The sequence below is a fragment of the Phaenicophaeus curvirostris genome, chromosome 6, assembly GCF_032191515.1.
Source record: "Phaenicophaeus curvirostris isolate KB17595 chromosome 6, BPBGC_Pcur_1.0, whole genome shotgun sequence".
Lineage (NCBI taxonomy): Eukaryota > Metazoa > Chordata > Aves > Cuculiformes > Cuculidae > Phaenicophaeus > Phaenicophaeus curvirostris.
In genome coordinates this window covers 47,672,564-47,816,742 of record NC_091397.1, presented here as the reverse complement: position 1 = coordinate 47,816,742, position 144,179 = coordinate 47,672,564, and the positions used below count along the sequence as shown (strand labels likewise).

Genomic DNA, 144,179 nt, shown 5'->3' with positions numbered 1-144,179 from the left:
TGTGCTCAGTGCCACCACATGCAATGAAAGATCTGCTCAGGGGAGACAATTCACCTTCATCCAGCATTATTGTGTCACCATTGATCAGCACCAGCCACAACACGAATTTAGCTTTCAGGCTCTTTCTTTCAGAATTGAAGGCTGAATAATAGATAACACATAAAATATAAATACATTGGGTTTTTTTTCAATGTATTAAAATTCCAGAGCTGCTCTTTAAATAAAAGCTCTGTTTGTACAACATGACTGAGACTTTACAAATGTGCACACATGCAGAGGTGTCAAGAAATTTAGCTCCATTTCCTACAGTGACCAAACTGTGTAACCTGTCTCCCTGGATATCTTCTGTTAGTGTGTATGTTAATCTCTTTTCTACCCAGGGACTAAATGTGACCACATCTCCCTTCTCTGTAGGGAAAAGACAATGGATTGTCTTTGGAGTAAATTGGATGGTGGGGATGGATGAGGGGAGACGCTTCCTTCATCAGGTTCACTTCCTTTCCATCAAGAATGGAAATCTTGCCTCCACATCTAACTCGTTTCAGAACTATTGAAAACCAGCAGTTTCTCCCTGAAGGTTTGCTAGGATTTGCATCGCTTTCTTTCTGTCCAGTTTGCTTAGGGACTCCTGCAATGGGTCCTCATCCCACTGATAGTCCCAAGCTGATTCACAGAATCTCTTTTTTCTCTTGGGTTTTGGTAGCTGAGTAAAAAGTCTGTAATACACAGGAAGAAGTTTCATATTTGCTTGGTTTTTTTGCATGTGCCTAGATGAAATAGCGCAATAAGGAGTTGTTGGTGGCCCTTTAAAAACAACCCAACCACGTCAAGCGAGTAATTGTACCACTGGTGCAGCATTTTGAGAGGAACTGGGGAGAAGCTTATGTCTGATTCCACCTTTTTTTGTGTGCTTGAAAAGCTGCAGGACCATCTGGACCCATGCTCGCTTCAAGGCCGTTCCTGTAGTGCTGCAGCACTGCAACACCGAACTCTTCTGCTGACTGAGGTACATGCTGCGAGCAGACTACGATGGTCAGCGTGCTCACCAGCATCAGCCCTCTGCAGGCGAGAGAGATTTCATTTTCGCTTGAGCAATATGAAGTCCCAGAATCCATAACTCCCTGTGTGGTTTTAAAAGATCAGCTTTCCTGGTCAGCAGTGGGTTGTGTGTCTCAGCCTCTGTGAGCGCCTGAGTGCCTCACAGGGGAATGACGGGCTGCAGACTGGGACATTCACAGGTCCCAGCAGGACTTGTGTGGGGTGGGGACACCTCCCTGAATGCCAGCACAGCGGGCAGCTTCTGGGAACAGACCATGCGTGTGCTGGTGTGTCACCATCTCAGAGGAGCGGACGGGGTGCAGGTGTGAAAGTTAATGCTCGGGAAGCCACGTGGTCCCTGGGGCACCGCTCTCCTTCTGATAACGTCCTGGGATCTGTGAAAAAGCAGCCTATTTCTCCCATGTCTCTGAGGGCTTGGCTGAATTTCTAGGTTGCTTCCCCCACCTGCCAGCCTCCATCCCTCCTGAGATGAGCGCAGGAAATGAAGAGCAGGAGTGCAGCTGTACACGTTACCGGCATCGCACTGCAGTGCCCACCTCTATGAAGCAGTACATTGTTTTCCTTGGAGACATGTACCCTTCACACTTCCATATTTTAAACAGACGGGGTATATAACCCATGGGATTGATGGACCTAACCCTTTGACTTTGCTTTCCAGCACACAGAAGGATGGAAGATGGACCCTGGAGGAGGGCAGAGCGTGGAGGAACCCAGCAGTGGGGAAGGTAGCCAGCGGGCCCCCTCAGGTGCCGTGCGGCAGCTGGTGTTGTGAATCAGGCCGTCACCAGTCGGAGAACGGCTACTTCACAACACCAGGGTTGCACTGCACCACAGTTCGACCACCAGTCAAAGAGGAGCAGAGGTTCCTGCAGGCAGGCAGGAGACACGGAGCACTTCCTTGCTGCCTCCACCCGAGCCCAGACCTGCAAAGGTAATCAGGTGCTCAACTCCTATTTAGGCACCAGCCTCCCACTGAAGTCTGAAATAGAAGTTAGGCCCCTAAATATCTCTGTGGGTCTGGCCCCGACACCCTGCCTTGCTGTGCAGTGCAGAGCAATACTCCAGCAGGCACAGGGCAGTGCTGTCAGCCACGCCGTCACTGCCTGTTTGCATGCTGTGAGAATGTTAAGGAGTGGGTAACTATTATTAAGCCATGGAAAAAAAAATCCTCTGCATGCTGCATGTGTAGCTCTTCCTGACAGTTGCGTCTGTGGTCCTTGCCTATGTCCAGATTTCTTCCCTATCTAGCCACACAGACGTCTTATCTGTAAAAGATATGGTATATACCAGGGAAGTAGCCAGACTCCTTGGAAATTACACTAAAACAGCCCTATGTGTGTTGAAAAGAGTGAAAGACCACCAAAAATAAACAGTGGGGTTGTCCAGAAGTGGTACCAACAGCTGCTGTCCTTAAAATGGAGAAGATGTTTGATCTTGCATTGCTTAAGCAAACCCTTGTAAATAATTAGGCATAGAGGGACAACAAAGCAAACTCCAACCCATCCTGTCTGAAGTGGCTCTGTAATACGTGCCATGTGTTTCAGGTCTGAAATGCAAGCTCTTCTCTGCCTCCTCCCTCATACCATAATGCCAGTGTGATGTTAGTTTGAGGGGAATGGGTTACAGCAGAGTGTTTTCCACTCAAAACCAGGTCATGTTCATGGAGGTCATCAGCACAAAGCTGGTGACTGTATACATTCCTGAAAGTCAAACTGAAATACTGTTCAGTTTTGGCCTCTGAAAGCAGCTATCTGCTTTTGGACTCAGGATGGTGTTTTCTCTGGTGTGTTTTTCCCAACTCTGGTGGATTTTCTCTTGCTCCTGCCCTGCAAGAGAGAGTGACTATGTGATTTTAGGTGTTGGCTGGCTGTTAGCCTGTATGACACAAGACACTGCGTATGTCTAAAGCAAAGAGTGGAGAAATGCAGAGAACAATCAAGATAACATAGAATTGGTGAGGGATTTTTTTGGAAGTTTTCTTTGTTATCTTAACTCATCTGGTGGAAGCTGGCAGTAAAAATTACTGAAATCCCATTCTGGGTGTATGATTCCTGATAGGGAGATAGATATAGAGGAGAGTCAGAACATACACAGGATGAGAAATAGTATGGGACAGCTGGAATTGCACTTGAAAAGAGACGAAGGTGGTTATACTAGACCCCCTTCTAATCTTTCTGTTCAAGTGGGCTTCCTACAGAAGTAACCCTGGATTCCTCTCATTCCTGAATTCATTTCATTTCCTTGTTGTCCACAACCAGCACCATCAGCAGTATTAAGAGATGTATGGGAGGCTCACTTGTATATTAAGAGAGAGCAACCTGTTGATGCAGGCTGGCATTGGCTTTTTTGCACTGATTAGAGAAAAAGCAAGACCATGTTTCTCATTCAGGCACTACATCAAGGAGGAGTGTGAATTTGTCAATGTGACATGCAAGAAGTCTATTTTATTAAACTTGTTTTTTGCTAATACAAACCATGTACTCAGTGTGGTAGTCCAGTTGTTCATTATAATCTTGTTTTAAAGCTTGATACCTTTCGCTCCAGGGTTTGTTTCACAAGGTGAAATACACAGTTCTTTAGAAAAAGGAGGCAGCAATGAAATAGCCCCAATAACCCTTGCACAGACACACACACACACTGATTTGCATGAGCAGCTCTTCATATATAAACCATTTCATCTTTTATTGCGAACAAGAAATCCATTTGGCCTATTCAGCTTCTGTCAGTAAATATGCATAACATTTGAAATAGGTTAATGCTTAATGTCGACTGGTGGGTGGCCTGATAGACTGTCTCCTTACTTCTGTGAATGTCATAGATGGAGACAGGCTGTTTTCACTTCCCTTTCTTAGAAGAATTTCTCAGGGATGTCACACTTCAGAGGTACCTTTGGGGCATTTATTGTACTCCCTGTTTCTAACTTGAATCCATCACACTTTATGCTCTTCTAAAGTGATTTTGTAGCAATTTAATGTGTGCCATAATATAGCACTGCTGCTGAAAATCAAGCACTCCTGCTTGTCATTAAGGAGCCTGATCCTGTCATCTCTTGGGGTGGATTGCAGGCTGAATAGCTGACTGTCAGCTCTAGGTGATGGAAGCAATTCTGCTGTCTCTCTTTAGCAGTTACAAGTACTTGATGTTAGCATGTGCCAAAATGAAAGGTAAGCACACAAAATAAATAGTTCAATATGAGTTTTAAATTCGTGTGAGTATTCTTCTTAAATAAGTGCTCATAGTTTGTGTTAATGTAAACCCCAGTTCTGCCTGCTGAGCTGGAAAAACAGGGGCCAGCTGGGCTTCCAGGTAGCCCCCAAAATGGGAGACACTTGCAGACTGTGGGTACACCTGGAAGGCTTTCTGGTGCTTTCAGGGTCCTTTCTCCTACTTGGGTACTATTATCAAGTTTAGCCCTTCCCCCCCCCAAAAAAAACCATTAGAGTTATTGAAAGGCCTAATTTTATAACCTTAATAAAACTCTATGCTCAGCGGTGGGGAAAAGAAAGAGCAAAGTCTATCAAAGCTGAAATGCTGGGCTGTAATCTCTCATGAGATTTTATATTTTTAAGGGCATGTTATTTCAAAAGTGCTTTTTATATTTAAGCAAATAGCGTTTCATTTCAACCCTTGAACCCTTTAAAATCTAAATCTGATGGGTTTCTTTTCTCAGCATATTCACTTAGTACTATGACTGTTGTTCTATGATGTTGAATGGCTGTCTTTGTTTCCTTCCTGGGCTCGCCAGCAGTCCATGTAGCACTTCAGAGAGTACCATCCTTGTAAATTCTGTTGTCTTTCCCCTGCATGCAAAAGCCAAGCTGACAGGCACAGTAGGGCTCAGCATCTCTCATTTTCTGCGCTCGCACGCACACTGCTTTGTTATGGGGTTCCTCGTGAGAAAATGTCATTAATGTATTTACTTCTCTTTAATTGGGCTCCTTCTTTTGCAAAGAAGTAATATGAAATTAAAATTTTATTTCAGGCAGCATTGCAAAGCAAACAGTACGTGGGCTGACTTTTGGTACCCACAAACCTGAGTCAGGTTTTATTTCAAGTTTTATAAAAGCATCTCAGTTGGAGGGAGAATGTACAGAATTGCACACGGAATCATTTAGGTTGTAAAAGACCTTAAAGATCAAATTGGAGAGGGGCAAATTCAGACTAGACATAAGGAGGAAATTCTTCATGATGAGGGTGATGAGGCACTGGCACAGGTTGCCCAGGGAAGCTGTGGCTGCCCCATCCCTGGAGGTGTTTAAGGCCAGGTTGGAAGGGGCTTTGAGTAGCCTGATGTGGTGGGAGGTGTCCCTGCCCGTGGCAGGGGGTTGGGACTGCATGACCTTTAAGGTCCCTTTCAACCCAAACCATTCTGTGATCATGGAGTCCAGAAACAATCCTCAGGCATCTTAACAAAGTGAGCAAGAGGTGACACTAAGGAGGAAGAAGAGGAGCTGTTCACAGCTACAGTTTTAAAAAACAAAGTAGACTTTTGATAAGAAGGCTGATCAGATTAAATAACCTGTGAAACTCCTATCCGTTTGCTCTGCCTGATATTCAAAAATAATTTCTGTGGGACTTTTGTCTTATCCAGCACATGGCAAAAAGATGGCCAGTGGCAAAGAAAGCAGGAAAACGGGAAAAAAAGGCAGAATGAACAAACAAAAAGGAGTTGGGAGGGAAGGGGACAGTGTCTCTGCAGCAGGCGTTGAGGCTTCACCGCAGCTGCCCACCACACCAGCAGCAGCAGGCAAGGCAATGCCAAAGCCATGAGCCTGAGAGCAAGTGCCGCTCAGCTGACAGCACCGAGTGGACATTATGTCACTGTGGGCAAAGCAGTTCTGAAATATAGGTCTCAAGCAGCAGGGACATGGTGCTACTTCAGCACTTCATTTCCATAGCCCTGTATGCGTTGCTGTAAGGTGATTGCTCTGCAGTGCAGCACGCCTGGTGATGCCCAGCTCGGTCGCCCTGTAGTCAATGATTGACAGCAATTTTTACGGTTCACAACACAAGTATATATATTAGATACGTATTTTTTAAAAAATCAGAGCCCTCCTAGTACATAGTCAGGCCTTGAGCATGCACATAAAAGGGGCTGAAACATCCCCATTTTGCAATGAAGTGGCACCACAAAGAGCATAAAAATCAAAATTACCATTTCACTCAAAGGCTGATGTAAACAACACAAAAGAGTATCCAGTCCCTGAAGATCACATAAACCACTTAGAGAAATTTTACAACCCATGCTTTTAAGAAGATTCTTCCTGCTTAAAAGCCAAAGTAAGGGAGACTTTGCTGTGTCATACTCCTTGTCTTTATTTGTATGGCAAATTCAAAAATTATGATGCTTCTTTGACAAACAGTTGCCTTTCTTCTTTAACTACACGTGCCTCGGTATATGAGTTTGTGTTGCATTTGATTAAGACCTAGTCCTCCAACCATGCATTAGCAGGAAGGAGCCACCTACATACACAAGCTTAGCACACGCAGCTCTGGCTGCTGCAGAGACAGTTTTGAAAATGATGTGCAAAGCAGTCCAGTGGGCAGCTCCCTGATGCCTGATTCATGCCAGGACAGCTCCTTTGCTCCCAGGGACACGGACACTATGCCAGGTGCCCACCCCCCTGCCACTGCAGCTTCGTCCCCCACAGCTTCATCTGCAGAGCCCACAGCAGGGACTTGGGACGAGTTCAGGACAAGGTTAGCTTCTGGGCTAAGGTAGCACAAAAAAAGCATAACTGGGAAGAGACCTGAGGCTTGTATTAATATTTTGAGTAAGTGACATCTCAATGATTCAGCTGAAAAGTTTGGTGGTTTGGGAAGAAAAGCCCGATTCTGGAGGAGAACTCTTCGATGTATGTCAGAAACTCAATATGTGAATACACCGTCCCCTGTGTGCCTTTAGTGAAGCAGTTACTAAGAGGACTAAACCTGTATTTTAATTCCTTCCTTTGCACAGCCATCTCATGCCCTGAACTCTTTCCACCTGGTCTCCTTGCCATTTGGGATGTGTAGAATCATAGAATCACTAGGTTGGAAAAGACCCACCGGATCATCGAGTCCAGCCATTCCCATCAATCACTAAACCATGTCCCTCATCACCTCATCCACCCGTCCCTTAAACCCCTCCAGGGAAGGTGACTCAACCACCTCCCTGGGCAGCCTCTGCCAGTGCCCAATGACCCTTTGTGTCCCCAGGCTCTCTAGAAGAGCCAGCAGCTTCTCCACGTGCATAGCATCCGTGGACTGAAGCAGCTGATAATACTGCAAATTACATTTCATTTCCAAAGTTCTGGCTGATTTTCATAGCCACAGAGATGCCAAAGGTCTGAGGAGGCAGCGCTTTGTGCTGGTTTTACATCACTTTGCTGAGGCACGTGTCTGCAGAGGGGGGCAGTGATGGGCACCCACCCAGCTGCTCCTCTCCCCAAAGCCTCCCCTGATGGCTGAAACAGGAGATCCCACCACCCTCAACAGATAGAGAGCAGGACAGTCTTCTGGAAAAGGCGTTGCTTTCTCGTATGCCCGACAGCCCTGTTCCTATTACAGCAAAAGGCTGTAGTGCTGACAACCTACACGGTTTTTATATTACTATTCTTTATGATGTAAAAATACTGGTTTCCATAGTAACAGCCACGTGGGCCCGCATTAGCCCAACTCTGGAGATACGGTGCAGAAGACTCTCAGAGAATAAAAATCCCTGTGTGCCCCAGGAACTGCTGCACATTAGGAAAGGGAAAGCACTCCTGCTCTCCATAACCTTTCTCTTCAGTAGATTCCAACACACCTAGTTTATTATTTTACTGTTCTGAATAAACTTTTGTAGTTCTACCGTAGGGACCTCCAGAGAGATCTGTAACGCTAGTGGCAGCATCTCCTGTGTCAGTCTGCAGTAACGCTCTAGTGAGAAGCAGCAGCTCTTTTGCTCCAGGAATGGGGTTTGATCTCTTCCCACTTTCAGCCAGCCTAAACCCAAAAGTATTGCATGTCATTTTGGTGGCTGCGTTGCTGAAAAAAGCCCTTCCAGTTTTATTGCTTGAATTAAAAGCATACTGTCTTCAAGCCTTGAATTCAAAATGCAGCGTCTTTGCAGCTTAATGACGAGGTAAGGGAAGCAGAGCTGGTGACTGCTCCCGGCGGCACCATCCCCTGGCCAACCGTCGCTCATCCTGTCATAAGGGAGAAGCATCTGCTGTCGGGGAGCAGCACCCCTGAAATCTCCACCCCATGATGAGCTGCTGAGCCTGCAAGCAGCTGCCTGGGCACCAGCATGGGAATAAGCCCCGGGTTGGGGCAGCCGGAATGAGCTCCCCATGCTCTCGGCTGCAGCGGGCGGCTCAGTTGTGGGCAGCTTTGGAGGAGTTCGCTTGGTTTTACCCATGTGAAATACAGCCCACCTAGTTCGGTTTGGGTTTTATTGCCGTGGTAAACAAAGCAGTTCTGTTTGTTCTGGAGGAAAGGGAGGTACTCACCAAAAAGCCCCCCGCCCTGTCAGGATGAGCGGATTTCCAGCAGCCAAACACCATTAACACAGATGCCTCCAGCACGGTGCAGCTGAGCTCCCTCAGCCCCTGCCTTTGCCTGCCTGTGTCCCTCACACTCCACAACTTCAGGCACCTTCACCAGGGCTGCAGCTCCCTTCATAGGAGATGAAGTCTAACTCCCTCAAAGCTAAGACCCAGAAAAACACAAGGTTGCAAAATACAGATGTTTCATAGTGACCAAAACGGTTAGTGACCAAGAAAACCCTTTTATGAGCTTTCTTTTGTAATAAAGCAAACTGCACTGTCTTGTCATGTGAATTTATATCCCTGCAGCATGGCTTTGTGTGTTTATTCCTTGCTGATGCTACTTTTGATCACTACTAGATGAAAATGAAATCTTGAATGCTTCGGGGCTGCTGTTAGGACAGATTCAATGAGATGGCAATGCATTTCAGGAAATACCACTGAAGCCAGTTTTTGTTTTAAGTTCTGGGGACACACAGGGCTGTGGTTCCCTGGAGACAGGAGGAATTGCACTGGGAAAAAAGAGCCACACTGAAAACACACATCAAAACTCTGTCCTTCAAGCCTGCAAAAGCAAATGTCATTTAGAAGATTGCTGTTATCCACCTCGATCACAAGACTCTTCCTCTTGAGGGCAGTATTTGGGGAATCCAAGTCTCTTTTCTTCACAGGCTTTTTGAAGATGACATGGTCCTTGAGCAGAGCGCAGCCAGCGCTGTAGCACCTCAGCACCACTCTCTACATACCAGTCCCACAGCCTCTGTCCATCAGTCTGCCTTATCAGTCCTGTCTCCAGGTTACTCAAACCCCCACTTTGGTGACTTGACTTTCTGCCTGGGTCATGGCCTCACAGGCAGTTCACCAGCTGAAAGCATCACCCTTTGCTTGGGGAGCATGGGGAGTTTACCTTCCCCATGCTAATGTCCTCCTCTCCACTCTAATATGGGGTAACCTCATTTTTCTACTTGAGTTTATATCCCCAGGTCTCTGCCTGGGAGGTGTTACTGGCTGGGGAGGTGGTATGAACATTAGAGAAAATCCTCTTACTCAACACTTGCAATTACTCAACAGACCTAAGGCAAATAGTGCCAGACCAGATGATTTATGCTGTGTAAAATCACTGCTTTTTACAATCTGCTTGGTTCAAACCTGACACGAATCAGTTTAACCTACATCTGAAGAATCAGGTCTCTTCTAATTTAAGCACATGGCTGGAGTCCACCGAGTCTCACAGTTAGATATGGTCAGGAAAAAAAATTGACTTTCCCCTATATGTTCATAGAAGGAAAAATCCATATTTGGAAACAGTTTAATTGAAAAAGTCAGACATTCTGTTCTTGAATGTAACCCAGATTAACAGTGACAAACTCTGGAATTTTCTCAAAGGGAAAAAAAAATTTCAAAATTCTTTTTTTTATCCTATAAAAATTATTAGCATTAAGTGGGGAAGAGCAAACCGTCTCACACCGGCTTCCCCCCAGCAGCACAGCGGCAAGGGTTTGGGTGCCCCAAGTCTCTCCTGCAAGGGCATAGGGTGGGCAGGCATAGTTCTGCCACTCCTGCTGTGCCAAAGGGGCTTAAAAGGCCAGGAAATTCCATCCCTTTCAGATTTTCTTTCAGCATTTCTCCAGCTTCCTCTGTATATATGCATTGCACATAACGCGGTGAGGCTATGACACACAGCAGGGTTTTTTTAAACACTCATGCACACAATAATAAGCCTCCCCACCCCAACCATCCCCATCTGGGTGTCCCTCAGAAGCAGATTTAAAGACCTCATGGATTACAGACTATAACAATGCTGACAAATCCCACTGCTCCATTGCAAGGTGGAGAGAATAACTGCAGCTCTACAGGGCCATGTTTCTACACAGAGACCAGCATCAGTCCGCCTTATGAATACAATAATAACAAATATACTGGTGAAGTGCATCAGGAATTAAGGAATTAAAAAAAAATTATACATTCCTGCCCTTCAAAACTGTAGGTTGGGAGGGGAGGAGAGAGCCAAGAAGAGCCGCAGTGCCCTTGGGAAGGAGAAAAAGTTATATTGTGTTCTTTCTAATTGCCTAGTGAGGGAGCACAGCAGCCTGGGTGAGTCTCCCACTGTCCCATGGAGGGTGTCATTTCTGCATACAAAAATACAGCAGAACAAATACCAACCCAGATGGGAGTTCCTGAAACTCTCCAGCAGGTCTTTCTTTCCCCAGGTAACCCAAGCTCTCTTCTATGGCCACAACAGAGTAAATCACCTTCGTTTAGAGCAGAAGACACTGAAATGGAAACTCAGGGTGGGGGGAAACCCTTCCAGACTGAAATCAAAACAAATCACTTCTTTGCATATTAATAAGGCTCCTGATTGAAAATGTTCTAGCTGTTCACGGAGGAATATCAACAGTAGATGCTGCTAATTTAAGCTTGCCTAATTAAAAGAAAAAAGAAAAAAAAATTGCTCCCCTGGAAACAGCCGCATGCAAGATGCACTCACCCGGCACATTCCAGCAAGCTGCACTTATTATATCTGGGTTTAGGGAAACAATCCCATGGCTTTTTTCCTCTCTTACTGGGTGGGTTCTCCCAGCACATGTTGCCTCGAGCCCCTCTGCGGAGCTGGCAGCGGTGACCAGCAGGACCCACAGGGACATCTCGGGGCACAACCCTGTGCAGCTACAGACTAGGAGAAATCTGTCTAGAAAGCTGCCTGGAGGAGAGGGACCTGGGGGTGTTGGTTGACAGCAACTGAACATGAGCCAGCAGTGTGCCCAGGTGGCCAAGAAGGCCAATGGCATCTTGGCTTGTATCAGAAACAGCGTGACCAGCAGGTCCAGGGAGGTTATTCTCCCTCTGTACTCGGCACTGGTGAGACCGCTCCTCGAATCCTGTGTTCAGTTCTGGGCCCCTCACCACAAGAAGGATGTTGAGGCTCTGGAGCGAGTCCAGAGAAGAGCAACAAAGCTGGTGAGGGGGCTGGAGAACAGGCCTTATGAGGAGCGGCTGAGAGAGCTGGGGGTGTTTAGCCTGGAGAAGAGGAGGCTGAGGGGAGACCTCATTGCTCTCTACAACTACCTGAAAGGAGGTTGTGGAGAGGAGGGAGCTGGCCTCTTCTCCCAGGTGACAGGGGACAGGACAAGAGGGAATGGCCTCAAGCTCTGCCAGCAGCACTTGCCTCCTTGCCCAGCTCAGGGGTAAAAACATTAGGCTCTGCCAGCCCCAGAACTGACTCCCCCTAGCAGCCGAACTACCTCTCACCAATTTGGCTACAAGGATACAGCGGGAAATTGTGGCAAAACACTTGCAAAAGTAGGGACAGATGGCATTCACCGCCACCACCCTGGCCACCAAGTTGGTCATCATCTGGTTGGGCACTGTCCTGCTCCTCCACTTACTGACGAGTGATTTTACTAGACGATAGCGCACAGAAATGATGCAAAATCTCAGGGGACAAAATGAATGCAGGCAAAGTGTATGAGGAGGAGGGAGGGCTGTACCCTTCCCTGCAGAGCACTGGCATCGCCCAGCGGGAGTCAGGAGAGTGGGTGGCGGTGAGATGCCACTTTCCCCAAGCAGCAGTTTTGGGGCAGATCTATTGGAGGAAAAGCTGCTGCTGGGCCCTCAAAAAGCTACTGAGAGCTTTGCATTCATGGCTCGGAGGCATATGGCTTGGGCAGCACAGCTTATGTTCACTGGTTTAAAAGGGATGAGGGAAAAGATTCAGATCTGTAACCATCAGTGCAGTGCAGACTGAGGGTACCTGCTGTCGGGCAGTGCCCAGCCAGGGTCTCTTTGCAAGGGAGCAGCTGGCCAGACCCATTTTCTTGCTACCCCTTCAGCAAGCATCCCTAGTCTCCCTGCGCGAGATCTGGGTCCTGCAGTCTGAGTGGGAGGAGAAATGTCTCCATAAGTCTGCTGTCAGTCACCACATCTGCACTGGAAATAGGGGGTTTGTTCTCCTTTTTTTTTTTTAATTTTATGGTTATTTATTTTGCCTCTTTGAATTTGTATCCTAAGGGCTTCTTTATGACAGAATGTAATAGTATTAGTCACTGTTTTACACATTAGGGAACATATTATTTAGCACTCATAACAATTTCTAGCTTCAAAGTGCCACACAAACATTAAAAATATACTGTATTTTTCCCCCGTTTTCTTTCAGGTAAAGCTTGTTCTTGCCTGAAGCTGTACAACTTCTCTTTGTATTATCTCTCATTAGAAATTGGGGCTTTTCTGTCACCACCGCCGTCATGCCAGAGGATACCAGTTTTCTGGCCTCTCACTCAGAGCAGCTCTGAATAAAAGGGGCTCCCTGGTTCCCCTTTTCCCCATCCATCTCCAGTTCCCCTGCACCTATCTTGCTCCTGGCTACTGACATCCAAGCCCAGCATTAGACACCACCAGCAGTGGTCGATCAATCCTTCCCTCAGCAGCTTGTCCCATTGCTTGTAGGACACAGACTACAAGATGTTGAATTTCTGTCTTCTTTTCTGCTGGTGCTTTGCTTGTGTTGTCAATAGGGTTTTTTCTCTGTATGAGACTAGAGACATGTGTTGTAACCCACCACGTAGCCCCGTGGTTTGTGTCATGACAATGATCGAGGGCATTTGCCACAGGCGCGTTTGAACAGTGGAGCTCTGCAGAGTTCATGGAGGTAACGGTGAGGCTGCCCTGCATCATTCTGAGGATCAAAAAGGACCTTGTCTAGTAAATCTGTACCCTGAAAGGAATGCTGAATGCATATAATGGAGGAATAATGCGTCACATTTATAAGGGAATATCCAGCTTGTGATTCTTATAATTTCCACTTGTGTATTTGTTAGACCAGAAGAAATGCAGTTTGTGTAATTGGTGACATAACATAGAATCATAGAATCATAGAATTGTTTGGGTTGGAAGGGACCTTAAAGATCATCCAGTTCCAACCCCTCTGCCATGGGCAGGGACACCTCCCACCACATCAGGCTGCTCACAGTCCCATCCAACCTGGTCTTCAACACCTCCAGGGATGGGGCAGCCACAGCTTCCCTGGGCAACCTGTGCCAGTGCCTCATCACTCTAATCATGAAGGAATTCCTCCTTATGTCTAGTCTAAATCCGCTCCTCTCCAATTAATACCTTATCGTACTATCACTACAAGCCTTTGTAAAAAGTTCCTCCAAGCTTTCTCGTAGGCCCCTCGTTTGACGTGCTATGACATATAATGACTTCTTGGTCCCATATAGCAGCATATGAAAAGTGGTTAAGAGTTTAAAATATGTTCTCTTATCACCAGTGATTTTTCCACCTGCAAGCGTCTGAAGCTTTTGCAGGATCTGTCAGGTTTCTCCAAGCATCCTGCAAAAGAGGACTAAGATAAATGAGCTTGTCTGTTATTCAGTACATGTCTGTATATATTATATTTCCAAAGGACTCTGCACCTCTGCTGGAAAACATTTGGGATCCTCAAATCAAAAAACACTGCTTAATGTTGTGTCTTAAGAGACGTGTTTTGATCCTTTGCATAACAGGTCTTAATCTTGCCTTCAATTTTACTGCATTTAGACAACTGAGAAAGGAGGATTAAAAGTACTCAGTTGGAGACAGCACATAGGATTTATATTCATTCCCCAACTGTGATATGTAGTGTGATGGATTCTCAAGGAATATCTTAGCTTGGCAAGCATATTCCTGGAAAACAATGATTCAGGCTGGATAGGATGTCCCTTGGGTCATCTAGCCCATCGGCCAGTAGTTGCGGCTATGCTATTACATTCATTGCTTTGAAAAGTCTCCAGTGAAAGAAAAACGAAGAAAAGTCTGTCATGGTATGTATATCACACAAGCTAGATTTGAAAAACAGAAAATCTCAAATCTAAGAACAACAAAGCATATAAATATGTCAATTCAGGAGTCATAACAATCCACAGTTTCCACAAATTGCACACATTTTTCTTCCACCAGCCCCAGCTTTACATGCCTCATGCATTTTAATGCACACTTGCAATGCAAATGAGTTTCCAATATCTCCTGTTTGTCAGCTGAACAAAACCCAAAAGTCTCAGCCACAAAAAGCTTCTCCAGACTCAACAGATGATCAGCTGGGCTTCCAGCCTCAGCCTCTGCAGACGAGGTGGTACCTGAGCACTGGGGAGGAGCGGGCTGGAAGACTGGTCTTCAAGCACACTGTCTTGGGAGGGGAAAAAAAAAAAACACAACCAGGAGCTGGTTCTCAGATTAAATTCCCTGCCTACATGCCAGGTACGAGTGAATTCTGTAGCCCATTCTCAGAAAGCTCCTTTTCAGTGCAGTCAGTGACCAAGTCCTTCCCACCACATTTCAGCTAGTGTCTTCTGCCACTCCTTTAATCTTACTTCATGATGAGTGCGGACAAAAAATGTCGAGGCTTGTATTTCACTGACTGCTTTGCACAGACATTCATTTCCAACAGATATGAGCACAAATGGGTTCAGAATCTCTTCTTAGCCACACATCCCTGTGAAAAACTCCCCAGCCTGATCACTGAGCACTGAGTTTCATACATCCATGTGCACATCCCTCCTCTTCTCCCTGTTGTTTGCAAGGATGGAGCAGACAACATGACATCGTGTCATCATAACCCTCCTGCAGTCTCCGGGGCTCAGCCACCAGCCAGAAGCTACCTCTGACTTGCTCCAGTAAGGCTGGTACCCACTCTCAAACTCCCTTTGCTCCTGTGAGATGTAAGCAATGTCTTGTCAAACGAATCCATGTATTGGATCACCTGCAGGGGGAGAATAAGAGTATAGGACAGAAAAGACACTTCTCGCTTAGTTTCCATAAACTACCATGAAGTGTGTGTCCATGTACACTGGTGTAACACGCAGTGGGACAAGTCCAGGGGGCAAACCACCTGTATTCTGGGTCTTCATGGGGCTCTGCTTTTGAACCCGCAAAGCTGGAGGTTCAGGCTTGACATCAGGAAAAAATTTTTCACAGAAAGGATCACTGGGCACTGGAACAGGCTGCCCAGGGATGTGGTTCTCGCCTTCTCTGGAGGTGTTTAAGACAGGTGAATGAGGTGCTGAGGGGCATGGTTTAGTGGTTGATAGGAACAGTTGGACGCGATGATCCACTGGGTCCTTTCCAACCTAGTGATTCTATGATTCCATCAGTGTGAGAGCACAAAGGATTTCAGTGGAGAGGACCATTGGAGCTTTGATGTACAGCATCAGGTCCATTCATATGTGGCCATGAAAAGATCAGCTATACGAACAGACATCATCTTCAGTTACATCTGCAAAGCCCGTGTGGTACAGACTTGACCCAGGGAGCCAGAGGCCCATCACAAGGTCACAGATTTGAACAGTCTTACCAGCTGGGCTTGCACAGTCCTCCTCCAAACCAGTCATGGAATCTCTAAGATTTTGCAGGCTAGATGTAACTTGTTGATATTTAGCTGGAGGTCTTTCATGTATTCATTTATTTGCAGAAGGACAGAAATGAAATAGGGCAGACACTAAAAGAGAAACCTTAGACTTTTGGGACAGACATTTTCTAAAGACTTAACCTGGATGCCTGCACCCATTTTGTACCCATAGTTCTCCATATTAACATTTGTAAATCATAGGATCATAGAATCACCAGGTTGGAAAAGACCCATTGAATCATTGAGTCCAACCATTCCTATCAATCACTAAACCATGTCCCTCAGCACCTCATCCACCCGTCCCTTAAACACCTCCAGGGAAGGTGACTCAACCACCTCCCTGGGCAGCCTGTTCCAGTGCCCAATGACCCTTTCCATGAAAAAATTTTTCCTTATGTCCAGCCTGAGTGTTCCAGTTCTTTTAGGACAGAGAGATATTTTTAGGGCAGAGGAAAACCAAGTCAGCTATGATAAATCGTTCTGCCTCTTCCCTTAGCAGCTCTCCACAGAATCTGGATGTTGTCCTGATAGGCAGCTAGTGAACTACAGGCAGAAGCGACAGTGAGTTTTTAAGTGGCATAGGTTGCAAATTCCAGTATGCAAAAAGTGGGTGCATAGACGAATCTAGGATCTAATATGAGGTTAAATCGGGGTCCTGACCTTGCCCAGGCTCACAGCAAAGCAGTTAGTTCAAAGGTTATTGTCAACAGCCTTTGCTCCAGGCACACACTGATAGAGCAGCCGGAAGAGGGGGAATTTTCCCCGGTGCTGGGTCCTCTGTATAACACGGGATCAGGGTTGTCCAGGCTGACACTGCACCTCCTAAAGAGATGGTAGAAACTGATCCATTTCTGTTTCTCCACCCAACCCACAAACCTAAAATAGACCCTGGATAAAGCCCTGGCCTCGTGACCCCTTCACACGCAGACTGAATTAAAGTTGTTGCTGAAGGTGCCCTATTGGCAAGGCTAAACTGTAATTACCTACTGCATTTGGACAACGCAAAGAACTGATAAAAGACATTGAACAGCTTTGGAACTATTAGAAGATGTCACCTCCTTCTCCACCTGAAGAAGGAGGCATTCAACTAGAGCCTGTTCCCTGTGACCAAAAAACCAGACGCAGGGCCACTAACTGAGCAAACCAAGCAGAAGCAGGCATCAACGAGAATGTGGAGTGACTGAAGATCAGAATTGGGAGAGAAGTCATAACATAAATAATGAGATAAGGAGCCAGCCATGAAGCGTAGGTGTCACGCAGAGCAGCAAAAAGAGCAATTGGCAGTGCATCCATCACAAAGACGTAGTACGTCAGAGGAATTTCACAGGTGACCAGGGGAAAGAGTAAAATGCTCTGCACCACTACAGGACCCACTCTAGGCAGGGGGCTGTCACTCCTCCAGCAGAAAATAGTATAGATGAGCATGAGCGGTCTCAGCCCTTTTTTATGGGAGTCAGTTAATTTAATGCTGCTCACAGCATAACTGCAACAAGAATGCAGAATTTCAAGTGTCAAGAAAGTGAATTTGTATTAAAGTAACTGCAATTATACACAGCCTGCACTCACTCCCACGGGAGGCTGTGGCAGGTTTGTGATGGACTTCACTGGAAGCAGAATTAGGATGATAATCGATACAAGCACAGCCATCATTTTACATTTTCTTGTAGCTGCCAAAGCCTACGATAGGAAAAAGCAAAGGGCTTTTTAGATTACAGAGCAAAGGCCTGCAGAGATTTCAGCTACTCTCTGAATAATGGCATGTGATCAAGTCCTTTTGTGAACAAAAAAAAAAGAGAATTTCCCACTACGTGCATGTAATTCCAATGGTGTGATAAGTTATTTGTTTCACCCCCAGTTAGATCGCTGCACAGTGTTCAGTGGCACAGAAGGTTTTGGTCAATCAATGCATTTTTCATCTCTCATATAAATACTGGTTTCTGCCTTAACTGTGTTAGTGGCAAATGGATCTCTGGTCTAACAAAAGCAAAACTAATTTTAGCGCTGTGAATAACCTACTGTGCTCAAAAATTAACCACTTCCTTCAATTACATACACAACCAGGTAGCTGAAAAAGTCATTCAATATATTACAAGTTTGATTGCTTTTCTTTAAAAAAAAAAGAAAAGTAATAAAGGAAAGAACAGCAGTTTGCCCATTCAATTGACAGGGGTGGAAGAGGGAATTAATGGGAGGCAAACAGTGCTGCAGGTAGGTACTGAAGGTTGCTCCTGCCGTGCATCTCAATTTGGTTAGGAAGGGAAAGGCTTGCAGAGCACCACAACCACAGAAAAGCTGAGGGCAGCTGAAGGTGTGATTACACTGATGAGTGGCCAGTGCAAACTACGACTCGCCCTTCCCAGATAACTGGGGCTTATTCCACGCTTCTGCTATGAAAATTATGAGGAAAATCCTCATTGGGCTGCTGTGCCCAGCTAACCTAAAGAAATAAATTCTCTAAACAGAATTTATTTTCCAAGCAGCTACCTTGACCCGCTTCAGGATGAGCCCATGGACCACACTCAAGGTGGACTCACTCACCATCTCCTCCAAGAGCCCGCTCAACTCATAACAACCTAATATCTCCAAAAGAAACAGATGGGAGAAAAGGAAGAGCTAAGCACCCACTGTTCTTCCTGTGACACTAACTTTCTATGGCCAAGACCTCTAGATTTCATGTAGCAGCACATAAAGGATGTCTACCAAGAGAATGGAGACTCCCATTTTATGAGGAGTCACATTGAAAAGACAAGAGATAATGAGTATAAGTTGCTTCTGGGGAGATTCCAAAGGAAAATTTTTCACCATGTTAAACAAAGGAATAATCTCCCCAGGGAAGTGATGGATTCCTCTACACTGGGTACTTTTATGGCTCAGCTTGACAAGGTTCTGGGCCATCTCATTCAAACTATATATTACCTAAAAAGTGGGACCAGATGACCCCCTGAGGTCCCTTCCAACGTGGCATTCTATGAATCATAGCGAGAATGACTAGCAAGGAGTCAGAAGCTCTCTTTTGCATCCCAAAGCAGAAACTCATAGTTTGCTTTGCTCTCATATGCGACTTGACAGAAAACTTCAGTAGTTATTACCAAAACATCCAGAAAATGAAGAGACAAGAAGATACAGTGGTCCTGCAGAGCTGCCAGACCAAAATGATGAGCGTTAGCCACTGCTCAGGGAACTGGGGCCAATCTTCCAGGTGTTGGGCTTTTGGGGTGTATGCTGGCAGCCCACCCCAACCTCCTCGTATTGCCTTCCAAACATGCTTGGATAGAGCTGATGCTTTGGTGACGAGGGTTTAGCTTTGCTTTTGGCTGCTCTGAGAGGAGCTCAAAGACGTAGAAGAGATTGAAGTGGAGAAGAGGCTCTTTCCACCATCAGGTCATGCAGAGAACCATCTCTGGTGAATGTTAAAATACATTTTGCATGGGGCTGGAATTAGAAAAATACATATGCATGTGCATAAAGTGTCTCTTGTAGAGATTGGCCAAAAGCAGGTGGGAACAGAGAGAGGACAGGAGAAAGATGGTAGGAGTGTAGCAGGGAAAATCCTCACCTTAAGCTGTCTCGTGTAAACCGTCCAAAAATAAGAGAAGAAAAGGAAGATAATTACAATGAAATGAGACCTTGGGTTGGGGAATTAGTAGATTTTTTTTTACCTCTGCTGTACATTGAAGGTTCATGGGAGCTATCAGCCTGCTGCCTGTTGGGTGCACACAGGTGGGAAATCAGCGAGTGGACCTTTGTGGTGGTGGTTCGTGATGATAGGGAGTGGGAGACAGAAAAGGGGGATCCAGCTTGCTGTTTTTTCACTAGTCCCAAGGCAGTCACCCTGCCCTCTAATAAGCAAAATCCATTCACCAAAGGCCGGCAGGATTTCTGCAATTTTAACAATCTTTAGGTTCACTCTATAGTCTTGAGGAGATTTATTCACCTCATTCCTAAACTAATGCCCTATCTGCCAAGTCTCCTCCATTGGCTGTAGAGAAAACTGTGCCTCTTTTCTCCGCAGCCTTAGAGGGGTTCACTGTTCCCTGAGTGCCAGAGGGCAAAAGAGAACACATCTTCCCTTGCTCCTGCATCTCTTGAATTTCTCCTAGGAAGACGGAGATGAGCGGCAAGAGTTGTTCATGCTCACTTTTTCCCTGACTCTGTGAGAGTACAACAAAGAGACACAGGGCTGAGACACTTGCAACTTGTCCTGAACTTTGCTCCTCTACCAAGAAAATGCTGAAACCTGGGAAAGTGCGCTTTTCTGCTTTCTCCATCTGCTTTCACCTGCATGCTGTCAGAAGAAAGGATATTTCTGAAAAAGGGTTGTACAGTCCTCGTAGCAGCAACTCATGCTACTATTCAACATGATTGCTGGAATTAAAAAGTTTCCCATTTTCAGCACCTTCCTCTGTGTGTACTCTTTTCTGACAATGCGATGTCCTATTGAAGCTATTTTGCAGATCTCCTGGCTATCTGGGAGAGAAGTGTGACAGGCAGGAGGATAAGGGGGTCACAGCCAATCTCTGCCTTCCCTCGGTTGCCCTGGGGTCAGCCAGATTTAATGTTTGCAGTTTGTTTGATTCATTCACCATACTATCAGCTTAAAGCAAGACAACATGGGTGACACTTGTGAGCTGGCCCCTTTTTCATTAAGTATTGGCCTAAATCCACACACATTTAATGGTAATTGCTAGGCAGCCAGCATAGAGCAAATACTTTTTATTTCAAATCCAAGACAAGTCAGAGCTGGCTGATAGTTTGTTGGCACTTTCCTACACTAATTAAGTACCTCTCATCTAATATTACAAGCAGTCTTTCTGAAAACCTCTAGTGAAAAGTCTATTTGTTAAAAGTGCCAGTTGAAGTCAAAACAACGTCCAATATTGCAAATTAGAATTCCAGATTCCAGGATGAGATCTATTAGTCTTTCCCTGTTTAACTAATTAAAAACATGGAAGGACAGAATTTGTTTTGTTGTTCTTCTGTCCGTAGGACTCCTTACAGTAGCTAAGAAAACAAAACAAAATTCTCTTCATTTATCTTAAGATATCGGCTGGCATACCCATCTGTGAGCAAAGAATGTTTTTGCTTAGCTTGCTTAACTAAATAAATCTTGGTTCACTTGCTTGCAGCTGAAGACAAATTAGGCTGATTATAAACGAAAGGGCACACAGAACATCTAGGAATTAAACTGTGGCTGGCTATTTAGGATGAATGAAATGAATAGGCAGCAACAGCTTTGCATTGCTCTGAACAATCAGCAGTCCCCTTCTCTCGCAATCTTTTTAAAGCACTTTCAAAATAAACTTCAGTGTTATTCTTGTGTGTAAGTTGCTGCTTTGCAAGTATAGATTTTTAAATAAACAGAAAAAATCCCCATGTAAACTTTTTCCCTTTCGGTATGAGAAGCATTACCAAGCTCAGCAGCTCACTGCAACGCTGCCTTTCATACCTCAGCTGAGGAATCCCTGCCGCACCATGTTGACAGGCTGCTCTGTGTACAAATCGTGGAGGCAAGCAATAACATTGCATCCTCCAGCACTTTATTTCGCACATTTCTCTTACTCCACAGGACGCCACAGAACGTGGACCGAATCTGCTGCAAGTGCTTGACAGGTGGCATTTCACATTCACCGCTCTTGGTGGTATGCGGAGTAGGCTGAAACACTGAGCTCTTCACGTGTCGATGGTTTTCAGTAATTAGCATATTTCAGGCCAAATCACAAACATCTTCCCTTGAAAAGAATGATAATTGGTGACAAAATCCGTGGCATGCAGTTTCATCAAATGCAAATTTGGGTTAATAAGAGAGACACTAGGCAGCACTAGGAATGCACCGTAGTTTTGGTAAAAAAGTAATTTTTACTAACATTTCAGGCATAATGATTTTTGAGAGGACATTTGTAATTTTAGTGTTTACTTGACAAAAATGAGGTTTGAAATACACAGACAAAATAAGGCTTATAGAATCACCAGGTTGGAAGAGACCCACCGGATCACTGAGTCCAACCATAGGACTTATAGGACTGTTCTTGCAACCAACTTATAGGACTGTTCTTGCAGCACACCCCGATGTGAGCCCATGGCCTGTACAACTTCTTAGTATGACCATGAAAGATGAATACATCTCAAGCAAACTGGAGCTTTAGGTGTCCTATTCCCCTTGGAAACACACATCATCATTTGTGCTACTCCAGATACTCACTGCAATGCATTAATCCCACTTTTGTGCTTTCTCCCCTCGATATGGATTGAAAACAGAGGTTGAAGAGCACTTCTCTGGATGTTTGAGTTGACACAGGCTTAGGTTGGTGCTAGCTCCTTTGCAGTGCTGGTTTTGCAGCTTCTTAACCAATGTACAGGGTCAGAAAAATATTTGCTGCTGTGATAGATATCAATAGCAGAAAGAAAAGCAACAGAAAACATGTTTCTTGAATAGTAGCTGTTGACCACAAACTGAAATCAAATGAAAAGTGAAAGGCAAACATTTGTGCCATAGCAGGACAAACCCCTCTTCTGAAAACAACAGACAGCTTCTGGGAAAGGTGATAGAGGCTTGAACCGACCAGAATCCTGCCAGAGAAATTCTCCAGACAATATGTCTAAAAAAGAACTACACTAAGGTGTTTGGAGTGGGTAGACCAAAAGCCTTTCTGTACAACAATCATATTATGTAGAAGTAGTCTTGAGGGACACCTTGAGTTGTATTTGCAACCAAACATAACTCTTCATCCATTTGGTGTTGTGGGCAGATGCACTGCTGCTTTTCAGGTGCCCAAGGGTGAATGAAAGATAGACATACTCAAGTTTTACCCAGGGGACACAGGGAGCCCAACTCAAAGTGAGAGCTAAACCCAGGTCCTCGAGGTCTCCGCTCACAATTTCAGCTTTTCTTCCTATCACGCATTTCCAAAATTTGATTCTTCTTTCCTTCTGCACCTGCTTTGCTGCAGCTTGCTTATTGTCTCTCCCTGCCAGATCCTGCGGGTACTCATCCCTCCCAAGCAAGTGGTGGCTCAGTCACTATGGGTGCAATACTTAATGCCTCCAGTGCCGGGTACGTTTTCTGCACGCTGTTTTAGCAGCATGGACAGTCATGGTAGGCTGACTTATGCCTTCTCGTTTCAGCTGCTCTAACACATTTTCAGGCTATGGAGAAGCAGCAGAGCGCGTTCTAGACCACAGACACAAATTTTTTTCTCTTACTAAAAATACCTAAGCTACTGCAGCAATTGCAAATCCAGCCACTCTCTCTTGACTGAAACATGATTCTCATCTCAGTAAAAGATCAGAACAAAAGTTTTCTTTCAAAATCTTTCTTGACTGCAGAAACATGAGAAGCAAATAAGACAAGTCAAATCTCCAGCCTAAGATAACATAGTTGATACAAGGCAGAATTATTTGGTCTGAATTGGATGCTGTCTTATTAAAAGCCGATAGGTGCTCATGAATACAAGTTAACAGTTTCCTTTTATCTCATGTTTTTGTTTTACACTGATATGATAAGCTCCTGTTTTAGTATATAAACTTGCTTTTGATATACTGATGCACCAAGAATTTTTCCATCAAGGGAAAAGCAAGACAGATGATCACAATATTGGGTTTTTCTTTGTAACACAGTTGTTGAGCTTCCATGATAGAAGCATCATAGTAACACGATTAACTACATACAGGAGTGCACATCCAGCTTGCTGTCGAAAAATTGCATTCCAAACATAAATACCCATATATTTCTAGAACAGCCACATAAATAGATACTCAGTCATATCCTAACTTACAAAACATACACCACTGGCAATCAGAGAGATTAACCCTTGTCTAACACTGAACGGCTTTGTCTCTTCCTTGCTACAATTCTCACCATGCTGCAAACAATTTTGCATCCAGTGCTGAATCCAGGCTCTGAAATCTGAAGACTGTTTTATTACTGTGCTGTACAATAACTGAATTCCAGATTAAAATATACACAGGCATTGTCTTATTCCATTATCAGGACAGCACAAATGTGTCTCAGATATTACTTATATGGTTTTAAGGAGTTGCATTTCTTTCTAGAAAATTCTGTTCGAGAAATGTAATGTCACAGGTATCTAAAGGAAAAAACCAAACAAATACTGTAATTTGTTTTACACATATTGTGTATAGAATTATTAGGTTCTTAAAACTGAGAACAAAGTTACACCCATCAGAGATGTGAATATTTTGTAAAGTAACAGTGCTTTTCTTGGTGTCAGAAAGAATGAAATTTAATTAAAATTTTACATTGATGCTGAAATATATTTAATGTAACAAAAAAGAAAATACCCTTAGTAACATTAATAGTTGGCTTACTTTAACAGTCATCAATAACAGATCCTCACAATGACTTCATGTGGTGCAGAAAGCCACAGTATCCCCAGAAGTCTGCATGCAGGGAAATTTTAAAAAGCAGCCACACAGCAAGAGCTAAACTAGAACCAGAACAAAAGTAACCCCAGAAATTCCATTTCTTTTTAGCCCTAGAGGCATGTCAGTTCTCCTCTTATCTACAGCACCGATGTTTCCTTGCGGAGCCACGCCAGTGAGAGCTCTGCAGCTCAGGGAGCAGGCGCTCCTGGGGCTCAGCCTGTGCCAGGAAATTCCTCCTATTTTCTGCTGAGTTACTGTGCTGGTGGTGCAGCTCAGGGAGCACAAGAGGGAGATGGGAGGTGGACGGTGGGGGCCAGGGGAGGTGGGCAGCACTTGGGAATAAGTCTATCCACACTGACCTTCTGCCCGAGAGATGTTTGCAGGTGTTCCTGCAGGAAAGATCCGATTGACAGACAAGCCAGAGAGCATCTGTCTTCTGTAACACGTGAAATTAGGCTGCACTGCATACATGCAAAAATAAACCTGCCTACACACAATGGAAATGCAGTCTTGATTCAGCTGCATCATTTTCCATTGCTGCTGCCATGAAGAATAATGTCTGAAAACCCAACATCGTCTCTTTCAGACGCAGAGAGCTTCCCCACACAGCTGACTGAACAAATGCCCAGGCAAGAGGTTTAATGAGCATTCTTTGAGAACATCCATGTTTAGAAAAGACCCCGGTGGACACAATTTTTTAGGGAGTCACAAAAGGCTACCTGTTCCTAATCTACAATTTCCCACATAGGGTCTTCCTCTCACTGGAAAAACTGACAGATAGACAAATTTAATGTATTTTTTTTAAATAATGTTAAGAAGTGTGGAGGTGGAATCACTGAGATATGCAGATATAGGATGGTGTCACTAACCAGAGAGACTGCCCACACCAGCTACCTTCACCATGCCGTCCAGTGTGTAACTGGAAGGCTTCCCTGGCAGACTAGCTCACAGAAACACCAGCAAGTTCCTACTAAAATGCACAGAAGAAGAACAAAGCCAGAATTTGAGCTTATTTTGAATAAAGTCTACCTGCATGACATGCATTCAGACATCAGGAGACATCTCCTGAGCCAGGCGTCTGGGTGTCCCTAACATTGAGCAGACAATGTCGATGTGTGAGCCACGACCAGCAATTTGTAGAAGCCCAAGGCAAGGAACAGCAAGCCATCCTGGAAGGATTCAGTGCAAAACTTTTCTTGGGATAAAACTGCATTGACTCCATTTTGGTTTCTTACTTTTCCACAGTCCTTTTGGGTTTTCTGTACACTGCCATCTCCCAGTTCTGAGTGAAACTGGACATAAACTCCAGCTCTCTTCCATAGAAGCAGGAAAGCACAGACCACTCACAACTCTCCTGACTAAATTTGCAGGCTCACTCCTTTCCCAAAGCATCTAAAATATTTGGTTGCTAATTCAAACCTCCGTGGGAAGCCCTCCATCCAGGATTCGCTGGAAATGACCAAGCTGTTCAGGATACCCGGCAATTCTCTTCTCTGGATGGTTCAAAAGCTAGGAAAATAAATGTGTCAAATGAGGATTTTAAAGGAATAATTAAGTTAGCAGGAAACACGAGCAAAAAACGGAGTTGGTACCTCCTATCCTCTAATATTTCCTCTTTCATATTATCAAAAGATCAAGTTCTTAAGCCTGCTGAACTCCAATGGTTACAAAAACCTGAGCTCAAACAGAAGCTGCTAATGAGAGGCATTTCCTAGAGCTGCTTTAGCAGGTGTTTCCTGCTGAAATGGGGAGGGTCACGAATGTAAATCTCATTTGGAAAGTTTCTAACCCCGGGGATAATATTCAGTGGTGCTGCCACTCTCACTGCCATCTGCACTAGAAAGTGATTCAGACTGAACTAGATAGCACTTGATCCCACTGAGTGAGCCCAATTGTTTGCATTCTTGCACAAATGTGTGAATGGCAGCCTTCCGGCGCAGCAAATGCTGGGTCTGCTCCCTTCAAAGGCTTTGCCAGTGATCCTTGCCCTGCTGGCTTCATCCTTAATTGGCCTACACGGTGGGGAGCAATTAAAAATAAATGGTAGCTTGCTGCGCTGCTGTAAGGGGAAGTTTTGCGACTCCAGGCATGAGTGCAGCTACCTTAGTCCACTGCATATGCCACGCACAGGAACAACAAGAAGAGAAGAGGAGGCCTGGCTGAGTAAGCACTAGGGAGAATAACGCACATTGTAGGCTGCAATAAATCATCATTAGCCTTACAATTAAAGGTTCAATTGTCTGGGGCAGGAGCATGCTTTCCCTGGTGTTTCTGTGGAGTGTGGGAATGACATTCCCTAATACACTTGTAGTCCAGAAACGGGATTTTTTGTATCATCTTGGCAAGATGGTACAAGCCCCTACCACACTCTCTCAGCAGAGAGAACAAAATGGCTCTTATCTGCATGGAAAAAAATGAGGTTTCTTCAAACGAATCATCCGATATCAGAAGCTGTAAAACTGATCGTTAATGAAAGACATCTAACCTCAAAGGAAAGCAATGTCCCATAACTGTCATGAGTGTCTCTGAAACTTTAATTATAGGGAAGGTATTTTGAGCCACTCGTTCGTAAACATCTGTATCAAGCACTGGAGTTCCTCATGGAGTTTCTCAGATAATTTCCTACGGTTTACTAATGAAGGTCTGCTGTAAGGATGAACTGAAAATCCCGACTGGTTATGGAATTAAAACCTGGAATAAAAATACAGACTTCCATAACACACCAACCCGTATTTCCGTGACATTCACAAGTGGATGAAAGCACAAAAAAGGAGGAGCTGAGAGTCACTTGATTTTACTTTGTTTCCTGAAGATATTTGACACTGAAGGTAGTCAGCTTCAATCAGGAACTAACCAAGTAAGTGATGTCAGCAATGGCCATTTTATAAACATCATGTGAATGTGATTTCCTAATGACATGGTTGAATACCATTTTTTGCATCTTCTTGCTTTACTGTAAAGCATCTCAGTGCCTTCTGTATCAGAAATGTGCGGTACCTTCAAAGACATCGCTTCATTTCATCATCAAATAAAAAGGGATGAAGTCTGCACTAGAAAATCTCCAGGGCATCCTTTTCTCATGTCTCTCTTTGTTGATATTAAATTGAGGCTAACAAAAGGCTTTACTCTGATGACATCGTACACAATCTGTGATGCAGTTTTTAAGAGCTTAGCATCTCTGGAAAGAGCTACCACTCTTCTTAAGAAGATTCAGTGAGCATGGGATAGAGCTAGTGTATGGGCTCACGCTTCTTGTTAAATGCATTTTTAGGCCCAGGATTTAGAACGAATACGTAGATGTACCTCTGAAAATTACTTCTGAAGTAGCTAAGATGTGATATTCTAATGTCAGCAACATGTATTGGGGGTGGGCCAAGATATATCTATTATGTCCCAGCCCAGTTCAACCTCTCTGATTACAGCGGGCTTCTACAAGAAGCAGCAGAGAAAGCATTTCTGCAGTAGATTAGGTCTTCAGAGGGGAAGCAGGTTACATAAATCAGATCTCTGCACGGAAATATCTTGTATCTTGGGCTTGCAATGTAGCAAACTCTCTCAATTGCATTGATTTGCTCAACTTCTGAAATGGGCTATTTATGTGCAAGCACATACATATCATATACTGTTTGTAGGCACCTCCAGAATTCACCTTCTTCTACAAGATTTCAAAAGCAGTGGGATGCTGTGGGGGCTGCAGAGACACTTTTCATGTTTTCTCCATAGAGGGCTGCAGAAGATAATGTAATCCATAATTCTTCAACAAAGAAATGTCACTCATCTAAGGCACTTTCCTTTTAGTCCATTAATTTGTGATACAGTTTCTAAAAAAAAAGAAAAAGATTGAAACTATGCAAATCTCTTTAAACCAGTTTTGAACAGAGAAACAGCAAGAGGCCAGTTGCTTAGTGATAATCACAAAAGCAAGGAAGAAAATGCTGCAAGCCCCGCTATATCTGTGCAGTTAACATCATGAAAAGGCCATGGCCTAGCAAGGAAAACAACATTGAGGTGCTTTGTTATGTCGCTTGTGAAGATTTCTTATGTGCTCATTCTACTTGATTGCACTCAACATTGATAATCAGGTCTTTTGATTCCAGGGTTAAAAATTCCCTACTAAATAATGTTAAGGGTTCTAATATACTGTTACTATGACCTTTGTAATGAAGTCTTTGAAAATCAGGTGGTATTTCAAAGCACACAGTAATCCATAGCATTTTGTGTATACTTTGCATTTCTCCCACATACAGAATTTAAGCTCTATGAAATGTGTTTAGACAAGGCACAAAATGTGCCCATGACACAAAAGCTGCCCTAAAAAATTTGACCACACGGAGATTATTACAGAAATTCTGTGGGAAGAATTTAGTATTAAAAAATTACTGGTGCTAGGGCTGCTCTTATCAGCCAAGAGGTCACTTTACAGGGTCCCTTCCCCATGCCTCAGGAACCTTGATACCCTATTAGACACTCCATGGGCCACAGGCAACAGGTTCTCCATAAGGCACAAGGACATCAGCAAAATTGTTTCTGACTGCTGACAGCATCTTTCTGTTTGAGAAATACAAGCCAGAGTGCAGTGAACATTTTCAGTGCCAATTCCTGAGCACAGTCCTTGCAATTACTATAGCAAAAATGTGATTTTATGAAACAAATGTAAAAATTGCAGTTTTCCTTACCTAACTGCTAAGTGCTCTTCATACGTACAAGTCATAGAATCATAGAATAGTTTGGGTTGGAAGGGACCTTAAAGATCATCTAGTTCCAACCTCCCTGCCATGGGCAGGAGATACATCCCACTAGATCAGGCTGCCCAAGTCACTCCAAAACAGTAAAGTATAAGGTGAACCAAAGATGGTTGAGTTTTTTTAACCAAAAATCTCAGTAATCCTTTAATTAAGAACAGAAGAGGAGCACTGTCCTGGCCCATCTAAGAGAACTAACAGTGATCCAAGTGGTCTTTCCCAACCTGGTGATTCTATGATTCTACAATTCTATTCTAAAATGAGGGCGCACATCATTTCTAGCCCCAGAAGTATACTGTATATTTATAAAATCATACAAATCTTGAGGTAATACAATAGAGAGACGATAGTCCAAATAAACACAAATGTAACAAAAGACTGCAAAGGGAAATTCAGATTTTGCAGCATGTATGTTTATGTGTAAACCCACCACTTCAACACTGCACGACGGCTATTTCCAGTGTCCTTGGGATCATCTCAAGTTGTGTATCACGAAGTGCTGGACAAGAGCCGGTACCAGGACAACGACTAATCCTAGGCACATCCCTTGCTCATGGCCACCAGTGTAGCACTGCCTGCCTGGAACACACACACTTCAGACAAATCTACCAGCACCAGCATTTATCACCACCCCATCTTCCTGAACATGAGACAGCCTGAAAAATTCCACATCTCCGGTTCTTCTCCTTTGTTTTCAGTGAAGACGAAGAGATTAATCACTCCAAGTTAATCAGATTGTTAATCGAGCAATTGGCAGATACCTCACTTCTTAATTAATGATAATTTCTTAATTAATAATAATTAATTAATCGACAGCCCCTAATTTCTGCAGGCTAATTTCATGGATAGGCATTTTCAAGAGTCTGGGCTAGTGATGCCAAAATGAAACCAGGAACCTCAGGCAAGGCTTCCTGGACTAAGCAATGTGTTTGAGTGTTCAACCCTTAGGAAGGGGCTGGTTTTAGACATTCAAACTGAGACAGAAAAGGCAAAGGTTTATTCAACAGAAGGTGGTGCAAGGTGAGAGATCTAAGCTAGTGAGCGTAGCGCTGACAGTGTTATTTCGCAGTGTTAAATCTGTGGAAGAATTAGTCACATTTCCATAGTTAAAACTAAGCAGGACATCAACATCTTTATTAGCTATGCATTGTCCCCACATTAACAGCAAAAAACAGCTGAAAAACTTTGGCAAGTTCTTTTTCCTTTCACAAATATTTTGCTGCTCAGAAAAACATCCATTGAAGAAGCTTGAACATTTGATGGAAAATGGAAAACTTGCACCCTAAAAGGGTACTCCAAGACACCCCTAGCAGGGCTGGTTAGGGATTTGGTCAACGCGCGGAGACAATAATACTGCTGCTGCTGAAGCAAATACCTCAATTTGTCCTTCCTGAAGGATCTCCTCGCCCCATCCTGTTCTGCAGCAAAGGCAGGGCCAGGAAGAAATTACTGAAATATAGTCAAACTTTTTGCTCGCAGAAGGAAATACTCTAATCAGTGACACTTCGGAGGGTTCTGCAGTTTCGGGGTGGGTCATTTTTGGCAAAACCTTAATTCTTGGATCCCCTTTAGAAGCAAAAGAAAACCACCAAGAGCTAAGGATCCCTTAGTATGATGTAAGTGAGAGTGAGTTGAACTAAATTATATTACCTTAAGATATAAACTTCATATTGAATAAAAGATATAGAAAAGACACATGGGAATCCCTGGCAGATTTGTAGGCTTTATTTGGTATCAGCCAACCAGTTGTGCATGTCATAAAGTGGTTCAAGATGATAAAATGTATCAGAGATTTAGAGACCAGATACACTTAGGAGAGCCAATTCATCTAGTTAGTTACAGAAACTTTCTTCACTCTTATTGGTAATCCCAGTGGACTGAGTTAGCACAGGCAAATCTGCTTGCACATTCAGAATTTCCGTAAGAACTAACTTTCTCTTCACTGAGAGTATCATCATAGATTAACAATCAAGAAAGGGAAGTCCATTATGTTTTTCAAATAAATGCTTCCTGTTTACAGTTATTAACTTATCAAAATATTACTAGGTTTTCATCACTACTTGTCTAAGCTACACAAATTCACTATGCTGCTGTGCCATTTGTCTCATGAGGGTATTAGCAAGAAGAGCAGCCATTTACTACTGAAAAAGCCAATCTACTAGTCACAATCTATATTTCTCCTGAAACATTTTATGATCCTGGAAAACAATAACTATCGTGAGAATTTCATAAAATAGCAGGGAAAATTTGGCATATAAATCTGTATAAATATCTAACTACGACAACCTTTGGCACTTGAATTCAACACAGTTTAATTTCCTCCTCATAAAAATAATTTCACATCACAAAAGGTATATTTTAACATAAGGATTACTATAATTTGAATAATCTGAATGACATTCCTGATTAATTCTTTTTTCCAACTACTTTTGGTAACAAAAAATGAACAGGAGGGAAGGGCGCTGTGACCAACAGCATTCTCCGAATCCAGCTGGAGACTGCTAGCAGTAGCTATTTACAGTTTTAGTAGACAAATCCATAAGCCCCAAATATTTTTCAAGTGCTAAATCAATTAGTCAATATTTACAGGCCATATATGATAAATTTTTTTGTTCTTTTGCTCCTGCAAACGTTATCTCACGTGCACAGAGCATAGCTGCAACTTGCAGGCTCCACCATCTGGTGATTCACTCTGTAAGTCAAAGACACCCAGAATAATTGTCCATGACCAAAAAGCCTCCAGTTTAAATGGCAAGTCTCCTCAAAAGATGACAGAAATGAGGGGTTATATGAGAGGGGATAATAAAAATGTATAGGTTGTGCATTTTAGTGAGCACTACTGCAATGCACATCATTCCTTTTCAGAACGGTATCTCTGAATCTCGACCCAACTAATAAAGCACGCTATTATAGTTAGCTTTTATTTCACACAGGCTATGTACTAATTCATACTATGTAGCTTGAAGTCTTTATGCACGGTGGAACAGCAAGCAGAGGAGGGAAAAGAAATGGCAGTCTCCTCACAGAGCATGCCAATATTTCTCTCTCCAAAGCCTCCTGCTTCTTTCTTCTTCTCCCAAAACAGGAGAAGTGGATTAATACCACTTTGCAGCTACGAGCCCGTGTGCCCCTACTTCACGAAACCCTCAAGAACAGCATTTAGGGTCTTCTGGTCATAAAACACTGCTCGAAAGAGTAATTCCCATGGAAGCTCTCTTCCCTCCAGCAAGTCTCATAAGCAAGATGCCCCCTGATAGCAAGTCCTGCCTGAAACCCTGTTCAAGAGCTCATAACCAGTAGCACTGTAGGGAGCGGGACAAGAAGACCTGGTATCTGACGTCTCTTTTCTCTGTGGATTCTCTGATACTTAATAAAGGGTGAACCTTTTTTCCACGGATGATTTTTCATCTACATGGATGTCGATCTTTATGAAATACGCAGGAGCTTAATAACTCTGTGGTCTTTATCCTATCCCAGTCAAATTCAGATGCAACTGCCCAATATTTGATACTTACTTAGAGGTCAGGAAGGAGTGACTGATGTAAGTAGGTACACAAACAGTAAGGGCAACACCATCATTGCAGCCAAGAAAGAGACTGCCTTGCTGCTCTGACTTGTCTGTTGAATGGTGACAATGACATTGCTATTAATTGAGTATTATCACTTATTGCCAGCCTTATTACAGGCGAGTAAGCTTTTGAAAGAGAGGCCCCTGACGTGCAAGGAGGGCACTTCCGCATAGATACAGAAATATCAGATGAGTTCTACTCTTCTTGACCTCTGTAGCCTATGTTGTGTGAATGTGTAAACTCACTTCTCACCCCATCATCACAAACGAATGATTAATGCAAAGTCCTCCAATTGTCAAGTTTAGCAACATGCCACATAAGCAGTGAAATGAGTTACAATTATCATCATGAATAAAAGTCTCTAAAGCATCCATGCACAGTCTCTGCGCAGAAAGTCTTCATGAAACTAGCACTTGAGATGGCTCTTTCAACCATCCTCAGCTGACTGAACCTGGGCACCAGGAATATAATTACTCACTTCAGGATTCTACCAATGTAATATAATAGTAATAGTAATAGTAATAGTAATAGTAATAGTAATAGTAATAGTAATAGTAATAGTAATAGTAATAGTAATAGTATGCAGAATGGCTACAGTACAGTCATGATTCATAATTGGATTTCAGAGCTGTTGTGAGCATGAAATCATTAAGGGCGTTTTTCTTTATTTATAGTCAAAGGAATTGCTCTAGAAAGTGGTGAGGCTGAAGGGCTGTCCAGCAAATAATTCCTCCTTTAACAATGAAACATCCAGTTTCTTCACTAACCACATATTCCTCTACACCTGACAGGTATAGAGGCAATCTGATCAGCTCTCTGAGTTGCTGTTTGTGGGATATTGACTCTAGAAACAACATTTGACTCTAGAAATAATACTTTCCATAATTACTTGCATGCTCAATCTGACCCACTGTATGACACCTAAGCAGAACAGTGGACACACTTGCATTTGACACAGTGTGAAACCTGGGCCATCACAAATACATCAACAATCCATTAACCGATTAGGAAAATATTTATCTTGGTGAAGAGATGAAAAGGAAATTATCCATCCCCAAGTGCTGGTTAAGCAGCAGAGCATACAGGCAAGGAGTATTCAGATTTCAAATGAATCTATCTTCTCATCTGCAGAATACAAATAGCTAAGGTTCCACTTAGAGGTTATGACCCAGCCACTCAACTCATCAAAGTATGAAGACATGCAAGTGATGCCAATATTAACTGAAGATTTTATGCTGGAAGCAACTCCCTGCTGAATAGGTGCCTTGCTTTAACTTAGCATGAATGAATTTTTCCTCAAACCCTCACTACGGCACCTGATATGTGCCCAGTTTATCTGAAGATCATTTTCTATTGTTTTCAAATAGCATAATTAATTACATATGAGGAAGTTAAGCAGAAGTATGAATGCAAAAGCAGAGAAATCTCTAGTGTGCTCTCCCCCTTCCTACCCAGTAATTTGTTGTGTGCATGAAGCAAAAATATCAACTTCCATGCAACTCTTCCCATAGATTACCTGGGATGTGCCAGTGGGAAAATGTTCAGTGGTAAAGTCAGAATCTGTTTTTTAAATGGCTGTGTGCTGGTTCAGTTATGGCAAGCTTTACAATCAGTCCTTTGCTCAATACAGCTAGCATGGCTGAAATTATGTTTCATCAACTGTAAAAGGTACTTGTATTGCTAGAAAGTAATGCTGTCACGAAGGAAAAAAGAGGTAAGGGGCAACCATCTCCTAGATTTGCAGCTCTACAAAACTTATATTTAAGTTGTGAAAACATACGTTAACTGCAAATACACTCCTCAGGTTCAAAACTACACACACAAACTGTATATACAAACTATATAATGTATTGGGGGGATGTAGAGAGATCTGTTGCTTATGGATGAATCACCCAAGGAAGAAAAGACACCGTGAGTTATTCTCAGGCTCCACACTTTGTGTGTCAGCCACTTTGACACTATAAAGCTGACAGAGATGTAAGACCTTAATGGGTGACCATAGTACAAGAAATTGAACCTAGGAGCCAGTCACTGCTCAATGTCCAACAGCAAGATTAATTAGGTTTCAGATTTGGGTTCTAGTTTCTGATTGATCATTGTCAACACTCGAAGTTCAAGGCTCTCTTTACTCTTCCCTGGAGCACCACTGAAGATCCTCCATGGTATCTTCAGTCAGCCTGAACCACAGAGATGTTCCCCATTACTGTGTTTTGTCTGTATCTCTGCTTTCTTTTTTTAAGGGTGATTTTCTGAAGCAATATGCCTTTGGGTTTTTTGTCTGATTTATGTCTAGCACTGTTCTCCCGGTTTATCTACCAGTTTATTACATTCTCTCTATACCTCATCCCATCCCTACCATTTCTAATTCTATGCCTTTTCTAGCTTTGATTTACTGAACTTCCACTTCCTGTTTTCCCTTCTTTTTTTATTTTCTCATTTCGAAATCACATTTCATAATCGTCTTTGGCAGGGAGATGGAGGTGTCACATACTTGCTGGTGTGCAGATCCTTTCCTCCCAAGTCCAGCATCTTTTTCATTCAGCCACTAAAAGAAGCTGACTCTAAAGACAGATTTAGTGGTAGATACATGGTTGCTTAACACCCAGTTAAAGCAAAGATAGACTTTATTTAGAGAATTTCAAAATCAATAAAGACTGAATGTGTAGTCTCCTGTTTCACTCATTGATTCCTCTACGGCATCTGTATTTTTTGAACCTCAAATTTCCTCTAGCTGGTTAGTTTATTTCTTAAACGCCTAGCAGTGGAAGTTTTTAAAAGAGCCATAAATGAAAGGGAATAAAAATACAAGCCTAACACAGGAGTTCCATCATGGAACCTTAAAACCGATTACTGTCATTTTGTGTAAGGTTCAGATCAGATGTGATCATCTGGAAAGCTGGTCTTCTGGAATAAATGTCAAACAGCATGATTACCAAAAAATGGCAAATGGTGTAGATTCCTTTCAAGCTGTGCAACGCTCAGTGTGAGAGGTCCTCATCCCTCCTCTGACTATTCTTTGACAGAAACTGAAGGAGCACAAAATGTGCCAGAGGGAAACACTGATTCCACACAATAAATAATTTTGATTTTCATGCTGTCACAATTCAGTAATAAATTAGGAATCAGAGGATCTACCAAAAAATGCCAGATGGTTCATTATGAAATACACCAGCTGTCCTTTTTCCTCTAACGTCTCATTTTAAACTGGTGGAAAACAAAGTTACTTTAATCTACCCTGTACAGCTCTATAATAAAAACAGACACCAAAATAAAGGTTGGAATATTCAGCTACTCACTCGATTCACCTGGTCTACCATCATGATGTCATGGAGTGTAATCACTCAGCTACTTCACAAAACAGATTACTGAGGTACCTCTGCTCTCAACACCGTATGGACATGAATTAATAGCTGTTGTTTTGCTATTATATTTATTTCTAATAATGCCAGCAGCAACCTTTTCGGTTTCCAAGCATGTCTGTTAGTTTCTAAGCATGTCCTCTGCCTAACAGAGCCCATAGTGTCAGGGTAGATAAGCAGACAAACAGCTGTTAGTATAAACTGGACCAACATCTGTACAGTGGAGCTACCAAGAACATCAGTCCAAGGGCACTTGTTAGGTGGTTCCTGCATTAATGGGTTGGGAATGGAAAGGAAAGGCAGTTTTAGAGGGATATACATGAATAACTTGAGACAAAACTCAGAAGATTAGCAATACATCTATTTTGAAACCACCCATGTGTTTGAATGGAAGGCAGGGGGTAAACATGCTACTTAAAAATCTTATCTATGTTTACTATCTTTGAATGCTACCTTTGCAAAACCAATAGGTCAGAAATGCTAACAAATAAATCCTTGGGGTTATAAAAGGATACTTTCTTAGCCATAATGGACTCTTGCCTATTCCATTTTAGTTGTAAGACTTAATGGATTCATTTGGCAAGTCTTAAGAATTTAACAGACCATGCATATTCTTCAGAGCTCAGTCTCAGTTATTACAGCACAGCCAAACTCTTTCTACTAAGGTTTGCTAGAGATAACAAATCTATCCCTCAGCCAAGCATGAAGATGTAAGCAGTGCAAAAAGAAGTGGCCCAGGGGGACATTTTTCACATTGCCTCACAAAAAAACCAATTAATTTTCAAGTTAATTCTTCTCAGCTCCCTAGCTAAAAAAAGACGACTTAATTCCTGATGATAGGAGAGCGTATCACAAAGTCTAAAATACAGCCTAGTTAAAAAATGCATGTGATTTGCTCACCTATGTAGCTGGTTTATGTGTTTATAAATTTCAATCCTTTAAAACCTTTTGGAAGCTTACTCAAATGTATCATTGTTAGATTTGCAGCCACAATTTCTCCACACTTGTAATGTAAACTACATTAGTTGGAGGGTTAAGTGCATACACTTACTCCTCTGAGAGAAGAAATAAATAATAATTTCATGGACTTCACATAAATGTAGTCACAAAAGTTCCTTTTTCCCTCTTGGAAATTTCCAGATGTCTCTGAGCATACTAGCTATTCTGGAAAAAAAATGGGTTTAGGCACCAGGATTCCCCTTTTGCTTTCAGAGACTTGGTACCTCATCTTTCTATTACTGTGTTTAAGTGTCTAGGATGAATAAGAAACCAGTGAAACAAAGCAACAGGCCAGCAAAAATCATATTGCTGCTAAAATTCATGTATGGCATTGAGATAAAGGGCTTACGAAACTTAACAGAAACAAGACAGAATTTTAAAACAAAGTTTAAACACTTCCTTCTATTATTACTAAATCAAATGCTGTTGGAATGTGAAAATAACTAATTTTTCCCCTTAAGCTGTTGATATGATTTTTTAAAGTTATTTCCACCACAATAAGATACAGTTTTAATAAACACTTGACATAGAATTTCTTTAGATAATATGTCTATGTATTAAAATTCTGTCTTCCTTCAAGTATTTTTAATAGATGGTTAAATTGATCCACTTTGCAAGACAATGTTTATACTACCTCTTTTTTAGCAGTATTGTAAACTGAAAGCAATCTGTTTTTTAACATAATTCACAGCTGCTTCTAAATGTCCTTTCTGAGGCTCTAGCCCTTTTTTCAAAGGACTCTTATGAAGAATGTCTTTAATTAGTATTCATTTCAAGAACATTTTTTTATTCATTTCATAAAAATCTGGTCTGAGTAGAGTTCTTATCGTTGTGAATAACTGACTAAACACTCAAACCTTAAAAATTACACTGGAGAGCAGTAAGAAAATTCACACATCATTCTTTTACCACTTACTACTGCTTTTCAGCACATCTTTTTCTTTCTTGTCTTCCTATCAAACTTAAAAGACTATGTAGCACACTGGAGAAGGTTATGTTTGAACTGGAGAAGGTGAAATTTTGCCAGAGCTGAATGTTTTATGTAATACTAGCCTTGCAGAACACTGACAATGATAAATGCCGTGCAGTTAACTCCCATTTACTAGGTCTTTTCTGTCCCAAGGACCTGAAGCACAATACTGAGCCAGCAGAGAAACTGCCTAAGATATCTGTATTTTCTGCTTTGATTAGCTTTACTTAGTTACTCGATGACTTTTTGTAGCATTTAAGCACGTATATGAAACCTAAGATGATAAGCCAAAGAAAGTTAGATTCCTAGCCTGCCTGTTCTTTCCTCATGTATGGAGAATTTTTGCTAAAAATCCAGTCTTCGCTGTCTTTCTTTCACAGTGATGTATTATCTCCACCTATAGATGGAGAAACAGAGATAAAGTGAGCAACATAAGCTGAAGTCATACAGTGAGCCAGCATCAGCTGGTAAAATATGCCTGTACTCTGCAATTACTCTTCCACATCTGCAGCACTGCATTTCTAGAAAGTAGTGACACAAGAAGCTTTACTTCTCTGCACAGGTCTGAAACACAGATGCATGAAACGTGAACACTGCCAAGCACCAAGTCAGGGTGAAATGAATACAGCACTTCACCCTTCCAATACCACCTGCAAACCGAAAGGGACCGCTTGTAGAATACAGTAATTTTATCAAACACATGCAATTTGTTGATTGCATTCTTGACATTAGAGTATAGCCTTATTAAGTTTAATCATTTATGACTTTCATAGCAGTCTCCATTTAGATTCAATCTTTGTACAATATTGGTTTTTTAAGCTAACTTCTATCTGTTCACATTAACATGCAGTGAATGGGCCTGTCCTGGTTTTGGCTGGGATAGAATTAATTTTCTCCTGAGTAGCTGGTATAGCGCTATGTTTTGGATTTAATACGAGAATAACGTGAATAACAGACTGATGTTTTCTGTTGTTGCTGAGCAGTGTTTATACTAAGCCAAGGACTTTTCAGCTTCCCATGCTCAGCCATCAGGGAGGCACACAAGAAGCTGGGAGGGAGCATAGCAAGGACAGCTGACCTGAACTGGCCAAAGGGATATTCCATAGCATATAACATCATGCTCAGTATATAAACTGAGGTGGGGAGTTGGCCAGAGGCAGGATTGTTGCTTGGCGACAGGATGGGCATCAGCCACTGAGTGATGAGCAATTACCTTGTTTGGTATATTCTTTTATTATTGTTCTCTTCCTTTGCTGCCCTATTATACTGTCCTTATCTCAACCCATGAGTTTTACCTTTTTTTCTCTATTCTCCTCCCCATCCCACCAAGTGGGAAGTAGTGAGCAAGCAGATACGTGGTCTTCAATTACCAGCTGGGATTAAACCACAGCAAGTCCTGAGGCTTTAGTGTCCTCCATTTGAGTTGAAACCATCACCATATCTGAGGGCCAAACACCAACTTTGGCTGATGTCTGACTATACAGCCTAGCTATTAGAGCTGTTTTCTATTTAACTCCTGTCCTGAGAAACTGTGTTATTTGAAATATTGGGTTTATGTGAGCTGTGGTTACAGAACAAGCATATTGCCTCTCAGTTTTGGAGAGCTCTGAAGTGTTGTGGACAAAGGAGGCAACACTGCTTCACGGAGGTGGATGAAGTATGTGAGGAAACTGGTGAGCTGGGCAAGCTGGGGTTGGCGGGGCTCTACCCACCCCTCAGTTCTGGGCAAGTTGAACCTTTTGCTGACATTTGGTGCTTCCCTTGCAGGTCTTGGCTGTGCCGCACCGTTGACTTGACAAAAGGACAAGTGCAGCACGGGAGTCCAGGGAGGCAATTCTCTGCTCCGCTCTCCTGAGACCCCACCTGGAGCACTGCGTCCATTCTGGAATCCACAACATAAGAAGGATATGGAACTGTTGGAATGGGGCCAGAGAAGGGCCACAAAGATGATCCAAGGGCTGGAGCACCTCTACTGTGAGGACAGGCTGAGAGTTGGGGTTGTTCAGCCTGGAGAAGAGAAGGCTCCAGGGAGACCTTATAGCAACCTTCCAGCACCTGAAGGAGCTAGAGGAAAACTGGGGAGGGACTTTTTACAAGGGCATGGAGTGATAGGATGAGGGGGAATGGCTTTAAATCACAAGGGGGAAGATACATATTAGACATAGGAAGAAATTCTTCACCATGAGGGTGGTGAGGCTCTGGCACAGGTTGCCCAGGGAAGCTGTGGCTGCCCCATCCCTGGGGGTGTTCAAGGCCAGGCTGGATGGGGCCTTGGGCAGCCTGGTCTGGTGGGAGGTGTCCCTGCTTATGGCAGGGGGGTTGGAACCGGATGGGCTTTAAGGTACCCTCCAACCCAAACTGTTCTATGACTCCATAATTCCATGATTCCTTTCTCCTTCCCTTCCCAGCAAATCAAATAGGTAAGATCATTCTTTGCCTGAAATGCCAGGCGCGAGGTCAGCTTTGCAAACCACTTTCCAGGCTGCTTATCACAAACGTCAGAAGCGGGAACATGTTTTTATTCCGTTTCCCTCCACCCCTGCTCGCAGGCACTAACGCGGCCAGGAGCCAGGCCAGGGCTGGCTCCTGGCTGAGCTTTACGCTCCCTTCCACCTTTAGGCCGCGATCCTACGAGCTTTGACCCCCCGACCCCACCCCGCGCCCTTCTTCCCCTTCGAGGCCTCGTCGGGCGCTTCCTCTTCCTGCGCCTCCTCCCGCCGCCACGTGGCTGCGGCCGCGCGCCGGGCCCCTTCCCGCCCTCCCCATCTCCCCAGGTCTGCCCGCGGCGCGCGCCAGCGGGACCACGCGACGCCTGGACGGGCCGGAGCGGTGAGCGGGGGGAGAGGGGGGGAAGGGAGCGGGGGAGAGAGGAGCGGGGGCGCCGTTGAGGCGGGGAGGGCGCGCGGCGCCTTCGGCCTCCTCCCCGCCTCCCAGGTGAGGGGCTGCTCCCTGCCGGCCGGGGTTCCGCAGGCGGCCTGGGCTGCCCCCTGGCTTCCTAGGCGCTCCACGGGCCACCTGGGCTTTCCACAGGTAACCTGGGCTTTCCACAGGTAACCTAGGCTTTCCACTTGGGCTTGCCGCGGGCCACCTGGGCTGTCCACAGGCATCCTGGGCTTTCTGCTGGCATTCTAGGCTGTCCATCTAGGCTTTCCGCTGGCATCCTAGGCTGTCCATCTAGGCTTTCCACTGGCATCCTAGGCTGTCCACCTGGGCTTTCTGCAGGCAGTCTAGTCTTTCCACAGACGTCCTGGGCTGTCCACAGGCAACCTAGGCACTCCACTGGCATCCTAGGCTATCCGTCCAGGCTTTCCGCTGGCATCCTAGGCTGTCCATCTAGGCTTTCTGCTGGCATCCTGGCCTTTCCACTGGCATCCTAGGCTGTCCATCTAGGCTTTCCGCTGGCATCCTAGGCTTTCCGCTGGCATCCTAGGCTATCCATCTAGGCTTTCCGCTGGCATCCTAGGCTGTCCATCTAGGCTTTCCGCTGGCATCCTAGGCTTTCCGCTGGCATCCTAGGCTGTCCATCTAGGCTTTCTGCTGGCATCCTAGGTTTTCCACTGGCATCCTAGGCTGTCCACCTGGGCTTTCTGCAGGCAATCTAGTCTTTCCGCTGTCCACAGGCAACCTAGGCGCTCCACTGGCATCCTAGGCTATCCATCTAGGCTTTCCACTGGCATCCTAGGCTGTCCATCTAGGCTTTCCACTGGCATCCTAGGCTTTCCACTGGCAATCTAGGCTTTCCACAGGCATCCTGGGCTCTCCATAGGCAACCTAGGCTGTCCATCTAGGCTTTCCACAGGCAACTTGGCCTTTCTGTCAGGCTGGGCTCCCCCAAGGTGACCCCCGAGGAAGTAGAGTGAGGGAGGTTGTGCTCCCGTCCTGATCGGGTCTGTGCCCACCTTGGTGCCAGGCTAGCTGGGATGCTGTTAAACATACACCGCTGAGTGGATTTTGTGGATTTTCCTTTTCTCTCCAGGTTTCCATGATGCCGCAGTTAAGGTCAAGGAACGTGGTAACTGGCGGCGAGGTGGAGTCAGCTAGCAGGATGGTCACTAGTCCAAGTTCTCCAGGTGCAGGGGTAGGACACAAGCCAGGGAAGAAGGTGAGAGGCAAGCGGAGTCCTCACCTGGCACAGAAGAGAAAGCCTGAGCAGCCTTTATCTTTCTGCCTGCAACATGCCACGCTCACCAGTGTTTCCTGTGAGCAATTTGCTCCTCCCATGCCCCTGCAGCAGGAACAAGGTGAGAGTAGCCAGAGATGCCCAGGTAAAAAAAAGGAAGGGGATACAGTGTAGGAGGGCTGCCAGAAGTAAGAAGGGTGTAGTTCTGCCAATTTGAGACACTGCTGTATGTCAAGATTGAGAGGGAGCAACCATGGCTGCAGCAGCGCACTGGGAAGAGACTGTAAGGAATGGGACAGGACAAGACTGTCAGCTGTTAGGAACTACTTAGCAAAATAAATTCTCAGCAGGGATTGAAAGGAACGAGCATAGTTTGGAAGGACTCTCAGGTTTCCAGGAGAGTTCAGGGAGCTCAGGAAAAAAAAGGCAGACATTCCTTTATGGAAATGAAATTCCAAATCTCGTCCTCAGAGGAGGAAATCGAGAGCGTGGAGAGACATGACATTTCCTGTTTGCCAGACAGAGGTGCTGCAGCCCACAAAGGGTGCATGTAGTACAGAAATGAAAAGCACTGTCTCCATAATGGTACTGAAGATGCAAATCCTATATTGTAAGAAGAATTTGGGGGCTCAGGAATCCTTTTCTGAACTAAAACCTCAGGAAGAGGTTGATAAAATAGAGAAGCTGGATGTGGGTATTCTTTAATTGAAGCAAGAAACCCAGGGGCACAGGAGGAAGGAAAGTGGTACTTGAGCAAGAAAGGTGGAGTATCTTTTATGAAAAAAAGAATCAAAGGTCCCAGAGAAATGGGTAGCTATTTTATTTTATTTTATTTTATTTTATTTTATTTTATTTTATTTTATTTTATTTTATTTTATTTTATTTTATTTTATTTTTTTTTTTTTTTTATTTTTTTCTAGAACTGCATGCACAGTATCCAGAGTCCAAGAAAGGAGCGGCGAGTCGGAGGAAGAGAGACAGAAACACAGCAGTGTCACAGCAGCTACAGGGTCTAAGTGGCCAGAACCAACCAACAACCAGAAGAAAGATGCAGAAGCGTTGCATGAAAGGAGAGCAACGGAATTCAAACCCTCAGAAAGGAGCAGACAGCCTGAGGGGGAGTGGTAAGCACTTGTGCCCTGCTGTAGAAGTACAAGTGCAGAATTTGGATTCCCAGGACAAGGGACAGGTGGTGCAGTGAGACCCCATTAAAAAGTTAAAAAATAGGAAATTATTTTTCTTCTGTAGGTGTTTGTGGGACAAATGTTGGGGGCAGGAAGGAGTGGCCTGTAGCCTACCTCAAAGTGACTCTTGTGTGTGTGTGTGGCTGCTGACGTAGTTCAAGAAGTGCACAGACAAGAGCTAGGGTCTGCTTTACAGTACTGTGAACACCAGTCTTGGAAGAAAACAGACTTTTAGGAAGATAAAAGGCTTTTCTTGAAGGGGAAAAGCAGTCATTTAGCACGAAGGAGACCAGATACTCCATCCTCTTCCTGCTCCCCAAAAATATTGGCTGCAACACACCCTGAGTAAGAAATTTTCTTTTTTTTTTTTTTTTTTTCTGTCAAAAGCAGTCAGTTCACTTATGGACAGAATGTCAGGCACTAGTAGGAAAGGAGGCAGTAGTTCCAGCAAAGCTCAATTCTGTGTTCATCTGATTTTATTATTTTTTAATATGTATCATGCTGCCTTGTTTTAGTGCTTACCTTTAGAGGATGATGGTTTATGTTTTTAGAACTTTTTTGCTTTTTAGTTGCTACTCTCTGCAAATCCTGAAAGGTATAGATACAAAGATTGCATTTTTAAGACAGCGTTGTATCACATGAATAATTTTGAAAGAGGATTTTTTAGAAGTCTTTTTTTTTTTCGGGACAGTTGTCTAAAAGACATTACTATCAAAGTGGATACATTCAATGACAAATATTTGCTGTAGTTTTTTATTAATAAATATTTATCCAGAAACTTTATTCTGAAAAACTGATTGTATCTTATTTTCCTTGAAAACTTAAGATCCAAAAAACTCACCTTTCAACTTGGTACACTCTTGAGTGCATTCTCCAGACATGATTTTCAGATGTACAGTTTTTCACATGATCTGTATTTGCTTAAAATAAAAAGTATTACTTTATATAAAGATACAGCTCTTGCAGTTTTCCTGGATTTCCTTGCACAGTCAGATGCATTTGGTTGGACTGTATATCTGAAATAAATTACTATATTCTTATGAACAAGCTTTCCTACTAGAGAGAATAGACTTTGTAAACAAAAGATAGTAAGGCCAAGTGTGCAAACAGCATCTGCCTTTTCTTGCCAGACTTGATTTAATTTGATTTCCTCCTATGTTTTAAATATACAGCTTCCAGTGTCCTTACGACACATTAATATTTTAGCTTTATACAGTGTCATGTTCTTTAGTAGCCTTGAATGGGTTTTGTTCTCGTTATAAAATATTGCAATAGGGTAGTCTTTTTTCCTTTAGTATATTCTTTAACAACACTTCTTGGATTTTTAATCAGCAGAGGAAGAACGGAAAGCAATTGAGCAGGTCTCCAGTACACAGGCTGTGAAGAAGCTTAAGACAAATCAAGATAGATCAGAAGATTCCAAGGAAAAGGGACTTGACTACTCTCAATTTCCTACACTTACTACTCTAGGTGAGACTCAAAGCAAGACTTCTCTGTGTCATCCTGTAACAGAAAGGTCTGGTGTGCAGTATAAAAAGAGAAAACCCAGAGCTGATCAAATCAAACTGCAAAGTTTCAGTGTGACTACAGATGAAAAAGTGAGAAATGTACCTGCAAAATGTGATGCTGAACATTGCAGAAATGCCCTGAACGATTGTAACGTCTTGCTCGGTACAACAGAAAAGAATCCATTTGTGAGGTTAGAGGCCTGTAGTTACATCAATACATTTGTAAAGTCTTCAGCTAGTGGAACTACTAGCAGCTGCAGATTAAGTAGATTCTTCCATGCAGCCCATGGTAAAAGAAAGCATACGTTTCCTGATGGTTCTGTAGAACACAGTGATACGAATTGCAGCACTAGTAGAATGCAAAATGAGAGATCACCCATAAAAGTTCATTTAGCGTTTGATAAAGAAGAAACTCCAGAAAAGGTGGAAATTGGGGAGAAGTCAGCAGTGCAGAGTGTTTTCAGAGACACAGCCAATGAATATAGTGAGTGTGAGTTACAAACAGAATCAGCAGTTGCCATGCCAAGCGCCTTTGCAGTCTTAGAACCAAACCATAAAGAAAGCAATCTGTCAGTGTCATGTAGTCATACATCAGATCTTCATGTAAGAAAAAATACTCATGAAACAGAAAATAAATCGGTGTGGAGGAAGAATAGTACCAAAGTACTTGCATTTGAAGATGGCTTTAAGAAGAAATCTAAGCTCTCTGTAATAGCAAAAGGAGAAAATTCAAACAGTGTGGCACATCATTCTTGTGCCACAGGTAGCCTGAGAGTGCCAGCTGAAGTCTGTGATGTTTCTAGTTGTCACAAAAGCAAGGCAGATGAAAAATTGACCAAAGTTAATAAGAAATTGCAGCAGGTTAGCTGTCAAAGAACAGTACCGATGACTGGTAAAAATGTTTGGCCTTTAGAATCTTGTGCCAGGACTTCCGAATGGTTTCATAAAAATAATGGGTCCATCTCAGTAAGAAAAAGACTTTCAGAGGCTGCCTTCGAGGAATCTTCTGATAAAAGCAGTGTTAAAGCTGTAGGAAACAGTGCTGCGACCGGGAACTTGGGACAGCTGGCTTTCCACACGTCATCAGCGGAAATAAACAAAGAATCCACATGTAAAATAATGGATCCAAATACTGAATATCTGCCTTCACTTGAAGCACCAAAATCCTCTTCTGTGGATATTCGTGAGACTTCAGGGGAGAGCAATGAAAATGTGGAATCACCAGTCAATATGTATAGAACTGCTGTGGCTTTTAACCATAATGATGCCCAAGAAGTTAAAGCAACCTTGAATTTTACACCAAAACAAAAAGGTAAGAATAAAGGAGCTGCCACAAAAAGCAACCTGTCTCTGACAGTCCAGAATAGTACATTTACAGGTAGCAAAACCAGAATAATCTCCAACCATGAATCATCAGTAGCGAACCAGACAGTTTCTGATTTAAAGCTAATGAAAGCGTTAAACACTGGAAACCTCACAAAATTCAAAATTCCTTTATGCAGAAACAAACCTGAGTCCAGGAAAGTGGAATCTGCCCATTCATTTGAAAGAAAAACCTGTACACCAGTGGAACTTCTTGATAGCACTAGTGTTTCGAGAAGGCAGAAAGCAGGTGAAGAAATTTCTTTGGTGAATTCCAAGCAGCAGCTTCTTCCTGTTGCGAGGGATGCAGCATCTACAGCTCCCATGAAAGAAAAAGGGGATGAGATCAACAGTAAGAACTTTCAGCATGATGGCTGTGAAAATCTTTCAAATCAGATGTCTTCATTCCCTGAATATTTTTCGTTATATCCCTATCCTTTTCCTGATGGACAACTAGAGTCTTCTGTCCGTGATGTCCATGGTACTGAATGTATATTAAACTCTAATTTTCCTGATGATTCTTGGAATGCAGTTAACAACCCTGTCGCATTAGAAATAAAAGATGATAGTGATTCAAAAGGGACTCTCTCACAACAGAAAAGTCAGAATTTTCCAGATATTCTTGAAGCTTATGAAGATGATGTTCTTGTCATTGATGTGATTCAGGATGACCCTGACCTTTTTGGAACTGCTGATGAAGAGCAGCTTGCAGTTGCAGGCTGTGAAGATTGTCCTCTGGAGGCATCCTTTATGAACATCTGCATTAAAGAAGAAAAGCAGGATCTTAAGCCTAAGTATCCTGTTATCTCAGAAAACAGAGATTCAGTAGATGATATTTTTAGGTATGCATATCATTTTTTTTCATTACAATAGTCCAAAGTGCTTTGTTCTCACATCAGTGTACTTTGGTTGTAGCAGTCAGGCTTCCTTACAGAATTTCGCTGATTCTGTGTTGATTTTAACTGTCAAAATTTGACTGAGGTATGACAGTATCCTGAACACAAATAAATTAATTTGTTCTTCATAAGAACTAGGATAAACTCTGAATCAAAAAAGAACATAGTCCTAAGGAATTTGCTTTAGGTTCAGTGAAGTGAAATTGAAAATATAAGCAAAGCTAGTTAATATTCTTAATGAATAACGTAATATTTTTTTTAATATCTGATGATTTGAGATAACAAATACTGCTTTGAGGGTAATTTTTTAGTTGTAAAGTGGTATAATATTAGAAATAATTTTTTTTTCTAGGTATAGCTTATTCTTTTGCTGAATCTGTATGGGTAAATGGTTGTCTCTACAGTAGTATTCCATTCTGCTGTTCTCCTTCCTTTCTTTTCTCCTGGTCCCAGACACATGAATAGTTTTCAAATCTGTAATTTGCCTAACACATTGTATTTGTTTATCATCCTTCATCTTCATTCAGCAAGTTCCTGGTGTAAATCGTTGGGCATTAAGGGTTTTCTGGATTTTTAGATGGTAATAAAAGTCACTGAAGGGGGAGGAGAAGTTTAAAGTAGAAGCAAAGTTATGTAGAAGAAGAAGTAGTCCTCTGTGAGATAGATGAACACCTAGACGTCACCTGTCTAGTCTGTTTTTTCCCTAAGCTTTGATACTTGCCTTGGATAAATGAGTTTTAAGATTAAATTTTTCATCTTATGAAGAAAATCATAAAGCTTAGGTAGAAATAGTACGTGATTTTCCTCTGAAGATTAGATTTTTTTAATTGGGATGGGTGTTGTAATTTTCTTCCTCTGTCCTTTCTGGGAGGTTTTATGTTATTTTAAATAATGTTAGTTGCTAAGTTAGGAACATATTAAAGAACAGAATATGAGAATATTAAAACAAGGCAATAGACCTTACTGTGGCTGTGTCAGGTAGCTTATGAGATCCCGAGAGAACACCACATCATGGCCAACTCATACTGTTGGTTTTCATTTTGTTAGTACATACGAGATACAACTGGACTTTGCTTGTCCAACAAAAAAGAAGAGATTATGCTGATAGAGTTACACTCAGACCTTAGTACGTATTTTCAAGTAAAATATTATTTCTGTTGGTGTCCTTTTTAGATATATTCTAGAGGATTGTCTGTGTTTTCTTATTTAGCTTCTATTTTATGCTTACTCAGTTTTGCTTCATTGCGATATTGTTTGTAATGCCACTTCAATCTGTCCATGTTGAACACTGAGTCAGAACTGTGCTACTGTAAACCATCTCTAGCTTGTATAAATATTGGTTTAGATGCACGTTTTGTTTAATATTTGGTTAGTGGTAGTGGTTGCTCTCTAGATGAATGTAATCTAGGTGATTTTAAGTAAAAGAGCAATGCAAGCACTTAACAGCTGCACATGGTGATTGTTGCTAAACGTTTTCTTTAGCTGTACCACTACATAGGTTTTGTTATGATTTCCCTTCAGATTAGCAAGAGCAGGCAGATGATGACAGAAGGAATCTGGATCTTAGCTAAAACTGTTGTAGCGTGTGTCTACATGGGTATGCACTGCAGTACGTTATGTTTTGTGTAGCTGTATTTTAGCATGGCATCGGTACAGAGCAGTAAGAACCAGATTTCTGCTAACAGCAAGTTATTCTGAAAGTGTAGCTGGGTTGTTGAAAAGCTTTTTAAATGTGTTGAGTATTACTTAGGAGTTTAATAGTATTTAAATTGTAAATGTGAAGGAAAGGATTGGCACGTTAATTTGTGGTGTTCTTTCAGGTACAAAAATCTGAGAACTAGCAGTTTGTCAAACTGAACAGCTGCTATTCAAGTTTCATTGTGAAACCAAAGCACTGAGGCTGTGGAGGATGTACCGGCTGGATTCACTAACAAGTGTTCAGTGGCAACTATTAGCCACTGTGGATGTGTAACTAATACTGTGGATCCATTTTGTTGAGGTTTGAATTTAAGCACTGAGATGTGTTTAGCTAGTGACACTTTTCATCTTTGACTGTTTGTGACCTTAAAAGCCAGAAAGGTGATTATCGTTATGAAAATTCAAGGATAATAAATTTTGGCTACCAAATTTCACATAATGAGAGCACGTGTCCTTCTACAGAAGAACATACTGGTCACAACAGAGACTGAGGTCCAAAAATCAATTAAGGCTTGTTTCTTTTTATTTTAAGCAAACTAACAAAGTACCCAACAACCGAAGAGGCACCTAATATTGCTACATGCCTCTAACTTCAAGTTTTCTAGCTACTGTAGTTGTGCTTGTGCATATGCCCAGAACTGATGTCTCTGGACAGTTAGGTTTAGGTAGAAGAAGCAGGTCCTGTCTCATAATCCACGAAGATTGCGAAGAGGTTCTCTGAGTGTATGTCCTGAATGATTTGATTCATTTAGCATGCTCTGACCTTTGGAATAAGTAGGACTCGTTATTCCTCTGGTAGTGGCATTTTAAGAAGATAAAGAGTGAGTGCTGGTCACTTGCAGGCATTAGTTGCCAGTCGTCAGGAAAGGATTCTGGACCTGCAGCCTGGATGGGGCAGTGAAACTAAGTTTTCACATATGCTTCTGTTCGCCATTTTCTATTGCCGACCTCTCAGTGACTTGCAACAGTGCAGTTTTTTAATCAATCATTTGAGGCGTTTTTTTCCTCTTGTGTAGGGAATCTAGATGCTTCACTCTAAGTGGTGTCAGGTATGTCTTTTCATCCCAGCAGAACTAGTAGGTTCAGTGGATGCCTTTGAAAGCACATCAGCAGCCATTCCTGCTCAGGAGACATCTGTGTTTTACTGTTTTCCTTTCGAATAAAAAGCCTGCACTTTTAATCCAGTTTTCATGTGCAAAATAGCAAACTGAACACTGTCGTTTGTGTAACTTAGGCTGTAAAGAGTGATTTGGTTAAACTCAATCAGCAGCAACCTGTAAGAGCGTGCCACATTCTGACGTGGTCTAGTCTGTTTCCAGATCTTTAAAATGCGTTGACTTCTGGTTCTGTCAGCACTCCTAGATTTGTCAGGCTGGTGAGCAAATGCCAAGTACTTTTAGGCACTTTATTTACAAGAACTCATAAAGTGCTTCTGTAACTACTTCACACTACGCAGTTAGCAGAATCTGATAAAGACTTGGAAGTGGCTTTTGACGTGAACATGAAGATTTTGGTCTCTTGATGCTGTTAAGTTTATTTTTCAGTTTTAAGCAATATTTATGAAGACGACAGCTTTCTGGAGCTGTTTCCACTGCTGTTTTACGAAAAAGGAAGTCAGTTGTTGTAGGCAAAATCACTCAAACTTTGAATTTCACATAAAACATGAGGGAGAGAGGAAATAAGCCTACAGAGAGCCTGCCTCTGATAAAAATCCCTCTCATCTCTGCACACGTGCTGTAACTTATTAAACTGCTTCTTAATGCATCTCGTGTATATGCTTAGATATCTGTGCCTGAATGTTGGGGTTGTTCGAAGTTAGGCATCCTGAGGAACTTCTACATTTCCACTAGGATGTTGTACATTTTCATTGTTCCATTTTACTAGGTAGCTTGCTGTTATTATACCTGATGTCATTCACCAGGTATGCACTTCCAAAATCTACAATGGTGATGATGTTGTTTGATATATTCTATATATGATACTTTAATGTGTATTTTTACCTTCTGAGCTTTTCTAAGTAGAAATACTTTCTTTTTTTCTTATCTTTAAAATAAGGTGACGTATCTTTCTATGAACAAACGTTTTTGTTACTCTCTTTGAGTTTTATTGTTATGCAAATTGTCTTGAATATAAATTATTAAAAATCACATTTTGTAGAAACTGATGAATTTACTCATTAGCACAGTATGTCAATAATTTACAATACAGAGAAGATTTCCCTTCTCAGTCTTCTATGCAAAAGTGAAATGAGATAATGCGCTTTTACTGACAAAATTTGGGATTTGAAATGTCTTGGTTTTACTTAACCTGTTTAGGTATATTTCTGTGAAGAGGGACGTTGGAAAGCCAAAAGAAAGTGTTAAACCACAGTGTGGTGTACCCAAGGATTCTGTCCATAGCTATTATAAAAGTATTACTGAAAACTTTATTTAACTGGTTAGAATAATTCTGCTTTTGTGCTAGGTCAAATTCTTAAATCCACTTTTTGTTCAAAACAGGAATATTACCACACAAGAATCTGGAATGTCAAATGATACTGAAAATTCCTGTAGTTCAGTGCTAAAAGGTAAGCAGCATTGGAGATTTCTGAATGTATGATCAGGAGAAGAAAGTAACCACAAAGATGTTCAGTGGCAAAACCTAAGTTTTTTACTTTCCCCATAAAATGAGAACTTGTCTGTTGAGTAATATCTTTCTTTTTCTGTGACAGTGATTTGTTTCCTAATGCATGTAAAATGGATGGCCTTTGAAATTGTGCAAACCTGAGCCTTCGAGGGAGCATCTGCTTCTCTATTGTACTTGTCTGTTAGTAGTACTGGCGGGAGGGTGTTTGGTTTCGTTTGTGGGGTTTTTTTGACATCTCTGATACTTCAGGCAAGGAATTATGTTAGTTGATGAGGCGGTAGTGAAACACCAAGTACTGTGATACTGCTTTGGAGTCTTGACTCATAATCCCACTTAGCTGATCTTGTGTTCATCAGACAGAATTTTATAATTTTTATTTTTCTAGGTTGTACTTCCAATTTTTGTGGATGCTGTGCCCATTCCTATGACAAATTGTTTTGGTTTTTGAGGATGCTTCTTTTTTTATAGAGGATACTTCTGACTTAATGTTTTTTCTTCCAATTTTAAGCAGAATAGTACAACTGGGAAGCATCTGAATGTGATTTGTTTTCTACAGCTTGCATACCAACCTACTGTGCAAGGATGTGTCTGATGTGAAAGTTTGTTTTAGGTTGGAGAAACAGGATTTTGACTTTGAACAGAAGCCAATTACTCACATGCAGGAGAAGGCAGAGAGTGCTGAGACTGGATTTAAAGGTTCTCAATGTGTCCCTTCCTGGTGTCAGTTTGTCAGCTTGCTGTTAATCTGGCATTTTGCTGTAATGTATTGGTTTTGCTGCAGGCTTGGAGTGTTTGTGACAGTGTCTTTTGTGCTGTTTTATTGTATGAATCCCTTACATTCATGTAGAAGGAATCTGGGCAGATGTTGCCTCCTGGACAAAAAGGAGTTAATAGTGACTATTTGGGGGAGAGAAAGTTTCAGGCTTCGATGATTAGAAGGCAAAATAAAATCTAATGAGGATTTAAGAGCTCAGACACCAAGAAATAGACACAAGTTCCTGGGGAGGTGTAGGGAAGTACACAGTTAGGCCTTTTTGTTGAAGAGCCAGAGGGGCCTGTGCCCTTGCATCTGCAGTACTGAGGCGGTTGAAACCAAACCTGAGAGCGAGTCCTGTACTGTTTAGTAACTTCTGCATTTTCTTAGACTGTCTGTCCTAATGAAGTCTGAGGACAAAAGCCTTTCGTCTTTTTCTGTTGCTTAAAATAAAGGAAGAGGTTTAAATAGGTGCTTTTTCCCATATCTGAGAAACTTAGGATTACACCACACTCAGAGATTAATATGCGTGTGGTAACTTAGATTTGAGATAGGACTTTTTAAAAAAAGACCTGTACACAACAAAAGGAAGGTGCCTGATCTTGGTAATTACTGACAATTTATGTATTTATTTAGAAATACCCGTTACTGCTTTGGTGTTGTTATGTAGTGAGGTCATGACTACTTGTCTCAGTGGTTTCATAGTCTAAGAAGGGCAACAAATACCACCACTATGGTATTCTGGGTGACATCCATCATCTCCAGGTGGAAATCATACGTACATTGTCTTGTACTGGTGATTATACGTAGACCAGTGACTATCAGGTAAAAGCATTTCCAATAATAATCTGATTCTTTCTTCCTGTATCTGGACAGTGCAGTTGAAGTTCATTCATGTGATTCAATGAAATAGTGAATGTCTTTTCTATGCAGAGCTCTTCTATTATACATAAACAGCTCCTTCAGAAAGCTGCAGTCAGCTGTTCTCTTAATTTCCTGACACTGAATTGCTACTGAGTTTACAGTATTACAGGAATTTGGAGTTTCTCAGAGCTATCTATATTTGGTTCATGTCATTACGATTAACTTATCCCCTTCTCTAGCAGAGACTGCCTTTATTTGCTTAGCAAATTACCATACATATATTTGGCTATATTTTAATAACAAAGCTTAACAGCATTGATTTCCAAAATACTGCATTCGATGTTATATAAATAAACCTGTTGTACTGTTCTACAGAGACTATTACAGAACATACAGCTTGGATAGAATTTTAATTGCAGATTGAGTTTCATATTTATTTGAAACGGTTTGGGCTTTAAAGGCAAAATAATTTTATGTATAAATTTCACATTTAGGAAGTTCTAGGAATTCTTAAATGTCATTAGTATTAAGGCTTTGTAATATTTAGGAAATAAAAACTTAGTTGTCATATAGTATGGGAAGCACAAAGTAATGGGTTTGTACATTTGCAGCTAAAGATATTAAAACCCACAACTCCTCCAGAGGAAGCAGCACCTTGGGAGGTGTTACTGAGCACTTCCTTGAAGACGGGCAACTGAAAGAACTAGATGAACTTTTAAAGAGTTTTAATGTGGATGAAAAGGTACCGAAAAGTCATGCTTTTTGTTACTAAATAGTTTAGTCCATGTAACTGGATAATATTAACTACTAATGCTGTTTTATCAACAAAATTTTTAATTTCCTGTAATAAAAAATAATTGTTTCATAGATTACCGCGCTATTGGCAGCATAAGTTTTGCTTGAAAAAAAACCCCAGAACTTGTTTTTTTACCTTGTCACTAATAATTTATCTTCAAATTTGAAAAGAAACAAGATATTGTTATATCAGTTGTTACAGTAATTCTGTATTACCAGTTGTTTTTACTAAGTGTACGCACTGCGTGTACGTGACATTTCTTCTTAACGTTCCTAGTTTTAAAAGTTGGTGTTAAATGCTTCTCACCACACAGTCTCAGAAGGATGGGGGGGTACTGGAAATCTGGGGAGCTGCACAGCCATCATGTATCTGAGGAGGATCATTCTGTGGCTCATTACTTGGACAGGAGGGACATTACATTAACATACAGGCTTCCTGACAGTTCACAGGGTATCATCGAATCACCAGGCTGGAAAAGACCCCTTGGGTCATCTAGTCCAACCTTCCTATCTGCCTAAACCATGTCCCTGAGCACCTCATCTACCTGTATTTTAAACACCTCCAGGGATGGCGACTCAACCGCCTCCCCAGGCAGCCTGTTCCAGTGCCCAATGACCCCTTCCATAGAAAATTTCTTTCTGACATCTACTCTGAACCTCCCCTGGCGCACCTCGAGGCCATTCCCCCTTGTACTGTCCCTTGACGCTTGGGAGAAGAGGCCAGCACCCTCCTCCATACAACTTCCTTTCAGTAGTTGTAGAGAGCAATAACGTCTCCCCTCAGCCTTCTCTTCTCCAAGCTAAATAACCCCAGCTCTCTCATCCCCTCCTTGTAAGACTTGCTCTCCAGCCCCTTCACCAGTTTCATTGCTCTTCTCTGGACTCGCTCCAGAGCCTCAACATCCTCCTTGTGGTGAGGGGCCCAGAACTGAACACAGGATTCAAGGAGCGGTCTCACCAGTGGAGTCCAGAGGGAGAATAACCTCCCTGGACCTGCTGGTCACGCCGTTTCTGATACAAGCCAAGATGCCATTGGCCTTCTTGGCCACCTGGGCCACTGCTGGCTCATGTTCAGTCGGGTGTCAACCAACACCCCCAGGTCCCTCTCCTCCAGGCAGCTTTCTAGACAGACTTCTCCTAGTCTGTAGCACTGCACAGGGTTGTTGTGCCCCAAGTGCAGGACCCGGCATTTGGCCTTGTTAAACCTCATCCCATTGTTCTCAGCCCAGTGGTCCAGCCTGTTCAAATCCCTTTGCAGAGCCTCCCTGCCCTCTGGCAAATCCACACTTCCTCCCAGCTTAGTGTCGTCTGCAAACTTACTATGGGTAATGTTCAGCCATTTTCATGCTTGCTGACTTTATCTGACCTTTGTACTCTCTCTGTCCTCCTACCTCTAGATAACAAGTCTAGTTCTTCTAAGACTTGCTGAAGTTTTACAGTATTTAGTTTTTTGATAATGGATTGGAATTAACATCTCAGTGCAAAGCAGGCAGCTGCTGATAGCTTATATTGTTTTGCATTACTTCAAAAGCGGATAAGGGTTTAAATTGGATGAGTTAAACTGTAAAATTTCATGGCTATAAACTGGTGAGTAATTGATAAGGTAACAGGAGAGAATCAGTTTCCCTGGCAAAATAATTATTTAAAAGCAGAGTAGAAGCCTTTCCTTCAGAAAATGGAATTGGAGCTGCCAGTATCTGATTCACAGAGTGAACAGTGCTGTTTTATTCCCTGACCTCTTAGAGAGGGTGAAGGGCTCTGTCAAACAGTGTAGATTACTGGAGGTGTAATACTTGTTGCAATATTGCCAGTTCAGTCCCAGTTTGGCAGCTTCATAGTGTTGTGGCTTTATAAAATCAGTGTCCTGATGTTTGCTTTTCTGTGCTGTGTTGGACAACAGCAAATATGTGCTATTCTCACTCAAACCTCAGACTTAACCAAATTCAAGCCACAATATACATGCTACAACCCTAAACCTATTCCTGTATGTGGGTGGAAAACTAGCTGTGCACACCTGGGAGGGGAGTGGAATGGCAGAACACTGGTTGCAAGTATTCTGCTGTTTGGGGTGATTTGTGGGTTTTGGGTTTTTTGTGTCTTTTCCAACTAATAATGCTGTGAGAAGGGCAAAAACTAACCACGGAGAAAACCCTAAAAATATTTGAGGAACTCGTAAAATGAAGTCTAGGAATCTGACGAGAGCATATCCATCCCTAATTCTTTGGCTGTCACAAATCTGTGGTATAATGTTAAGTTCAAGTTACTTCATGAACAATGGATGAAACAAAGCTGAGATTCCGTGACTTTGTTCTATATCAGTCCTTTCAGATGCTCACACTCCCCTGTCTCTTTTCTTCATACCTTTGGGGATTTTTTTACCTGTACACGATAGTGCACAGCTGAGCAAAAGTCTTAGATTTCTTCTCAATACAGCTTTAAGTTTTCATTAAACTTGATGGAATGTCTTTTGTAGGTTTCTACACATCTGTCGGGTGCAGTTAAAATTGGGCATCAGGCCTGAAAATTGCTGGGATTCTCAGTGGGAGCGAAGAGAAGACAAGACAATCATGTCACCTTTTTTCCAATTAAAAATCACAATGTTAGAGATCACGGAGTATAATGGCAGTGTGTCCATTGAAGAGTAACTCTATGATCCAAATTACAGTTTTTACAGTCAAGACTGTATTATCACACCTTCCAACAATTACTTACTGTCTTATCTCTGCAGTGTAAAGCATAACAGGCTTAGTTATGCTTTGCTTTATCTGAAAGAATATTTTAAATATCTTCACAGTTCAGGTTTGCAGATGGAGTGCCTGATGTTAAACCAGAAAAAAAGGATGAAGCCGAAAAAAGGTATGTGTGTATATATATGCATGCATATACATATATCTATATATATGTATCTCTCCACAGCGTCCTTCCTGTAACCTGTGATGTTCCCCGGTTACTGTGCAAATGAAATGTGATGTTTTTACCGCAGCATCAACATTTTAAATCAGTTTTTCTAAGTTCTTGTGACTATGTGATAAAGAAAAATATATGAAGTAATATAATTCTGCTGTGCAAAGTGCAAGACAAGTATATTCATAGCCTGACAGAACAATAGAGGTTATTTATCTTCTGGCTGGTGATAAGATATAGCCAATTAATGCCAGTGGCTCATGGTGGCATCTCAATGTGAGTGCAGTGCAATCTGCATTTCCAACCACAGTAGTGCTTACCAGAACTTTAAAAAAAAATCAATAAAACTTTCATTTTCTGCCTCTTGGTCCTTTCTAAACTGATGAAAGAATTGAAAGATCTTATTTGAATTCATGCTGACAAATATTTGAACAACAGTAGAAAAAGGCACTTGAAAATGTGGCATGTGGAGTGAAGCACATGCTTTACCGTTCTGCTGGCTTCGGGCTGTGCTTACAGTGTTTATTGTAGATAAAACTTGAAAATATCACACCAAGAAACTTCCATCCGACATCAGCCCAAAAATGAAGCAGAATAAGACTTTGTAGAAAACATATATATACTTAACTGATGGAATACATAAGTATTTAGAAGTAACAGATACTTCAGAGTAATTTTCACAGGATCAGAAAACCTTAGCTAGCATAGAAGAGTGCATTGCTTTTTTCCAGCACCAATCATATTTCTGTGGCAGACTTGAAGTGTACTACAAGTCCATTAAATGGAAAATATTGCATCTTTTCATTAATCCACTAGAGAGCTCCAGGCTCCTCCTTCTGGTAGAATACCCATGTACATTTACCTTGGTAGCATAAATAGTTCCTTATGCTGTCAAATAAGTAGATTGTGCTGGATAAAATATGTTTGTGCAAGCGATACTGTGTTACTTCATTTCCTTAGCTAAAATGCAGCACACTGCAGCTAAAGAAGAGGCATTTATTCTTTCATTTGGAGTCAGACTGTTTTTGTAGTTTTACTCAAAAATGTTACCATTGCAAAGATTCATCTCAAAGAAAACATAGTTACTGGTCTTACTTAGCAAATTCTGCTTCTAGCAATGTTGGTAATTAAAAAAAGAAATTGATTGCAAAGCTTCATAGGGGAAAATTCTGTGTAGTTTCATGTCTAGAAAGAAAGACCTGAGATTGTTATCCTTAAGGTAAGCTGCTACAAATATCCTGAGGTCTGAGGTAAGACCTTGTGCTTCATAAGGAAGCATTAAATTTTACATGGTAACTTGAAAATTCTAAGTAACTAGATCTACAGAGTTTTTACTTTGGAGACCAATAGAATACATGGCAGGATAAAAGTAAAATTGATATTGAAGAATTTGGCTATATTAGATAGAATTTCTTTTTCTCTGCTATAGCATTTTAATTTCAAACTGTATTAAAAGCAGCTTGCAATTTAGGAAATATTCTAATTACCCTGTCTGTGAGAAGTGTTAAATAGCTAAACTGTGCCCCTCATAGGGGATAGCTAGTCTATTTCTGTCTCCAAACAGCAAGCAGACTGAGTTGTCCTTTGTACTGAACCTAGATTCTTAACTGAAGGAGGGAGGGGAGAAGGGTCTTGTGAAAGGGCATTATTTTTTTCTGTGGCTTTACTCCCAAAGAAAGAGATCGCTTAAGTGTTTTGCTAGCAAAATTTGTAGCTTGTTTGGGGGAAAAAATAACACTTTAGTAGTTTAATTATCTGGAATGTTCGTATTTGGTAATAGTCAAGGCAGAAGAGTCTTTAATTGGAGTTCCCTTTGAAGCCATTTAAGTCTTCAGCTGAATGTAGTCAGTTATTAGGAAGGACAGCAGTTGGCTCTTCAAATGTAATTTAAAAAGCTTTGTGTGTTCTTCTGTAGTTTCTACTACATTTGGCAGATATTGTTACTGAAAAATGTATTTCTTCTGAGATGACAGAAGTAATCTCAGTATTCCTGTCAGCGTAGTGGAAAAAAAAAATAGTAGTTCATGGGTACCTTTTCTATTTACAGAATTTCATATAGTTACACTTTAGAACAGAATGATCTCAGCGAAGATCATAATCAGGTTGGACCAGAGAGTGAGAGTAACAAAACTAAAATTGTGGACTGATAGCTATGTAAATTTGCAGCAAGTTTTTAAGTGTCATGTAAATTGTTCAAGAAATTCTCATCTTTTATACACTTTACTTTCCCATTTTAGGCATTGAGTATATGCAAGAAGCACCTGTTTAATTTGTTGAAATAAATTTTTGGGTTTTCAATACTGAACAGTGACTGCAAAGATCTCGTGCCCTGTGAATTACTATCAGGATTGCCATTGCGAGCCTCAAAAGTAAACTTCCTCAGTGAAGCTACAGTAATGAAACCCCGGAGAAATGGTATCGTATGCTGTATTGGTGAACCCTCCAGAATTTATTTTGACATGTGTTTTATTTACCTCTAAAACGTTAAGTAATTTCTTCAGTTCCTGAAGGCATTGACTGGAATTTGTTTTAGTTTGCGTACGTAGAAGCAAAAATGCAAGCTCTCATATGATAGGTGAGTGAGTTTTGGGGGATGTTTTTTTTAAGCAGAATCCAGTTTGGTACAGTCAAATTGCAGTTGCTCTGTCTTAGTGCTTATGGTTCTCAGAAACTTTAATGGTACACCAATCCCTGCATTCTTAGAATTTCGACAGATTGTATTTGAGTCATATTGGTGTCAACTAACTTTTTCTTTATTTGTGGTTGGAGAATATGACTACAGGTTTTCTTGGTTGTTTATCTGTCAGCAAAACTTGGCTAAGGGATTCACCCACCTTGCTGAAGTTCAGAACTTTGTTTATGCCAATTCAAATGTTTGTGAGGCAGTCACTAGACTGGATCAAGAAAATTATCTAGATTTCACTTCACTTTGACCTGCTATATTTCACACTTGGGACAGGTGCCTCTTAAGTGTCTCTGCTGCCAGAGAAATCGTAGCATAATGGAACTGCAGTAAAGTTTCCTTCTCTCTTTCTCCGTGCATAACAGCCCTGACATTTAGCTTTACATGGATGCATTGTGTTATTTGGCAAGACAGAGAAAACCAGGAATTGATTACTTATGGATAGATATTGCATTCTGTTTCTTTGCAAAAGCTATTTTGAGAATTAATGGTTTTAGAATTATTGATTAACATGGATGTTTCTATACATGGATTTCCTGAATTGAGGTCAGTGGTAGGGATTCTTGTTTAGTTTCAAATTATACTGCCAGTCTGAGCTCATGAACAATTTTATCAGTGTGTTGTTTAACAGTCTTTTCAGGAAGTGCAAGAAACACAGATGCTATAAAAAGCAACTGTGAAGTATGTCTCTAGACTACAGTAGTTTGAAATTGCTTGTGTCTTTGGCCTTAAAATTGTGTATACACCATCTGAAGAGTCCTTCTAAGTCTTCCTCCTTAAATAATTTGAAACTATTTTCAAACCAAGAGTTTCTGTGTTAGGAGAGGGCAAAAGAGCCTTTTTTTTTAACACAGAACTGTGCAGGCAGAATTGGCTGCTTCCCTTTAGTGCCTGCTCCTCTACAAATTTGACATACAGTTGGCAGGGAGAGTACAAATTCTTGAGAGGACCTGGTCAGAAACTCTATGATGTGGGGAAGGCAAGAATCTGGAGTAAAGGCTTCTGAGCTCAGGTTCCCAGTTTGTATCCAGCTGCACTTCTCTGCAGCTAGTGGTTGACTGTTTTCTCAGTCTTTTTGCTGTCACTAAATTTAACTAACCCCACAATTGCAAAATCGCCCACCAGTGCTGCACAAAATTATGCAGCTGTGACAGTATGGAACAGGTAGGTATTTCATTGTTCTACATATATTTCTCCTTCCCATCCTGTGGTAGTTCTGTCTGTTTAGAAAGACATGCAGATCAAGAACCATTTACCTAGTGCAAGTTCATAATAAACCGTCCACCACTATTGGATGCTCTTTCTTAACGGTTGTTTGACAGAAATGGCTGAGCACCCAATTCTGAATATCCAATTCTTTCAAGGGGCTGGATGGGAACCCTAGAAAGCAAGGCATTCCAAAGCTCTTATTTCTCTTTAGGTATGGACTCTGAAATTTGAACTTTTATCTTCCATTAATATTATTTGTTTTGAAGAGAAAGAAATGTCTTATCAATAATAAAGTTCTAAAACCGAGTTTCATTGTTAAGAAATCAGTAACTTATATTGGGCTTAAGGTTGATATTGCACTGCTTAAAGCATAAGAGTATGAAAAGTTTTATTTCAGTCCTGGAAAAAAATAGTTTAAATTTATGTCTAGTGATGTGGGAATGGAAAGATTACTGATAAAAGTGTGGGTGAGGTTTTTTTCTCCTTTTAAAATTAAAACTTCTGGATATTTGTATTCCATTTCTTTTCTTATCTCTGTAAGTTAGATTGGAAAACTTGGGTAAAGTAGTGAAGTTTTTAATTTAGATGTGCTTACTCTTGAAGTTTGTGAAAAGTCCCAGTTTTAGGAAAATTAATAGAAAACTAAGTTAAATGACTGGCTTTAGATTGTATTCATCAAATTTTCATTAATCATTGCTGTGACTTGAAGGAACTATTAGGTCTGAAGGAAAATAAAGTAGAGTGGTTTCAGTATGATTCATTATATTGCATGATCCATTTACTGCACTCATGCTAATTTTTAGATTACAGATATTCAAGAAAAAGTCCATTGCCAAATTGTGGACGTTTTGAACCATTGAAGATGGAAAAAAATGCAGCTGTGAGTTGTTAAATGATTTCCCATCCTTTAGCACTAATTTTAAGGTTATTTAGACAATTCTACATATGGAGACTCAGAAACTATGAATCTATGTACGTTTGTGTTTTTACTGCTCTGAAGATGTTATCACTGAGTAAATATAATTTCTGAGAACAAAATCAGTGAAGAGGGGACAGCTTTGTTGATTTTCAATTCCATCTTAAGCATGCTTTTTGCTTTATTGTTTTTGAAGAACTGAAAAGCAGACAAGGTTTCACATGTTTAAAACAGACTGCATTATTTGTTATCCTGGGCACTACAAAAGGGTAAAGGAAATTGATGCCCCAGAATTCTCAGACTGTTATCCAGAGCCTTGCAGGAGTTTGTCACCTTTCTCCCTCCTCTCTGCTCGTTGCCCGTCTCATTTAGCAGCCTTTGCATTCTCTGTCTGTGGTCTTCAAAACAGATTTTTTTTGTGTTAAGACACCAACACAACATGACGAGGGATTGATCTTGGTCTGCTTTGAAATTCTGCAAGTAGAGTGTAGAGATGAAGGTTGTTTCAAAGGTTTAATTGTAGATCACATTTTGGTTTGGTTTCTTTCATAATTTGTAGATATTTTGAAATTTAAAAACCAAAAAGGAGCAGGTTTACTTTCAAAAAAATACTATCTGTTGACTTTTTTCTGCTTGTTTTTATTTTGTTTTATTTTAGGCTTCTCATTCAGCCCAGCAGATCCTCGAAATGATGGAATTGCCCCGTAAATATTGCAGATATTATTTCACGACTTTGCGTGGTTGTGAAAGAGCAAAATGTTGGTTTTGGCATGTTCCTGAAGAAGGGGATGAAAAGGTAAAGAGATTTATTGAAGAAATAAATAGATTATAAGTGTGAACAATGTTTCAGTGCAAAACATCTCATTTGTTCACTTACGTATGGAAAGGGAGTAAATTTGATGGGTCAAATCAATTGATAAAAGCAGTGGTTGATGGATCAAAAATTATTTTAAAAAGTATTGATGGATCAAGAAAAAGTATAGAAATTTTTCCTCTCAAGGTCTTCTAAGGTTATTTTTTTAAAAATGGCATAATTTTGCACTACTAGACTTCTAAAGAAAACAGGCATAAGCAAAAAAGCAAAACTTGGGCTGTACAAATAGAATGGGGAGATTCTGAGACAATTCTGTCTCAAACATTGGAGACCTATAAGCAAACCCAGACTTTATATGTAATCTTAAAGTCAAAATCCATCTATGGTATGTTACGGAATCCTGCAAGTTTTGTGCAGCAGGGATATGTTTATTTAAAGATGCTGTAACCTCCTTAAATGGAGCAACAATTCTCATGTCTGCAAGCAAAAATACTTTTCCAGTGGTGGGTAAAGCAGATATGTTTTCAAACAATTTAACAAAGAAATTACAAGTGTATAACCTCCAAGAACTGTGCAAGACGAGCTAATTATGCTGTCATGAATAAGATTTTGGAATTGGCCGTGTGAAACCAAGACGTAGATGACTCTGTAAGTTACTCTTAAGCAAACAAAAATATTAAAACCAACTAAACAAAGAGGAATGCCTAAACTTGTCCTCATCAGTTTTTACAAGATTTGTTATCTACCATCTTATTGGTGTGAGTAGTTTTATCGTTTGTGTCACTGATTCAAAATGTAAATTTATGTCCAACCTGTTGGACATAAATTCTAAAACCAAAAAGGTAGAATCTAAAGATGCTTCTCCATCTCCTTGATAACTTAAATATACTGTGTCAGAATTTTTTAAGAACAGCAGTGTAATTTGGTTTTAATTTTCTTAATGTTTTCTCTTTTCATGTCTCAAAAAAGTGGTGGGGGTTTTTTTTCTAATGTTTTGTAACCCCTTTGAAAATTGATGTGCCAGCTTAAAAATACATTTGACAGTAATTTTGTGTGGGACGTTTTCCCTTTCCTCAGTTATGAAATATCTTTGCCAGGCTGTAGTGAATATCAGTGGATTTCAGCTAGTTTGTATGAATGATCATGGTTTGTAGTGCTTCACTATATACAGGCACATTCAAGAATTAATTGCCTAAAGCTATTAAAATCCATTTCATTTGTGTTGTGCAGCACTCCAGCACACTTACTGTTCTGCCCACCAAACCAAGCCTAATTTTCTTGGTAGGCTGGAAGTACAGTTTGGGGCTTGTTTGTGTATGTATTTATTTTTTTTAGAACTGTCATTTTAGAATTATAATAGGACAAGTACCTCATGGTGGCACCAAAGTACGTAACTGGAAGACAGGTAAAGCAGCAACAAAATCATCCAGTAAAACAGAGGGGAACTAAATCACTTTAGGAGCTGCTATGCAGACTTGTAGGCCACTTGCTTAGTAGTGAGTCTTCAGTGATGATCACTACCAGAATTTTTTGAGAGAAAAATGTTTCCCCATAACAGATACTCCTTCCTTTTATTAACTAACAGGCTGATGCTTTAAGGCTGAACTTAATAGGATTTAACACTCTTCACAATTGTGGTTGATTACAGAACACAGCGGTGATTTAATTCATAAAAATATTATATGTTTTGAAAATCAGCATGTTCTTGAGCTCAGCAAGTTTTACAAGTTACCAGTTTGGGGGGGGGGGGGGGTGTGTCTTAAAAGATGCCTTTAATTTTAAACACTGAAATCTTTTTTTTACTAGGCAAAGTAAACAAAAATATTAAGACTGTTTTAAATACTCCCCGAAGTATTTAAAGGGGAAGGACCTTAACAATGTGTATCATTGTAGATGGGAGCAGAGGTAAAGAAGATGAAGCCAGGCTCTTCTCAGTGGTGCACAGTGAAAGGGCAAGAGAGAGTGGGCATAAAGTGAAATTACAGGAAATTCAGTATGGCTTGAATAATGCTTCAGACTGTAGCACGGATAATAATTGCACAGTTTAAAAAGTTGTTTGAAAACATACAATGACAGAATTATTAAGGTTAGAAAAGATCTCTAAATTCATCCTGTCCAGCCATCAGCTCAAACCCACCATGCCTACTAAACTATGTCCCGAAGTGCTGTATCTACATGCATTTTGAACATCTCCAGGGTTGGAGACTCCATCACTTCCCTGGCAGCCTGTTCCAATGCTTCACCATATTTCAGTAAAGAAATTTCTCCTAATGTCCAATCTAAACCTCCCCTGGCACAACTTGAGGCCATTTCCTCTCATCCTATCACTTATTACTTGGGAGAAGAGACCAACACCTGCCTCACTACAACCTCCTTTCAAGTAGTTCTAGAGAGCAATAAGGTCTCCCCTAGGCATCTCCTTATCCAGGCTAAACAATCCCACTTCCCTCACCTACTTCTCAGAAAATGTGTTCTTCAGACTCTTCACCACCTTCGTTGTGCAAACTGTTATTTCTGTGTCTAATTTTATTTTAGCTTTATGCACCTTAGTCATTAATATCTTAGGACTCCATTAAACAATTTTTTACTTTTTATGACTTCTCACTCTCTTCTTTCCTTGAGCCTGTAAGCCTCTAACCAGAGATAAACAGGATGTAAAATTTTTGTCTTCATTGATGTCATCTTGCAACTTCAGGGCTTCAGTTTTTTTGTTGGTTTTGGTTTGGTTTTTTTTAACCTGGCTTCCTAAACAAAGGAGCCTTAAAGCTGCCCTGTCCTTTTATTACTGTCTCTATCTCCTTTATATAATTTTTTGAAACTTCTGGTCAGTTTCAACTGTATTTACCCTGGAGTTTGTCAATGTAATCTCCTATAAAAAGGATCCTGATTTTGATCTCACTGAGCAAAAAAATGCAGCATGTGGGTTTCCCCATTGCTGAACATCAGAGTGCACACTGGCTGGGAGACGCTGAAGGATTTCATAAATTATGGTGCTTGCTCTGATTTCAGCACCTCTGTGTTAGCGTAGTAGAACTGTGTTTTACTGGGCAGTCAGTTGCTTGTATAAGATACACAGCTCTTTCTTATGGTTTTTATTAAATTGTCACTTCAAATGAGTTGTGGAACCAACTGACACGTGACAGAATAGTGTGATTTACACTACCATTAAAAGATAGGAATTACCTCTCTCCTGTATCTTCATTTGAAATCCATTATGTTTAAGTCAAAAGTAGAGATTTTACATGGGCTGTAAGTTCAGTTACACCTTCTAAAATTTAAACAAATAAATGAAGTGAAGCCTCCTAGAAACTGTAAATGAACAACACATTTAGTTTCTTTTATGAATGTAGTGTAATGTGTCCCATGATTAAATACTACTACAACTGGATTTTCCAACCAATTTCACTAATACTTGGAACAGTCAGCGCTCCAGGTGCAATCTTGGCTGTTTTTTGGGAGCCAGTCCAAAGAAGGAGGAACACAGATTCCAAAAGAAAGCAAACTAATTTACATACTGCAAGCATGTGCTAAAGTTTGTTTTGGAAATGCCCTCAGCCACCTGGGATTGTAGATTTGAATGAAATGGGTTAACTCATTGCCAAACGACACTGCATATATTAAAGATCAAAGATCTTTAAAGATCAAAGATTTTATATGAATTTCTGCAAGGTGCTAGTTAACAACATTATGACGCTGTTTCAACATAAAAAAAAAAAGTAAGCTTTATTTATATACAGCATACTTACTTGTACAAGTTTTGTGTTCTTCATCTTAGTGTCTGGACAGGTTAATGGTTTTAAAAACAGAAAGATGTCTTAGCCACAGTCTTCTGCTTTAAAGATAATACATTTGCTGTGTAACAAACTCCATGAGTGGATCCTGTCTAGTTTTGAAATTGCATGAAAAAATTAACCCAACTCAACTCTGTAATACTGTGACAACTTATTTAGGGCATTTTCTGACTCTTCATTTTTCATTATTGCACAAAATATTACTAAATATGACCCATTTACACTGTTGTGCAGAATGACTGTAAGCGTTCCAGAAGCGACAAAGGGTGTTTGATAGGGTGGGTGTTTTTATCCTAACGTGGAATTCTGAGATTTGATCTTGGTAGTCAAGGATGAAGAAATAACTTCATCTGCAGAGATGGAGAAGAAAGTCTAAGTAGCACAAAGCTAACAGCTTCAGATGTGAAAACAAGAATGTTCTGATATCAGATAACATACTGAAATATCTAGGTGGGGATTTTTTTTTATATCAAGTAGGCCTGGGTTTAAGTGTTTTATTGAATCAAGTTAGTTCTGAGGTTTTTTCCTTCTATGTCCTTATGAGTGATTCTTTGTGATGATCAGGATTATCAACTTCATTTCTAGATTATTTTTTTACTTGGTACATTTATGTAGTTTTTGTTTTATCATGTTTTCACTTTCACCGTTTGCTTCCCTTTCTCTGTTTACGGTCTGACACATTTATATTAATTCCAGAGTAACTATTTTCAAATTATTTTTCTTTGTTTGCTGTGAATATACATACATGAATGCAGTTGTGGTCCCAGCAGCTGCTTTCCCAAACATTTCATCTACATTATCTTTCTATTTGATTTGCTGTCCTTTTGACAGTGCCCTTGCGTACAAACCCAGTTGTCTTTCTATAACATTTATCAGTATGTTTGGGTTAAATAGAAGCAACGTAAAGCTCCATTCCTTATAGAAGTCGTGTTTGTGGGTTGTTGTTTTGTTTGGCATAAACCAAGGAAACATTTTACTATGGATTTTTTTTCCTCTTTTTCTAGATTTGCATGACAATACTTAGGACATACATTAGTACCAAAGAATCAAGCCTTCTAAAACGTGCAGGTATGATAGAGTTGTAGCTTTTAATGTACCTTGGATGCTTTACTTATTCAAAGTAAATTAAATAGGCTGTAAGGAGAGAAATGGGTGCCATTTCAACAGTGAATAAGAAGTTCTGATTACAAAGGAATACATCCAATCCATGTGTTTTCGTGTTCCAATTTCTCATTGAGGCTAGGTATTTAGATACACAGTTATCTCAAGAAGTTGTGATGAATCTTATTTCCATGAAAAATGAACTTAGCCTGAATGGAACTAGGCTTTAGAGTAGAAATGAGTAGCTGGGGCAGGAGGGAGGTTTAGCAGAACCAGAATTTTTTAAAGGCACCTCTGAACACCCTGGCCAAACATAAGAAATCCAAAAACTTTAGAATTAAACTCCTGAAATTATGTTCTACTACAGTACCCAAACAGTTTTAATTTAGTCCTTTCACATTACCATATATGCAAACAATTATGATTAAGACATTTTAGGGACTGCAGTTGTTCAGATCCATCTGAGCTTTTGAATTCAGTCAGAAAGGGCTAAATTTTATTCCAGACAGTCAGTACTTTTGTACCTGTCCTGAGCAGTCTTAAGTTTTTGAAAGCTTATTGGAGTGTAGCACGATAAAGATGGGATCAGTTGAACCATATGTAGTCATTTTCCCATAGTGAAATACTGAGCATTGTCACAGAGATGACAATGGGTACCACCAGGGTACAGTATTTGTCTATCAGGGGCAGCACTGGAACAGGTTATAAGACCATCCACCGCGATAACACTTCACTTTACCTTCTAGAGCTTTCTGTCTGGATGGGCTTTACTACTCTGACATGATTACCAAATCTAACCTGGTTTTCTGCATTTTTCTTGCGCTGCACCAATCTGCTAAGCTTTCTTGAAACGTCCAGGGCTTATGGTGTTCAGCCCAATGACATGAGTTGTTTCTGTATAGTCAGTCTCATTCCAGCAAGGTTAACTCTGTGGTCAGACTGGATCCTTTCACCCATTTTTCTCCAAATTGCTGTCCCATAATATCCTGGATAAATAAGATTTGTTACATTGCATTTAAAATTTAAGGAAATAACTTGTTTAAATAGTTACCATCAGTTGCCCCAAAGTGAAATTAATGTATTTGCTTTTTCAGTCCAAATATTTGTGAAATACTACAGAAAAGTTACTCCTGGTGTGCATTTTGATTCTCAAGTGATGCATGATCTTCTCATTTCTTTGCTCAAGAACTGTTTGTTGCAGGAAGTATTTCAGATATTGCATTTAACTGTACGAATCAATACACTGGTAGGTATAATGGTTTTGAAATCTTTGATCCATAGTTTCTTAGGTTTTTTGAGTGCTTTGCCTTTTGTAGTAATAAGTTTGTTCTCACTCTGGTACTCAAATCTTGGGGAGGGGCGGGGGAGAAGAGCAGTTCAAAAATTCCTGTTACAAAAACTCTAAGCTTTCTAATGGAACAGAGTTGCAAAACTGATTGTGCTTTTTTGTCTAAATTAGCCAGCTGTAGATGTTCTTCTGAAAGTCTTTGAGCATGTGGCTTCTTTGAATCTAAGAGACTCTGTGCCTACATTAATCGCTACTTTTTGTAAGGTATGAGTTTGATTGTACTACTGCTGCTTGTTGGAATTTCTGAAATACCTAGCCTGTTTAAAAATTCAAACATAGCACTTTAATATTATTTCAGTAATAATTTTTAAAAGTGATATTGTGACTAGCTGGATTTGTGGTACACGTTTCCATTTATCCCTTATTATTTGACTGAGATTCACTGTGGCATGTTTTTACCACTCTTGTTTTCCACTTGCCTCTGGAAATACATAAGTGATCACTGTTTTTTGTATGCTTACTTTTCTTCCCCTGGTTTGATATTACAGCTCATTGATGCTGGTATGTTCCTCAAGTTTGAACATTTTGACAATATTATTAAGTTCCTTCACCAACTGCAAGTGGAAACTAAAGAACTAAATATTGTTTTAAACATAAAATCCAGGTATGTCTTTAAGGAGCTATTTTATAATTGGATTTGTCTAGTTTTGTCTTCAGGTTCTGTTTTCAAAAATGTATGTAAATTCTTTAAAAGGCAATTAGAAAATTCAGATTTAGTGTTTTGGATGAAAACGCTATCATATAATGCCTAATTCTGTTTTGTAGTGCTGTCAATCTACTGTACTTCGAAGATCAGAGATTATTAAGTCAAAACTTAGTTTCTGACCACAGATAACTGATCATAAGATTAGCTTTTTCCATATTGATCATCATTGTACAATCAGTTCCCAGCTGTGCTACAAGTTTGTATAACTGTAGTCAAAGTAGAAATGTCACCGTTTATGTCATTTAGGCATGTATGAGCAAACAGTACTTTTCTATGTGTCAACACAGTTAGGGGGGGTCATTTTTTTTAAGTACTGCTGGATTATGCTGGGAAAAATTAAATCACAGCCCCAAATCTGTTCCAAAACTCTCAATGTCTCCTCATCACTTGCACAAGATTGTGATCCTTTTTTTTTGTATCATCTGCATCACACACACACACACAACTTGAGAAAATAAATTTGCAATTCATGAAGTATCCTTTGTTTCTTGGAGGAAACCAAATATGCAGCATCTACTGCATGAAAGCCAACCATCAGTGCTTCAAGTGAAATTATTTGCTGCTTTTCTTACTTTTCCCATAGAATGCCCTTTAGCAACAAATTTGTGCTTTACCGGTGCAGCTTGCCACACATGTTGGAAGTCATTTTATCACTTTTCAGATCAGGAATCAGATTTACAAACCCTTCCAGGTTGCCTTTCTGTGTGTGGTGTTTTCAGCACAAACTGAGAAACAGTTGTTCTGCTTCAACTGCAGCTATATATCTCTACATGATAGCATCACACCAGATAGATGTATCCATTGATTTGGTGGCGGCATCAGAATAAAGTATTGTGCTTCTGTGTTATTTGAAGCACTTCAGTAACACTTTCTTTCATTTAATTAACTTTTTTTTTTTTATCTTTATGCCACAAATGCATAGAGTACAGTTCTGCATTTATATAATGGACTGCAAGTCTTATACCTTTTCAGTTACATGTCTGCTGAGAAAAGGGAACATTTTCTCTGAAAATAGCTCTACTCAGTTATTTGCTTAATACATGTACTAAATGCCCTTGACATGACTGTAAATGTCTTTTTGCAGTGTTCAGTGTGCATAGTGTGTAGTAAATAGCATCAAAAATCACATTGATTTTTAGATTGTATAGAATTTGTTGATTGCTTTCTTCTAGCGCAAATTTTAGTGCAATGGGATGTGTTAAAATTACATGTTAATCTCTTTTTTCTTATAGAAGACTTCAGGAAAGACATTTTGAAAAGAACTGGCTTTTTGACTTCAACTTGGCAGTGGCTGAAATTCAGGTACAGTACATGCATACTTCAAGCCTGTTGGAATACTTGCACCATGACTCCTTTTAAACGTACAAGAAATAGCAATTTCTGCATCATTTAAAATTAGTGGGCTTTATTATTAAAGTACATTGAGATTATGATAAAATATTTTCATACAAAACCATGTTTGAGAAAGATTAATCTGCAGAGGGAAACTGTCTTTGGCTTTTCTGTGATATCAGTATTTTAGTTTACAGACTTCAAGGCTTTATTTTGGGTTTGCACCTAATTCAAAGAGTTTCTAATTTTAAGCAATTATTTCCTATGGCGTATATTTGTTGTGCTTTTATTTGGTAGAGGTACATCATTCCTCACCAAACAATTATTTAATGTATTGTTTAGCAGATAAAATTCATATCTAGTATGAAAAGGCACAATTGTAAAAGGCTGTAATTGGCAACACTGCACAGGTGTTTTAAAGAATAAGAAAATATTGAAGAATTTTTTATAATTGGACACTTGCATCTTTCATATTCAAGGACAGATTACTTATTATGCACAATTATCATATAATTTACATATTATCGCACTGCACAGATCCTCGTCTGATTTTTTTATTCCATCAAGACTGAAGTTACAAGAGTGATCTGGCAAGCAAAAGACTAATTCATATAGAAAAAAAGCCTACAATTTGGCATGCATCATGGAAAAAAAAAAAAAAAGATAGTACGACACTGGATGAATGCCAGTTCTTAAATAGGATGAATAAGTTATGAGCTTTCCCAGCTGAGGTCATGACATGAATGGAAAAAGGATTTTCATTTCTTGAGGGACAATGGTGATTAGCAGTCCATGCAAGTTAAGCAACATGTAAGTGTGCCATATTGAGCATGGATGTTCTTGACAGCAGCGTTTCATCTGCATCTTCTTTCTGCTTTAAGCCTATCTCAGGGGTATCTCTTGAATTTCAGTACATTTTCTGTTCGGTGTTCTAGAAGCAGGTTCACTTAGATTTATCCCTTGCATTCTTTGCAGCATTGCAAGGAAAGAAGTGATTGGACCAAGCTAGGAGCTTTGTATGTTAGTGCGAGAACTAGATGTGAACATTTTGGTGACCTTCAGAAATTGTCTCTGTGTATTGCTGAAATACTAACCAGAGATTTTGAGTCAGCCAGACCAGGAGTTCCTTTCTGTGATTTTGCTGATGCAGGTAAAATTAGAATGCATTAAATGCTTTTTGTTCATTCCCTGGTTTTTGTAGAGTTTTTAAAAGAGGTCAAAAACTAAATTAATCTACTGTTTTCTGAATATTAGTTAATTTTATAATATATGTTACAATATTCAGAATTTTTTGAGTTGCAAATACAAGCAGCTAAAGTTCTCAATAGAAGTCATTTTCTAGTAGTACTATAATCCCCAAAGTGCTCACACTTAGAAGTCAGAGAGAGTTTGGAAAGAACAACATTTGAGCTTCATGAAATCAAGAAGAGAAACCAAAATTAGTGGTCTTCTAGAAAATGTCCAATTCTCAGGACAAAGGCAAACACATTTAAGTGTTGTCTTGTGAAGTCTCACAATCTTAATAACATATTTGTATATTTCAAAACACATTGAACAGGGTTACAGCAAGTGTATCATTTGTACCTTTATTTTTTTAGTCATTTGGATTTTCAGAATTATTTCCTTTTCTAAATAAGAATTTCTGCAAGGGCTGGGTCTGGAAAACATCTTCTAGCTTTTTAAAAGTTCCAGCAGGTTTTCTTACGTCTTTCCTCCTTGTGTCCCTTCATTTCATATCTGTATCATTCTTCCTAGTATGTTTGCAGAAAAATGAGGCTCAGTGAAGTGTCAGTGGGATTAAAGCTTTTTATAATGGCTGACTCAGATCTATTTTTCAACCTGTATTAACTACTGAAACATGATTAATATTTATTCCAAATATATGATGTGACCTTTCTGACCACAGACTTTCATATTATAAAAGTTATCACAGCTTCAAGTAGTGACACAGACAGAAAATTTTGGTGGGGGTTGGAACTTAGAGTATGTTCAGACTGATAGGTAGAAACGTTTTGAATATTCTCCCCCAATTTATTTATGTATTTAGTTGCAAATTACATACATCTACTGTTGCACTAGATATATATTAAGTACATCATAAAACATACACAAAATAGAAATCAAAAAGATAAGCTAAAGATGAAATAAACTCTACTTTTAAACTATTTTTTCTTAATGGTGCAAAAGTATTTTCTTCCCACATCTGAATGGGTTGTTGTGCTCACAGCTCACTTTGGATACCACGGCTGTACAATGCCAACAGTGCTTCCAAAGTGGTTGTATAATATGATTGAAAACTTCTAATTACTCAGTTCTGTAGTTTCTGACATTTCGTCATGGTGCCAGAAAATGCAAAGTTTCCTTTACAAATAATGATGTTGCTAAATTACGTGATTATATATCAAAGCGTTTTATGGATAAATTATGAGTATTATGGAATAGTGTCTGAATAAAGAACAGTTATTTACCCTACTTCTGGTGTTAAAACTTAGAAAGTTACTGCTTGTAATGAAAAATATTTCAGAAAGCATATTAAATATTTTCACAATGACCATGTTTTTCAAATGTGTAATTTCTTCCAAACTGCATTTACATGTAAAATTATTTTTTTTGTTTTGCTTTGTAGTAATAAAAAATTCACAACATAATGAAGCAGACAGAGATTACATTGGAAGGACTGGGATAAGTGTAATGTATTCTTATCACAAAGTACTGCAGTGGAAAAAGGTATATGGGACCATAAGAACTTGACTGGAAGAAAAAGAATGAGTTATTTCTTTTTTAGATGTTACACTGTTTTTCTCTAGTTGAATAACTGGATATGCCACATTCCTCCTCACCATCTTAGTACTTATTCATTGTCCAGCTGGATCAAAGCATTTTATTGTGCATTTCTGAGCAGTCATCTTCTATGAGACCCATCATAACCGTCTTGCTACCTAGAAACTTTATTTTTCAGGTTCAGATTTTGACTTTTCTGAGCTAAGGATGAATCTGGATTAGGCAAGGTTTCCCATCACTTTCTTCCATGTGGCAAGACTGCTGTATTCTGAGACTTTCCGACTCAAGGAGTATTTACAGAAGTTTCAGTGGGCCCAACAGGCAGCTCACCAAGATCCTCAAAGAGCCTTGTAGACAACCTATGCTGACGTTATAGGAGTGTGAACGAGTCTGTGCTCTGATTTATCAGAACTGGCAGATCCCAGGTTGATCTCTGCTTCAGGGATCACAGAATCACTAGGTTGGAAAAGACCCACAGGATCATCAAGTCCAAACATTCCCATCAATCACTAAACCATGCCCCTCAGCACCTCATCCACCCGTCCTTTAAACAGCTCCAGGGAAAGTGACTCAACCACCTCCCTGGGCAGCCTGTTCCAGTGCCCAATGACCCTTTCCGTGAAAAAATTTTTTCCTGATGTCAAGCCTGAACCTCCTCTGGTGGAGCTTGAGGCCATTTCCTCTTGTCCTGTCCCCTGTCACTTGGGAGAAGAGGCCAGCTCCCTCCTCTCCACAACCTCCTTTCAGGTAGTTGTAGAGAGCAATGAGGTCTCCCCTCAGCCTCCTTTTCTCCAGGCTAAACAACCCCAGCTCCCTCAGCCGATCCTTGTAAGACTTGTTCTCCAGCCCCTTCATCAGCTTTACGGCTCTTCTCTGGATGAACCAGAACTGTCATTCTTACATCTCTCCAACCAGTTTCAGATCCCTACCGCTGTGGTTATGGGCTAGTATCTGCTTGATCCCATATCTTCTTTCTTCCAAAAAGTGATCCAGAAAATAAGATAGTGATGGATTTACTCTTCCTGCTATTCCCAAAGTAATTTTGGCTTTAGGACATGCCCTGTGCCATTTTATGAATATATTGGACTGCCTAAAGCTGTAGATGTGCTTTCCAGGTCAGTTTCCCTTCATGAACATCAAACCTGTACATAGTTTTTGATGCTTGGTGGCTCTTGGGAGTAAAATACGTATGCTCCTTGACCCTGAAGAGAATCTTCTTTGTAAGAGCTAAGGAAAATTGATAAAATAGATGTACTTCGAAAAAAACTTGCAGATTTGAATGGTGTATAGGTCTTCCATGGAGACAGCTCTTCAAGCAACACTAGACTACTTTCTGGGTATTTACTTGTAGAGAATCCTGCAACATTAATGCTTTTTTGGCAATTTGTTCATCCACTTCGTAGTTCAACTATTTCCTATCTTGGATGACTTGGCTTTCATTTATTTTTACTCAACTTTTTTATACTTCAGAGGACTGGCCAGAGGTCCTTGTCCAAATAAGGATTTCATTCCACAACTGCTTTTTGATTGGGTGCCTTTCCATTATAGATTTTTTTGTGCTTATAGCTGCATGCTTTCCTTTTTTTTCTATAAAGATGCACTTATTAGTAGCCCTGCTTTATCTTAGAAGAATGGAATAGATGTAGATCCTCCTTAATTTTGTGGTTTGTCTCTGGTTTACACTTATATTTCAAGCTTCTGTTTTGCTGTCAAAGTCTCACCTGAGTCTGGTATGTACTTTCCCTTCAACAGCATACGTCTACAGTTGAGTGGGTTCTTTACACCTTAAAGAGTAACTGCAATGATGTCTTTAGTATTCTTTTATGGGTTATGCTGAGATAAACCATTGCAGATACCATAGGCCTTTAAAAGTTTACAATTTTCAGCATATGCCAATCTGCAGTGTGGACATGTGCATAAAGCATTTTCAAAACATGAGCTTCTTAAAGTAGGCTTCGTTTTCTCTCAACTTTTCTGTTCTAAACTTCCCTTTCCCTCTACCTCCACGACCCTCCTTCTGCCACCACGATGTGTGCGCACATGTGGCCATGATTTTTCATAATCCACCTCCTCATTGATGCACACCCACTAAGCAAGAGCTGGGAGGTGCCTGGCCTGGAGTTTCATCAGTCTTGCTTGACCAGCATGGTGCAGACAGACAGGATAAGTCCTGAATCCTGCCTGCTCTTACCTTGCTGAGGACGTTAATTTCTTCTCCAACCATGACTTCATCATCTTTTTTAGATTGGTCAGATCTTAATTATCTTTGAGGCTGCTATCTTTCTTCCATCTTTGACTTAAAAGCCCAACCAAAAAGTTGTTAAGAGGAAGCTTCTGTAGGAAACCGGTCTAAATATCAACCTAGAATATGATGACAATGTTATTAGTTGTTACACTGTTGGCCAGATAGGCCTTACTTTTTCCAGCTTACTGGTTGCGGGATACCACTGTAGCTGTTTTCTTTGGCTTAGGCTGGAGCAGTTATTTCAGTTTAACAATTATGCGTCTGCTGCAAAATGAAAACTGCATGATCTTAGAATTTTATAGGTTGCATAGTGAAAGGAATAAAAAGAGTAAAACTACTGATATACTAAAGCAAGCAAATACAAATTAATTACGAAGTATATAAAAATTCTTTGTAGGAACATGATATAGTAGAAATAATGTTATGGTGAATAGTGTGATGGGAACTGTTCAACCGTGGGTTGTTAGGGGGTTTTGCCTACACAATCAAAACCCCTTCACTATTCATTAGAAATTTTACTATGCTTTTTTTTTTTTCCAACTCAGTTTGGATAACTAAACTGATGCCTATAAATCTATATCACCAAATTAAGTCTGCTTTATATTGTGTAAATGTACTGTTTGCTGATATCCTTGCTTTCTCTGACCTTCCTCCTTTCTCTTCTCCCTCTTATGCTAGGGAAGGAAGGTTTTGGATAAATTGCATAAGCTACAGATTAATTTTACAGTCTTGAAAGGACTTACAGGTGTAGAGAGGTTAGCATCGAGATGTGACATTGTTAATAAAGCTGCAGATATTTTTCTTAAAACTGGCAGTTTGGATGGAGCAACATGGGTACTGAGAGGTATGCTTGTCTTCTAAATAATTGAGTTCTGACTTAAACCTGAACATTCCCCTTCTATGACAGATTTCAGATAAAAGTTACAAGCTGATCCGTGTTGTTAAATAAAATTAATAACACTGGAACAAAAAAAGATAAAATGTGACCCGTCTTACTCAGTAGTATTATTCTCAATATGTATAAGAAATATTATGACCAATACCTTTCTTTTTCAGAAAAGTTTTCACAGTAGTCTGCCATCAACAGCATTCTGCTCAATCTGCCTGTGTAGATTTCCTTTGAGTCAGGTGACATTCAGTGCCAAAAAAAAAGCTCACGCTTGTGTCAATGCAGTGGTTCTTTACCCTTCACATTATCCGCATTTAGTAAAACAACTTTGGAATAGTACCATATTTCTGTATAGAAGCATAGTTGAAAAGGGCCCACAAGGATTATCGAGTCCAGCTCCTGTCTCTGCACAGGACAACCCCAACATTCACACCATGTGTCTGAGGGCGTTGTCCAAGCACTTCTTGGATATTGTCAGGCTTGGCTCCATGACTGCTTCCCTGGGGAGCTGTTCCAGTGCTCCACCACCCTCTGGGTGAAGAATTTCCTAATTTCCTTTTCCTAATATCCAACCTAAACCTCTCCTGGCATATCTTCCTGTCTAAGTAAAGGCCTGTCACTCTGACCTCTGTGCTTCTGTTATGGTGCAGATCATCTTGAGTGCCAACATGCAGCATGTACAGGATAACCAGGTGATCAGGCCCAGTCAGCACAGGTTTAGGAAAGGCAGGTCCTGCTTAATCAACCTGATCTCTTTTTCTGACAAAGTGACCTGTTTTAGTGAATGAAGGAAAGCCTGTGGATGTTGTTTACCTAAGTTTAGTAAAGCCTTTGACACCATTTCCCACAGAATTTTCCTGAAAAATGTGGCGGCTCATGGCTTGGACAGGTGTACCCATCTCTGGGAAAAAGACTGGCTGGATGGTTGAACCCAAAGAGTTGTGGTGCACGGAGTTAAATCCAGTTACTGACCAGTCACAAGCAGTGTAACTCAGGGCTCAGTGTTGGGGCCATTTCTGTTGATTATCAATGATCTGGATGAGGGGATCGAGTGCTCCCTTAGTAAGTTTGCAGATGGCACCAAGTTCAGCTGCAGTGCTGATCTGCTTGAAGAGCAGGCTGGACCTATGAGTTGAGAACAGCTGTATGGGTTTCAGCAAGACCAAGCGCTGGGTCCTGCGCTAGGGCCACAACAACCCCATGCAATGCTGCAAGCTTGGGAATTAATGACTGGAAAGCTGCCTGGTGGAAAAGGATCTGGGGGTGCTGGTCAACAGCCAGCTGAACATGACACAGCAGCATGTCCAGGTGGCCAAGGCAACCAATGGCATCCTGGCTTGTATCAGACATAGTGTGGCCAGCAGGACCAGGGGAGTGATTGTGCTTCTGTACTCAGCACTGGTGAGGCTGTGGCTCAAATCCTGTGTTCAGTTTTGAGCCTCTTGGTACAGGAAAAACATTGAGGTACTGGAGCGTGTCCAGAGAAGGGCAAGGAAGCTGGTGACAGTTCTGGAGCACAGGTCTTGCGAGAGGCAGCTGAAGGAACTGGGATTGTTTAGGCTGGAACAAAGGGGTTGAGAGGCGACCTTACCACTCTACAACTACCTTAAAGGAGGTTGTAGCAAGGTGGGTGATGGTCTCTTCTCCCAAGAGATAATAGTAACCAATAGGATGAGAGGAAATGGCCTCAAGCTGTGCCATAGAAAGTTCAGGCTGAATATTAGGAAACAATACTTCACTGAAAGGATTGTTGGGCACTGGAACAGGCTGTACGGGGAAATGGTGGAGTCACCATCCCTGTTTAAAAGATGAGTATTGTGGTGCTTAGGGACATGGTTTGCTGTTTGGCTTGGGAGTGCTATGTTTATGGTTGGACTCAATGATCTTAAAGGCCTTTTCCAACCTAATTGATTATGTGATTCTATTTATATACACACGTGTATTTATATATGCTGCCAACAGTCCATTTTACTACCATGTTATTTACAGGAACACATTATTTACAATATGAAGTTTCAGAGAGTTCATGTGAGAAGTATTGGTAATAAGGAATGAATTATTAACAACGAGAATTGCATTTTCTATGAAATATTTGTTTTCTGCTATAATTTACAGTATATTCTTAGCGGCCAAAAGTCTCAGCGTGTGGCAGTTTCAGTTCACAGTAATAACACTGCACTGTTATTTGCCACAGAGTCAGAGTGGACCACAAATTCACCTTTGTGGCCCTGTGATAAAGTGGACATCCTCAATCGACATAAGCTGTTATGCACACTAGTGAATGAATACTTGAGGAAGAGCTCATACAGGCAGGCATTTGAAGTTCTGCAGAACTTACCGGGTTTTCACAATCATTCTGGTAAGTAAAGGAAAAGGTACTGTGTTAAGAGCTAGAAATTTAACAGATTATTCCATACGGTTGTTTTTGTTGGTATTCCAGCTAAAATTTGTTGAAAAAGTAAGGTGGTTTAGAGAAGCCCTTTTTTTTTTTCCAGAGTGTAGTGCTAGTTATAATATGTATTCTACTCTGCAGGTCTTGCCGCACGCACACTCATGTACGTACATGCACACACACAGTTTATACATCTATCCTCTTTTCACAATTGGCTCTACGCAGGGGAACAGGAAAAACACTACATTTTTTAAGGATTGAACATGGTCTATACAGTAAGATTAAACAGGGATATCATTGGGCAATACATTTTACCTTAACTTCAGATAATGCACTGGGTTTTTTTATAACTGAGCTGGCTAACCAAGGCTTCTTCTGAAAAACATGTTAAGAACCAAGTGCTCTTTTGGGCTTAATTTATCTGACAAATTCTGGATGTGTACTTAAAGATTAAATGCGTAATTAGTTAGGCTCCACTGCAGAAACCTCAGCTAATTCCCGTTTACATCTTAGTCGTATTGCCAGTGTGTGATTTTAGGATGTGTTAGAAGAGAGCTTAGTTGCAAGACCATCTACTTGGAGAATCCTAAAAGGATCTAGCCCTTCAAGGCACAAGATGGATACAAGGCTACTTAGTCCTGCCAAGAAAGGGACAGCTGAGAGGAAGTGGACAGTTCCTGGAGTGTGTGGAAGACAACTTCCTCACACAACTGGTGAAAGAGCTGACAAGGGAAGGTGCCCTCCTGGACCTGCTGTTTGTGAACCGAGAAGGCCTTGTGGGGGATGTGACAGCTGGAGGACGCCTGGGGCAAAGCGATCATGAGATGGTAGAATTCACAGTTCTAGGTGAGGGGAGGAAAGGGGGTAGCAGAATGGCCACCTTGAAATTCCAGAGAGCAGACTTTGGACTGTTCCAAAGGCTAGTTGATAAAGTCCTGTGGGAGACAGTCCTTAAGGGCAAGGGAGCCCAAGAGGGCTACATAGTCCTCAAGAAGGAAATCCTGTCAGCGCAGGAGCCAGCTGTCCCCATGTGCCAGAAAATGAGCTGGCAGGCAAAAAAACAAACAGCTTGGTTAAGCGGGGAGATATGGGGCGGACATAAAAAAGAAGAGGAATGTCTGTGAACTTTGGAAGAAGGTACAGGCATCTTGGGTGGATTACAGGGAAGAAGTGAGATCATGCAGAGGAAATATCAGGAGGGCTAAAGCCCAACTAGAGCTCAAACTGGCCAATTCAGTGAAAGGTAATAAAAAATCTTTCTGTAAATACATTAATAGTAAAAGGAGGACCAGGGACAATATCCAGTCTTTATTAGATGCAAAAGGAACAACTGTGACAAAGTATGAGGACAAAACTGAGGTACCTAATGCCTTCTTTGCCTCAGTCTTAAATAGTAAGGAAAGTTGTTCCCTGTATGTACATTCCCAGGAGCTTGAGGAGCAGAACAAAGCTCCCGTAATCCAAGAGGACGTGGTTAGAGACTTGCTTGGCCAATTAGACACATACATTTCTATGGGGCCAGATGGGATCCACCCAAGAGTATTGAGAGAGCTGGCGGATGTGCTTGCCAAACCCCTTTCCATCATCTTCCAACAGTCCTGGAAGAATGGGGAGGTTCCACTTGACTGGAGGCTGGCTGATGTTGTATCCATTTACAAGAAGGGTCAGAGGGAGAATCCAGGAAGCTACAGGCCTGTCAATCTGACCTCAGTGCCAGGGAAAGTCATGGAACAGGTGATCTTGAGTGCTATCATGAAGCACATGCAAGAGAACCGGGTGATCAGGCCCAGTCAACACGGGTTCACAAAAGGCAGGTCTTGCCAGACTAACCTGATTGCCTTCTATGACAAAGTGACTCGGCTACTGGACGAGGGAAAGGCTGTGGATGTAGTCTTCTTGGACTTCAGTAAAGCCTCTGACACGGTTTCTCACAGCGTTCTGCTTGAGAAACTGTCAGCCTCTGGGCTGGACAGGCGCACACTCTCCTGGGTGGAAAACTGGCTGGCTGGCCGGGCCCAGAGAGTGGTGGGAAATGGTGTGAAATTCAGCTGGTGGCCAGTTGCAAGTGGGGTTCCCCAGGGCTCAGTGCTGGGCCCAGCCCTGTTCAATGTCTTTATCAATGACCTGGATGAAGGCATTGAGTGCACTCTTAGCAAGCTTGTGGATGACACTAAGCTGGGTGGAAATGTCGATCTGCTGGAGGGCAGGGAGGCTCTGCAAAGGGATCTGAACAGGCTGGACCGCTGGGCAGAGTCCAATGGCATGAGGTACAACAAGGGCAAATGCCGGGTCCTGCACTTGGGGCACAACAACCCTGTGCAGTGCTACAGACTAGGAGAAGTCTGTCTAGAAAGCTGCCTGGAGGAGAGGGACCTGGGGGTGTTGGTTGACAGCGACTGAACATGAGCCAGCAGTGTGCCCAGGTGGCCAAGAAGGCCAATGGCATCTTGGCTTGTATCAGAAACGGCGTGACCAGCAGGTCCAGGGAGGTTATTCTCCCTCTGTACTCGGCACTGGTGAGACCGCTCCTTGAATCCTGTGTTCATTTCTGGGCCCCTCACCACAAGAAGCATGTTGAGGCTCTGGAGCGAGTCCAGAGAAGAGCAAGAAAACTGGAGAGCAGGTCTTATGAGGAGGGGCTGAGAGAGCTGGGGTTGTTTAGCCTGGAGAAGAGAAGGCTGAGGGGAGACATTATTGCTCTCTACAACTACCTGAAAGGAAGTTGTATGGAGGAGGGTGCTGGCCTCTTCTCCCAAGCGTCAAGGGACAGTACAAGGGGGAATGGCCTTGAGGTGCACCAGGGGAGGTTCAGTGTAGATGTCAGAAAGAGATTTTTCATGGAAAGGGTCATCGGGCACTGGAACAGGCTGCCTGGGGAGGCGGTTGAGTCGCCATCCCTGGAGGTGTTTAAAATACAGGTAGATGAGGTGCTCAGGGACATGGTTTAGTGGCAGATAGGAAGGGTTGGACTAGATGATCCAAGAGGTCTTTTCCAAGCTGGTGATGCTATGATTCAGAGTAACAGTAGGAGAACCTGAAGCACCAAGGTGATTCTATTGGTGCAAATTTTAAGTCTGAGAGATCAGGTAAAGTTTGTATCTGTAGGCTGGGCAAGTGAATGTTTTTTTATCTGATCTTGGGTTTTTTGGAAGCAAATTATTATTTGGACCTTAACACTTCCTGTTCACAACGTGAATGAACTATTTAAGTGAAAAGACCTTTGAGAATATAGCATTAAGTTATCTCAGCCTTGTTCCATTTTGCTGATAGAAGTAAGAGTCCTGATTTAGGTATTGATTGAGAAGCGATTCTTCGATTAGATTGCATTTGACTTAATTTGGTAGTTAATACTCTTATTTTGTTTCAGATACTGTAGATGTTTCTCAGTACAGCTGCCTTTTTAACAAGCTGATAAATGCTTGTTTTGAGAGCAAGAACCTTGGGGTCCCATCTTCTGCCGTAGACTTCATGCTTTCAAAAAACATAGCTATTGATTTTTTTTTACTTAGAGGATTAATCACAGCTTTGGGAAGAAGTTCTTTGTGGTCTAAAGCTAGGACCTACTACAAAAGTAAGTTGCTTCTTAAACAGTATCCTTCCCTGATGTTCTTTGGATAACATAAGCTCCTAACAGTTCAGTATGTTAGGGAGAAATTGGTAAGAGTTTACTTTGTTAGAAGAAAATAGTATGTTCTGTATGACTATTGGGAATTTACTTGTAACCAAAGTATTTATTGGGAAACACTGACAATTGAAAACAGTAATCAATGCATACTACCTTGCATGAAGTTAATATAATTCTGATAAAATTAATTTTTTATGTTCCGTTTCAGAATTTTAAAAACATAAACACTGAAATGGTAAAACATTATGTTCACTTTTTCATCTGGGCCAATTAGATTTCTTTATACTTCTGTTTAGAGTTGTGGTGGTAAAATTATTAACCTTTATTTAGAGGTATGGCTAAGAAATTTATCCTAACTAAAGAAAATTCCTTTCAACTAAAAGCTAACAGTCTGTGCTTGTTTTCAGCTCCCCACTTCTGAGCTAAGGTGGTGTTGGGTGTATCGCTCTGATAGGGTCCACCAAGTATCCATCCTTCAGGGATCACTTGGCAGAAGATAGGGGAGCAAAGGGAGATATGCCGTTCAAATGTCCTCTCACTGTGATCATAGTTAATAAAGCTTCTGTCTGACCTGTCCTAAATTATACTTCTATTATTACATATTTGGAGTCCCCAGATTTCTGACAGAGATTTTTATTCACTGCTGATAATATTCATTGATAAAAATAACATTTTACAGCTGTGACTATTATAAGGGAATGCTGTTTGCTGAGTTCTCAAATCAGGTCACTTCACAGGTGAAACAGTAAAATCCATTAAGAGTTTGGGGGTTTGGTTTTTTTCATGTTCTTAGCCGCATACCAGAGAAAACAGATGTGTGTTCAGTATTGGTAATCCTAATTTCTTACGTTTCTGCATTTACTCTCAGGTGCTTTATCACTGGGTTGCTACCCACGACCACAGGGAAATTTATATCACAAACTTTTGATGATTCCGTCTCACATGTCTGAAGTTGAGATGCTTCTGGCCATTGAAATATTTCTTGTTTCAAATGCCAGTGTTATTCAAAGTCCAATGGCTGCTAATCAGACCCTTCAAATAGTGCTGAAAAGGTTTGTTGTCACATCTGTGCTGTTTTGTTGTATTTATCCATGTAATCATGTAATTAATGAGAGATCTTTTTTTTTCCATTGGCTGGGAACGAGAATGCTTGGTTTTAAACTTGTTTCTAATTACTTTTTCTAAACTGTTTATATAACAGTAAATGTTGAGAGGGTGTTTATATTACTTCTACATGTGTAACAGGGAAGTATTTGTTCCTGAGAGACATTGGCCTGTGTGCCCTAACAGAACATGTCTACTAAGTGTGGCTTGTATTTTCAAAACCAGCATATCTTGGTGTACAGATTCTTGCATTGCAGTTAAGCAGCGGGGTGGAAAGGCACGGTCAAAACATTAGTCCTTTCAAAAAGCAACTTTAGCATTCTTGGCTGTTTTTTTGGGAAAGCGCATGAAGCCATTTTACTTGATTCTTTTTACAGGGAATATCTCAATATTAAATTTGTTAGATTTTTCTCCCCCTTTCTGTGAGACTTAATGCCTTCAGATGAAAGTGTTCCGTTGCTTTTTCTTTTTGTCTATAAACCACCAGCCACTGTCATTAGCTTATACCTATCCTTTATTTTCCAAGACCCCATTTTCTCTGAGATTGACTGGCTCAGCATTAAAATCTGAAACTGCATAGAAAAGCTGCATTTGTTAAGAAGGGTGAACAGGGGCATCTCAAACTTGAGGACTCTGTCTCCCTTCCCCTCTTCCTTTCCCAAGGACTACATCTCTTGATTTTGTTCTTTTGATAAATCAGAAGTTTATTGTCTCTCGTTTTCATGGGTAAGCTATTATACCTCTGCTTGTTTGCCCAAAAAGTTCAGTTCTTGCAAAAATGTAGGCACATCACTTAGGCACACTCTTATTCCAGAAGTGTTACATGACTAAAATGAGTAATCCTTTGGATTCAACCATGTATGTGAATTCTTGTTATATCCAGTTCATTAAATAGTTTACATTCTTTTACTGAATTTTCCAGGCCAGAGTCGAACATTTCTTTATGAAACATGCGGTGAATGTTACTGTAAATTATATTTTTTAATTCTTCAGAATCATCAGCTAAAATTTGTCTAAAAATTAACAAAATCTATTACAAGTGAGGTGAAGACAAGGCTTTATTTTAATGTTTTTGTAATCTTATTTCCAGTATAAAGTGTCAGGCAAGTGACACAGGGTCTGTATGGTACCTAATTTTGTATTTACGAAAATTCACTTACAGATGTGAAGATCAGAGAGTTCAGAATAACAGTGACTATCAAACAGCAGTGGAGAGACTGATCCTGGCTGCTCGTTTATCTGATCCAAAGCTTTTTCTTAAGCATATGACAGTGAATGTTAATACGGATGAAGTTTTCAGCTTGGAGCTTGCATCTGCTCTAAAATGGCTTCAGGAGAACATGAAGTGGGCTGGGAAGGTCTGGCTGTTTCAGTAGTCATTAAAGAGTAAAAACTTCCAGGGTTTAGTGGTTGAAGCAATCATTGTTGAAAGTAATAGAAAGTAATAGAAGTAGTTCCCACAGTGTTCCAACTGTGCCTTACTGATTTACAGGAAGCCTTCAAACTCAAGTTGTGTTTTTAAATACTTACATTGATGATAATGCAGATAGTAGCACAGAAGGAGTATTTTTTTTCCCTGATGATACAGATTGTCACACTGGCTTATATAGATGTTTTGTAATGGCATCATTAGACAACAAGGAAGCTACAGCCTCCAAACCTACATTCTCCTTTTTTACAGAGATTTAGCATTAACTGTTAAATCTTCTCCTAGCAGGTGTGTTAAGAGCATTGACTGAGTGTATCTGCTATTCTGGAGTGAGACGTTTTCCATGTTGCTTCATAGTCTGTAAAAGTAATACACATTTCCTTTTGTCTTCCTCACCATATCTTGTGAGGACATTGTCCCATCTGTGTGCCCCTTAGATCTTAATTTCCTTGTTTCAAAAACCCAGTAAAAAGTACTGAGAATAAAATAACTTCAGAATCACTTGAGACTTGCCTGATTTAGGATATCTTTGTTCACAGGACTGAGAGAGTCTACACAAGTTGCTTACAGCTGAAGTTTTACTTGTGTCTTACTTTTGTATGGCTTCATATTTGTCTATGTGCATACTTCCACTGAAAAGGAAAACTTGTTTTCTCCCTTGAGAAGGAAGTGGGTTTGCCCATTTTTTTTTAGTTTCTACCAGCTGCATGATGAGATGCAGGCTTCTAGCCAGATGTTTCGAGCATTTCTGGTTCTTGAGGAATTCTTTTTTCCATCTACAAATCCTGATTCAGATTTGGAGCATGAATTGCTTAAGTCAAATTCATCTACTGGTCTGCAGCCTGAGTAAAAAGAACCAAACATTTCATATCAGACAACTCTCATGCCAAACCAACAGGACTTGTGTCATAGTTGATACTTGCCTGAGCTCCCTATGGCTGCAGTGTTAGTTTAAGTTTCCAGTGCCAGCCTTCACAAACATGCCAGTAATACAGCTCTTTCAGTTCTGTTTCATCTACTTTAGAGATTTTTGTGCTGAAAATCTGCGCTCTCTTGAGTATAGAAGTCCATGGGGTTTCTAAGGCTGTTCCGTCATAAGTGAGATCAAGATGGTGGCATAAGCCCTCAAAGTCTGAAAAATCTTTCCCTCCTCTGGGGCAGCACTAGTCTTTTCCGAGTGCTAGCAGCACCACTACAGGTGTTGTGTGCACCTCTGAGTCATGAAAGCCATCACGAGCTTAGTGCTGAACAGTTGTGGAGGGGTTTGGAGTGGTGTGAGTGTCTTTTTGTTTGGAGGGGTTTTCACTCTAGTCTTGAGGTTTAAGCCATTAATCTGATGTCATTACTCTGATGGACAGTTGTTAGATTCCTGACCCTCTTCAATACCACTGCTTATCCAGTCTGTCTGGGAGTTGCTACTGGAAGAGACAGGATTGAATCTGATGACTGCCAAGATCACTGCCTTCATCCTGTGCCAACTGTATAGAAAAATGCAGGGATAAAGGCTCTTGTGTTTTAATAGAGTATCATTCTTCTGTAGGGATCTCATCTGCTTTTCTTCTAAAAAATGGTAGATTCACTACTAACAATCAGATGGCATTTCTTTAAAAGTCCATTATCTTAGAAATTCTCTCGAACAGTTGGCACTAGTTCAAAGAGACTTTGGGTTCTACCACTTGGTATTCATGCAGACGGTTCTGCCCTTTCTAAGGCTATCCACCTGGTCACATCCAGTAGCATTCTGCTGCTTTTGTTTCCTGGTAGCTGAAAGACTGGATAAGAAGTGATCAGGTTTCACACAAGGGGTCTAAACTGATGTTCTTCCAGCCATTCCCGCATTAGTGGCCAGAGCAATTTTGGAAGGTTCAACAAACTAAAACAGGCAGTGAGAAACTAAGTCATTTTTGCTAATTACTTTTTGTAAGATCTTTTGTAGCTTAATCTCCCTTGGAATTAGACAGAGGCTATCTGAACCTCAGCAAAATCCCACATTTCTATAAGCGGTACCAGATGTGGCTAATACCGTGTTTGAGAGATGCAGAAAGACGAAATTCTCATCATAATCTGTATGGCTTCAAAGCTTGGGATGTTCTAGAGACGGCATTATTTTTTCCATTATAAGCAACCTTGAATTTTCACTTAGATCATCCCCATGAAGAAAAATCCCAGTGTTGCTCTATTTTTCAGAGAGAGGTTAATCATTGACCTTCTAGCTTAACTTGGAACTGTTTAGTGCAGTGCTTCGGCTCCATCTCTTGAATATTATCTTCAGCTGAGAGGATGCAATCTCAGCTGTGTTTTATAATAACAAGCAAAGCAGCCTCCCCACAACATTGCTTAGAAGTTTTGTTACAACTGCTACATCTGGTGTTTCTGTCAATACAGCATTTCTCCCTATCATCGTGATAAACCAGTTGGCAATTTAAGCAACTTTATTGTTAAGTCCTGTATTTCACATTTTTGTTCTATCTGGGTCCCACCTCTAGTCCTTTATGTGTGTATCAAACTGCCAGAAAGGTTTCTTGAGCAACATTTTCAGTACAATTTTGGTGACGGCAATTCCATGGGCTAAACAGGACAAAACTCCAGTGTGGAATGGAAACAAGCCTGGAAAGATGAAAAAACATTTGATGGAATAAGATTAAGTACAACAGAGACAATACAGTTTTGCAGAGACAGCCACTCAGTAGGCAATATCCATATTTTTGCCTTTCCCCGGATATAAATTAGTAATGAGTCATAGCTGAATAATCAGCTACTACTTATACTACTACTAAGTAGTACCTGAAAGAACTTCTGTGTTTGAGATTAAGCAACTCATTTGATACATTTTATTTCCCATATGAAAAAATAGATATATGTTTACCTGTTTGCAGACAGAGACAGAAAAATGCAAAAAAACTGTGGTCACTAGCTGGGTCCAGACAGCACTGCGCTCCTTCAGTATGTTGTTACATGTATAAGAAGTTCCCTTTGTGAAAACCTTTCTTCAATTTTCACTCATTTCACGGTATGGTTTTGGAAAGGTTACTTTTGTTAGGTATGGACAGTTTCTTATAACTAAAATAGTACGATGTTTGAAAGACTTGCCACAATTCTGTTTCAAAGCATTTATAGTTTTGAGAGTTTCTTAATTCACGTCAGGGATGGAAGTGAGAAGCTGGAAGGAGAAGCCAGATAGTTTTACAATGTTTTATAAAGTATATAGAGCAACTGAGGGGTGGATGGGATCATTTTGGAGGAGTTGTTAAGATGTTAATAAATGCTTTTTATTCTTCATATGAAGTATCCAAAATATCTGTGAGTCAGTGTTGTTAAATTATTTAATTCTGTTCGGATCCCTGTAATTACTGTTCTTAGGTGTGCAGGAGGAGAGACAAATGGCAAAGCAGACGTGGAGAGTTTCATGTCTCCTAACTACTACAGGAATCTAGAGTATGATATGCTGCATGAGAAAGTTAAGAATGTGTGAAATCAGTCAGATCGTGCAGTTTTTCAGCACGCCATAACACATAATTTAGCAAATGCTCATGAATAAATCGGGCTGAAACTCCCAGCTGTGGACATGGCCAGCTTCCAGTTTTAACTACAGACCTGAGTGGAGACTCCAGCGAGGCCTGTGGGCTGTGCTCAATTCACTGAAGAACTAATGGATGTTAGCGAGAGTTTCATATGAGGAGAAATAGGAAAATTAAATGTCCCTAGTGTAGTAATCAAACTTGAATTACCAAAATCTTAATGCCATACTCCTCAGCTTAGTAAAATACAACCACATTAAAAGCAATTACTACGTCATATTTTTTGTGCTTTCACATTCTCCAGATGCATCTTTGTGGAGGTTTTTTGGCAAATCCCAGGTCTACATGTTTCAGTCGTAACCCCTCCTCCATAACTTTTCTAAAATGACTAGAATGATGAATATATAAAAAAATGAATGCTGACATTGTTGGCCTCAGAGCTTCTGTGCTGTTGTGTTTGATGGAACTGGAGAAACCGATGCCACTTTTTGACCACCTGCAGAGTGGTTCTAGCACTTCTGGTTCTTCAGGAATTCTTTTTTTTAATCTGCAAATCCTGAATCAGATTCAGGACAAGAGCAGAAACAAAGGAATAAGGAGAAAATGGCTCATTTGCTGCTTGTAGCAACTTTATTGTGATGCTTAAAATTCTCCTTCTGTTAGGGAACAAGAGGTAGTCAAAATACAAACTTTTTCAGGTGTTAGTTTTATCTGTTATAAAACAAGCTTTCCATTCAGAAATGAATGTGCCACTCTTGCTGAGCCAGTGGGATGTATCCTGAGAACTGATGGGGAATAAAGTCTCAATGCTACTCCCACAGAATACTGTGGTGATACTCAGAAGCAGTAAATGTTGAGACCTTTAGAGAAAAAGCAGGAATTCATTCCTGTGCTCAGGAAGCAGGGTGGGTGGGTTGCTCTGGTTCTGTTTGCAAATAGGTACCTAACACAATGGAGCTGGTATCTGGAACTGTCACTGGCCAGTTACCTCTCCTAGTTTGTTTTATTCCTCATAGAGTTAAAAGAAATCTTAGGTGAAATGAACAGCACGCTTTTCTGTTGAATCAATTAAATTTATTTTCCCATCTGCATAATTATGCAACCGATTTGCTTACATAACTGATGGCTCCTATCAGGAGGCAGAAAATGTGCTGCACATTATGGAAATTATGCAAATCCCCCAAGGGCTGTGAGAGTGTTAACTTGATTTAAAGCTTCACTGAACTACAGAGAGTTCCTAAACCTTGTCAGTCCTCTTTTTAACCTTTCCTGCCAGCAAATGCAAGAGATGGTATGCAAATAACCCCAATCCCTAACGGTTGATCTCCCTTTGTTCTGAAATTCGTCAGCAATAGACATCTTTTATTCTGAGGTTGCATGTCTCTGCATCAGCTGCTGCTTGACACCAGCTACCTTGGAAGAAAAATAGATGTCAAAATGTACATTGAGCATTAGTAATCACAGAAAAACAGCTTTTGCTTTTCCCCTTGGGACTGCTGAGCGCACAGTTGGTTCTTTGCCCATTTGGTGTTTTCCTTCTGCAGAGCAAAGGAAAGGTCAAGGCCAGGTGAGTACTTGGATAACCCCCTCCCTCCTCTAGGCAAAAAAGAACAGTGATTTCTTGTTTCAGGGATTTCCCTGCTCTGTCCCTGAGTAACAACTGTGGACTATTCTACTAGTGGAAGCGGTGGTCACGGAAAGAGAATGGGATGGCTTCCCTGCAGCTTGTGCTCACGGGCTTCTGGGAGATGGCTGCAATACCACCATTCAGCTTCACAGGATCATAGAATCGTAGAATGGTTTGGGTTGGAAGGGACCATGAAGGTCATCTAGTCCAACCCCTTGCAGTGAGCACAGACATCTACTATGTTAGGTTGCTCAGAGCCTCATCCAACCTGACCTTGAACTTTTCCAGGGATGGGGCACCTACCGCCTCTCTGGGTAATCTGTTCCAGTGTTTCACCACTCTTTTTATACTCTCGTGTATAAAATGTCTGCTTAATAGCTAGGGTAAAGCTCTCCTCTTTTAGTTTAAAACCCATTACATCTTGTCCTGTTGCTACAGGCTCTGCTAAAAAGTTTTTCCCCATATTTCTTACAAGCTTCCTCTAAGTACTGAAAGGCCACAATAAGGTCTCCAAGCTGAACCCCAACTCTCTTAGCCTCTTCACAGGGGAGGTGCTCCAGCCCTCTGATCATTTCCATGGCCCTTCTCTGGACCTGCTCCAACAGGTCCATGTCCTCCCTGTCCTTGATACTGAAAATGTCAACAAATAAAGCTCTCTAAGACTCTGGAGTTTTAGAAAGCAAGCATCCTTTATCAGGCCTGGGCAACATGCAGGCATTATCTCCATCAATCATGTGCAGCAAGACAAAGGTTAGTTACGGAATGTATTTCCCACCTACATGCATATGTATACATTTTCCCAGAAATCTTACACATACTCTATTATGGACAGGATGTCATCCAGAGGGGCCTGGACAGGCTGGAGCAGTGAGCCTGTGTGAACATCATGAGGTTCAACAGGGCTAAGTGCAAGGTCCTACACCTGGGTCGGGGCAATCCCCATTTTCAGTACAGGATGGGGGATGATGTGATTGAGAGCTGCCCTGCAGAAAAAACACTTGGGGGTGCTGGTTGATGAGAAGCTTGACGTGAGCCAGCAGTGTGGGCTCGCAGCCCAGAAGGCCAACTGTATCCTGGGCTGCATCAAAAGAAGTGTGGCCAGCAGGTCAAGGGAGGTGATTCTGCCCCTCTATTCCTCTCTTGTGAGACCCCATCTGGAGTATTGTGTCCAGTTCTGGAATCCCCAACATAACAAGGATATGGAATGGTTGAAATGAGTCCCGAAAAGGGCCACAAAGATCATCTAACAGCTGGAGCACTTCTGCTACAAGGACAGACTGAGAGAGTTGGGGTTGTTCAGCCTGAAGAAGACTCCAAGGAGATGTTATAGCAGCCTCCCAGTACCTGAAGGGGCTACAAGAAAGCTGGGGAGGGACTGATTACAAAGGCATGGAGCGATAGGAGGAGGGGGGATGGCTTTAAGTTGCAAGAGAGAAGATTTAGATTAGCCATTAGGAAGAAATTCTTCATAGTGACAGTGGTGAGACATTGGAACAGGTTGCCCAGGGAAGCTGTGGCTGCCCCATCCCTGGAGGTGTCCAAGGCCAGGCTGGATGGAGCCTGGTCTGGTGGGAGGTGTCCCTGCCCATGGCAGTGGGGTTGGAACTGGATGATCCTTAAGGTCCGTTTCAACACAAACCATTCTATGACTCTATAATTACTTTCCAAGGTCTAATTTTAATGTTGTGAAACTTCGCAACAGCCAAAACTCTTGTTAATTCGAGCTGGCTCCAGCTCTCTACTTGACCTTGCTTTTGAGGTTAGTAAGGATTCCAAACAGAGGCGATTACAGAAGAAGAGACATCTGTTTAGCACAAATCGTTCCTCACACAATGCGTTATCATTTTCAAGGACAGGACAGTGTCTGAGAAACACCATTTTAAGGGAAACATGCTATCAGAGAAAAAAAAAACACAGCACCAAAGGGACATTCCAGCTTCATAAACCACAACTGCTTAGACGAAACGTAACAGTACTTCAGCTTAAATCAAAATATTCCACGTCGAAATACTCCACACATCGTACGGCGCTGAGAGTTCCGGGTGGGGGCTCCGAGCAGAGGGGCAGAGCCCCCTCCTCGCCCAGCTGCCCCCGAAGCTTAGCGGGCTGCGAGCGCCCATAGGCGGCTCGTGCCCAGCTTCTCACCTTTCCCCGGAGGAGCAGCAGCAACCCCCCCAGCCCGAAATCAGGGCGTTTAACCGTAACCCTCAGGGCAGCTCTGCTCGCAGCCGCCATTTTGGCGCCGGGGGTTCCCGAGCGCCCCTGCGCGGCGCGGGGGCTCCTGGCCACGCCCCCTCTTCCCCTTTGGCCACGCCCCCGGCGGGGATCCCCGCGCGCGCCGCCCCCTCCCCTCCCCTCCCCGAGCCTGCGGGGCCGGCGGCGGGGGCGGCCGCGGCGGGAGATGGGGGCGCGGGGCCGGCGCGCGCGGGCGGCCGGGGAGGTAAGCGGGGCCGCGCGCTACTCCGCGGGGGAGGGGGGGGGAGGGGGAGCGCGGGGGGGAGGCCGAGGGGACGGGGAAGAGTAGGGGAAAGGAAAAGGGAAGGGGGGAGGAAAGGGAGGAGGAGGGGAAAGGAAAAGGGAAGGGGAAGGGGGAAGGGAAGGGAAAAGGGAAGGGAAAAGGGAAGGGAAGGGAAAAGGGAAGGGAAGGGAAAATGGAAGAGAAGGGAAGGGGGGAGGAAAGGGAAGGGGAAGGGAAGGGAAAAGAAAGGGGAAGGGAAATAGAATAGGAATGGAAAAGGATAGGGAAAGGGGTGGAAAGGGATAGGGAAAGGGGTGGAAAGGGGTAGGGAAAGGGGTGGAAAGGGGTAGGGAAAGGGGTGGAAAGGGGTAGGGAAAGGAAAGGGATAGGGAAAGGAGTGGAAAGGGATAGAGAAAGGGGTAGAAGGGGATAGGGAAAGGGGTGGAAGGGGATAGGGAAAGGGGTGGAAAGGGATAGGGAAAGGGGTGGAAAGGGATAGGGAAAGGGGTGGAAAGGGATAGGGAAAGGGTGGAAAGGGATAGGGAAAGGGGTGGAAAGGGGTAGGGAAAGGGGTGGAAAGGGGTGAAAAGGGGTAGGGAAAGAAATGGAAAGGGATAGGGAAAGAAATGGAAAGGGATAGGGTGGGAGGGGGCTGCGCAGGCCGGGCTGTGTCGCTGCCCCTGCTGAGAGACACACGGGGCTCCTCCAGTAGCGAATTTGTGTCCCCCTACCCTGCACAGGCTTCCTTGGAGGAAGCAGTGCGGCTGCCCCCGTGCCGCTGCTCTCCAGCACCCGAACCTGGAGGCACCCATGTCCCCGACGCACCCACGTCCTGTGCCACTCGAGGCACCTGCAACTCTGAGGCACCCACGCCCCAGAACACTCCAGGCATCTACTTCTCTTGAAGCACCCATGCCACTTGAGGCACCTGCTTCCCTCCGGCACCCCCGGCCCTCGGCACCCTAGGCATCCACACCACTTGAAGCATCCACATCCCCGAGGCACCCGCGTCACTCGAGGCACCCACGACCCCAAGCCACCTGCCTGTGTGCAGCGTAGAGCGGGGCGGGGGGGTCAGTGTCGGCACACCGGGTGCCCGGGTGTTGGATGCCGGGTTTAGCTTTAGGGAGAGGGATGAGGCCGATACCTCACGTCCCTGACAGCCGTGTGGACGCGTGGCTGTCGGCAAGAGCCATGTCCTTGCGCTGAGTGAATATTAAACCGATCCAGCGGGGCTCTGTGTTAAACAGTTAAACCTGGCAGCGACTGCATCGCCACGGCTTGTGTTCTGTCAAGTGGCGAGACAAACCAGTTCCACCAACGCCTGTTTGCTGAGTGTTCTTATCCTGCTTGTTTCCATGCGGTTTTCTTTCCTCAGGGCCCAGCGCAGGCAAACAGCTGAAACGGGTAATACCACTTCCAGGGGTGAGGCAGGGGCATGCAGGGTCCTCTGTCCAAAGGCAAAGCGACTGCAACATCGTTAATGCTTTATTTTGTGTTAGCAAGGCTATCGGGGAGGTGAGGTGAGATGTGGTGAGATTGTAGGTGAAGTTTACCCAAATCCAGGAGGTTTTATTTTTTAGCGAAGCGATGTAACAGTTCCTAAGCAGTCAATACAGCATTTAAAGCAAGAAACAATGATGCTTTTGTCCAGTTATATAAAGTGTCGCTACAGATTAGTGAGGTTCTTGGTTTTTTTCCATCCTCTGTCCAAATCCCTGAAGCTAAAATTACAAAGAGATAAACTTGTTTTGTTAGCAGACAGCTTGTTAGTATATTTAAGTTAGTTTATAATTAGGACTGTTGTTAGGAACACTCAAAATGAAATTACTATTGTCTTGCCCACGTAGCTGAAAATGAGAAGGCAAAAATTATCAAGTATTTTGGGGATATTTTAGTTCAGCTTGGTTTTCTTCTCACTATTTGCTTCTTAAAATATTTGCTACACAATTTATATTCTTAGTTATATGTATTTGTATGAGTAAGATGCATTTGTAAAACTTGGAAGCGTTTTGCTAAGTAGTCAGAGAAACTGACCTGCTGTGATGGAACAGGGATAGTATTTCTCTGATAACTCCTCATCCCCGGTGCTTTAAAACAGAGTGCTTAGTGGGAACATGTTGTTTTGAAACACATGAGCAAGTCCAGAGAAGAGCAACAAAGCTGGTGAGGGGGCTGGCGAGCAGGTCTTACGAGGAGGGGCTGAGAGAGCTGGGGGTGTTTAGCCTGGAGAAGAGGAGGCTGAGGGGAGACCTCATTGCTCTCTACAACTACCTGAAAGGAGGTTGCGGAGAGGAGGGAGCTGGCCTCTTCTCCCTAGTGACAAGGGACAGGACGAGAGGGAATGGCCTCAAGCTCCGCCAGGGGAGGTTTAGGCTGGACATTAGAAAGAAATTTTTCACAGAAAGGGTCATTGGGCACTGGAAGAGGCTGCCCAGGGAGGTGGTTGAGTCACCTTCCCTGGAGGTGTTTAAGGCACGGGTGGACGAGGTGCTAAGGGGCATGGTTTAGTGTTTGATAGGAATGGTTGGACTCGATGATCTGGTGGGTCTCTTCCAAGCTGGTCATTCTATGATTCTGTGAAAAGTGCAAAATATGTTTAAAAAGAACCCATAGTGTGTGAAAACTTGTGAGAAAACATTGCCAATATGAAGCTTCCCTCATAATCCCTAATAATTAGGTATGTATTTGCGCTCTGACATGCTAAGTGGTTTACCTCCTGTTGGACAACTCTTGATTACTGTTGCATCGTGCAGAAGTTACTGGTAAAAATTATCAGTTAATTTTTATGATTCATAGAATGGTTTGGGTTGGAAGGGACCTTAGAAATAATCCAATCCCAACCGCCCCACCATGGGTAGGGACACCTCCCACCAGACCAGGCTGCCCAAGTCCCCATCCAGCCTGGCCTTGAACACCTCCAGGGATGGGGCAGCCACAGCTTCCCTGGGCAACCTGTTCCAATGTCTCACCACTGTCGCTATGAAGAATTTCTTCCTAATGTCTAATCTAAATCTTCCCTCTTGCAATTTAAAGCCATCCCCCCTCATCCTATAGCTGCATACCCTTGTAAAAAATCCCTCCCTGGCTTCCTTCAGGTACTGGAAGGCCACAATAAGGTTTTCCCGGAGCCTCCTCTTCTCCAGGCTGAAAACTCTCAGCCTGTCCTCATAGCAGAGGTGCTTCATCTGTCAGATCATCTTTGTGGCCCTTTTCTGGACTTGTTCCAATAGTTCCATATCCATGTTTTGTTGAGGATTCCAGAACTGAACACAATACTCCAGGTGGGTTCTCAGGAGAGCAGAGTAGAGGGGCAGAATCACCTCCCTTCACCACCTGTCTACACTTCTGATGCAGCCCAGGACACGCTTGGCCTTCTGGGCTGGAATGCCAGCAAACTTTTGATAAAGGTTTCCAGGCATTGTTGTAGGACAGTGTCCTTTCCTGTGGTTTTATATTGTGCCCACATAAAGTAGTTGGCATATAAATTTTGAAGTATTGTAATCTATTTGAAATTTTTAGACTCAACAGAGTAAAAATTTACATGGAATTGCATGATCTGGTATGCATTAGTGCTTCGGTATTTTTATTTCTATACTTTAGACAAAAACTAAACATCAGGAAGAATGGGAAACATTTACAATAAATACATATTGGGGCTTTTTTTTTTTTTCTTCCCTATCTGGAACATCTTTAAATATTCATCTTCAAATCACAATATGGTAACAACTCTTAATATTTGTAAGACTCACTTTTAGTAGCGGAACTGAAAACATTCTTTTGCAAAACTTCCGGTTTTCTATGCGATTTCTCAATTTTCTATTACTATTGCGCCTTTAAAAGTTAGAACCTAAGAGTTAGAGAATGCACTGATCATTAACGGGTAAAATACTCATGGCCATTACTAAACCAGCTTTCGTTTCCTTTTTTTTTGAAGTGAGTTAGTGGATGGCTGAAAATTGGCTTGACCATTGAGTTGCTGAAATGTTTTGCAGCTTGGGAGCCGTGAGAAGGTATGGCATGTTGCTGACCTGATTTGCCTTTAGCATATGTTTCAATGTTGCTTAAGACTTTCATGTATGTAAAATCGGTTCAGTATTTTTGTTTAATGCTTATTTCTTTGGCTTTCTCATCTTTACAGCTTGAAGCTTTCAACAGAGCATCCACAGTTGAAAATCTCCAAAAGCCATATGGTTGCCCTCAAGTGAGATATTAAAAAGGCTCTCAACAAAAAGAGGGTTTTAAAATACCCTAATTATGAGATAGTGGTAGTCTAAATCTGAATGTGACATCCAATGTATTGCTGCATTATTGAGTTATTAGAGCTCAGTGTTTCAGAATGAGTGAACATGCCTGTAATAATGAGCTTAATTTAACAAAGCTTTTCATTGCCAAAGCTATAACCCAAGAAGTTAAACTTCAGAGAAATGTGAAGAAAAAGCAAAAAAGCAAGCTAAAGGGAATTATTTAATCAGTAAATTGAATCAGTCCTAAAGTACGATTGCATAATGTGGTCTAGTGGAGATTGTGTTTCTTATCTGTCATGAAGTGGAGACGGCTGCCCTCGACGTGGTTATGACCTTGATTTTAGCAGGAAGCCTTTCTTTGCTCTTCAGATCTGAATTAAGTTCTTGGAATAGTCCTTTCTGCTTGTGCGAGAAGCCATAAGCATCTTTATTGCATTTTCTCATTCTAACTTCGTTTCAATTCATTTATTTTGTCACTTCAGTTGAAGGATGCCTCAGAGTTCTGTCTTTCACCTTCAGTGAATGAATTCTTCCTTCTGTCACGCAGACTAATTTTGGCCTTTGAGCGTTTCTCTTTTAAGCAAGTTCAAAATAGAATTTTGGCTAGAATCCTGAGCCTTCCTGCTAGCATGACAGTGCTGTTTAGATGCAAAACAAGGGAGCTGAAGTTAACCATACTTGGCCATTTTTCTGGTAGAATACCAGATGGAAGTTTATGATTAATAAACTTGGGAGTATGATTAATAGTTTTTAGGTAAGTTAAAACTTTTTTCCTAACTTCTGGGAACAGAATGAAGTATCGTTCAAGAGTGGATGCAGGAAACAATGTATGAATAAGGTGAAGAGAGAACTGAGCTCTTTGCTTTCTCCTTGAAGCTGAGTCTGGGATAATGTGGGCTTCTTGCATGGCTGTTAATCAAAACTGCTACCAGATAGGTAGCTGGTTAATATACTTTTTTTCTTTGCTTGAAAGGATTTTTTTCCTTGTTACTGCTTTGTGTCCACTTCCTAAAAAAAAAAAAAAAAAATTTGGGTGTAGGGGTATCCCCTCTGCAAGACAAAATGGTAAAGCATATGACCACGTGAACTTTTATCTGGTGTGCGTTGCTTCCTTTCTTGCCAGGTCAGGTAGAGGGGTTATTTACTGCATCACTGAGCATCTCTGGCATGTTCTTGTCATTGAGAGCTCTTCCTCTCCCTAAAAACGTTATATTGCTGAGGTACTTCACTATCTCCTACTATTTTGAGTATGATCGTGGGCTATAGCGATGACTAGTTTTAGAGTCTTTCTCGGATGCAGCCAGGAAAGAGGTTAAAGTGTTTGCCAGCAACACATTTTGTCTTTTTTTTAATCTGCCAGTTAATCCGCGCATGTGAAAATTGTTTCTAGTTGTAAGAGTTTGACATTTCATCAGTCATCTTACATTACAGATTTTCTATTCCATTTTTCTACAAAAATGTCTCCTGTTTTCAGCAAGCTGACTTTTAAGACCTACTAATTAAATATTTGCCTGCCTCTTAGGCAGTAGACATTAGCTTTAATTGCTTTCATGTTTCTCATTGAAAGGCTGAAAAGGTTTACAGGAAAAAGGTAAAGTAAGGGTCATTGCATCTGCTTGACAACTCAACTGTTGCCATTTACTCTACGGTTTGCCAGAATGCGCTCAGACAATACACAGGATTTTTCAAATCTGGGGATTTTTTTCTTTTTTTTTTTATTTTAATTAATGGAAGCAGTCAGTAAATAATCTCACAGGTTTCTGCATTCAGGACAATAACTTGGTGTAGGAAGCTGAACAAATACCTCTCTGTAAAACAGTCTTAATAAAATTGTTAGGTTTTGTGAACAAGCAGCTTTGCCTCCAATCTGTCATATATTTTCCTATTTGGAGCTCCTAGTTTGGATGAATGATACTGTGAGGTGTGAAACAGTGTTGTATTGCTTAACCAGGGCAGAATCCTTTCCCTTCTGAGTTGCAAGCCAAAGTGAACATTAACCACAGAAAATGGTTAGCCTGTTGAATTTGTTAGCTTGTGAAATCAGCTAAGGGAGAAATCTATTATTAAATATTTACCAATTCACATTTTCTTGCTGCTTTTACATAGACTCTGTCTTGGTAATTAGTTAGCTAACCTGAATGTCAGCTTTGAGCAGTGGCTGGAAATGTTGATGATCTTTAATTCAGAACTTATTTTTCCTTAGGTTTTAGTCTTACATTACAAAAGCCTGCTCTTTGCACAACTGTTGTTTAATTTATGCATAATTGGAGGTATTCAATCTTTTGTGCTTTCTGAACTTTGTAGAACTTCTTCAACTTAACTTTTCCTCTGATCTTAGGAAAAGATTGTTTCACCTACCACTGAGTTTTCTTTTAGTCCTTGTTCCCTTCTAGTGAAGATCAAAGGGCAAAAAAGTTCTGTCTTTTTGCTTGATATCTTCTATAAAAGAGTGTGTTTGGGAAAGTAGATTTAAAGTCCTTTTAAAATGGGCACAAGTATGTGGACCTCAAATTCTGCATTAGTTTCTCTTTTGATTGAATTGGTTGTTACTCCTGGATAAAATTTAGTATTTTTTGGCACTTCTTTGGCTTTGAAACATAGGATTTGGCTTTTTAATTTGGAATCTCAAAAGTATATGAGGCTTGCCTTTTAAGAGCAGCTTCAGCAATAGCTACAGAAATACCACTAAAGCCAGTCTTTATCATTCGAACTGCTTTACTGGGCAATTTTTATTTGAGACTGCTTTGAGAAAGTGGAGGAAAAAGTTATTGTGCTTGTTTACATGTCTTTACTCAGCCAACCACCTCCTCATGAACCTGTTGTATTTGTTCTACATAAATACAGTTTTGTGAGTCTCAAGGGGAAAAAATCTAGCACTTGGACTTCCAATACCAGTTTCAAATGGTATTTTCAACTGTGAAATTGCATTCTAATGTAGTTTATGTAAGTTTGTCACTTGATTGATTGTGTTATATGTAAACATTTTATTACTTAGGTTATGTCTGGAGAAGATACCGCTGCAATGCATTCTTCAGTCAAGAACTCTGTCAGGAGCTGATGCCATCAATGCTCTCAGACCTTTCTATTTTGCTGTGCATCCAGATTTCTTTGGCCAGCATCCCAAGGAGAGGGTAAAAATCTTTTAGTGTGCTCTGTTTGTGAATGTGTCCAGTATCAAGGATGGAAATTTTCTGGTTTTCCTGCTGTCAAGAGAACCAAAAGTAATATCAGAATTGAATGTGATTGTTAACAGAGACCAAAAATATGCACTTACTTTATTTTTAGCAAGGAAGGATCCCTTAAACATCCATTATTTATTAGTCTTATTTTCTGTTTAATTGGTATAAGTAAAATACTGAGTCTTTCCAGTCTAATTTATAATATATACCACTAGCTTTATCACTTTGAAATGCTGTGCATCATATTTGAATCAATTAGTTTCTTCTGGATTGAAAGCCTTAAAAGTTGTGGTTTGGAATGTACAAGAAGGTACATCATGCAAGTTATTTATGCAAGATAATTACTCATTTATGCTGAGAATTCGAACTATATCACTATTGTTAAGAGCAACTGGCAGTTTGTGAAAACTAGTTCTGCACGCAAGATTAAAAAGATTTAGTTGCAAAATGGCCAAATTCATAATCTGTAATGTGTTTTTTTTCTTTTTTAAACAGGAAGTAAATGAAAATTCTCTAAAGAGGTTAAATGGCTATTTGGAGAATCTACAGAAACCAGGATTTCGCTCCTTTAAGCCAACTCAGCTTACTTTTTATGTAAGAGAAAGAGAACCAAACTCTTCTAATGTTCAAGAATCCTTCAGTGCTTCAGGTGCTTCTATGTTGTGCAGAATGTGTGTTCTTGTATTTGAGTTCTTTCAGATCATTACTTAGCCTTGTGCAGTCATAATGACTTTTAAACTGAATAAAACCCTGTCAAACTGTGAAAACAGGTATTAGATCAGACAGGTGGGACCATCCCAAGTAACTAAACATCTTAAGCTTTTAAAAGCATTTGAAGAATGAGAAATTACAAAGTTGAGGTCAAGTCACGGTATGAGGAAGCGAACAGCATAGGTTTATGTAAATGGTATTTTTTCTGTTTTTAATACCATTGTCATGTTTAGCTGGAGCAATTGTTGGTTTTCATTGCAGATAACATGTAGTACACAATGTCAGGGTGCTTATAAGACCATTAGCAACTTACTCTGTAAGCAGTTGTATAATATCCAAGGCTTCCATTTGCCACATTGTCTCTCAGCTTTGAGACTATAGAAAATATTGCTGAGTTTGGAATATTGTCTCTGATTAATTTTATTCTATATCTTTGGCTCTGATGTACCAATATGCCTCATCTAGCAGATGAATTGCATGTTCTGTATCCTGCTAGTCACAGAATCACAGAATCACAGAACAACCAGGTTGGAAGAGTCCCACCGGATCATCGAGTCCAACCGTTCCTATCAAACACTAAACCATATCCCTCAGCACCTCATCCACCCGTGCCTTAAACACCTCCAGGGAAGGTGACTCAACCATCTCCCTGGGCAGCCTGTGCCAGTGCCCAATGACCCTTTATGTAAAGAATTTTTTCCTAACGTCTAGCCTAAACCTCCCCTGGCAGAGCTTGAGGCCATTCCCTCTTGTCCTGTCCCCTGTCACTTGGAAGAAGAGGCCAACACCCTCCTCTCTACAATGTCCTTTCAGGTAGTTGTAGAGAGCAATGAGGTCACCCCTCAGCCTCCTCTTCTCCAGGCTAAACACCCCCAGCTCTCTCAGCCGTTCCTCATAAGACCTGCTCTCCAGCCCCCTCACCAGCTTTGTTGCTCTTCTCTGGACTCGTTCCAGAGCCTCAGCATCCTTCTTGTGGTGAGGGGCCCAGAACTGAACACAGGATTCGAGGAGCAGTCTCACCAGTGCCGAGTACAGAGGGAGGATTACCTCCCTGGACCTGCTGGTCACGCCGTTTCTGATACAAGCCAAGATGCCATTGGCCTTCTTGGCCACCTGGGCACACTGCTGGCTCATGTTCAGTCGCTGTCAACCAACACCCCCAGGTCCCTCTCCTCCAGGCAGCTTTCTAGACAGACTTCTCCTAGTCTGTAGCACTGCACAGGGTTGTTGTGCCCGAAGTGCAGGACCCGGCATTTGGCCTTGTTAAACCTCATGCCATTGGACTCAGCCCAGTGGTCCAGCCTGTTCAGATCCCTTTGCAGAGCCTCCCTGCCCTCTGGCAGATCGACACTTCCACCCAGCTTAGTGTCGTCCGCAAACTTGCTAAGGGTGCACTCGATGCCTTCATCCAGGTCATTGATGAAGACATTGAACAGGGCTGGACCCAGCACTGAGCCCTGGGGAACCCCACTTGTCACTGGCCTCCAGCTGGATTTCACACCATTTCCCACCACTCTCTGGGCCCGGCCAGCCAACCAGTTTTCCACCCAGGAGAGTGTGCGCCTGTCCGGGCCAGAGGCTGACAGTTTCTCAAGCAGAACGCTGCTTGAGAATGCTTTGCTTGTAGTCAAAACATTTGAGCAAATTGTGAGGGGCCCTAGTCCTACAAAACAAAATCATTCTGTTCTTCAAGAAAATAGTAGTATTATGTCCATTCTGCTTAAAGTAACAGTTGAACTGGCAGCTGTGTTCTGCTCTTAAGTCTAATGCTTGATTTCTAGTGGGGTAATTAGGCCCAGTAGCTAAGTGGTGGAACTTAGTTTTGGCCGATGTGCAAGTGTAATGTTTTTTTCTGAACTTCTCTTTGCAGCTCGTAAAGAGCTGTTGTAGTACTGCATTTCTGCAGTAAATTATACCCAAAGTGATGATCGGTAATAGTGTGAATTGTGTAGAGCTACTGGACAAAACTGCCCCTGCTAAAACAAAAGCGTCTTTTTTTGGGTGATGCTGCATCTGTAGCTGTTTCAAATTTGTCCAATGATTCAAACAGTTTAAACAACTCTTGTTTATATTTTTGGACACATAACAGTTTTAAAGGTTAAACTGCACATGAATTTTGCAGTGAGTGTTGAAATAACAATATAATAATAATTTCCAACTACATGCACCTTGTTTGGGCTCTTTTAAGATGAAATAAATGTGAATGTATTTTGAATAATTTTAATTCAATAATACTAATTTTGTGGGACCTGTATTTTATAGGATTTCGAGCAGTCAGTTTTACACTACATACTAGGGATCTCCTGAGCACAGTACTGGATATCCTCAACTCCTGCAGTTTGTCTACAGAGCATATTCAGAGTTTGAATGTCAACTCTCAGCCCCAGAAGGAAGCAAAAAGCACAGTGAACAGACCTATCAAATGGGATAAGACTTATTATTCATTTACTGGATTCAAGGATCCTGAGGAGGAATTAGAACAAGCCCAGAGAGTGGAAACAACTTTAATGTATGTAAGGCTTTCATTTAACTGATATTTTGTAGCCTAAACTGGTCTTATCATAGAATCATAGAATCACCAGGTTGGAAGACACCCAACAGATCATCGAGGTTTTTAAAGGCAGTCAATAAACGCTCTGAACAATACAAATCTTTTTTGTCCAACATGTAATTCTGTCATGCTTTTTATAATTAATGAGAGTTCAAATGAGCTCCTGGGATAACTGAGGCATTCTTGTCTCTTTGCCCAGCATCCGTGTTCGGTTGATCTAGTTTTGGTTGATTTAATTTTTCAGTTTTGTGGAATACTGGTGACAATCCAGAAGGAAGCAGAGGTTCCACTTGCTCCAAATAGCTCCATACCTCTTACAGGACTTCCATAACACAAAACTGTATGGATATTAACTTCGTTGTTAGTATTTTGTTACCGCATTCTGTTGGGAGTGGGGTGGAATGTAATACAAGGCTAGAATGTTGTAATTTGTCAGATGTTTTGGGGTTGTGCTTCTAGTTTGCCGTTCAGCATACTCTAATATTTAAATTGAAGCAGTTGCGAATACTGATCTTGCATTAAATGCAGCGTGTTGTGTATTAGAAGGTGGTTGTTTATAAAATCTTTCTGTGCTTATTTTGAGAAAGGGTCAAAAATACTGCCTTGAAAGACTTCTTGTAACAGTGAGACTTAGGTGCCATTTGTGATAAATGCAGAGTGCTGGTGGTAGGTATCTTCAGAGCAAAGAATACCCCTCATCCTGCCTAGCACCTTGCAAATAGAATTACTGTAATACATGCTGCTGTTTAACTTAACTGTGATTTAACATAGAGAATATTTTTACTTATTTTTACACATTTACAAGAAGTGCCACGAACAGTTACATATTAACCCTCTGGTTTTAATACCTTACCATTTGGCATTGGACCTCTCTTTTTACTTCTGATGTTGTTTCTTTTTGCTTAGAATACAGTACAAGAATGGAAGTGTTTGTTTATGAAAAAAAGAGTATGCAAATAAGTTTGTTATGGACCAAAGCTAAATCTCTTAAAAGACTAGCTTTTTCCTAGAGATAGAATGATCTATTTATTGAAAGTTTTAGATATACTCGTAAGTCATGTTTGCCTGGTTGTGATTATTGATTAAAGAGTGTAAAACTTTGACCTGCTTAATCTGTATTCATCCCAGCTCTGTAAGAGTTACCAAATTCAGCCCTTTAGTACAACCTACCTTATTTGATAGTCTGCTATCACCACTTTTATTGTTTTGGGTTTTCTTAAAGGCAGATGTATGGGAACTTCTTTCTTTAAGCACTAGGTTTTGAAGCTGACTCCCTAAATGACACTTACCTAATGCTCTCCACCTTTTGCACTTCTAAGTCTTGTAACAATGTCAGTGTCTCTTGGTTCAATTTGATACCCTAGTTCCCCCCAATGACATTAAGCACCAGGCTTACCTTTGTAAATATTTTGAGGTTGGACATTTAGCAGTGCCAGTTTCTGTTCTCTACTTTTAAAAAAATCCCTTTACCTAGTAACTTGAAATAAAATGTTAAGTGCAAGAATTCAGTTAGTTGTACTTGTTCGCATGAAAAATAATACAACATGCCTCTCCTGTTGGTTTTTTCCTCTTCTTTCAGATCCTGGTTAGATTATAATGAAGCAAGTGCAGTAAAAAAGCTGAAAAAGAGTTTGCCACTTAGGAAAGAACTAGAACGTTTAAAATTTGAACTCTCGCATCAACTCCAGCTCTCAGATATCAGGTAATAAATTACATCAGTTGGACTTGCATTAAGATGGTCAAAGCAAGGAAGTGTTGTGTAGTACTATGTCATGAGCTTAAAAGTTTATTCCATCGAAACACCTATATTTCATATATGTAAGAGTGTTATTGCACTGAATAATATTTTTCTAGAAGAATTCTGTTAGGATTAAAGTTTCCCATTGCAATCTACTCGGAAAGACCTACTGTTTTTAACTAATTATGTAGGCTCCAGGTGTACCAATCACATAAGCACTTGAAATAGGACCTGTGTGTATATATGCATTCACATACATTTGTGTTTTGCTGGATAAAATTACTTTTCCCAAATTCAAGTGAATGTCTACAAAGGTAGCTGGATTGGCAGTGAAATGCCACTTTGCACATGTTACCTACTGAAGCATTTTTTAGAAAGTTGTTCTTTGTAGTGTCTTGTTTCTCACACTCCAGAGGAGGAGGACATTGTTTGCTTGAAAAGGCTGAGTACGGTTGGTGATCTTGATTCATCAGAATATTTTCCAGAAAATAATTTATGATCCTTCTTTAAATCTTGTGCCTTTGAATGGGGATGTTGTGAAGTGGGTTGTTCAGGATGAGAAAAATGACAGTGAGACTATTCAACAATGGAAGAATAAACTTTGGGGATTGTCTGTTAAGTTCTTTTAACCAGGAAAAAGAGACATGGAGCTTCTGAAATCATGCTTCTGTTCCTTTTACCCTATAAAATACCTTGGCTTACTTTAAGCTGGAGGCATTTTTTTTTAACAAAATTAGTGATCCTGTTTCTGAAACAGTCTTTGATATTAAATGCATAGGTTTCATTTTATTTGTGGCTTCTATTTAGTTTTCTTATCATTTGTGCTTTTAAAATACACTAAAACTATTGTTTTCCATAAAAAGTTATTAAACTCCCAAGAGTTATATTGTCATTATTCAGAAAAGAATGTAAGCATCCGAAATCTGACAAGCAAGTATCTTAATAGGAAACTACTACTTGTGATCACACCACCTAATGCTTAGTGCTCACAGAGATCTGGAAAAATAATAGGATCATTGGCTCTATTCTATGTATACATTCAGAACAGCTGAAGAAAAGTAGGGTCTATGAGAGAGCTTTTTACATCCTTGTCTGATGCTTCTGAAAGCAAAGTGATATTGCTAGGTAATAGTAAATAGTTAGTAGAATGACTTGCATTATAGTAGATTGAATTGTGTCCTAAGGGCTGTGGCGCAGTGCCATTATCTGCATCCCAAAGAGTGGGGTTTTGCCACTTAGGTTTCCCGAAATGAGATGATGTGGGTTTACCCAGCTAGCTGCTAAGCACCCAGCCAGCTGCTTGCTTGTATAGCCCAGTGGGATGAGAGGAAGAGAACAGGAAGAGCAAAAGCAATAAAATTCATGTATCAAGGTAGAAGTTTAATAGGTGAAGTGAAGCAAAACTGTGCATTCAAGCAAAGCAAAGAGAGGAATTTGTTCCCTACTTACCACTGGCAGGCAGCTGTTCAGCCCCTGCTGGAAAGCAGGGCCTCAGCATTTGTAATGATTGCTAGGGAAGACAAGTGCCATAACCACAACAGTCCCCCTTTCTCCTCCTTTCCCTGAGCTAACCACAACATCATATAGTCTGGAATATCCCTTTGGTCAGTTTGAGTTGCCTGTCCTGGTTGCGTCCCATCCCAGCTTCTTGCCCAGCCCAGCTACTCACTGATGGGGCGGTCAGAGCAGGAGGAAAGAGTGAAAACCTGAACACTGTTGCCAACAATGGATTTAGTTAAAAAAAAATGTTTTTAGTAAAAAACAGGTGCTATGAAGAAAATTAAACCCATCCCAGACAGACCCAGTACAAGGGAATGGTAATCTCCCATTTTGAGACAGTTCTATATCAGTTAGAAGTTTGTAAAAGGATATATTTTTTCATACACTGGGACAACTATACAATTTAAATGCTTTTTTGAAATTTAGTTAGGAGTTTGTGTGGCCTGTCTGATGGAAGAGATGTCAGAGCTATGGATAATGAAGTATTTAAGTCACCAGTGTAACACCTGACTCCTGTATGCTTTAACAGAAAATGATGCCACTGTAAAATATATATAGAATCATAGAATAACCAGGTTGGAAGAGACCCACCGGATAATCGAGTCCAACCATTCCTGTCAAACACTAAACCATGCCCCTTAGCACCTCATCCACCCGTGCCTTAAACACCTCCAGGGAAGGTGAATCAACCACCTCCCTGGGCAGCCTGTTCCAGTGCCCAATGACCCTTTCTGTGAAGAATTTTTTCCTAATGTCCAGCCTAAATCTCCCCTGGCGGAGCTTGAGGCCATTCTCTCTCGTCCTGCCCCTTGTCACTAGGGAGAAGAGGCCAGCACCCTCCTCTCTACAACCTCCTTTCAGGTAGTTATAGAGAGCAATGAGGTCTCCCCTCAGCCTCCTCTTCTCCAGGCTAAACACCCCCAGCTCTCTCAGCCCCTCCTCGTAAGACCTGCTCGCCAGCCCCCTCACCAGCTTTGTTGCTCTTCTCTGGACTCGCTCCAGAGCCTCAGCATCCTTCTTGTGGTGAGGGGCCCAGAAATGAACACAGGATTCGAGGAGCGGTCTCACCAGTGCCGAGTACAGAGGGAGAATAACCTCCCTGGACCTGCTGGTCACACCGTTTCTGATAGAAGCCAAGATGCCATTGGCCTTCTTGGCCACCTGGGCCACTGCTGGCTCATGTTCAGTCGCTGTCAACCGACACCCCCAGGTCCGTCTCCTCTAGGCAGCTTTCTAGACAGACTTCTCCTAGTCTGTAGCACTGCACAGGGTTGTTGTGCCCGAAGTGCAGGACCCGGCATTTGGCCTTGTTAAACCTCATGCCATTGGACTCAGCCCAGCGGTCCAGCCTGTTCAGATCCCTTTGCAGAGCCTCCCTGCCCTCCGGCAGATCGACACTTCCACCCAGCTTAGTGTCATCCACAAGCTTGCTCAGGGTGCCCTCAATGCCTTCATCCAGATCATTGATGAAGACATTGAACAGGGCTGGACCCAGCACTGAGCTCTGGGGAACCCCACTTGTCACTGGCCTCCAGCTGGATTTCACACCATTTCCCACCACTCTCTGGGCCCGGCCAGCCAACCAGTTTTCCATCCAGGAGAGTGTGTGCCTGTCCAGGCCAGAGGCTGACAGTTTCTCACAGCATTCTGCTTGAGAAACTGTGTCAAAGGCTTTACTGAAGTCCAGGAAGACCGCATCCTCAGCCTTTCCCTCATCCAGCAGCCGAGTCACTTTGTCATAGAAGGCGATCAGGTTAGTCTGGCAAGACCTGCCTTTTGTGAACCCGTGTTGACTGGGCCTGATCACCCGGTTCTCTTGCATGTGCTTCATGATAGCACTCAAGATCACCTGCTCCATGACTTTCCCTGGCACTGAGGTCAGACTGACAGGCCTGTAGTTCCCTGGATCCTCCCTGCGACCCTTCTTGTAGATGGGCACAACATCAGCCAGCCTCCAGTCCAGTGGGACTTCCCCAGTCTTCCAGGACTGTTGGAAGATGATGGAAAGGGGTTTGGCCAGCACATCCGCCAGCTCCTTCAGTACCCTAGGGTGAATCCCATCCGGCCCCATAGACTTGTGGGTGTCTAGTCAGGCTAGCAAGGCTCTGACCACCTCCTCTTGGATTATGGGAGCCTCATTTTGCTCCTCTAGCTCCTGGGTTTGTACACAGATGGAACGACTTTCTTTAAAATTATAGACTGAGGCAAAGAAGGCATTAAGTACCTCAGCCTTTTCCTCATCCCCTGTCACTGTTGTTCCTTCTGCGTCCAATAGGGACTGTATGGTCTCCCTAGTCCTCCTTTTAATATTTATATATTTATAGAAGGATTTTTTGTTATCTTTCACAGACTTTGCCAATCTGATTTCTAGCTGAGCCTTAGCCCTTCTGATTTTTTCTCTACACAGTCTCACTTCCCTCCTGTAGTCCTCCCAAGAGGCCTGTCCCCTCTTCCAGAGCCCATAAACATTTCTCTTCTTGATATCACTCAAGATCTCTCTGTTCAACCAAGCTGGTTTCTCCCATGCTGGCTTTTTTTCCGGAACATGGGGATGGCTTTCTCCTGAGCTGCTAGAATTTCCTTTTTGAAGAGCTGCCAGCCCTCATGGGCTCCCTTGCCCTTAAGTACTGTCTCCCATGAGACTTTGCCAACCAGCCTTCTGAAGAGTTCAAAGTCTGCCCTCTGGAAATTGAATGCTACTGTCCTACTAACCACCCTCTTTACTTCACCTAGAACAGAAAACCCTATCATCTCATGATCACTTTGTCCTAGGCATCCACCTACTGCCACATCCCCCACAAGGCCTTCTCTGTTCACAAACAGCAGGTCCAGGAGGGCACCTTCCCTTGTTGGTTCATTCACCAGCTGTGCGAGGAAGTTGTCTTCCACGCACTCCAGGAACCTCCTAGACTGCTTCCTTTCTGCTGTATTGTACTTCCAGCAGATATCAGGCAGATTGAAGTCTCCCACAAGTACGAGAGGCATTGATCTAGAGATTAACCCCAGCTGTTTATAGAAGAGCTCATCAGCTGCTTCTCCTTGGCTGGGTGGTCTGTAACAGACTCCCATCACAAAATCTAACTTCTGGTGGGCTCCTCTGATTTTAACGCACAGGCACTCAATCTCCTCATCACCACAATCCATCTCAACAGAGTCCAAGTCCTCCCTTACAAAGAGGGCTACCCCGCCTCCTCTCCTGCCCTTCCTGTCCCGCCTGAAGAGTTTGTACCCCACCATAGCTGCACCCCAGTTATATGAGTCGTCCCACCACGTTTCTGTGATGGCAACGACATCATAGGCTCCTTGCCCTACAACAGCTTCCAGCTCTTCCTTCTTATTTCCCATGCTGCGTGCATTGGTGTAAATGCACTTCAGCTGAGCTGCCGAGCCTTCGGCCCTCTTAGAGGGAACAGAGTTCATTCCCAATTGCCTGGTTACTGGAGTAGCTAGCTCCAGAGTGCCCGTATCTCCCTTAGCACCCCCAGGTGTGTTCTCCCCCACTTTCTGTGTGGTGAGGTACTGGTGGTCCACACCAGCACACCCTCTCTGAATCACCATTGCCCCACGTCCAGGCTCATTCCTGTCTAGCCTGGGCTCAACCCCCTCCCCTTTCACATCTAGTTTAAAGCTCGATTTATGAACTTAGCTAGGTTTTTGGCAAGGGCTTTAGTCCCCCTAGGAGACACACATGTCCCATCCTTAGCAAGAAAGCCTGGGGGTGCGTGAGCCACCCCATGATCAAAGAAGCCAAAGCCCCTCTCCTCACACCAGGCTCGGAGCCAGGCATTAATTGAATTCTTCTTCCTGACTTCCCGCTCCTCTCTATTTAGCCTTATGTATATGTGCATATATTTATACACACACACGTACATATATATACCTACCGCTGGAATCATAGTAATGTTTTGGGCTAGGAACTCAAAGGAAAAAAAAAGTCGTTTCCTTATATAGGGTATTTGCTCCTCTAAACATTACGTGATATACAAACAAACTGCATGTCAGTGACTGAACCAAATACTGGGTTGTTTGTTGCTATTTACTTCCTAACTCCCTTAACTTGGGGAGAGATTTACAAATTTTGTTCTGTCTGCCAAGTTTTATACTTATTTTTCCAATATCTGGTTTTATTCCTTTTGTTGTTTGTTTTTTTGGCCCTCGCTTTAAGAAAGACTGGAATTTTATTTGGACTTTTTCTATGACATGTACAGCTTTTCAGTAGGCCTTTGCTTTTATTACTTTTGAAGTGCTATTTTGAGTTGTTTGTATTACAAGGCTTTCAGCTGCATCTCAAAATCTTTGATTTTTTTTTTTTAAATAATGTTGAGAATTAAATGTTTTCAATTGCGTTTTTATTTAGGTGGCAGAGAAGCTGGGGTATTGCTCACCGCTGTAGCCAGCTACACAGTCTCAGTCGCTTAGTCCAACAGAGACCAGAGGCATTAAAGAATGTTAAAGGTATCTCTGTTGCTTGTTTCATATGTCCTAATATAGTATTGATTCAAAGGTGAATATGAGTTTTCTGTGACTTCCTTTTCACAAATGCTTTTGATAACTGCAAAAACAAATCTGCCAGGCTTACTGAAAATCTGGTGAGAAATTACATTTTAAGCTACTGGGTATTTTTTAAAGTGACCTTTTCATAGAGTGTCTTTGCTACGCTTGGCTTCTATTTTACTTCTTAATAAATACAAACTGAGTTGAAGGTACTAGACTTAGTACTAGCAATGAAAGTAAAAAATCTAGACTGAGCCTCCAAAAGGATGGAGGTAGCAATAGATTGTTACCCATGGTAGATCCAAGACAAAAATACAAGTAGCTCTCTAAAGAGTTAATATAATGAGGACTTACTCAAATGCCTCTGAAATCCTATTGTGTTATCATGCATGTTCCATAAAATACCTGCATTAAAGCCTGTATTTTCTCAGGAAAAACTAAAATATTCTGTAAACATGACCTACCATTCTTTTCATACAGTTGTTTGACCTGTGGCAGTATCTGTTTCCTCTGATTGTGATTCCACATCTTATACCTGTCTGCAGATACTTGGTTTTGAGTGGATTTCATTCGAGGGCACGCCTAATCCTTTGTCAAAAGACAGAGTGGATAGAACAATAAGTAGTAGTTTTACATTGTATCAGGTTTGAAATTAGTTTCTTTACCTAAGCATGCTAAGGATTTAAAGTGCTAGAGAAGCCTGTCTTACGAACCTGTTGTATTCTTCATCTGTGAAGATCTTTATTAGTAGAGCTGATCTTCCCTTGAGATACAAGGATGGACTAGATGCCTTAAAATCAGTGTGCTCCCTCTTAAGGATTTTGGAAAACTGATTTCTGAGAGCAAGAGCTTCTATTAAAGCCCTGTTTTATAGATTAATACATCACACTGAAGGCTTTTGTGGAAGCTTTTTGTGATAAATAGGTGCCTGTGCTTTTACCCTTACAGAATTCGTGAGGATCTTTGTACTTCACTTAAAAAAAGGATATTCGGACCCAAAACTGATTTGTCCCCTCAAAAGTAAACCTTTTATGTTGTCTCTATTCTTTCTTTAAAAAAAGAGCAAAAACATAAAGTGAAAGCGCTTCTTAGAGCTTGCATGTTGCAGAATACTGTAGAAGTATTGTTGAACAGCTGTACTGATAGTTTTTTGACCAACCATTACAATACTTACATATACCTTAAGCACATGGCGTATATTTTCTGGTGTATATATTATTTGTAGAGATTCCTTGAATATGCTATCTGCTGAGACTTTTCTCTTATTTTAAAATTAGTCTTTGTAAGACAAAAGGCCTGGTTAACTAAAAAACAATCAAGTCAAATGCTAGGTAAGGTTTATATGAAAAGAATTCTTGGAGTTTTTGAGAATCACTCTTGCAAATTTTGAGAATAACAAAAGCACCTACTCATGTGAGTTTGTGCTGCAGAAAGGTATTGCTTGTGACATGTTTATAGCATCGTTAATAGTTGTGGGAATAATTGCAATAACCCAAATTAGTAAAGACCTTTGTTCAATCTTTAGGACACACAGTGGTATTTACAGACCGTTCAGGTATGAGCGCAGCAGGCCATGTAATGCTGGGGACCATGGATGTTCACCATCACTGGACCAAAGTAAGAAGATTTCAAAGTAAATGATAATGAATCTTGTTATGACGCCCTTTTTTAAACTATAACCAAAATATTAGTTGGAGCAGATAACTGATGAGCAATTTAAAGCAAACACATAGGTACTATATTTTGCATAACTGTGTACATTACATTCTAAATTTAATCCTGTGATGTACTGTTACTAACAACAGTCTTTGTCAGATCTTTACTGCTGCTTTCACTAACAGATCAGTCCTACCCCTCATTAGATATAAAGAAAACTGATAAGTTTTGCAGTGTTCCAGTCTATGCAAGGAGCACTGGCAGTATATTTCATGATCCATTCTTCATTTCCATGAAGAATTCAGAAATTTTATTCAGCTTCTTTAAAAAAAATGGGACTTTAAAGGAGTTGTAATGTGATCATGTAATGTGATCACAACTGCTAACCAATCCTGTCATTCCACTTTGTTCTTTTAGACAGATAATGTGGATCTTGCAGAAGTTTATCTTTAGTGACTATTGAAATTCTGCTGCTGTTTGTGTAAAGTTTGGAGTTGACAAGCTTTCTGACATCCTTAATGTTTAAGTATTATGTGCAAAGGACCTCAAATAAAATATCAGCGTATCATCCAAGGAAATTTTCTTGAATCTTGGTAGCTGAAATACTGTTGATAGTTCTATCAAAAATTATTCCTTTGTAAAGGAAATGATGAATGGGATGTGATCCAGAAGGGCCTGAACAAGCTGGAGCAGTGGGCCTGTGCGAACATCATGAGGTTCAACCAGGCCAAATGCAAGGTCCTACACCTGGGTCGGGGCAATGCCCGATTTCAGTACAGGATGGGGGATGATGTGATTGAGAGCAGCCCTGCAGAGAAGGACTTGGGGGTGCTGGTTGATGAGAAGCTCAACGTGTGTGCACTCGCAGCCCAAAAGGCCAACCATATCCTGGGCTGCATCAATAGAAGTGTGGCCAGCAGGTCAAGGGAGGTGATTCTGCCCCTCTGTCCCTCTCTTGTGAGACCTCATCTGGAGTATTGTGTCCAGTTCTGGAGTCCTCAACTTAAAGGATATGGAACTGTTGGAACGAGTCCAGAGGAGGGCTACAAAGACAATCAGAGGGATGGAGCACCTTCCATGTGAGGAGAGGCTGAGAGAGTTGGTGTTGTTCAGCCTGGAGAAGAGAAGGCTCCGAGGAGAGCTTCTAGCAACCTTCCAGTACTTGAAGGGGCTGCAAGAAAGCTGGGGAGGAACTGTTTAAAAAGGCTTGTAGAGATAGGACGAGGGGCAGATTTAGACTAGACATGAGGAGGAATTTCTTTACTATGAAGGTTGTGAGGCCCTGGCACAGGTTGCCCAGGGAAGCTGTGGCTGCCCCATCCCTGGAGATGTTCAAGGCCAGGTTGGATGGTGCCTTGGGCAGCCTGGGCTGGTGGGAGGTGTCCCTGCCCATGGCAGGGGGATTGGAGCTGGATGATCTTTAATGTCCCTTCCAACCCAAAGTATTCTATGATTCTAATTTCATAGTTGGTACTTTCATCCATTAGAAAATAAGAATATGTTATTTCTGTTTTCCAATCAATGAGTAATACAAAAATTTATCACTCGGTCTAAAGCTTTCTCTGGTGGTGGTTTGAATTTTAGCCTTTATATGTTTCACTAAGGGAGAAAACAAAACGTGGTTTGTTCATGTGAGTCATTTACATAGAACTTAAACCAAGAAACTAGAATTTGTTGCAAGACTTTTTACTCTGAAATTTGAGGTGGTGATTTTCATTGGAATAAAAGTGTTCTTCTGGTTAATACTAAAATAAACACTGTCTTCCTTGGAAAGATAAATGCTTCCTCCTTATAACCTTTGCTAAAGGGTTTTCTGAAGTGGTTATATATCTGCATAAAGCATCACGTAGATTGGACAATGTGTGTAGTTAGTTGTGGTGATGGTATTTGCTCTGGAAAACAAGAGAATATTATGTATTTGAACCGGAAATCAAAGGCTTTTTAATTTAAAATACTGAAGATCATGTTAAAAGATACACAGAAAAAGTCAGTGAATATCTTCATGAGGGTGGTTAGCCACGTGGTTTTTAGTGAGCGGAATTTTTTTTCTAGTTCCAGCCTGTTTTAGAAAGCAATTGTAAGTGCTGTTACTTTTGTTACTAATTATTAGAAAAAGGCAGCAGCAGAATAGTGTCTAAGTCAGTCTGTGGAGTGTTTGGTTAGAGGAGATATGTATTCAAAGAATATATATGTATATATATATATGGAAAGATTATATATCAATATTTTTATAAAAATTATACATAGATATATATTATCTATAATATATATAATATAATATAAACTGAAATAATGTATTTATTTAGAGGATTTTTTGCAGTTTTTCTCTGTTATAAATGCAAATGCTGAATCAATTGATTTTATTATGCCAAAAGCTGTTGTGATTCTACTACTCACTTGGGTTTCTAAAGAGATTATTCTGAAAAGCACTTGACTTGTTCCAGCAGCAGGGGTTTATTTTGTATGGAAATCTATGTTATAGTAATAACTGGGTATGTGGTGAGTAGTGACGACTACTGCTACAGACTTACCCTTTTCACTTATGACGGGGAGAAGGCTGGAACAGCACACCTTCTATGCCTTGACTCACAAGTCTGATCACTTATAAACCTTTCCGATACAGTTTAGGGTTTTTTTATATTAGAGATCTGGTACCTTCTTCCTTTCTTCTCCCCCTTCAGACCTAAGATAGTTAGGTTATTATGCAAAACCTTGGAAAGAACTAGTTCCAGCAGCAACTGAGTCTTCACTCTTTCAAGAATCGATATAAATTAAGTGGGCAAAACCAGTTTACATGGAATAGCTCTACCACTGTAACTGTTTTGTTGATAAACATTTTATGTAGGCCTCAGATTATATTTTTTCTTTCTCATCTGGCACTATTAATTTCTGTATATATTGAGAAAGAGGACATCCATCGATCTTATTATGGCCTTTTTCTGCTTTATAATACAAATACTATATACTATATAGTATATAAATACTATACTGAAAACACTTATGAGCTTATTTCTTTATATCTTGCCCCAAAATGCATATATTTGATATTTCTGGTTTTAGGGTTGTTTTTTTTTTCTCCCACCTCTCCTCTTGAGTTCTGTTTGCATTGTGTCATCTCTTATATTGTTACTTTTTTGCATTTCTTAAAATTAAGTTTTTTACTTTATATCATAGGAAATGTTTGTTTGTGTGTGTGCACAGATTTTTGAGAGATTGCCGAATTATTATAAACTACAAAAAAGGCTGCTGTTCCTGGAGGATCGGATAAGCCAACTTCTGGGAGGCATACAAGTAATATATATAGAAGAACTGCAACCCCTGTTGACTCTAGAAGAGTACTACGAGACTCTGAACTCTTTCTATAATAAATTGTGTGACAGTAGACTACCTTTTCATCCTCGCAGTCTGCGAGGCTTGCAAATGATTCTAGAAAGGTAAGTATTTGCAGGAAAGACTGCTTCCTTTTAGTGGTTTTACTCTTTTTTTTTTTTTTTTGTTACACTCATGATTGCTCTCAGTAAGAAGAAAACTAATATAATCTCAGGTTTCCATTATGCTGGAGTCTGTTTCTAAAGGCTTCATGTATCTTAATTTCACTCAAGTTCGTAGAGTAGAATCATAAAATAGAATCGTAGAATCATTAGGTTGGAAAAGACCTTTGAGATCATCAACTCCAACTGTACCTGTCCACTACTGAATCATATCCCCAAGCAGTTCATCTGCCAGTGCCTGATGACCCTTTCTGTGAGGAAATTTTTCCTAATATCCAATCTAACTTCCCCTGATGCAGCTTAAGGCCGTTGCCTCTCCTCCTCTCACCCATCACTTGGGAGGAGAGACCATCACCCACTGCTCTACAACCTCCTTTCATGTAGTTGTAGAGAGCGGTAAAGCCTCCCCTCAGCCTCCTCTTCTCCAGGCTAAACAACCCCAGCTCCCCCAGCCACTCCTCAGAAGACTTGTTCTCCAGCCCCTTCACCAGCTTTGTTGCTCTTCTCTGGACTCACTCCAGGACCTCAATATCTTTCTTATAGTGAGGAGCCCAAAACTGAACACAGTATTCAAGGTGTAGCCTCACCAGTGCTGAGTACTTCCCTGGTCTGCTGGCCACACCATTTCTGATACAAGCCAAGATGCCACTGGCCTTCTTGGCCACCTGGGCACACTGCTGGCTCGTGTTCAGCTGCTGTCAACCAACACCTCCAGGTCTTTCTCTGCCAGGCAGCTTTCCAGCCACTCTTCCCCAGGCCTGTAAAACTGCATAGGGTTGTTGTGCCCCAAGTGCAGGACTTGGCACTTGGCCTTGTTAAACCTCATCCTATTGTCCTCAGCCCATTGATCCAGCCTGTTCAGATCCCTTCTGCAGAGCCTCCCCAGACTCCAGCAGATCAGCACTTCCTCCCAGTTTAGTGTCATCTGCAAACATGCTAAGGGTACACTCAATCCCCTCCTCGAGGTTATGGATCAAGATATTGAACAGGACTGGAAGTTAGAGCCAAAGTTCTGTCATTTATCTTAGTGTTGTGCTAGGTTGTATTACAGTATTGTACTGGGTTAAATTAAAAGTTTTGTGCTGCCGGGTTAACACTTAGCTGTGTATGATGGTGGTGCTGTTTATATTTTTTTTAAGTATTGTTGACAGTTGCTTTCGAAATGCCATTTTGAAAAAGCTGTATGTATGGTGCTTCTATATTCTCATGAACCAAACTTGATTATTTTTTATCAATTATTCTGATTTATATTCTTTTATCTTAAGAATTCATTATGAAAGTAACTCATGTAAATACTTGTGTAAAAAAAGATTATACCTTGTTTTTTATTTCCGTTGTTTTCATTAGTGACAGATATGCACCAAGCTTACATGAATTTGGACACTTTACAATCCCAACGGTCTGTGACCCAGCAACCCTTCAATGGTTTATTTTTGCAAAAGCACAGGAAGCAAGACAGAATCTGAAAAGAAAGGAGGAGTAAGTGTTCATGTGACTCAATACATTTAGCTCACGAAAATCTTTGCATGCCATATGTTTCATTTGGAGGAGGAGGAGAACTTTGAAAAATGTATTCATGCTCTTTTGGTGGAAAAAAACTTCTGTTATGAAATAGAACTTTACCCATCACCTTTACGAAGTCAAAAATTTCAGCATTCAGTGAACACAAACAGTTAATAGAAAATACTCACCCTTCACCTTGTAGAAACGCTTATATTTTATTGAGAAATAAAAGACCTTTGCTTACAAGTCAAAATTACATCATGTTTACTTCCTCAAAGGAGAGATGGGATTTCTTTTTAAGGAAGAGACCTTTTGATTGAATAAGAAAAGAAACAAGCTTCTATTAATGTTACTTACATTGTGACAAGAAAGCAGTGAAGTCTAAACTAAAAATTACCAATACCAACTAGATAAATACTATTTCCAGTTGTTTGTTAATTAGCTGAGGAAGAGATTAATTAGCACTGAACAAGGGGAGGAAAAGACTGGGATAGACTGATGGGAGAAATACCTCCATGAGCCTCTTTGACATATGTGAGTGAGGTGAGAGAGATGACAACAGTGCAGTCACAGTGCCATACTTATACGACTTGTAATATCTATCAGAACTGTAGATTTTTTTTCTTGACCTTCTATGTGTCTCGGACGATTGAGAGCATGATGTAGAGATACTGATTTTATTTTAAATAAAATACTGAAATAGGTTATCTGGTGTTACTGTCCTTTTAGCGGTCTGCAAGTTTATTTTTCTGCTTTGGAAAGCCTGTAATGAATTGTCGAAATATCATACTGTCATCAGTCTATACAAAATGTATACATCCAGATATTTTTTTGTGAAGGTTATTTTAGGCACGTGTCTTACTGAAGGCGTTATGGTTTCAGCTCTGTAAGACCTGATTACTTGGAAGGATACATTTTGGAGATAGACTTTGGTAAAACATGGAGGTTTGTTGGAATTTTTTCATAACCCTGGTCTGGCTTTGGAGTTAGATTTATGCCACATGAGTTGAAACTGCTGAATAGCTCTCTGTATACCTGTCCATATGTGATATCTAGGAAAGTATTGTCTGTAGAGATTTGGATGGGTGTTGTATCAAGTGTATGCATTTGCGTCTCGGTAGCTCACTCTCCAAGAAACCTCACACTACCCCACATTATAAGGATACTATATGCCTGCATGTAACCTACAAATCACTTATTTCAAGGTAGGTTTTTTTAAGAGATTAAATTCTAATTTTGTCACTCTATGTGGTCTTCGTTTGCTAGGATGATGATTACGGAAAAGGAGCTGATTGATACTTCCACTGAAAAATTTTCTTTGGATCGGCTGTATAAGGAACCCAGTGTTTCCAGTGCACAGATGATAGATTGTTGTAAGCGACTGCTGGAAGAGTCCTTGCCATACCTACAAGGCATGCACCTTTGCGTTTCACATTTCTACTCTGTGCTGCAGGACGGAGACCTGTGTATACCTTGGAACTGGAAAAACTGAGGAAATATCTGATAAACAGATGAATAGTTTATTTTCTGTAAGAGGTTACCAATATGAATGTTTTTAAGAGTAAATTATTTAAATCTGTATTTTGATATCAGTATTCAACCCACAGTTTCTTCTAATTGCTGCTCAAAAAGGATCAGAGTCCTAGACAATTTGCACAATACACAGTAGTGCCGGTTCTGAGAAGGACATCTGTACATTCTCCTTTCTACTGTAATAGTCCCAGTGTATGGTAGCAATTGTGAAACCGCATTTTTTGTAGTGAAGTATGAAAATATATTAAATTGCAAGTCTGCAGAAATATGCATGTGTATTTTTAAAATACATTAATATTGCCGGATAGATCATCTTAAATAAAGACGATACTACTAAAACCAAACACCACATGTCATCTTAGGGTATTAAGGGATTCATTGAATGCAGAAGTTAGGTACATAAGTAATCTGGTGGCAATACTGACATTTTACATTGCTACCTATTACTGAACTAAAAAAAAGAGACATGAAAAAACATAAGACTATTTCTACTTTGCAGAAGAAAGCAGTGCATTAACTTGGTCTTACAGCAGAGTTTCTTGTGCTAGTTCAGTATTGTTGCCTTAGAATTTTAAAATATGCCAATAGTACTGTCTGCAGTTACTTTAAAGGAGATGTCATTATCTTTTTGTTTTCCAGCATTTGTTCTATAAATACAGACAATCCTCTTTACGTGCACTGTAACAGACTGCAAATTCTATTCACAGCACTTAAAAACCTGAGTAATTTAGTGTGACATCTGAGGAGAGGATGCATTGGTTTGTGTGGGGTTGTCTGCAAGTGTAAGTACTTCTCTGTGAGAACGAGGAGTTTGCAGTAAAGCAAATTCATGGATCTTTACTGGTACTTTATTCCTTGAAAAAAAAAGTGTGAGATGGTGTGAGTGTGTGTCAACACTTTTTCATTGTAATACAAGTCAAGATGTATTTTGTGTTTGGGTTACTTCTTTGCAAAATATCTTTTGAGAAGAACCAACTGCTTGATGCTTCTGGACTTGAATTCACCTATAACAACTAGCTTCCTTGCCTTGTATTTATATTTGTATTGAGTAGGGAAATCATCGTCGTTCTCTGTTCTCTCCAGTTAAAAGGCTCAGTGTCAAGTTGATGTTGCCAAACTTAAAAACCTGTGCTGTGATCCTCAAACGTGTCTGTTTTAAAACATCAAGACAGCAGCTGCAACTGTCTCAGGCCTTTATTCAACTGAATTACTAGCAATTCTTGTATAGGTTCTGAAGATCAGTTGATAGTTTCTTCAAAGCAGTTAACTTGCACTGCACATTACTCCCTCTCACCACATCTGGCATTGATGATACTGTTCGTGACCCAGTTGCACTAAGCAAGTGAGCGAGTCCTGTCATTTGTAGCCCAGAAATATTCCCTGTAACAGCTCTTTGAAAGCAGGAGCTGAGTGTAGTAATGCTTTTTCTTTCTTGCCTGAATTGAATGACCCCTTGCAGGTCTTCAGGCAAGAAGCAGCTGTCCAGTTTGACTGTAGAGGAGATAAAAAAAGTCTGAGGGAAGGTGAGTAGACTCAACCAAGAGCCTGATGTGATTCTGTGAGGACTGACACTTATGTTGCAGAAAGCTGTGGCTAGATCTAGAGACTTTCTCTTTGCGGCATAGGGAACAAAAGTAGAACTAGCTGGAGAAGGAGACAGAATCTGTAAAGAGCCTTTAAGAAATAGAGTATAGGATGAGTTTGTAGGTATTAGTAAAACAGGGCAGTGGAGACCCTGGAATGCCTGATTGGAGTAAGCAAGAAGGGGAGCAGAACTGAGTTTAAATATGGAAGTAGTGAAAACAGTTGCTGTGAAACATTTCCAGTCTGGGATAGAACTGAAAATTATTGCCATTCCTTCTGAGAGGAAGTAGCCAAAATCCTCTGGCAGAATGTGTCAGCCCTCCAAGGGTGGCGGGGCAGCCTGCTTTTCTGCAGGTTGCCTCCAGGCAGGGCTCTCAGGTCTGTGCAAAAAGCCAAAGCGTTCCAGTCCTGCTGCTGTCTCCCAAGGCAGGTGGTTACCTCAGGGGCTGTGGGAGTGATCCTTTTCTGTTAAATTCGGGGGGTTGTTTTCTTGGGTCCTGAAGGAGATGCATGTCAAAATCCCTAAAACCGCTCAAAAACTGAGCAATGTAAAAATTAAGGTTGTATTTAGGTCGGTAATTCAGCGTGGTAAGGTCTGGGTCTTAACAGAGTTATTTTACAGTGTGCTTTCTGTAAACTGATTTTACTGCAGAATGGTCAAGTTGACTTTACAAACATATGGGTCTCCCAACAATTTTTAACATATTTAGAAAAGCAATGTTAAAAACCAAAAGAATACCTTTTATATATATGTTGTTGGTATTTATTTTGACAAGTTTGACTTACTTTGAAGAAAAAAATAACAGAGAATTGTCCATTTAATTAGATATTTATGAATTAATCTGGCCGGATTCTGTTTTGCTTTCTAACATTTCAATGAGACGAGAGAAAGAAAATGATTTAGAACTCAGAAAGCCTTTTGTGGCCGTGGCAGGATGGGAAAGAACAGTGATTTGAAACTTGTGTCTGTTTTTACACTGCACAGAACACTTCAAATTCTGTTCAACACTGTCCTATCAGCTCATTGTGGGAATTGAATTAACATTAACATCTGCTGTAGTTTTGTTCAGTACAGAATTCCCACTTGCTCCATGGCCAGCAACCAAAAACATGCTTGGTGTGAAGTTTCAGAAAGTGTTCTCTTTAAAAACAATCTTAGTATTGAATTAGGTGGAGTTGATGTCTTGCTGTTTTAATCGTTATTATTTGGCTTAGATTTGAGGTTTTCTCCTGCTTAGTAATTTGTGCAACAAATGTTTGAAAGGTAAGTGAGACTCTCTACCAGCAATCAAAGACTTCAAACGTGTTCTGGTCATGCATCGTGAGTAAATAAACCGTGATGCCCAGATCATGTCCTTCAGCCTCCGAGAATGGTTTAGTGTTTTAGTGCAGCTGCCAGGAGGAAATTCAATGCTAGAATAAAAGACATGGGGACTTAAGGCAATATTTATTGCCTTAGTGAGTTATTTTGATGCTGTTTAATACTGTGATCTTGAGACGCATGCATTGGCAAACAGCAGTTTCCTTTCTGTCAGTTGTCAACATAATGATTTACAGTATCAGTTCTGTATGAATTCCAGTGTTGCAGGCTCCTGCCTGTGGTTTGTATCCTTAGAGCTGTATATGAAAATGGTATGAAATTTTGTGAAGTAATGCCCATTGTTCTTTTGGCTATTAACTGTTGTGATACAGTCTCAGAGACCAGAAGGCTTGTTTTTCTGTTTTGAAAGCCATTCAAAATGTTGTTAATCAATCTTGAGAAAGACTTAAAAAGGGGAAATCTTCAAGAAGATTAGAGCTGATGTGTCAAAGCATATCCAAAATTCATTAGAACTTTTCATTGAGAACATAAATCTCATGTAGTTTGTGTACCTTCCAGATAAAAACACCTTCTGGAGGAAACTGTGAAATTTTAAAGCTTATTAATTTAAAGTTGTCTTTCTGAGAATATATAGTATTTGTCTGAACAGGGTTGTCTCTGTGATTCCTTGGACACGTGTGTGTGTTGTGTGTGTGTGTAGCGCATGTGTCCAATGATGAGACTTTCCTAATATTTCTTTATAAGCTTAAGACAACATGGAGTTGTAACAGAGCAGGGCAGATGTTTTGTTTTGTTTTTAAATAAAAAGGCAGCCTAGCTGAGAAAGAGAAAACAAAGCTGTAAATACAGTAAAAATGTTAATTTAATAAATTCAGAGATGTTTTTCTGTTCCATATAAATACTAGAATAGTTTGACTTAAAAATATGAGATTAAAAGCTAGGATCTTGATTCTGTGCATGGAAAAAAGATGTTTAGTTATCTCCCTGAGAGGCCCTGTTAAAAGCACAGAAAATACTAAAGTAACAGAAAAAAAATCTTGTTTTTCAGCTTGTCCTTTTCAGCTACATATTCCTCACACAACTGCTTAAATGCTGAATAATTTAGTACTTCATTTTTGCTAAATCCTCCAATGGGGCACTGTGTGTCTAAGTATTAGATTGATTGATTGTGATCTCAGTGACATCTTTAAAACAAAAAGCTTTCGAAGATATTTTATTTAGTAGAGCTGAAATTTAATATTTTCTTGTAATCTTTTATATTCTGCAAGTGCCTTTTCTGTCTTCTATTTCCATAGCTTTTGGCTATTGTGTGGCCCCATAGTTTAGCAAGTTTAAATATCTTTTAACCCTTTTGCTATTCCTAACATGATTACCAAAAGAGCACAAGTTTAAATCAGCCACATCGATGCTGTGGACTGTGCTGACTTCAGACCCCCAAACATGTCTTACATTGAGCTGCTTCAATCCTTGTAAACTTCTCTTTGATTTTAGCAGGGGAGAAGGTTTCAGAAAAGTGATAGTGGCCAAAGTTTGTGCCAAAGGTAGTGGCTGGAATGACAACGTGAAATAGCTTTTAACATTGGGATTAGATGAAAAGAGCAGAGCTACGACTTTCTTCTTAATTTAGTTCTAACACCCCTACCTAGCTTCTCAGGAGCACGCAAGGCAATTTGATGTAGCTTAAGATACCAGTCAGCTTTAATTCCTTTTTGGTTGTTTCTCTTTAATCATCTGCTTTGTCATGTGATTTGTATATGTTGCAGGGGCATAGTTGAGCAGTCAGTTAATGCCTGTGGTGGCCGTGCACACCCTTTCTCTGTAACGGGATATTCTGGGGCCATTTACTACAAGCAGCAATCGGATGAGAACCTGATGTCCTCCCTTAACACCGCTCTGTGATCTTGCGGCCACAGTTCAAGATCAAGGCGTTCCTTGGTAGTGCTTTGTCCAACCCACACGTTATTTTACCCATCAGTTTGTCATGTTTCTGGGAACCTCTTGTCCTGGGTTGGGTTTTTTTAATGGGATGTTTCAAGTTCATTGAGTCGGTGAGTCATGGTTGTAGAGTGAGTTTTTTGAATCCCGCTTGTGTTATAGTCCAAAGGCACGGGTAACTCCTGTTTTCGGCTTGCATTGATTTCAGACAGTCCATTGAGCAGAGCTGTAGCTTCTACACAATCAGACAATGCTCAAAAAAACAAACAAAAAAATGAAAAATAAGAATAAATCCCTAAATTTCATATGTAATTAAACTCGCTAGAAAGTACTTAGCAAGGAGCACTACCTCTAGCTTTAATTTGATTTCTCTCACCCGTCTGCAGCCAGGGCAATGTTGTACAGAGTTTGCATGATCTGGGGCTCACCCTGCTTGCAAGGATCTGTGAAGGTCATGTTGGCTTGAAGCGTAGATACCAAGGGTCACTCAATGCTGTCTTCATCAGGACTGCCTACCCAGCCCCCAGAGAGGATGTCTGGTTGCAGCAACCTCTCTGGTGGGGTAGCCCAAGAAGCCCTCCTCATTTAAACAAAAACAAAGACAGGAAAACACAAAAAATATCCCTCAAAACTAAATCAACCAACCAAAAAAAAAAAACCTCCACAAAAAAGGTAAGTGAGAAATGGCCATTCTGAAACTGCTAACTGTTGGGAGAGTAACAACTCCTACTGTTATGAGTCAATTCTCTGGTGCAGTTTTGCACATTTCAAATAAGGGAGGGTTCCTGGTGGGTATTGCTGCTCTCTTCAAAATGGACAATCCCCCTACCAAGGTGGTATTTAAACACAGGGCTGTTGATGTATTGCATGATCGGATGCACATTCCTCTCTGTTTAATCTTTCAGCTTGTGAGACCTTTCTCCAAAGGTCACAAAGCACTAATCTAAATGCGACTAACCAGTCCACAAAGGTCTTGGCAACAGCGAATCTTGTCTTGGTCAGTGTTTGTATGATGCCTGGAAGAGATCAGTCTCTTGCTCTCTGTATTGCCACCAGAAAAAAAAAATCAAATTGATTAATCATAATTTAAAAGACTCTATGGTTGCAGTATTTTTTCACTGCTCAGATCTTTACTGTCCTGTTATGACAGACATCAGAGTTAAAACAAGCTGTGGTGTAAACTGAGTGGTTTTAGCAAGAAATCTGTCCTGATGCCTGAGGTTCCTGATCTTGATGTTGAGATGGTGAAAAGTGGATGAGATAAAAGACTCTGCAAGTCTGAACTCCTGACCAACATCAGGACTTTTTAAAATATATATATGTGTGTGTGTATATATATGTGTGTGTGTGTTTAAAAAAATGATGTATGGAAACCATAACTGGCAGGAACCGCATTTCACCTACTGTTTTTGCTGTGGTCTAGGGAAAAGGAACAACAAGGTTTAGGATTGCAACAGCTTGGCACTTAGAGTTTTTGCCCACCTCCATCCTAATGCAGTTTGTCGTGGCCAGTACTGAATGTCAGATCTTAAGAGCAGGTTCCATCATGTCACAACCTGGGCAGCAGCCCTTTGAAAGCTGTGGAGACTTTACTGCCTTTGCAGGTATCTTTAGATGTCTTCAACAATTCATAACAAATTTTCTCAGCTCACAGGTCTCTCTTAGAAGCCTTAAAACTTAAATATGGTTTAATTTGAAAAAAAACACTTGAGAAAGATACTCTCTCATCAAAGTAAATCTGGATACAGCTGTATAATGTGTGCAGTACTTCTGCATAGCTCGTTGGCACTAGAAGTTACTTTCAGAGAAAAGAAATGATGTTCTGACCACGTATGCGTGTCCTTCTCCTTCAGCAGGTTTTTCTTGGTAAGTACAATTGATAGACCAGTTTATTCTAAATATCCATGTTCAAAAGCGGTTAAGAAGAGAGCGTGTTGAGCATGTCTCCACCTTCCTCCTCCTTCTCCTCTCCATTCACCATCTAAAGCACTAGTGCTGTTGGGCAAAGGCTTCTCCATCTTCAGCGAACATGGATCATTGGCTGATTGTGACAAAGAGTTTGTCCAGAAAATACAAACCAAGGTTTCTAAAACTGCTTTCAGCTTCTGATGAAATAAAAGCTTTGCTGGGTACAGGCTGTAACTCTGTGCCTTGAACCCTCATGCTCCATTATAGTTTTACAAAAGGTATTCGACTCTACCTGCATTTAAATGGCATGAGGTTTAACAAGGCCAGATGCCGGGTCCTGCACTTGGGGCACAACAACCCTGTGCAGTGCTACAGACTAGGAGAAGTCTGTCTAGAAAGCTGCCTGGAGGAGAGGAACCTGGGGGTGTTGGTTGACAGCGACTGAACATGAGCCAGCAGTGTGCCCAGGTGGCCGAGAAGGCCAATGGCATCTTGGCTTGTATCAGAAATGGCGTGACCAGCAGGTCCAGGGAGGTTTTTCTCCCTCTGTACTCGGCACTGGTGAGACCGCTCCTCGAATCCTGTGTTCATTTCTGGGCCCCTCACCACAAGAAGGATGTTGAGGCTCTGGAACGAGTCCAAAGAAGAGCAACAAAGCTGGTGAGGGGGCTGGAGAACAGGCCTTATGAGGAACGGCTGAGAGAGCTGGGGGTGTTTAGCCTGGAGAAGAGGAGGCTGAGGGGAGACCTCATTGCTCTCTACAACTACCTGAAAGGAGGTTGTAGAGAGGAGGGTGCTGGCCTCTTCTCCTAAGTGACAGGGGACAGGACAAGAGGGAATGGCCTCAAGCTCTGCCAGGGGAGGTTTAGGCTGGACATTAGGAAAAAATTCTTTACAGAAAGGGTCATTGGGCACTGGCACAGGCTGCCCAGGGAGGTGGTTGAGTCACCTTCCCTGGAGGTGTTTAAGGCACGGGTGGACGAGGTGCTAAGGGACATGGTTTAGTGTTTGATAGGAATGGTTGGACTCGATGATCCAGTGAGTCTCTTCCAACCTGGTCATTCTATGATTCTAAATACATCCTGGCATGCTGCTCATCTCAGTGGTGGTCTATAGAGATTTTATAGAGTTTTCTATACCATGGGATGTTTGATAGCTCCTCTGTTCTTTCTTGGTTTAAGGTTTGTGCTGTTTGGTCGTTCTTCATTGTTACCTTGTTTTATTGTGTTTGTTTATTCCCAAGATGAACCGGCCTTTCTTGGAGACAGAGTTAATATTAGGCGAAACACGGTTATGCAGTGATCAATGGAAGCCTAGGTGCAGTTAGCAATTACTTAAAATGGGCTGGATTTCCTAATGATTACTTTGTTCTCTACAAATTTATTTTGCGGAAAACTTATTACACATTACAGATAATGAATTTGTGAAGCATTTTCAGCATCGCCCAAGGCACTAGCAGAAATTGCCTCCTCAGTGACCGCGTGTGACAAATAACTAGAATGGATAGGATCTTGCAAGCGCTGCACATTTGGAAGGTCTGCACGGTTCCCAGCATTTTGGGGGAAGGAAAAAAGTGACCATTTGAGTGAGAACTACCCTGGAGGATTTGAGCATTATCATCATGGTGCACTGTTAAAATCATGGAATATGTCTTTAGGTAAAGGGTGTGAGCAAATGATATGTGAAAAACAGATTAGAGTACTCCTAATGTTTCCCTTCCTGCTTTATTAGTCATCGAAAACCTCCTGCTACCCAGGTTATAACCTTGGGATTATTCTTTATATGATGAGCATATTTAGAGTGAAATTTTGTGCCCCATAACTTTAACCATAGCATACGTTATTAAAAATTAATTTAATGGTCCTCTAGGATCCAACTCTGGAGGTAGCAAAGAAGCATCTCGGTTATATATTGTCTTCAATTATTCATTAAGAACTATGGGGATTTTCTAGAATGTTTCTCTAGTGAAGCTCAGAGCTGTTCTCCTAATGCCAGCAACAACTCTCTGCTACTTAGTTTAACAGAAATGGACATGATTTCCCTGTTGGGTTTCTCTCTTTGAGCTGTGTAATATTTTATTGCATTTAATAAAGTTTATTACAAACATGACTCGGTATGAGAAAAATCCTGGCAGTGAGGCTGAAGCATCATTTAATTTTGAATGGACATTTTGCTAACAAGAATTTTAATGTATCACCATGTGTGTGAGCATAATAAATAGTTCAACACACAAATTACACAGCATCAATATGGATCGTTTTCTTGTTCACTAGAGCCATCTCCCTCACTCTTTTCACCCCTGATTTTCTTCTATCTTTGATGTTATTCTGGTTTGGAGTTGCTGCCAATTGTGGGGTTTTTTAAAGCAAACCTGTTTTCCTTAAAGAAGCTGGTTAATTAAGGAGCTGCCAATGCTGCATCCTCCTCATGGGTCTGATTCCCCCTTGTGCACCAGACATGCAGTTGCACAAATACACACTGGCCTATGGGAAGGGTCTGTCTAGGAAAGTGTCACCATTTGACAGCCAGAGTTGAATTCAGGAGATTTAAAACAGTGTAACTACTCATTCCAGTACTTGATTTTCTTTTTCAAGGAAATACCACAACTAAAAAGTACATACCAGCCACTGGCACCGGCTGCCCAGGGAGGTGGTTGAGTCACCTTCCCTGGAGGTGTTTAAAAGATGAGTGAATGAGGTGCTCAGGGAAATGGTTTAGTGATTGATGGGAATGGTTGGACTCGATGATCCAGTGGGTCATTTCCAACCTAGTGAATCTATGATTCTATACTCTTAGCCATAAGTAAACTTTACAAATATATTAACTGTTCCAGAAGTGATTTCCCAGCAGAGAATTACACCAGAGTTACCCTAAGTTAAATGTAAGCTTCTGATGCTATCACTTTTCTCGTGACAAGCCCTTGCGTGGCTTCAGTGAAGCTGTTTCTGATCTACACCACAGGTGATGTGTTTTGAAATATTTCCCCATTCTGAAAGGATTACATTGGAGTTTGGTGTTTCTGTAAACCCTGTTGGATGTTTTGCATCAAACAATCACTGTTCAAACAACAGTGCACTCAGTGACCCAGATTTCTTTTTGTAGATGTTTGATTCCTGCTATGAACAGGTCAAATGTAGAGATTCTTGTGATTTTTTTTCCCCCTCAGTGTGTTATTTTCAAGGGTAGAATTTGCTTTCTCCTGTAATTTTACTGCCCTGGCAGGAAGGCAGAACACAGGGAGGGGGTATGTAGGCAGAAGATAGGTTGGTACAAAATTCAACGCAGTTATAACTGAACTTTCCACAAAAGCAATGTGACTTTTCTCCTGCTGTAAGAAGGTTCAGAAGAGAATATTGTACCACAAACTTCACACCAACAAACACCCTCTGTGAAGGCAGGCACTGATGTTAGAAACCTTGATAGCCTCTTGAGTCTGTGTTTTCATCACGTACAGATGCTTTTCCTGCAGGATTCCTCTTGGGAGAAAGGTCCAGGCCACTCCTGTTCCTAGTGATGTGTTGCTTCCATGGCAGAAGAGCTCGTGATAGCTGAACTGAGACATTTCTCTCTGTTGTCTGCTTTGGGTATGTGCTCATTTATAGCTCCAAAACCAGCTGAGTTGCAGCCCCAGTGCTACGTGCCAGCACCCACCCCCTTCCCCAGTGGCTCCCCCAGAGGGTGAGCGACTGGTGATGCTGTAAAGCAGGCCTGATGGGGACTGATCAACCATCATCTTCATCAAAGCAAAGGCAAGAAAGCTGGGTCGATGTCAGGATGCAGCCTTCCTCAGCAGCCACTGGAGACCCTGAGCTGCTAAGGGCAACGCTGGTGTGGTTCCTGGTTAACTTCATAGGCAGATATGCTGGGAAGAGCTCTGGATTTCTGGACTTGTATTTCCTTTGGTAAGCCAGATTCGGCTCTGACATTGGTATGATGCAAGACAATGTCCTTTACCACCACCACCCTTCAAGTGCAGCTTTTTTAATTTTCCTGACCGAACTGTCCCTTCCAGCTTTAGAAATGTTCCTACCCTTTGTATAGGGGCACTTATCAGCTCTTGGGACAGCAGATGTACTGCTAACGGTAGTTCCTGTACTTACTTTATTTGTTCATTTATAGTTCATTAACCCATTTTGAGATAAAAACATAATTTTTAGACCAAGCGGACCATCCAAAGATACATTTTCAAGAAGTGCTTTTATATTCTAGGCATGCATTAATGTCATAGAATGGTTTGGGTTGGAAGGCATCTTAGAGATCATCCAGTTCCAACCCCCTGCCATGGGCAAGGACACTTTCCACTAGGTCAGGTTGCTCAAACCTGATCTCAAAAATGTGTATTTATTTGCTAATTGTTCCTTACAAAGCCATGCATCTCGGGGAATGCATGCACACAACTTACTCCTATCCCTCAGGGTAAGGAAGGCTGCTGAACAGTCTCTGTGCATACAACAGGGCCCTTGGGTTAAGCGAACACCTCAGCCAGTCCCCATGGATACCCTGCCTATGATTAATTTCCAGCTCTTCCAGTTTTTTAAGTAGCTGGATCCTCTGTTAAACTTCCAGCTAGCTGAAGATGAATGATGGTATTATATGATAAGGCAGCTCAGAGGAGCCTGGGAGGCTCCCACCCAGAGCTGGAGGGAAGGGCTGTGTACATAGGCTACAGTGGGACTGCTGAGATCCCCAGCCCTCCTACCCTGATCTTCATTCCTGCTGTGAGGGGAAGGTTTCGATGGTCTTTCAGCCTGGTCTTTGTGGGAGGAGATCCATGCATATTATTGGTTTTCCCAGTCGCCATCCTCTCTGCCATCTCTGGGAACAGCATGAACCAGCATCTGAAGGACCCGTTGATCCACACAGAACGATCAAGAAAGCAATGGCATTGCTAGCGGTTTCTGACCATCATTCAGGTCATGAGCTCTAGGGAGAAGCTCTTGGTTTCGTCAAGGTAAGGATCAGAGATTGCCTGGAGCCTCAGCAGATGTCCCTGCAGCAAGTTGTCTGCTGGTCCCCTTCAGACAGCCTGGCTCTGAGGGGCAGCACTGCTTGCTGGTCATATTGGTCATGGCCTCAAGCTCTGCCAGGAGAGGTTCAGGCTGGACATCAGGAAAAAATTTTTCATGGAAAGGGTCATTGGGCACTGGCACAGGCTGCCCAGGAAGGTGGTTGAGTCACCTTCCCTGGAGGTGTTTAAAAGACGGTGTATGAGGTGCTGAGGGGCATGGTTTAGTGGTTGATAGGAATGGTTGGACTCGATGATCCAGTGGGTCTTTTCCAACCTGGTGATTCTGTGATTCTGTGAACTAAAATAATGCATCTGAAGCTGCATCTGCTGATGCCGAGGGCCTGAGGAGCCAGGGAGGCTGGGGGCCAGCAGGGAGTGGGTTTGCTCTGGAGGGGCTGGCTGGTGCAAAACCTCTCACCTGGAGCTAGGGCTCAGCACAGTGTCTAAATCTTCACCCTCTGTGGGGAGCCCAGCCAGGAGATCTGTAGGATACCTGCAGGTGGGGCAGAGGCCACTGCAGGCAGCTGTAGGCTTGGAGGCATCTACTTTGCACCATGCTGTGTGGGCAGGAGAGCTGCTGCCTCACTGAAGCTGCGGGTCAGCTCCTGGGGTGCCAGTGCCCGGCTAAGGTGTTTCAGAGTATGTGAGGTATCCAGGCTCCTCCTGCTTGCTTCTTGTAAAAAAAAACAGAGGTCAGTCTCTTGGAAACACTTCTTAAAATGGAAATGCTTAGTTTTGGTGTGGGGTAACTATGAGAACGGCAATCGTCCTGTTATGGAGGAGCCACACCTGAAAAGACCACATGGTCTCCAGCGGCTTGAGGCTGCTCCAAGCTTTTGAGACAGGGCTGCTTGTGGTGAGCAGGCTCCCTCCTCTCACTCGCATTTTAATAGGTTTACCTTATCTCCAGGCCTTACAGGCTGCTTTTCCTCCCTGAGTAAGGGCAGTGTTAGTCAGCAAGCAGCATCTCTAAGCCGCTACCAAGGGAGGACAAAAGGGTTTTGGAGAAAGCCTGCTGCAGCAGCAAAGCCGTGGAGACCCCCTCACTCTTCTCCACCCCCATCAAGCACCTCTCAGGGCAGGTTGAATACCCCAATCTCTCCATCATCCCTCCGTGCTGCCTCTCCTGACCAGGAGGCAGCGGCTGCCCGGCGCTCGCTGGGGCACAGCACCATGCTCCTCGTGCCCTCGTGCTCTGCCCCCATGGTATCGTCCCAGGAGCACGGCTGCGGCTCTCAGCTCCAGACCCTGAAGTGGTAATGCAGGATGAGTTGTTTAGGCTTCTGTTAGCCAGCAAAATGAAATTTCTGGAGTTTTTTTATACTATATTCAAAGACAGAAATATTCAGGTTATTTGTATGTCGTGAGGGTTGTATTCACTCTGTCTCTTTGAGTCTTCTTTTTAATACGAAATAGAAAATGTCTATTTTTAACTTATCTATTTTAAAGCTAAATGTATTGCAAGGTGTGGTCTAATGCAGAATGAATCTCTCAAATGTTTTAACGAAGAGGAGGAGACCTGGAGCTCTGTCCTGCTGGAGGAGCAGCCCTGCCAGTGCCGTGAAAGATCTTCCACCAGGGGATTTCTGACACACACTGCCCCTACATTTCTGGTATTTATTATAGAGGGAAGGGAAGACAAAAGCTCAAGGGAAAACAAAAATCTAGGTCTGCCTCGGGTTATTATAAACTGAGAATTGATAGGCAGTCTCAATTGCCTGTTGCTAAGCAGCCAAGAGAATTGGTTGACCATACCCTGGGCCTTTTTGAAAAAAAAAAATCAACCCAAAGCTGAAAGCTCTGTGTGTGTGCGTGTATGTCAGGGGTATATGAAATAATGTGTAAATATCATATTAGCACACAGAGCCTCAATTTTATTTTTGTTTGTTTGTTGTGTTTGTTGAGCACTGCTGCACGAGTGGTGTGAAATCAGTCAGGCCTTAGGTGGATGGGATAACCTTTGCTTTAAAATAAGAAGAAAGAGAGGGAGAAAGAGGATGATTCTATGATGTCAGCAAGGTCAAGCAGCACTTTCTTGGGTTTTGAAGTGTCCGTTAGCATGTGATCTTGCATCACTCTGAAAAGCTGTGCTGACAGTCATGGGGACAAGTCCCTGGTGATACAAGTCGCTCCTCTCCCAGCCACTGTCACCAAAGTGACCGTCAACATTTTTATTTTTTTTAAATGCCAATGTAAAGCACCGGAAAGCCCCCTCCCTTCGTCCCCACTGATGCTGGTCCAGGCTTGCTTTTGGCCAGAGCTGCAGATAAGGCAGGATGCAAAACTCACTGGGTGAAGCGACCTGTATCCAGGTTCCAGCCGTCCCAGGGAGGGGAAGGGAGAGCCCAGACCTGCCTGAGACACCTCCACACACAAGTCCTGCCCAGCTCCCAGCAGTCAGGAAGCTGTGAGGGTAGAAAAACAGTGTCTGCCTGGCAAAAGAGTCAACCGGGAGGTTATGTTGTTATTTGGTTGGGGTTTTTTTAATTTTCCTATGGCTCAGCTAAACTAAAATGCTTAAATGAAATAGACATCGTGCTTGGTGAAGGGGATGTTGTCTTGGGAGCCAGGTTTGCTAATTTCACTGCCTTCTTCTTGCTTCTGCGAGCATGATTTTGCCTGTCTTAAATGGAAAAAAAAAACCCAAAACCCAGAGCCTACATTGCTTTGCAATAATCACTTTCTACATTGTTGATTTTTCTGTTCTGCCTCTGACATCCCTGAGTCCCTCCTCTGCTCCAGCACCTTCCCAGAAGTCCCTCAGTGAGCAGCAGCGTGTGCGGGCTGAGCTCAGTGTGGAACAAACACCTGGCAGCCGCCACGCTGCTTTGCACCAAACCTTGTCTTTCCCCCACCACCCAGTGACCCTCCTGGGAAGCTGCTCGCAGCAGAGAGCTGCCCCCTGTCCAAACCAGCTGCAGCACGTGTTCGTCCTCCTCATCGAGCAGATGGGGTGGACGTTGGCCCACTGGGGGTTTGGGGTGGTGAAAGCGTGTCAATACCAAACCGGTCCCGCCGGGTGTGCGCGAGGCCGTTACTGCCATGTGCAAACAGGGGAGGGGAAGCAGCGGAGCTGCGCTATGGGGCAGGGTCAGGCCACCCCTGCCCCCCTCCTTCCCCGAGCACGGGACTAAAAATAGACGTAATCAGGTTTCAAAGAGGAAAAGAAATGGAAAGGTCAAGTGTCATGACCTTAGGCATGCTCTGAGGCTGCTCTTTTCCCCGCGTGGCCTGCCTGCACTGGGCCTCCCAACGGCGTTTCCGGACGAGAAGCGGCTGGGACGTGCACCCTGGGCACAGCCATCAGCTGTGGCCTCTGCTCGGGGGGTTCTTCCTTTTATGCCTCCCCATCTGCCTCCTCGCTGCCTGCAATAGGCTCCTTCCTGGCCTGGGGAAAAGCACTGGTGTGTGCTCAGGGCTCCATCCCTGGCTCCTCGCTGTGGTCACCTCATGAAACCAACCAGCTTCACTGGGGCTCCTGCCAGAGCCGCATCCATTTTGAGGAGATTGAAGCTCACTCTGTGCTGGGATGGGTGCAGGGAGGCACACGCTTTTGGCCTTTTTCTAGCCCACAAGCACTGGGTTTCCATGACCAGCCCACACGGCCACACTGCTCTGTCCGATTTTGTTCAAATCTTAATAGAATAATGTGACGCATTTCATGCAGAGAACTCAAGGCCCGAAGCAGGGAAGGCAGAGGATATGGTGTCTTTGCAATTACAGTCTCAATTTTCCCAGCTGGTGAAAGATCTCTCAATCCTCCTTTACTTTTCCTCTGCTCAAGTAACATCTGAAAAATTTGGATAATTGTTTTTAGAGTGTATTTATGTGCTCTGTGCAGGTATGAGTCAGGACTTATGCTTATGACATATTAAATAAACTTCAATATTTCTGAGGTGTGAATGGTTATTCTAACCACTTGAAATACTCAGCACTATAGCACTCTGTCTTCAGCGCTTTGCTGTCCTTTGTCCCCTGCTTTCATCCTTAAAAGCTCCAGCCGTCACATTGCTAGCACTTTCCTCTCACTTGCCTGCGCCTCAAGACCTCCTCCTGCATCCTGCATACCTGGGATCCTTTCTTATGAAAGGCAGCACAGGATTTCAAAGCCACCCATCTCTGTATCCATCCACTCATCCTTGCCCAAAATAACCATGGCACATGGGGAGGTGGTGGCTGTTGCACGGGAAAAATAACTGTTCTCCAGGAGCAGTGAGTGCACACACACTTTGCATAAGCCATCCTGCCAGCAGATAGTGTCCTAGGTGGATGCACAGGGTCTCACTCAATTTTCCCTTTTGCTTGCTCCTGCCAGGACTCAGCTCCCCACGCACACCTCTTTTTCCCCCTGCCAAGGCCTCAGCTCCACCTTTGCATCCTACACAGCTGCCCCAGCCTCTCCCACCATTGCATAAAGATGAGTGAAGTTCTGCAAAAGTTCATCATGAAAATAAGTAAATGAAACAGTTATCTCATATAAGGAGAGGCAGTGGAAAATGGTGAAAGAAGAATAGTGAAGAAGCTAACAAGTTAGAATTGAACTTGTGACTGATGAGCACGGGATTGCTTTGTTCTGCTTTTCAACTAAGTATTTTTATTGTATTGATACAATAGATCAATAGATCATTAAAATATCATAGGTTCTATATCAATAATAAAGTTGATACTTGTTTAAAATAAGAAACGTTAATACTAGAAAATCACTCTGAAAGACTATATTTGGAATAATACCCCTTTTTCTTTACACAAGAAGAAATATCTACTGAACAGGTATTTTCTCTGCTTTAAAATGTTCATCGCTTCTGCATTTTTCTGCCTCTGTACATTTTAAATGCAGTCTGGGTGCATGTCTTCCCCTGTAATGCTGTGTGGAAAACTCGTGCGTGTCATTGGACAGGTGATTTGCTGAATCTGCAGTACCAGGATCTGCCATCCGAGGCAGAATTTGCTTTAGGATCCTTAAAAACCTCTAGCTTGGCAAGTAAATCAAAGAACTGCTTTAAAAAAAAATTAAACCCAAACCCTTACAGTAGGAAGTTTCTCTGTCCCAGATGGGATCTGCCATGTGATCTGATGCAAACGTTTCTGTAGGGGTCTGTCTCAGCCCGGCTGGTGGTGCCAAGCAGTACCTGGAGACATCAGGTATTGGATGAGCTCTTGGAAATCCAGGTTAAGCACAGGGAAGTTCACAGCCACGGGCATCCTCACACCTGTAAGGTGTCTCCAGGCAGCAGGTACCCCCACTCAGGGTCCAAAAGGATGCGCAGGGGCCATTGTCTCCAAAACAATATCCAGTGTGACCTAGTGGAGAACAGGTGAGATGGTGCTATGAGAGCACAGGTTTAATGCACTCGCACCCTCTTGACCTGATGTCTGTGAAATGGGATCCATTGATTTTATTTTTTTCAGTTCTTCATACCAGTCAGTTCTTGCTAGAACTACAGATGCAAAACGCATCGCCCCTGGACTCCCCCAGATCTACCTCTGGCACATCAGAAATGAAACCACTCAATGCCAGACCATGTGCAGTCCCAGGGAAGGACACAAGGGCTCAGGGAATGCCGTTCCTGTAAATTTCCCACAGAACATGCCTCATCTGATGGGGACATTGACACCAAGACACCTGTGGGCTTCCAGGACCACGAGGGATAAGAGCTCCCCGAAGACTTTGACAAACTGGATTCACAGTTGAGCACTGCATGTGTTGGCTTAGCAGTCCTGTGCTGCTGATGAGCAGAGAATGTTATTTTGGGGATAAAAATCTTGCTTTTACTGAGCTGGGAGGGCTGTCCCAGGGTCACTCTTCCCACCAGAGTCAGGGTAGGAGCAGCAAGTCATCCACCGATTTACATCGTATTGGCTACATGACTGCTGAAGTGTCGGGGGGCAGTGTCAATGCTGGGAGTCACAGGACTACCTTTCGTCTGGTCCACCAAAGAAGTCTATGAATTAGTAAGAGCATAGATCACAACTTCTTCTGAAAGTTGATGAAACCTTTTCCCAAAAGCTGCCTTGCTTGTGCAAGGAAAAATTCCCTCCATGGCTGTTTTAGCTGAACATCTCGAGCAGCTTGAACGTGGGCACCAAGCCTACCTGAGGAGGCTGGCCCCAAACCTCATGACACACAATGTGACCTCTCCAGACAGATGAAGAGTCACACTGGTGAATCAAGCTCTGGATGTGTTTCTTGAGTCTTTTTTCCAGAGCATTTGCTGTGGAAAAGAGCAGTGACCAGCTGAATTGTCCTGGCTTGTCAATCACTCTTCTAATCCCTCCATGCCTGGTTTTATCCATAGCAAATATAATATATTGTTCTTTCCAGTCCCTGGCTGGATTGGTTTCCTCCCTGAGAGGAGATGAGGCATGTCGATGGGCGGTTACCAAATGGCAATACCTGCACAGGTAGTTTGGCCATGTTTTCATGCCCTCCTGAAGGTAACGCAGCTTTCTCATATACACAGACTGTTGCTCAGCAAATTAAAATGTGACTTGTTCTGCTTAGTTCGTCATGATAGACCACTGGTTGCAGGCTGGAAAGGATCTGGGAGTGAACCATGCTTAAGAGAGGAGAGAAATATCTATTTTGTATGGGTTACGCTTCCCAGTACTTGATGAGAGGAGCAAGATACCTCTGATACATGGAACTCATATTTCTTTCTGCTGCTTTGTTTTTTGGCTTAGAATGAGGGGACTTTCTTCCAGATTGCAGAAGTGGGATTATCTCTGCTAATGCCAGTCACCAAGAGGACAGCACTGGTTACCTGAGACTGTACCATCACTGGAGGCGTCTGCTCTTTCTAGATATGGTTCCTCAGGACCTGGCACCTTTGCTGATACTGAGAGCCAAAGCAGAGTCCTCATGCCCTGGCCTTTTGACATAGACATGTTTGTAGTCCATAATGCAGCAAACCGATGCCTCCAAGGTGCATCCAATCCAGCAAGACAGACCTGACATATTTTAACAAAAGCTTTTTAATTACCCTTTGTGAAACTATGATATATAATCAGGAGGAAAACTTCTTAGCTGGGCATTCCCAGAAGGTGAAGAGCAGCTCCCAAGGAGGGTGGCGGATGAAACTTGCTGAGCTGTTCAAAGTCAACTGGGGTTAAAAAGTGAATGCTACACAGCAGAAAGTAAAAGAATGACGACAGTGGGTCAGATCTGGTGTGTCTCCTCATCCCAAACCTCCCTCCAGCAACAATGAGTAGCAGATGTTCAAGAAAAGATTAGAAACAGGGTAAATGCAAAGTGATCTCCTTATACGTCCTGCCAGTTTTCAGCACACAATAGTTTTGACAAATCTGTAAGTCCCAGGGAAAAATCGTATATAAGATACATTTTAATTCTCATTTCTGCAATGCATTACTATGGTATTTCTGTCCTGAATCCACATGAGCTCATTCAGCCACTGAAGAGGCTTTTCAGAAAGACAGCATTATTGCAATAGCCAGATCTTCTTTGTGGCTTTCCACATGACTGCTGTGAAAGGGCAGCTTGCCAGGGTATCTAAATCCAGCCAGGAAGCCTATGAAATACCACTCAACAAGTCACGTCAACTCCAGTTTCCTAGTGGTTACACTTATGGTTGCAGCTCTGACCACAGGGGGAATGGTATGTACTCCTCTGTGGCATGAAAGCAAGGCCACAACATTGTGTTGCTCAGTCCTCCAGAACTAAAGGGCCGTTAAGGTCTGCCAGCATGGCTGCAGATTTCTCTGCAGCTTGGTTGACCATCCTCAAGGTTTTGTGAAGAAGGCAAATGCCTAGAAACACAGGAGAGAACACTTCATCTGCAAAGTGGTGGCTCTACTCATGGTCCAGCGGACAGATTTTGAAAAAGATGGGCTCCTAGAGGCCAGTTAATGTCCACCCTGCACGCAGAATGGGGTGAATACCTTTGCACAGTGCTCCAGTTTGGCCCTGGGCATTGCACAGCAGAGGACAGGGTGGGTTGTGAGCTGTAAACCCAAGAAGATCCTGTCCCCATGCCCTCGAGCCATCTTCGGGCACACTCCTAGATATCAGCCACCTCAAGATGCTCAGCTACACAGCAGACCGGCAGGTCAAGGAGAGGACATATCAACCTTGAGGGACGGTCCCAGGCTGTAACCCACACCGGAGACGGCCTGCTTCCCCACACTGAGCTGTTGGTGGGAGAAAAAGGGAAAACTTGGGCCACCCTAATCCAGCATTAAAGTCCTCACTAATTCTCTCCTTCCTGAGGACACCTGAGCCATGGGGCTGATATGTGGGGGCTGGCGGCTGCCGTCCAGTTGGCTCGAGCAGCTGCAGCGTCTGCAGTACTTGTCTCTGGCAAGGTAAGGTTTCTGTGGGCTGGATGCCCCAGGGTTGGATTTCTGCTCCTCGGGAGCCCCCGCCCCAGACCTGGATCTTTCTGGACAAAAAAGAGAGGGAATATGTCACATAAACATTTCTGGTGCCAGGTGGGAGATGCTAAACTTTTGTCTCTCCAGTAGTGTTGCCTGGGAGGACGGACAAGTGGTTGCATGGAGCAAAGTTCTTCCCTTATCCCAGTAGTCTGGTCCACAGCAAGCCAGGAGAAACACAGACGCTGTATTCAAATCTCTGCAAAGGGCAAGCAGAGAGAATGCTGAGAAGTCGTATCCCATGGGGGAAATAGGGCAGATGATGTTATAAGCAGTTCATCTAGACTTTATCCCCAGCTGCCGCCAAAAACTAGGGAAACTGTTAAATCTGTGAAAAGGTGAGATGGAAAAACTCAAAGTGGCTCTTAAATGTATGCTTGTGAAGTAGCAACGATCTATGAATTGTGGCTTTCCAGCTCTGAATTTTCATAACATGGCAATGCACACATGGTCCAAACTAACAGCAATATAAACTGACCTGAAAACAAATCAGTCAAACTGCTGCAAAACCTAAAAAATGAGAAAAAATATAAGAACTAACATGTTTCACATTTCCCTGTCCTCCTGGGCTGTTAGACCCACTGAGACTGAAGCAGCTTTCAAAATTTATAGATCAATCAAAGAACTAAAAATAACACATAATGATTATTTGTCCAGCCATATATTCACAAGTGATGCTTATTTTTAAAATAAAAGGGTCAAGATTGGATTTTTAAAATCCTTACCATGTTATTTAAGTACACTATAGACTGTGGTGAGTATACATATCTATATTCTTCATTGATGCTACCCTTCACACTGACTTTTTTATTCCTTATCTTTATTTCCTGCTGCTCAGAGAATGCAATCAGCCTGGTCAAAGAAGCTTTCTGGTTCTGCCCTCACACAAAGTGGCTGGGCCAGTGCTCACCAGGGCATGAACATGCATCTGGGGGCTCTCACCAGCCCAAGGGGCAGGAGACGAGGTCCAGTGTGGAGGGCACTTGTGTAGAGTAAGGCAGGTGAGCCGAACATGGCACAGACTCTCATGACTTTCAACTGGCTTCACCGCAGAATTCCTGAGTGCCCTTGGGGAGGTCCTGGACTGAGTCCTGGGCCACAGTCCCACGTCTGTAAAATAGGGATAATGTTTTCAAAACTGGCACGGCTTTCCGGAGGGTCTTGACTATTCATGGTCACAAAGAACTCCACCATCACAGAGATGTGGCCCTTATAAGGACTGTTGTCTCTCTCTTAAGAGAAAAGGCTTAATTCAAATCAGCTGTCTCCACTGCTATTAAAATTGTTATCACCGTTCTTCTTTTGGCTGCCTTGGTGCAATCTTTCTCCTTTTAGAACTAAAACTGCATTTTAAAGCTTTAAAATGCAATTTGACCTTCACAGCTTGTCCAGAGTACTTGAGAACACGGGTTAGATCTTGCTTTTGATTTTCTTCTCAAACTCCTGGGCACGACTGGGCTTGAAAACATAAATACCAACCATCAGCATTCAAATAAAAATGACTCTGGAGTCCGAGGAAAAATGGTACCATTATTTGGAAGCCACACTACAAACTGCTGGCTACCCTCCTTCAGAGCAATAAAACATGGATAGTTTTAGTGAAGAAGTAAAATTAGCTCCCAAGTTTCTGGTCTGAGCTTCCTACCCCTGACTGCTATTCCAAACTGCAGTTTAATTCAGCTGTTTATGTGAAGATGTCCTACTGGGATAAGGCAGTGAAAGCAGCCAAGGCTGTGGAGATGAATGCCTTTATTCTTCTTGAAATAAAAATGGTATCATGGGATCTTTCATGCATCCCTGCAGACAGAAGCTTGATTTAAAATGTCATCTGAGGGATCGCATCACTGGAAGCACATATTACTTCCTAGCTCAGTGCTAGGGTGTTGACAGAAAGCAATAAAATGTCCTCAGCCATGACATGCAGTTAGACATCGCGCTCCAAAGTGCAGCTCAGCACCTGGGCAGCTGTGCCATGGCTCTTGGGTCCCTGGGCCGTGATGGCAGGACCACATTCCTTCACTGGAGATATTTTTCTATTTGATTCGGTATAAGTATGGCTTTGGAAAGACCTAATGAACTTGAAACAGCCCCACTGCAGCCTTTACTCAGCTCAGCTTTTGATTTACTTTTCCCTATCCACACTGCTATTTTCAGACAGAATTAGTACTAGTGTTTCAAGTTTAAAGATCCTTGCTAAGCAGAAACTTCCCTGTAATTTCTCCGTTATTTAAATCATCTCGTGAAATGTGTTTGCTTAGTGGTGTCAGCGTTCCCCCCGCTGGCATCAGGGATCTCCATCACACCCCTGCGAGGGGCTGGTGCCTGTGGCACTGGGAAGCAGAGGCAGCCACTCCTGCCACCAGGAAAAGCGGAGCAGCAGGCACCACCACCTCTTCATCCAGGGGCAGCTCAGATTTTGCCTGTTCAGAGAGTACTTTGAGATGAAATGTGCTGCTGTTAGCGGTTTGTGACTCCCCAGGCTTCGGAAAACAGCCAGCTTGGGGAAATGGAGCACAGTGTATGGCCAGGTACATTCGCAGGAGTGAAATTTTCACTGAAGTTGCCAAAAAAGCATTTTGACAAACTGCCCCTCCCATTGCCTGGTGTCTACAGTTGGACTTGATGATCTTAGAAGTCTTTTCCAACCTAAATCATTCTACGATTTAGGAGAGGCAGACAACAGGCACCTAGGGCATTGCTATAACAAACATTTGACCATGAGGCTGAAAGCTAGTTTAGCCACAACATGGAAATCTCAGTTGCACTGAGATCCCTTCCAGTAGACCTGTCTCACCACCACCTCCACCACTCAATGCACTCAGTTTTCTGTCCCTGGAGCCCAGGTCTTCTGTAGCAAACCCCTTCTCTGCTCCTGCATCCATCCCCCAGCTCTTTGTGAGAATGTGCTGTGTTGAACACTGGCTCAGGATTACTTTTTTGGCATGTGGCCTCAGAGTCAGCTCTAATTCATGATAGTAAGTGAGGTGAATAAGTAAATTCTCCTGAAAATAAATGCTTTCTTTGGTGATTTTCTGTCTTTACAAAGAAGACAAGAAGTAAAGGGACGTGGTTGAGTCACCTTCCCTGGAGGTGTTTAAGGCACAGGTGGACAAGGCGCTGAGGGGCATGGTTTAGTGATTGATAGGAATGGTTGGACTCGATGATCCGGTGGGTCTCTTCCAACCTGGTGATTCTATGATTCTATGATAAATAAAATAAGCAAATGGGCACATTTGTGAAGCAACTCATCTGAGAGGGAAGAAGCTGAGCTGACAACAGAAATATTTATCATGTGAAAGAGTTTACATGGCACTATCTCCTCAGCACTGAAACCTACTGCAGTCCTTGCTGCTCACATCACTGTGTTGGCAGGCACTCACCTGCACCACTGCTGAACATTTCTCCAAGCAGGGAAAACTACTGGATAACAAACTCTAATGCTTGTCTGCAGCCAAACAAAGGGACAACATTTTTGCCTCTGCGCAGAATTGCTTCTCCTGTAGGAGTGAAAGGGCAGCTTTTGCTCCGGGTCCAGTCCCAGGAACAGCTTCTGAGTCCAGTCTCAGAAACAACTCCATGAGAAGCGTGCCAGCAGAGGCCAAGACACCAGGCACCCCTCTTGCGCTCCTACAACTGCTGCTGCTGAAACACAACCCTCATTTTAAATCAGCTGCAGTGAAACGGAAGGCTTTGAGAAAACAAACTCCCTCCAAACATACCCTTAACTTCATTTCCTCTGGTAGCCCTCCTTCTTTCTGGGCTAGGTTTCATGGGTCACTTTGTTTTTTTTTTTTCTTCTTCTTCTAATTTTAATTCTTGTCCCACCAGGGGTTGTTCTTTCATAGGATCCCAACCACAAATTCTCAGATGGCAATGAGACCGACATGGGGAGTTGCTTGTGTTCTCTGTTTTTCACTTTTCTCTTTTTTCTAGGTTTTAAGCTGAGCTGTAACATATCCCATATTTTAGTCATTTAGGAGGATTACTTTACACCACAAGAAAAGTAGATTATCTGCCTAGTCTGTAATCATGCTAAAAAGATTAAAACTGATAATAAATACCATTTTTTTAAAAAAATATTTTTTCCACCAAACTCCACTTCTATTGAAATGCAGCTGTTTGAGCACAATTTATTTATCTATCACATTTCCAAAACCACACATGGATCATCCTTATCAACAGTCTTCTCTTACAAAGACAGCAATGTTCAATGCCTTAAACAGGAGAAGGGTTAAGGTCTGCTTACCCTAGGAGTTCAGCTACAGTAAAACCAGCAGAGCCTGGCACCATTTCTGTTGGAGCTGTCTTCAGGATCAGACCCAGAGGAGGAAGGTGAGTGATGAGCTGGTTCTTGCTCTCCAGTTTACTCTCTTCCAGATGAACTTGGTGGCCCATGTGCTCCCACGGCTGCATTGCAGTAGACACCACCTGTACTTGCTGTGGGCTTTGGGATTGGTTCACTCGAGCGTGCAGACCATTGCTAGGCATCATTAATGTGGGCTTTGTTACTCTAAGGCAGTGGATTAAATGATTTTTGCCAAAAATCTGTTCTTAAGTGCAGTACTCTCAACCCGGGTGCTCTGGTGGGCTCAGCAACTCCTCCAATGCCACTGAGCGGGACTGGGGTTAAGTCTCACTGGGGATTTATACATAAAAGGATATAAAGATACTGGAGAGTGTCCAGAGAAGGGCCACAAAGATAGTGAAAGGCTTGGAGAGGAAGGTGTATAAGAAGCAGCTGAAGTCACTTGGTCTGTTCAGTCTGGAGAGGAGGGGATTGAAGTGAGA

The 144,179-nt window shown here is 41.8% G+C and overlaps 2 protein-coding genes across 2 annotated transcripts; both read left to right on the top strand.

The window, feature by feature from the left end:
• Positions 1–41,951: 41,951 nt before the first annotated feature.
• On the top strand, positions 41,952–85,308 carry TOPAZ1 (testis and ovary specific TOPAZ 1). Its single transcript, XM_069860100.1, is given in 25 exon segments — positions 41,952–42,233; positions 42,235–42,504; positions 42,506–42,612; positions 42,614–42,776; positions 42,779–42,917; positions 43,010–43,210; positions 44,603–46,982; positions 51,233–51,300; positions 53,589–53,719; positions 56,567–56,628; positions 58,985–59,091; positions 61,372–61,448; positions 62,143–62,280; positions 67,094–67,157; positions 68,285–68,436; positions 68,650–68,742; positions 69,027–69,142; positions 70,480–70,546; positions 71,552–71,726; positions 73,203–73,303; positions 76,281–76,446; positions 78,686–78,850; positions 82,251–82,454; positions 83,377–83,560; positions 84,775–85,308. Coding segments are annotated over 25 exon segments (5,826 nt in total). The 3' UTR covers positions 84,989–85,308.
• Positions 85,309–96,540: 11,232 nt separating this feature from the next.
• Positions 96,541–122,672, top strand: TCAIM (T cell activation inhibitor, mitochondrial). Its single transcript, XM_069860140.1, has 10 exons — positions 96,541–96,657; positions 99,887–100,022; positions 100,566–100,719; positions 103,044–103,290; positions 104,912–105,034; positions 110,928–111,025; positions 112,590–112,681; positions 115,922–116,154; positions 117,559–117,690; positions 118,981–122,672. Exons 1-10 carry the CDS (start codon positions 96,629–96,631, stop codon positions 119,204–119,206), a joined length of 1,470 nt encoding a protein of 489 aa, XP_069716241.1. The 5' UTR covers positions 96,541–96,628; the 3' UTR covers positions 119,207–122,672.
• Positions 122,673–144,179: the final 21,507 nt, after the last annotated feature.

Bases quoted from the DNA above. Each gene is read 5' to 3' on its own strand.
- TCAIM (XM_069860140.1), top strand. From the start codon at position 96,629: ATGTTTTGCAGCTTGGGAGCCGTGAGAAG. The intron at 100,720-103,043 runs GTGCTTCTATGT...TGTATTTTATAG, and splicing joins AGAATCCTTCAGTGCTTCAG to GATTTCGAGCAGTCAGTTTT. The intron at 111,026-112,589 runs GTATCTCTGTTG...TTCAATCTTTAG, and splicing joins GGCATTAAAGAATGTTAAAG to GACACACAGTGGTATTTACA.